General features: G+C 31.9%; 5 protein-coding genes and 1 pseudogene across 8 annotated transcripts in view; 1 reads left to right on the top strand and 5 right to left on the bottom strand.

Annotated features, from left to right (window-relative positions):
- Positions 1 to 4557: 4557 nt before the first annotated feature.
- LOC134710682 (uncharacterized) lies at positions 4558 to 5595 on the bottom strand. The gene has a single exon (XM_063571069.1). The coding sequence runs from the start codon at positions 5593 to 5595 to the stop codon at positions 4558 to 4560; it is 1038 nt and encodes a 345-aa protein (XP_063427139.1).
- Positions 5596 to 12707: 7112 nt separating this feature from the next.
- LOC134711278 (probable E3 ubiquitin-protein ligase MID2) lies at positions 12708 to 20545 on the bottom strand (annotated as a pseudogene).
- A 6576-nt stretch (positions 20546 to 27121) lies between these two features.
- Positions 27122 to 28777, bottom strand: LOC134710683 (uncharacterized). Its single transcript, XM_063571070.1, has one exon. The coding sequence runs from the start codon at positions 28775 to 28777 to the stop codon at positions 27122 to 27124; it is 1656 nt and encodes a 551-aa protein (XP_063427140.1).
- A 2432-nt stretch (positions 28778 to 31209) lies between these two features.
- LOC134711279 (1-phosphatidylinositol 4,5-bisphosphate phosphodiesterase beta-1-like) lies at positions 31210 to 111756 on the bottom strand. Of its 4 annotated transcripts, none has more exons than XM_063571804.1 (32): positions 111409 to 111756; positions 97092 to 97169; positions 95546 to 95614; positions 86454 to 86594; positions 85199 to 85332; positions 84380 to 84464; positions 81658 to 81678; positions 78277 to 78377; positions 74465 to 74631; positions 68591 to 68737; positions 66466 to 66623; positions 65802 to 65881; positions 64998 to 65082; positions 62610 to 62700; positions 60858 to 61102; positions 60458 to 60554; positions 59426 to 59510; positions 58642 to 58714; positions 57510 to 57561; positions 56677 to 56831; positions 55667 to 55831; positions 49765 to 49864; positions 49364 to 49468; positions 48225 to 48313; positions 46062 to 46242; positions 45499 to 45576; positions 44703 to 44818; positions 43138 to 43335; positions 38722 to 38993; positions 38241 to 38298; positions 37283 to 37369; positions 31210 to 36391 (listed from the first exon to the last, which is right to left on the bottom strand). In XM_063571804.1, exons 1-32 carry the CDS (start codon positions 111505 to 111507, stop codon positions 36287 to 36289), a joined length of 3717 nt encoding a protein of 1238 aa, XP_063427874.1. In that variant the 5' UTR covers positions 111508 to 111756; the 3' UTR covers positions 31210 to 36286. The 4 variants fall into 4 exon arrangements, with proteins under 4 accessions (XP_063427874.1, XP_063427875.1, XP_063427871.1 ...); XM_063571805.1 differs by lacking the exons at positions 43138 to 43335; positions 48225 to 48313 and adding exons at positions 43012 to 43023; positions 48714 to 48832; XM_063571801.1 differs by lacking the exon at positions 48225 to 48313 and adding an exon at positions 48714 to 48832.
- LOC134709392 (uncharacterized) lies at positions 53309 to 55428 on the bottom strand. The gene is made up of 3 exons (XM_063569560.1): positions 55297 to 55428; positions 54532 to 54620; positions 53309 to 54199 (listed from the first exon to the last, which is right to left on the bottom strand). Exon 3 carries the CDS (start codon positions 54197 to 54199, stop codon positions 53309 to 53311), a length of 891 nt encoding a protein of 296 aa, XP_063425630.1. The 5' UTR covers positions 54532 to 54620; positions 55297 to 55428.
- Positions 111757 to 130317: 18561 nt separating the features above from the next.
- The window catches only part of LOC134711281 (metastasis-associated protein MTA3-like), a 16149-nt gene continuing 2287 nt past the window's right edge, over positions 130318 to 144179 (top strand). The window contains exons 1-18 of the mRNA XM_063571807.1: positions 130318 to 130544; positions 131019 to 131086; positions 131272 to 131365; positions 133612 to 133802; positions 134214 to 134331; positions 136124 to 136229; positions 136499 to 136598; positions 137260 to 137448; positions 137772 to 137846; positions 138358 to 138416; positions 138779 to 138864; positions 139396 to 139512; positions 139797 to 139850; positions 140563 to 140624; positions 141308 to 141533; positions 142025 to 142216; positions 142658 to 142777; positions 143799 to 143866. Coding sequence (XP_063427877.1) covers positions 130517 to 130544; positions 131019 to 131086; positions 131272 to 131365; positions 133612 to 133802; positions 134214 to 134331; positions 136124 to 136229; positions 136499 to 136598; positions 137260 to 137448; positions 137772 to 137846; positions 138358 to 138416; positions 138779 to 138864; positions 139396 to 139512; positions 139797 to 139850; positions 140563 to 140624; positions 141308 to 141533; positions 142025 to 142216; positions 142658 to 142777; positions 143799 to 143866 — 1953 coding nt within the window. The 5' untranslated portion in view covers positions 130318 to 130516. The remainder of the gene's footprint in view (positions 130545 to 131018; positions 131087 to 131271; positions 131366 to 133611; positions 133803 to 134213; positions 134332 to 136123; positions 136230 to 136498; positions 136599 to 137259; positions 137449 to 137771; positions 137847 to 138357; positions 138417 to 138778; positions 138865 to 139395; positions 139513 to 139796; positions 139851 to 140562; positions 140625 to 141307; positions 141534 to 142024; positions 142217 to 142657; positions 142778 to 143798; positions 143867 to 144179) is intronic.

Below are 144179 nucleotides of genomic sequence, written 5' to 3' on the forward strand. Positions count from 1 at the left end.
CTACTGATTTTATGGTTTCTATTTCATCTTTTACCAGTAGTTGACGTATTTGTTTTCCGCCATCTGTGATCCAAATTCAGCTATCCTTGTCACTTGTGATACTGGTAATTTCTAACGTGTCTAGTTCATATTTTGCTTTTATTCCAACTTGAATTTCCCTTTCAATTGCTTTAGAATTGGTTTCGATTTTATATCTAGAAATATACTGTTGTATATAAATAAAGGCAACAGTAGTATACCGCTGTTCAAAACTCATAAATCCATGGACAAAAAACAAAATCGGGGTAACAAACTCAAACCGAGGGAAACGCATTAAATATAAGAGGAGAACAACGAAACAACACCGAAACGCAATACACACAGAAACGGACCAAGCATCAGACAAAATACCACGAGAACAACAAATATAACATCAAAACCAAATACATGAATTTGGGATAGACAAGTACCGTGCCACGTCTTATCTTAATATCTCAAAAATAAGAAAAAACAAACGACACAACATTAAAATGCAACACACACAGAAACGAACAATAATATAACAATGGCCATCTTCCTGACTTGGTACAGGACATTTTTAAAGGGGAATAAAAATGGTGGGTTTAACCTGGTTTTGTGGCATGCCAAACCTCGCACTTTAATGGCAAAGTTAAATATAACATTGAAATGACAACATAATATTACAAGACTACAATACAAATAAATAGGAGAACATATTAGACAAAGAAAAACATGATTAATAGATAACAAAAAGCATCAGGTTTAAAATTCAATACGCCAAAAACGCGCCTCGTTCACACAACTCACCATTTGTATATTTGTATGAAATGATTTTGGACAAGTTGATTGCTCAATTGACTCCAATTTTTTATCTAGATTACATGCCATCTCCTGGAATTTTCGATGTCGTCTTGTGATTTGTGTATATTTTCTACTTTTTGTATTACCATTTCAATATCTTTTTCTTTTTCTGAGATTTCTAATTTTTTCTTTGACATTTGTTCTTCATGTCTTTTTTTCATTTCTCTGTGTTCTTGAAGTAGCCTCAAACATTGTGACTGAACTTCCCTTGCTTGTTTTTCCTCTTCTAATATCTTTTTTTCTATCTCATATGACTTTGATTTTTCGATTTCCGTCATTAAATTCAATTTTTCTAGGAACTTTTGTGTCTTAGTATGAGCTTGATCTTTCTGTTTTTTCATTTCTTCAACTTTGTTTTGACAGAATGCTTTTATTTCTTCTATTTGATGTAAATGGTGAGTTTTTGCTAAACACATGGGACAAACTAATAGTTCACAAGTTAAGCAGTACATGCAGCTTAATTGTTTTTTATGATCTTTACATTTGACAGATTTTAATTCAAATTTTGCATTAGTCTCATCAAGATGGGAATGACTGTCCTTTAAAGCTACAATGTCATGGAGATCAGCATTCTTAAACTTAGCATGTACCTTATCTGTACATTTTTTGCACAAATAGAGATCAAAGTCAATGCTTTCCACTTTTATTTTTGTTTCTGTTTCACATAATCCACAAGCTAGAAAATCCTGGGACCTTTTGACTGATCCAGAATAAGCCATGCTTGTTTTCACTTATATATTCATGTGTTTCTGTTTTGAAATTCATGAATATCAATGCCTATGTTTTAAATAGTTTTAAAACAGGCATTCCCCATACACTGTTCAAATTATCACTTTGTTCAAACATGTGACAAACATGATATATTATCTAATCTTGAACTCACTAATAAGGAAATTATTGTAATATTGTAAACATTTTAATGTGAATTACTTGTTTTAGTTTATAAAAAGCAATATTGTTGTTGTTATTGGTTTTGGAAGGCGGCTTACTTATGTAGTAATTGCGCCTTAAATTCATATAACATAATTTAAGATATTATGTATATAATTATACTTTCGGTCTTTAATTTATTTTTAGTATTACGTTTTGGCGAGTAATCTTATGAAACTTTGACGAACATGGTTGTTGAATTACTAGAAAATAATATAAAAGCAATATAAAAGTGATAGATTCAATGCCAGAGTTTTTCTGATATTTTTTATTGATATTTATATTCATGTCAATATCGAATGATAATATAGTCAGAAATATTCGATTGACGAATGTCATCTCGATTGTCAATTGGTGGCGTCTAGAATAGAGTACCCATAAAATTCTGAAATATAGGATCAAGTCCATGCATTGTCATGATAAATTGTTTATCTTAGACATTTTGCAATTTGGATAAACGTTAAGTATTCTATAAATAAAATATGAAAATTTGAGTGAAATCGGCGAACAAGTAATACACAGCTAATGTCCTTTAATTTAAGAACACGTGGAATTTTTTTGAAAAGTTTGACTTTATATGGTTCCTCATGTTTTAAGATTGAGTTTCTGTTGAAAGTCTGTGATATAACTGTTTTACAACAAATTTCACAAAATCTTAATTAACAATATCTATGTTCAATGAAAATAAAGGCATGGTGAGATTAAGCATGCCAGACAGACATGTTTATAGTGCCATCATTCTTTACCACAAATGAAGTGGTTCTATCGGTTTTAGTACATGAGAATAAAATAAAATCACAAACACTTATAATTGACCAAAGAACCATACAAATGAGGTCAAGGTCATATCTACCCTGACACGAAACATGACTGTCGGACATGTGCCCTTGCAAGAATTCGATACACTTTCACTCGACAAAAGACTTTTTTTCGAAAAGTCACTGCGCCAAGAATATGAAATAAAGTACTATGAACGGAAACTTCGTAATATAAGGTCTCTGCATTTAAGGTATGAAACATCAAGGTTTTCTACTATAATTTAAAGTTTTTCTCAAATAGTTTACGCCGTCGTCCCAGGTGACTCAACTCTGATGCTTACTAGTAATTCATCCTTTTTGGTTTGATCAGCTTATCTACATTAACATAAGTCTTATTAGGTATTCTCAAAATTTGTTATGTCCATAGACTCGGAAACCTGTATATAGCTTACGACTTTGCTTGTCTTTTTTATTATTGTTTCCTTTAGAAACTATATCAATCACACATATACCTGAATCCTTTAATTCTTAGAAAACAACACCAAATGCTTGCATACGTTTACATAGGAAGAGTAAAAGGAAATGAAGGGGACAACACAACGAACGAACAATAACTATGATTAAAAAAACAAACGTCAACCACTCAATTTCAAGGTCCTAACTTGCGACAGTCAAATACAGAAAGTGGTGTCAAACTAATTTGATGGCGCTAAACCCTCCCCTAAAACCTATGTAAGTGGTTTAACAAAACAATATTTTAAAGAAAAAACTATCAAAATAAGTTGAAAAGGCTCAACTCATCAGACCGATGAATAACAAGCAAACAAGTAACAAAAAACCTATCGGACATGGCAAGAAATTTAATCACCTTCAGTTCAAAACCAATAAAAACATTATGTTTCTAAGATTTAATGATCAATCAGTACATATCCAACATCCAATGGATTTAATGAAAAGACGTCATTAACAATCTTTTCAAACACTGTTTTCTTATAACAAAAACGTCATTTGTTATACTGAGCATTTGAGTAATACTTATTTTATGGTCTGTCAGTGAAATCACATCAAAAGAAAATGTAAGACCAAAGTTGTTTTTCGACCAATTCATGAAATGTTGCGAGTTTTGTCATTGAACCATCCGCTTGCTATAAAATCAGTCCATCAAGCATTGCAAATATTCATTGGATTGATCAATTCCCAATGTAGAACAAATGGAGAATGATGTAAACATATTTTATAACTTTGAAGTTTAGTATTATGCATACCCATATAAGTTATGATCCTGAACTGTCTAATTCTTACAGATTTCATAGCATTTAATTTATTTCCTCAGTTGTGATATTTGAAACATCATATGAAATTAATAAAATTTGACAAACTTTCAAACATTTGAAACTCCAATAACAAGTTACTTGGAAGAATTAAAGACTGCATCAAAATAAATATTTTAGCGACATATTTTGTAATAAAGTTTTGAACTTATGTTTAAATATTTCATATACAAATGATTAGTCCTATTACAGACTGACAAGCATAGGTTAAGTCCAATTTACCTTATTTAACCTGATTATGGTCTTTGGTGTGTGTGATAATAACAATCTACTTCAACTATAAACAGTCCCACATTAATTTCAAATGGGTCTTTGTTAACAAATTAGATATCGACCTAATTAAAACTACATGTACTTGACTTGAAAAAAAGCGAGAGTTACTTTTATCTTTGAAAACGATACGTCTTGTCTTACTTTTCGGACGGACCTATCACAAATAAGTGTAATTTTTATGTTATTCATCATAGTTTTTCATCGATTTACTTTTGAAATGTTTTGTATAGTATAAACATATTATTGATCAAAATGACAAACGGATCAGACACAAGTTTTTTAACTTAGTAACGTCTTCTCCAATGTTTTGTATGAAGTTTTATATAAAACAATGTCCGTTACTTCTCTCCAAATGGTGAATACAATGATCTTGATAATACGCGTTAATTTTGAATAAGGACTTGTTAGAACCCAGAGAATTTCACACGACTGAGTATTTCTTTGTTTAGTTTTTTGCTCTCTATCCATAAAGTCCCGCTGACATCAGTTGTCATAACCCTTGGCTCTTCTAATCCCATTAATGTTAAGTCTATTATTGTCACTAATTCCTCCTTTGCTGTGAGAATATGAAGCGCATGTTGCTTTGTGTCAGAAACTATGAAATTAGAGGCCCCTGTACTCAGGACTTCAATAGGAGTAAAAGGATGTTCATTTGAATTAATAAAGTAGTTTCCACTATATTTCCATTGAATGATTCCATCTCGACTGATGAATAATACATCTCCTGTGTAGCCATCAATCTTAATACTATCTATGTAACAGATAGCACCATCACTGGTTGTTGAACAGGATCGTACAACATCTCCTGTAAGCAGTTGTCTCCCGTGATTTTTGTAGATTTGTATGATTTTCCCGTTAAATCCCAATCTCATGATGACGGGAATGTCTATTTTGTCTCTCACACTGCTACAATTCAATCCAACAATAATTTCATTGTCTGAAACATGGAATGTATAAGGTTTATTGGGAGAAAGATCTGTGAAAACTTTTAATTCATCATCTGCTGCCAAAAAACGGATTTGTGGAATACTAGAAGATGTGAAGAGAACATCTTTATTCAAACATCTAATTTCATCAATGTCATGAGGTGTTTCTACTGATTTTATGGTTTCAATTTCATCTTTTACCAGTAGTTGACGTATTTGTTTTCTTCCATCTGTGATCCAAATTCTGCCGTCCTTGTCACTTGTAATACTGGTAATTTCTAACATGTCTAGCTCATATTTTGCTTTTATTTCAACTCGAATTTCCCTTTCAATTGCTTTAGAATTGGTTTCGATTTTATATCTAGGAATATACTGTTGTATATTTGTATGAAATGATTTTGGACAAGTTGATTGCTCAATTGACTTCAATTTTTTATCTAGATTACATGCAATCTCCAGGAATGTTTCTATGTCGTCTTGTGATTTGTGTATATGTTCTACTTTTTGTATTACCATTTCAATATCTTTTTCTTTTTCTGAGATTTCTAATTTTTTCTTTGACATTTGTTCTTCATGTCTTTTTGTCATTTCTCTTTGTTCTTGAAGTAGCCTTAAACATTGTAACTGAACTTCCCTTGCTTGTTTTTCCTCTTCTAATATCTTTTTTTCTATCTCATATGACTTTGATTTTTCGATTTCCGCCATTAAATTCAATTTTTCTAGGAACTTTTGTGTCTTAGTATGAGCTTGATCTTTCTGTTTTTTCATTTTTTCAACTTTGTTTTGACAGAATGCTTTTATTTCTTCTATTTGATGCAGATGATGAGTTTTTGTTATACACATTGGACAAACTAATTGTTCACAAGTTGAGCAGTACATGCAGCATAATTGTTTTTTATGATCTTTACATTTGACAGGTTTTAATTCAAATTTTGCACTAACCTCATCAAGATGGGAATGAATGTCCTTTAAAGCTACAATGTCATGGAGATCAGCATTCTTAAACTTTGCGTGTACCTTATCGTAACATTTTTGGCACATATAGAGATCACAGCCAATGCATTTCACTTTTATTTTTGTTTCTGTTTCACATAATTCACAAGTTAGAATATCATTGGACCTTTTGACTGATCCAGAATAAGCCATGGTTGTTTTCACTTATATATTCCTGTGTTCATATTTTAAAATTCATGAATATCAATGCCTCTGTTTTGAATAGTTTTAAAACAAACATCTCCCATACACTGTTCAAATAATGATTGCGATCAAACATGCGACAAACATTATGTATTATCTTATCTTGAATTCACTTAATATAAGGAAACTATTGTAATATTGTATTCATTTGAATGTGATAATACTTGTTTCAGTTTATAAAAAAGCAATATAAAGGGGATAAAAAAACAATTGTCCGAATCCTAAGACCATGTTTAAACGTTTTGAATTATTTTCATCTGTAGTTAACTTTCACTGATGCATTTAAAAAACAATTCAAAGCATAGAGGATGGCCAAGAAACTTTTTTTTTTTACATAACTTTTAATTTCAACATTTTTCAAATTTTCAAGGCAGGGAGGATATGGGGATTCAGATATGAATTCTATTTTTAAGTCAGACAAGTTTTCAGAGTGTTCCAAGTTGGTCAATGTAAGAAGGGTGAATAAGAAACTGAATGTTTAACAGCACCATTCTAAGACTGATGCTATTTTGCAATCACCTTGCCCATTCAGGAGTTTATTTTTAAGAGCTCATGTGTTTTCAACCAATAACATTTATATGTACATTTGTAAAGTCAGAATTTCAAATATTTGGTTACTAGATCAACAGATTATGGTCACAATTGTTTATTAGAAAATATTCTAATGTATACTTCAATTATGTATCTACATTTCTACTATTACATTATTTAAATAAATGTTGTCCAACTGTTGACAGTCTATTACATTAGGAAACACAAAGGAGTAGGTCCAGTAAGACCCCTTTTGGCCCCAAAATATAGCAGTTTAACAAAATTGTTAAAAAGTAAACATTTAGTTATTTATTGGGCAGTAGAATGCTTCTGCTATATTCATATTGGCTTTTGAGAATACAATGCACATATATATCGGGTACTAGCACCATTAAGTCATGCTAACTTACTGAAATCTTCACAATTCTAGCATTTTAGATCATTTTAGATGTTTTTCGTATAAAATGAAAGTGGCTGCATTCGTGTTCAACCTTAATATTGAAATGTAAGTTGTATTTGATGATAAAACATAAAATATATAAAGGTTGAGGATAAACACCGTGACGGATGCGGCCACTTTCATTTTAAACAAAAAACATCTGAAAAGTGACATTTTTCGGCATATTTGAAAGATTTGTAATATTTGAGCTAAATCAGTTAAAATATTTCACATAAACTAATTGAATCAAATGAAATAGACACTTAAGTGTTTAAAAAGTGGTCAAAATCTGTCGTCAGATGAACCTGAAATTTGAGTCCAAAATCGGTCCTTTACTTTCTCCTTATAATACAGTCTATAATATTTTGGGAGCTCTATTTACTGTACATAAAATATCTATATATGTATCATACTACTAATATTCAAGGTATGCATTTTAATAGATTGATTTTCAACTTTTGGTATTTTAAAGCCACTTCAAGCATCGCTTTTTGGCTATTTTGTGGCGGTCAGTTTTTATTGGTAGAGGAAGCCGGAGTGCATGGAGACAACCACTGACCTTCGATAGGAAATCTGACAATCCTAGTAAAGTGAGATTGGAGTTATGTGCACACGCATGAACGGGTTTGAAGTCACAACCTCATTGTTGACTAGCTTGTGATTCATCGAGCGCCCCCTCCAATTGTATTAAAGTCATATGAAACAAGTGACTGGTGAAGGGTCACGCTATGGTCACTTGCCGGAAAATATGTCGGCGAATTGCTTCCTGGAAGCAAGCGATTAAAAAAAGTGAACTTCTTTCTAAATGTGGACAAATTAAAGAATTTTCTTCAGAATAAAGTATATGAACATAAATTTAAAATGAAAACTATCCATCTTGTTATAAGTAAAACATATGCATAGATCTTTAATACCGTCTTATCATTCAAGTGATTTTGATTTGTAAAAACTCCTTTCTACATTAAAGTGACAAGGTAGATTAGTTTATATGGTATAATTTTACTATTTGAAGACAGTTGTCATGTTTTTGGAATCAAACCTCATCTATTATCTCACGTGATGTCTGACCATGTGACACCTGACACTGAAATGTTCCGTTGTTTATGGAGAGGATGTAGAGATTGGTTATCAACAAAAGAAGGACCTCAGGTAAGATAGATAAATTACTTGACCTCATTTATTGTGTCATGTGATGTCTGATCATGTGACACCTGACACTGAAATGTTCCGTTGTTTATTGAGAGGATGTAGAGATTGGTTATCAATAAAAGAGGGCCTGACATCAGGTAAAACATTTATTTGGAGGATTGATTCCTAAACACTTAAATAACACGTATAAATAAAATGTCAATGAGACCATATGTATTTATGTATATAAAAAATGAAATATAGAAATGCTGTAAAGATAGAAATGAAACCTCTATCTACTGAATAAAAGACCTTAACGAGTTATTTTAAGCATTCCTGTCAAGTTTTGTCATAATCAGTTCAATAGTTTGAGAAAAATTTAGTGCTTTTGTGCTTTTTTGTAAAATTGTTTGTTTTAAGATTGTAACACGATAATGACTGACTGCTGTACCCATATTTTGACTATTTTATTTATTATGTTTGTTTTGTTCACACATCGTTGTAAATATAACGGAATTTGATGAGACTGTCGTAAAAGTGAGAGGTTTAGCGCTATAAAACCAGGTTCAATCCACCATTTTCAACATTTGAAAATGTCCAAAGTCAGGAATATGACACTTGTTGTCCATTCGTTTGATGTGTTTTGTCATTTGATTTTGCCATGTGATTAGTGACTTTCCGGTTGAATTTTCCTCTGAGTTCAGTATTTTTGTGATTTTACTTTTCACAGCAGTTCAGGCAAAAATACTTCGACAAATTCGAACCAAGTTGCATCAAGGTAGGATATAGTGTGGACCAATAAATGATCAAATATTTATCTCATCTGCCTACAAACAGTTGAATAGGATACACAAGATGATTTTAGGAATGGACTTTTTTGTCTTCTTTATAAGGTCTCTTTTGGTCAATTTATACCTCTCATTAATCAAAATTTCAAGTTTTCAGGCCCATTAATAAAAATATAGGGTAATTTTCAATCAATTTTCATATAAATGTTTCAAAAAATTAGTTATTGAAGTATTAACCCAAAATGAATAATTTTTACTGTCTCCAAGGAGGTTTCAATATTAAAGTCCTTTCTACGTAAAAATCAAATTTACGCCGCGTTCCAGAGAGGGACAAAAAATGCTTCTCTTTTAGTGAATAATTTGTAGTTATAGCATGAACAATAATTTCATTTACTTATAACTATATATTTATTAAATGTCTGTCCTAGGAAAATGTTCTATCATAGAAGAATATAAGATAAAAGGTTAAAAAAAACACTCCCCAAAACACTAATTATGGCTTGTTCTGTCAACTGAATATTCATGGTAGAGTCTAATTTCAAGGAAGTTTTCTCATTAAATGTGTTTTGGAGACTCAATTTACTCAGAATATTATTTTTTTTGTAATATTTCACTTAAATAGCAAGAAATTTTAACACATATGGGGGTATTCACAAGGTGAAAGGTGCATGTACAGCTTCCCATATTAGGTGTTATACCACCGTTGATTTTCACCTATGAGTCTTTGTTGAATATGCTCATTTCAAAAAATTGTGCAGAATTTATCTTTGGTTCATATAAAGAAATACTTGGCATGCGTCGTAAAGTTGTATCCTGTCCAGTACTATCAAAAACAAAATCACAAACTAACCATCACTGGAAGTTAACCAATCACATTTCTCCACTTATTCAACCTGTGTACATGCTTTAGTAACCATGTAACCTCAAGTTTACAAAATATTCTATAGAAACCTTAAATAAAAAAATAATGATGCGTTGAAATACCCAAAACATTTGTTCACGAAACAGCAATGTGTTACTGCAATTAAATGTAGGATTTATTATCCACAACTTTCAAATTCAAGGGAATATTTTGTTCGGCCTATTTTCGTATATAACCGGATGTGATGTTCCATGATTTGGTGGTATTACACTTATCATAGATCAATGAATTTGGTTCAGTTATGTATCAAGAGCAGTGATATCCAAGTCAACCTGCTGCAAACCATCTTTCATTTTTTTTCACATAAATAAGGCCGTTATTTTTCTCGTTTGAATTGTTTTACATTTTCTTATCGGGGCCTTTTATAGCTGACTATGCGGTATGGGCTTTGCTCATTGTTGAAGGCCGTACGGTTACCTATAGTTGTTAATGTTTGTGTCATTTTGGTCTTTTGTGGATAGTTGTCTCATTGGCAATAATACCACATCTCCTTTTTTATATTGTACTCCTGTTTTACTTATTACAGTATGACTTTAGTAATTGAAATGTGGTTATCACAAACAACAGAATTAAAAGTGATAGTGTATATGTCAATTATATGATCAATATCAAAACGACTTTTAACACATGTATGATAAGTTTATTTTTTTTCGTTTTTATAAAATTCTATATTTTCACATACTTTAATATTTCAGAAGTCATTAACAAGGATTTGTATAGTGAAGACTCACTCAATGATTTGTATAGTGAAACTCACTGAATGAGTTGTATAATGAGACTCACTGAATGAGTTGTATAGTGAGACTCACTCAATGAGTTGTATAGTGAGACTCACTCATTGAGACTATACAAATGCTTGGTGTCCACAAAACTCATCAGTGCTTTTAAGTAGAAATTCACCATACTCTGACACATTTTTCTGTTTTCAAGTTTTTGTCCTGTCTTTGAAAGGAATTTGATTGATTGAGTTTTAGTTTGTATACGAAAATACAAAATTTTAATCCCTGTATCTATGATGAGTTTATTTCGCATGGCTATTTGATACTCTGGCAAACTTCCAATAAACAAAATCAGTAAAAAAGCTCAAACAAATGGTAAGCATTTTTAAATATCAAGCTAAATTTACTTAATATTTTGTGAAAACACACAAACGGTTGTCATCTCAACATGGCCCATTCAAAATATCGACCATTCGCCATTGCTTTACTTATGATATTTTGATATATTAATGGAAGAGATGATTTATGGTAGCCATTGATACAAATATCAACCAGAGTTTAAATGAGCTGGATAAATGCAATCATAAGCCCTCATACCGTCCTCAACAAAGAAAAAACATTTTCCGACATGAAAAATGTGAAAACTTTTCCCTTATCTGTAACAATTATCATGAATGTGACCTACCGAATTAGAGTATACCGGATTTGTTATCTCATAAGCATCACGATGGGTGCCACATAAGGAACCGGATCTGATTACCCTTCCGGAGAACCTGGGATCACCCGTAGTTTTTGTAGGGGTTCGTGTTGTTTATTCTTTAGTTTTCTATATTGTGTCATGTGTACTATTGTTTGTCTGTTTGTCCTTTTCATTGTTAGCCTTAGCGTTGTCAGTTTATTTTCGATTTATGAGTTTGACTGTCCCTCTGATATCTTTCGTCCCTCTTTTATAAATTTACAAAATAAAAACCAACAGGACAGACGTGAATCAGCCACAACCACTGAACAATGGAATCCTTTTTCGGGACAGGCAAATTAAGAATGCCCTGATTGTAAGCGCTCAAACCTGTCTGTAACCTGTGAGGTTTGTATTACAACACAGTATAAAGCGAACGTTATCATAAATATGTAACATTAAAACTCTCAAAAATGTTAGGAAATGATTTTTATGCTCTTTTAAAAGTTATTTGAACTGTTAAACTGATAAAGGGTAGATTTATGTAATTTGATAGCACTTGTTTCATTGACACTCATAGCACATTTTACAGCTGTAGGAGACGAAATATTTATCATAATCAGTTTTTTACTGGCTGACATAATTCACTCAATCATGACAAACCTTATAAGACTGTAGAAAATCGTGAAAATGATTATTATTCGGCTCCTTTAAATCCTTAAAATAATGGGATAATATATGTGGTATTTAAATCACTAATATTGTCAGCATATCATATTCGGAATAAATGAGATGTTGGGTCTTACAATTTCTTATAGTTCATAAAATGTTATGTTCTTCGTGTATCAAAGTCAATACTTTGGATAATACTACACCTTACAGTGCAGACGCATTTGTAATAAGAACAGTATTTTAGAAGAAACGTTTTAGGTAGTCACTCGCATATAATGTCATAAATGCCAAATACAATAAATTACATCTGATTTCATCTACAATGCATGTTTTAGAAGCCAAGTAATTGTTTTTCATTCGCAAATAACTGTTGATAAAGTGTTTATATGCAGCTTTTTTCAAATAAATTATATCTGTTGTATATCTACACTTTAAAAAGGTTTTTTTCCTGGGAATGGTCTTGATTAATGATACTGGTAACATTGTTTCTAAAGACTGAAAAAAGCGACTCTACTGTTAGAATCCAGAGAATTTTACAAAACGGAGTATTTCTTTGGTATGTTCCGTGCTACTAATCCATAACATCCCATTTACACCTATTGTCATCAGCCCGGGTTTTTCTATTTCTAGTAAAGTCAAATTTAAGATAGTCAGTAAGCTCCCCTGTGCTGTCAGAATATGGAAAGAATTTTGATACATATCTGAAACTACAAAGTTATCTGATTTCGTTTTTAACACTTCAATAGGAGTAAAAGGTGTTCAGTTGAATGAATCAAGGCGTTTCCAATATATTTCCATTGAATTATTCCATCTCGACTGATGAACACTACATCCCCTTTATAGCCTCCCAAAAAGGTACTGTCAATGTAGCAGATATCCCCATCATCGGTTGTTGTACAGCATAGTACTACATCTCTTGTGAGTAATTGAGTCTCACGATTAGTGTAGACCTTCATGATGTTTCCATCAAATCCCAACCTCATGATGATTGGTATGTCTATTGAGTCCTTAACAGAGCTACAATCCATTCCAACAACGATACCAATGTTTGTAACATGAAGAGTATACGGTATACTAGGAGAAAGATCTTTCAAAACTTGTATCCAACCATCGGCAGCCAAATGACAGATTTGTCGTAAAGCAGAAGATGCGAGGAAAATGTCTTTATTCAAACATCTAATTTCAGCGTCACCATGGTCAGTTTTTATCGATTTTATTGTTTTAATTCTTTCCTCTTTTACCTGCAGTTTTCGTATTTGCTTCCTCCCGTCGGTGATCCAGATATTTCCATCCTCGTCACTGGTTATACTGCTTAATTGAGACATGTCTAATTCATATTTTGCCTTTATTTCAAAGTTTATTTCCTTTTCAATTGTTTTAGATTCGGTTTGGATTTCATAGTTAGGAATATATTGCTGTATTTTCAAATTCAACGATTTTTGACTAGTCGACTTGTCAATAGAATCCAATTTTGAATGCATATGTCTTACAGCCGCAAGGAACTCTTCTGTATTTCGTAATTTGTATTCATTTTCTACTTGTTGTATAACTGTTGTGATATCATTTTTATCTTGTACAAATTCCAATTCTTTCCTTGACATCAGTTCAGAATGCGTTTCTGTCTTTTCTTTTTGTTCTTTAAGTAACCTCAAACATTTTGACTGAACTTCCTTTGCTTGTGTTACCTCTCCTAATATATTTTGCTCTATTTCAAATGACCTTGATTTCTCAATTTCTGCCATTAAGTTTGAATTTTCTATTAACTTTTCCATTTTTGAATTAGTCTTAATTTGCATTTTTTTCATTCTTTTAACTTTCTTTTGACAAAACTGTTGTATTTCTTCCATTTGATGTAAATGGTGAGTTTTTGCTATACACATGGGACAAACTAATAAATTACATGTTATGCAGTACATGCAGCACAGTTGTTTCCTATGATCTTTACATTTAACTGGTTTAAAGTCAGACTCTGCATCAGTGTCATCAGTATGAGAATGAATGTCCTTCAAAGCCACAATGTCATGGAGATCAGCATTTTTGAACTTGGCATGTACCTTATCTGTACATTTTTGACACACATAAAGATCGCAGTCCATGCATTTTACTTTTATTTTTGTATCTGTCTCACATAATCCACAAGCTAGAATGTCCTGAGACTTTTTAATTGATTCAGAATACGCCATTGTTCATACAAAATTTATGTGTTCATATCTTCATACATCCTAATGTTACTTTTAAATTGTCAAATAATCATTTTTAGAAAATGTGACGGAAATAGTAGTATCGTTCCGGAACTTATCTATCATAAGTTCGACAGATAGTGTGGGTTTGTAACATGATTTAAGTATCATATGAGATAATACTTAAAAGACATTGATTGTAAAGGTTTATCTTTTGCAACATAAAGTAAATTCATGCGTATCTTCTGATTAGATTTCTGAAGATCATACTCAAATGGGGACTGTTGTGACTTGGTTACTTTAATATTTTAAAATCATGTATTTTATTTCATCACTGAGGGTTCATTATCGTTATCTGTCAAATTTAGATTTTTTTTTTTTTTATAAAATTAACAATTGACGCCAAAAACATGAATCATTTACAGATCAATGTCAGAAAGACAATCTAATACTAGTACTTCCAATGCCCACTGTAGCTACAGCAACTAAGAAACATGGTGTTATCCCTTGAACTTATACTTCATGTTTTGTACATATTTTCTGCCAACAAACCAAAAAAAAAATAAAAAAATAAGGGTTACATGAATCGTCTTATTACTTGAAAACCACAAAAGATTAATTCATATGTCTGATAAAAAATGCTCTAAAATCTAGATCTTCCTTTGTCCAGTTTCCTACAATATAATCAACAGAGATTTTCCAAATAAAGGGGTAAAAGAAAGGCGAAAGATACCAAAGGAACATTCAAACTCATAAGTCGAAATAAACTTACGACGACATGGCTTATAAAGAAAATAAAAACAGACAAATAAAAGAACACGAAACAGAATATAGAAAACTGGACTAAGCAGTTAGTGTCTTATATATCGAAAACTATCATAAATCTCACATCTAGATATATAGACGACGCAATATCCAATAGAAGCCTCCTTAGCGACTAAAACTGTGCCACTTTTACAATGAAGTCTCGTACTTTAAAAAAAATTCTTATCTTAGAATGGAAAATTTATATGCACTTCTTTTTATTCAAAGGTCAAGACAATAACAATCAAAACCAAGGAGTAAACAAAGACTCATATAACCAAAAGACATTTACATCAACAGTTAATAAATAATAAATAAGAAACAACACGAACTCCACTAAAAACAAGACATAGGAATGTAACATTTATATGCCCCGAATCTCCAAGAGTTTAAATTTAAGTTAAATTTTAATATATCCCTACCTTCACTATGGGCCTTCCTCGGATTTAAGTTTTAACCGCTACTATGTGTTTTTATACTGGTTGCATTTCCAAGATATGTCTCTATGAGATAAAACATAGAAATAATATCTAGGAACTATAGTACGTAAACAAAACAAAATATCTATGAAAATTATATATCTTTCATAAAGAGGCGTTGCTTGGGAACCAGCTGTATTTACAAAGTGCAACATATACTATACATAAATAATAACTCTAAACAGAAAAAAAAAAATTGAGCAAAGCTCTACATCGATATTAAATGATCGAAACCTTTTGTAAATTCTTATAGGAGATATAAGAAGTACTGATAACATAGAAAATAACACATGAAAAAAATCCGTATCATATGTCGTATCATCCCGAGACATCAATATCAACCAAAGGGCTTTAGGCCCGAGGGATGATATTGGTCGAGGGTGATACGGCATGTGATACGGATTTTGCGATGTATTATACGCTTTATCATATATTTCAACAGAAGAGTATTATATTATATAACCTGTTTTCTGATCCATAGCACTGGGTTACTTTCAGTTTTACTTTTTTCTTTGCCCTAAAAGAACTGCTCAATAACTTATCCGAAGCACCTGGGTTGCCTTACAATTTGCGTGCTGTTGTTTAAAAAATATTTTGTTTATTATTGTATTTATTGGTGTGTTTTTTATTTTTTATAGTTGCATTTAGTGTGCAAAAAAATATGAAAATTGACGTTCGTGACGTCACATACAATATGAAAACTTGACGTTCGTGACGTCACATACCAAACAATGACGTCATTCCAAAAATTGACCTATTTTGAGGAAAAAATTTCTTAAACAAAAAAAAAATAACAAAACTAACTATTTAAAAATAAATAAAAATAGGGGTGTGATAAAGGGTATGCGATAAAGGGTGCGCATCAAAGTTGCGGGATATGGATTAAACAGCAGGCTATTTATCAAATATACAAAACTACTGTATTTACTACTAAACATATGATAAAACAAAATATCAACAGTACAATATCTATAAAGATGATTATATGGCTGAAACGATTGTGACACAACTGCGTATTATTGCTCTTAAATGGTGATTGTTTTTTCCCATAATTAGAGCTCCGCTGAATGACGGACGTCCTAAAGTGATTATTCTGTTCGACCATTCGTTCTGTAACACACGCTCTATAAGGGAGCTACCATTTGATTTTTAGGGGGGGGGGGGGGGGGGCTAGGATGAAATTTGAAAAAAATAGGCAGGACAGGAGTTTTTATTAAAAAAAAAGGCAGGATGAGACACTTGGGAAAAAAAGTCAGGACGACAATTTAGGTAAAAAGTCAGGATAAACTAAAAAAAAAGGCAGGATCGAACAGAGTGAAAAATAAAAAGGCAGGACAGAAATTACAGCCAAAAAAAATGCAGGACAACATTTTTCATCCTAGCCCCCCCCCCCCCCCCCCCCCCCCCATAAAATTCAAATGGTAGGTCCCTAAAGAAAAAAAACCAAACAATACACAGAACACAACATTGAAAAAGAGAGACTAGGTAGTTATCGAAGGTAACAGGATTATAATTGAATACGCCAGACGCGCGTGACTAAGCAACTCGAACACTACCGAAAACGGAAAGGGGGGTATCAGGTACTCCGGAAAGATAAGCAGATCCTGCTTCACGTGTGCCACCCGTCGTGTTGTTCATGTTAGTACACACCCAGTAAATTGTCTAATTCGGTCTGTCATATTCGTGAAAAGGGAATAGGATTGTAGTTACGAAATCAGAAACATATCCGTTATCATCTATGAAACGAATATTCCATAAAGGCCAACCAACTCGAGAGGGCGTCCATAAAGATAACGAAAGGGTGATTTCAAATTAACCATTTGGAACTCTTGGTTTAACAGCTTCCTTGTGAGCAGCAACACTCTAGTAAGGAAATCATGATATAAAATACAAAATATCGTATCAATAGACCATTTTCATATTACTTACTTTAAACTCCATGTTCTACAATTTTTCGCAAGGTTACCTATTATGTAGTAGGACATCCTGGTTCTCGGTCAATTATGAGCAATAAAATTTAAAGTAAAATCAAATATATGATCTGTGTAATTAAGTGGGAAAATTGCCTGATATAGTCAGGCATAGAAAGCATTTAAACAGTTAAGCTTCCTCCGCCTCATTTTTAGACTTATATCTCGAATTTGACTTACACAGTCATCTCAGTACCAGAATCTATGACAAACGAGACGATTTTAATTTTGAAATTATAAATTTCCCCCACCTTAGTAGCAACATACCAACTTCACCGGCATATGGGATATATATTTCCCAACTTATTCGATATTCAAGAGCTTGCAGCTCATACTCAGACTTTGTAAAACGTCATCAGTGTCTGAGTAGAAAGTTGATGAACCAGGGGTATGTCAAAGAACGTCTCGTCCTTTTTCTAAAAGAGTTCATCGGAAGGTACCAAGACCTTGTTGATAAATATTCCGTATCAACTTCTCAAATAATACACGATGGTCTTGATGTATAGATTCTGCGTACTGATGTTGTTTATCATCTTAACAACATCTTTTACTGTTCTTTCATTTGTCTTTGTTCTATTATAAATATTACTTTTACTGTTGAATGGTTTTATGTGATATCCGTTTGACGTGGCTCGGTACTTATACATCTCGTCAATGTGTGTGTATTGGCTTTAATTTTTTTGTAGTTTTTTTTGTATATGCGACTCTTTGTATTTCTTTTGTTCTAATTACGTGACTCGGTACTTTAAAAGATCCCGTCAGTATTATTTTGGTCTATTATATGTCATTATGATATATTTCTATTATGAATTACTATATACGTTGAACCACAAACGTCAAAATCATTCAATCGCGTAGTGGAATTAACTATTTTTGGATTCTCATAAATTCTACCTGTAACTTTTGGACTAGTTGTAATCTCTGTCTATTTCTGTAATTTGTTCTTACATACTTTTGATTTTTTAACTCTGTATGCTTACATTGCCTATGTAAATTTTAAAACTGTTTGTATGCACATTGAACGACAAATTTATGTGACGTTTACAAATTTTCTGACGTCAGACACTCAAGTCAATCCATGTGTTCGTAGATAGATGTTTTTGTGTTCTGTTAAATTGTCCCTTTTAAAATTGTTATGCGATGATGACTGATATTTTGACTATTTTATTAATTGTGACTGTTTATTTAACGCATCATGTAAATATAACGGAATTTGATGAGACTGTTATTAAAGAGAGAGGGTTAACGCTATAGAACCAGGTTTAATCCACCATTTTCTACATTTGAAAATGCCTGTACCAAGTCAGGAATATGACAGTTCTTGTCTATTCGTTTTTGATGCGTTTTGTTATTTGATTTTGCCATGTGATTATGGACTTTCCGTATTGATTTTCCTCTGAGTTCAGTATTTTTGTGATTTTACTTTCCCTAAAAAATGTACCGATTAAAATCTTGAATCTACTTATTTACATTGCTCTTGCTTGACCGAGTACTAGGATGTCCTACCATAAAGAAGGTAACCTAATGAAAAATATGTATTCCGGAGTCAAAAGTCGGTAAAATGAAAATGAAATATTGGAAATATATACTCCGTTTACAGGTGCGGCTGAAATGTTGCTAGATAGAAATAAAAAGTTCACAATTTGCAGCTGAAATAATCTCTTTTGTCGTAAAAGTTTTCAACCGAACCTTATTGTCAATTTTTAGATGAGCATATGAAACTTTACGTTTCTTCCTGATCATCTTCTTAATGTTATTATGATACAACAGTTCTACATTTGTAAAAGTGGGTCGAAAGATATCAAAGGGACAGTCAAACTCATAAATCTAAAACAAACTGAAAACACTATGGCTAAAAATGAAAAAGACAAAAAGACAAACAATAGTACAAAGGACACAACATAGTAGAGACTAAGTAGTTATCGAAGGTACCAGGATTATAATTCCATACGCCAGACGCGCGTTTCGTCTACATAAGACTCATCAATGACTAAGAAACTGGAACCCCACAGGAAACGGAAAGGGGCCGGGGTATTAGGTACTCCGGAAAGATAAGCAGATCCTGCTTCACATGTGGCACCTATCGTGTTGCTCATGTTAGTACACACACAGTAAATTGTCTAATTCGGTCTGTCATATTTGTGAAAAAGGAATAGGATTGAAGTTACAAAATGAGATACATATCCGTTATCATCTATGAAACGGATATTCTATAATGGCCAACCAACTCGAGAGGGCGTTCATAAAGATTACGAAAGAGTGAATTCAACTTCACCATTTGGAACTCTTGGTTTAACGGCTTCCTTGTGAGCAGCAACCCTCTAGTAAGGAAATCATGATATGAAATACAAACCTGGGAATATCGTATCAAAAGATCATTTTCATATTACTAACTTTAAGCTCCATGTTCTACAACTGTTCGACATGTTACCTTTTTTGTAGTAGGACATCCTGGTACTCAATCAATTTTGAGCAACAAAACTAAAGTAAAATCAAATTTATGATCGGTGTAATTAAGGGCAAAATTTACTAGATTTAGTCAGGCATATAAAGCATTTAAACAGCTAACTTTCCCTAAAAAATGTACCGATTAAAATCTTGAATTTACTTATTTACATTGCTCTTGCTTGACCGAGTACTAGGATGTCCTACCATAAAGAAGGTAACCTAATGAAAAATATTTATTCCGGAGTCAAATGTCGGTAAAATGAAAATGGAATATTAGGAAATATATACTCCGTTTACAGCTGCGGCTGAAATGTTGCTAGATAGAAATAAAAAGTTCACAATTTGAAGCTGAATTAATCTCTTTTGCTGTAAAAGTTTTCAACCGAACCTCATTGTCAATTTTTAGTTGAGCGTATGACACTTTACGTATCTTCTTGATCATCTTCTTAATGTTATTATGATACAACGATTCTACAGTTGTGAAAAGGTGCTCACTGAATTACATCATTCCATATGGTGCAATTCTGAAAGACATAAATCACATATACTATATGTTGAGAATATTGCTGATAAAGAAAACACTACAACTTTCTGGTCTTTGCGTTTTGCATGTTTTCATCATGTAGAGAAAAGGCAAATAATTTTTGATGCCAGTCTTTTCTGCTGTAATCCTTTTTTTTTCATGTTTACCAATTATGTCCGTTTGCTTGTTTAGCAAACTATAAAACTAAGTCTCATCCACCATTTTCTACATAAACAACTACCTTTTCCAAGTCAGGAAATGACAGTAATATTCGTTCGTTTGATGTGTTGGAGCCTTATGATTTTGCCATTTGAAAATGGTTTTACCGTTTTGGATTTTCCTCGGAGTTCGGTATTTTTATGAAATAACTTTTTAGTAGGCAAAAGTTGTCAGTTGATATGACTCTGGATTCCATCCACAATCGTCTTTAATCATGATTCACATCCAACAGACCATGGAGGTAAGACTGCAAATATTTGTTTTTATTTTGTTTGTTATACTTTTCGATTTCTCACTATTTTGATTAGACTTTTATGTAGACGAAACGCGCGTCTGTCGTATTAAACTATAAGTCTGGTACCTTGGATAACTAATTACTACATCTATGTGTAATAACACATAAACTGTGTTTAAGATGACATATATTTAACCTGGGTATTGCTTTTTTCTAAAGTCCATCTATACTTCCAAACGAAAAACATGTGTGTGCGAATTGATCTGGTTGACTAACCATTGACTTTATAACTACCACTAAAATATCATATAAGAAAGTTCCAATTAACTTTCTGCTGAGATTTCAACCATTTGTTCGAGCTAATATTAAAAACTATAATTATGTTGTTAAGGGGGTTCGCGGGTCTAAATCATTTATATAGGATTTCTCTATATTTTTCTATAAATGAACTTTATCTTATAGTTATTAGAAAAATAAAATAAAAAAATGGGGTCACCGTTCATTTGCGCTCACAATCTGCCTTCGAAAGTAGCATACAAGTTTTTTTTTTTGTTGAACTAATAGGAGAAATAAAGGTAATATCGAAATAAAAAAAGAAATTTATTACAGAAATCGCTCAAATTTTACAATAATTTAGTTTAAGTACAGCATCTATCAAAGTTATATTAAAAAATATAGGTCACCGATGAGTTAAAAGAGATATTTCAATTTTAAAGCCAAAAAATGGCATTTTTCCACCAAAGGGAGATAATTTGGAACTTTTTCAATGATGTTTACATTTTAAAAGTCATCTGGGGCCAACACGAATTTATTGCTTTGAATTTTTTTTGTACCATATGATAAAGTAACAACTACAAAAGGTAATAAATAAAATTTGTAATGAAAAACAAGTGTTTATTTTTTTTCTGAAATTTGTATACCCTCGAGCCTCCTTAACATTCGTGAGTGTTTTGCTGGTCTACTTACTTTTCTCAATGACAGTTAGACTATAAGGCTCCAAACAAAAATGCAAATAACATTTTTACATATAGCTCCTATCAATCTAAGGGATAGTGTGCTAAGATTTGGTATTGTATTGTATGGTTCGTATATACATTATCATATAGAAAATGATTGGTAGGAGATCTTGTGGTATATATCATAGTGACAAAAACCTATTGACATCAAAATCAAGCATCACAGGATGGAAGTATCTGGAAGCAAAATAAATGTACTCAAACATCTCCTCTTAAACACAATACTAATGCTGCCCTACACAATACCGCCCACAGATCTATTTCATATAACATAAACTAAAAGAAAAAGTAAAATCACAAAAATACTAAACTCCAAGGAAAATGCAGAAAGGAAAGTCTGTAATCAGTAATCAAATGGCAAAATCAATAGCTCAATCAAATCAAACGAATGGATAACAACTTTTATATTTCTGATTTGGTACAGACATTTTCTTATGAAGAAACTATTGTTAAATCAAGCTAGTAACTCCTTGTACTGTGAGGATATAAAAAGAATGATGTGTCTTTTACGAAACTATCAAATAATTGGACTCTGTATTCAAACTTCGATAGGAGTCAAAAGTAAAAACACAAAAATACCGAACTCCGAGGAAAATTCAAAAGGAAAATCCAAAATCAAAAGGCAAAATCAAAAGTCCAAACACATCAAACGAATGGATAACAACTGTCATATTCCTGACTTGGTACAGGCATTTTCTAAAGTAGAAAATGGTGGATTGAATGTTTATTTGAATTTATTTAGAAATTTACATTTTTTTTCCATTGAATAGTTTATTTTCTACTAATATACAACACATCTCTTATATAGCCTGCATTGAAATTACTATCAATGTAGCAGATATCATCATCATTGATTGTTGTACAGCATAGTACAACATTTCTTGTTAGTAACTGTAATATAAGGTTTTTTGTAGAGTTGTGTGACAGCCAAAAGAAATACGCTTTAATGTACAATTTCTACAAAAATTATAGCACAGTTAAACATTCTTAATCATGATTATCCTGTTTTTGCTAAGACCATTATCACCTTGCATATTTTAATGATTGACAGTTAAAAAAAGTTTCCAATATATTGTTTTTGCATTAAATAATACCTTCTATAAATCCATTTACTGTTACACTCGCTCCTTTCTTTAAAAGGGAAATTTTTAGGAATGTCCATGTTTGAATGATACGTTTAACTTTGGTATCAGTATTTGTAAATCTTTTGTCAGATACCAGAGAATTTCACATGGCTGAGTGTTGCTCTGTTCATTTCCTTGCTATATATCCATTAAGTCCCATTGATCAATTGTCATAACCGCTGGCTCTTCTATTCCTATTAATGTTAGATCGAAGATAGTTAGTAACTCCCCCTGTGCTGTAAGCACATGTAAAGCATGGCGTGTCTTATCCGAAACTATTAAACTATCGGGCTCAGAATTTCATTAGGAGGAAAGGGATGTTCAGTTGAATGAATTCAGGCGTTTCAAATGCATTTACACTGAATTATTCCATCTCTACTAATGAACGCGACTTATCCGGTTTAGCCTCTTGAAAAAGTTCAATCAATGTAACAGATATATAGCACCATCATCGGTTGTTGTACAACATAGTACAAAGTAAAATCACAAAAATACTGAACTTAGAGGAAAATTCAAAAAAGAAAGTCCTTATCATAAATACAACATCTCTTGTAAGTAATTGTGTATTTCGATTAGTGTAGAGCTTTATGATGTTTCCATCAAATCCCGCTCTCATGATGATGAGTATGTCAATTTCACAATAGACCACTTTTGAGTTCATCCGTCACCGGAAAAAAATGGTCAATTATACGTGCCTTTATGACGTCATTTACCAGATAGAGGGGTCGCCTGTATCCCTGCAATATTTACGTTCATCAAGCGTTTTAGTGATCGTCATTGTGCAGGATAAACTAGAAATAATGTTTGTGTTGTAGGTACTTAATGACAATTCCCTAATGACAGCAGTGCTGATTTTCAATTTTAAGAATTCATATTGCCGAATAATTTGTACAATATAGAATTATAAGTTTCCAACCACTCGCTCAACATTGGAATGGATGTGACGACGCCCATAAACGTACAAATGACGTTCACTAAAACCAAAGTTTTTGACGGAAATGCATCGAACTCGATAGTTGTCTATTATAACGAAGTTTCCATGGCCAATTTAAACTTTAAAGTTTACCTCTTCAAAACTAGACAAAAAAACATTTCAAATTAATTACTTGTATAATACTGTATGTTTTCGGAGTTTTCATATAGTGCAGTTTTAGGTCTTTGCAAACACATTGCTCTTTCATAGCGCTCACAAACAACACGACACAAAAATCGTTTTATCATGGAATTATTATATGATACTTTCATGGCATTATCAAACATTGCAGTACAGTCAGTATATGGAATAAACAAAAGTGCACATGCTGAATTATCATATCAAAATTTAATGCTTGAGTTTCTATTGAAAGTCTGTTAAAATGAAATCAACAAGATACATAAACTACATAAGTCTGAACAGATTTCTGCTTTTCCATTGTAAACGACTTTTAAAGGTTTTCTTTTTAATATTGATTTTCTATAGTAACTGTCTCATTGAAATAGACACCAGAATCCTTTAATTCTTAGAACTCAACATATAAAATGACATCAAATGCTTGTATACGTGCAAATAGCAAGAGTAAAAGAAAATGCAGGACAAAGTGATTAAGTGAATGACGAATAAAAAACCTGAAAAGAAAATGAACTGCACTTTTATTTGTACTAATCAGATCAAATTCACACTGTACACATGTGGTTTATCCAGCACGATGAATAAATAGAATTAAATTCTAATTAACTGATAAAACAATTACAGAGACAATATATTTTATTACAATAAAACAATGATAGGTTAATGTTCAGTCCATGTGGTAACATAAGAAGACACTTTTTGATAATGTCGGAGGATGTGTAGTATTTTGAGGCAACGACTCTTTAGTTAACTTTGAAATTACAGAAGCATGCGTGATATTATTTTTACATTAAATGCCAAAACAAACAAAAAAAGATTTCTGAGTAAGCAAAATTTAATTTATAACATTCGCCTTTAATGTTTTACAAAATCGATTTCGAAATCTAAATGCCAATATTCATATTTTTTTAAATTTGTGTGTCATTAGGTTGCTGTCTATTTAGTGAATGTTGATATTCTTTACTTATCTATTCATTAAATAAGTGGATATCTTTAAGAAAATAACAGAAGAAGATGTGGTACCGTATCTTCAAGCACGAAGAAATCAAATTTTGGATAACTGATTTGCCGGACAGACAGACAGACATAGTGAAGCTAAAGTCATTTTCAACTTCGTCAGTAGGGAACAAAAAATGCAACAAACGTCAAACCTCAACACTGCATTACAGCCTCCTGAGTTGAGACAGGCAAAAAACAGAACTTGGCGGGGTTAAACTAGTCCCTCCTAACCTGGGCGAGTTGTTTTACACTACAACATAAGAAAAAAGTATCAGAATCAGTTTAAAAAAACTTAACTCATCAAACCGATACATAGAAGGAAAACTACTTACAAAAACATACCGGACGTGACAAGAAATTTTAGCATCTCCAAAACAAAAGACCCTAAGTAAAAGTTTTGAGAGTACTTGCAGTTACAAAAAGCTAGTTCAAAACCTATAAAAACTAATAAAAAAATATTTTTTCTATGACTAAAATAGTAATCAACACACCCAACATAGATTAAGTGTAAAGACATCAATAACAATAAGTTCATACAGTCTTTTCTTAGAACAAATACAATCATTTGTTGTTTTAAGCATATAAGTAACATTTATATTATGGTTTGTGAGTGAAATCACATCAAAATGAAATGTTAAAAATCAATATAAAACAGAGGATGTAGTATGATTGGCAATGATACAAGTCTCTACACAAAAATAAACAACTTAAGGTCATCGTCCAAAGCTCATACCGCATAGTCAGCTATAAAAGACCCCGAAAAGACAAATGTTAATACATTCAAACGAAAAAACTAACGAACTAATGTATGTACAAAAAGTTTTAACGAAAAATAAATATGTAACACATCCACAAACTACAACCACTGCAATTCAGGCTCCTTACTTGGGACAGGCACATACATACAGAATGTTAAACATGTAAATGGGATCCTAACCCTCCTCCTAACCTGGGACAGTGGTGTATTCAAACTTGTTTATCGAGCAATCCATGAACAGTTTCGTGTTTTGTCATTGAAATATGATTTTCCTCGAAAATTTTAAACACGTTATAGAACATTAAACATTGCAAAAATTCACAGGATTGGTCAATGGTCCTAGTAAAACTACTTTAGTATGATGTAGAAATATTATCTTAGCGGAAACATTAGTGTTATGCATATCCATATAAGGTAGTGAACCTTAACTGTTTAATTCTTACAGATTTCACAACATTTAATTGTGATAACTTAAAATAAAAACTTCATATGAATTGATAGCATTTGACAAACATGCTAAATTAACAGGTTTACAGTTAAAACGCATATAACAATTTTTTATAAGAATTAAAGATTGCATTAAAATACATATTTAAGCTACATATTTTGTAATGAAGGTTTGAACATTTGATTTCAAGATAATGTGTTCTATTCTAGAATGACAAGTCTAGGTTTAGTCCTGTTTACTTTCTTCACTCTGATTTAGGTCTTTGTGCGAAAATAACAATATATTCCAAGTACAATAAGTCACACATTAATTGCAAATTTGTTCTTGTTGACAAATTATTGACTTAATTACAACTACTTAACCTTGAAAAAACCCAAGAGTTACTTTCAACTTTAAAAAAAGATACGTTTCGTCTTACTTTTCGGACCTTTATAATCCTGGTACTTTTGATAACTATCACATTTAATGTGTACTTTATAGTATGTATATCCATTTTAATTTTTAATCGATTTACTTTAAAATGTTTTACATGTAGATTTATATAAAACAATGTCCGTTTTCAATCAATTACATATCTCCAAAAAAGTGAAGACAATTATGTTGATAGAATAATAATACTCGTAACTTTTGAATCACGGCGTGTATTATCCAATCTTTCTGCTAGAATCCAGAGAATATCACAGCACTGAGTCTTTCTTTGTTTAGTTCTTTGCTTTCTATCCATAAAGTCCCTTTGACATCAATTGTCATTACCCCTGGATTTTCTAATCCCATTAATGTTAAATCTAATATTGTCACTAATTCCCCCTTGGCTGTGACAAGATGGAGAGCATGTTGTTTTATATCAGAAATTATCAATTTTTTGGATTTAGTAATTACCACTTCAACAGGAGCAAAGAAATGTTCATCTGAATTGATTAAGGAATTTCCTTTGTATTTCCATTGAATAATTCCATCTCTACTGATGAACACTACATCTCCTTCAAAGCCATCTGTAGACTTACTATCAATGTAGCATATATCATCATCGGCTGTCGTACAGCATCGTACAACATCTCCCGTAAGTAATTGTCTCCCATGATTTTTATAGACCTGTATGATTTCTCCATCAAATCCTAACCTTATGATGACAGGTGTGTCTTCTTTGTCGGTCATCGAGGTACAATCCATTCCCAAAATAATCTGATTGTCTGAAACATGTAGAGTATAAGGTGCATTAGGAGAAAAATCTTTGAAAACCTTTAATTCTTCATTAAAATACAATTGAAAGATACGTCGAGAAGATGCTAAGAGAACTTTGTTATTCAAACATCTAATTTCAGGGTCTTTAATTTCAATTTTTATTGATTTTGTGGTTTTTACTCCTTCTTTCAATTGCAGTTGTTGAATTTGTTTGCCTCCATCTGCGATCCAAATGTTGCCTTCCTTATCACTTGTGATGCTGTGTATATATGACATGTCTATATCATATTTTGATTTGATCTGAAATTGAATTTCCATTTCAACTGTTATAGAATTAGTTTGGATTTTATAATTAGGAACATATTGCTGTGTTTTTATATTAAATGATTTTGGAATTGTTGACTGCTCAATCGACTCCAATTTTGCATGCAGGGAACTTATAGCCTCAAAAAACTTTTCGGTGTTTTTTGATTTGTGATTATTTTCTACCTGTTGCATAACAATTTCAATATCTTTTCCTTCTTCTAACACTTTTGATTTTTTAAATGACATTAGTTCCGTATTTTTCTTGCTCTTTTCTTCAGTTTCTTGAAGTAGCTTCAAACATTGAGACTGCACTTTCTTCGCTAACTTTTCCTCTTCTAATATTTTTTGTACTAATTCATATGACTTTGATCTTTCGATTTCTACCATAATATCTATTTTTTCCATAAACTTTTCTATCTTTTTATGAGCCTGATCATACATTTGTTTCATTTCTTCAACCTTGTTTTGACAAACTGTTTGTATTTCAATCATTGAATGCGGGTGGTGTGTATTTGCTATGCACTTTGGACAAACTAATATTTCACATGTTTTGCAGTACATACAGCACATATGTTTTCTATGGTCTTTACATTTGACAGGTTTGAATTCCGACGTAACATCGGTGTCCTCGATGTGAGAATGGATGTCCTTCAACGCTACTATGTCATGCAGATCTGCATTCTTGAACTTGGCATGTACCTTATCTGTACATTTTTGGCACATGTATAGATTACAGTCCATACATTTCACTTTTATTTTTGTATCTGTTTCACATAATCCACAAGTAAGAACGTCCTGGGACTTTTTAATTGATGCAGAATAAGCCATTTTCTTTTTTGCTCACACATTCATGCTTCCTTAATTGTTTAATTATTACTAACTTGTAAATGCCTTTACAACAGGTACTAGTAGTTATAAAATGCTGTCTAAATTTGTCATTGTATTGAAACATGTGTTTTGTTCAATGTTTGATTAAAACGATTGCTTTAGTTGGAGATATATATTTCAATGTCAGACAATATCTTAGACCAAAGTTATAAGGAACAAAATACAAACAAATTAAATATAATAAATTAGTACGTTCATACTGTGTTCATCTTGATTTATAAATTTTACGGCTCAATTGATCAATTGCTTGATAGATTGTAATTGTCACATAACTTCTTTTGAAAATAATCGCGTGTCAACTTCAATCTTGTACATTCAGTTATTTTGCCAAATTATTGACATAGATGTAACTTGATTTTTAATCTTTCATCATAATATCAAAATGGTCTTTGCCTTGACATATTATTGTAATGTTACATTTCTTATGACTTAATAACTCGATAAAATCTTATTTTAAGTTAATTTAATTAAGTTCCATTATTAAAAGATAGTATCAAATTACACCAAGTGTTAACTACGTAAAAAGTTTATCAAGAAATATTATTGGACTAGACCGTCAACTTATAAATTAGTACAATTGCTTTCTGTTGAAAACACTAAGGAACTCTGTAATTTAGGAAAGTACTTACTCTATGCATTTAAGTGCAGGAATAATATTTAAGACCTATATATTTATTATATGTAGTCTGAAACTCATAAACTGTATAATATGTAACTGATATTTCTGACGTTTGTTATTTATGTGTATGTTAACGCTATACAACTTGTAAACTGTATATATTTATGCATATTATACTGATAAACTGTATTGTTTAAAGTAAATAAAGAATAGAAAAACTATTAATAGTCCAATTAAACACAACTTTTATGTAAAATAAGCAAACGTAACCTGATTAGCAAATTCTTAGACGATTGTTTTGGAAAAGGAATGTGAATATTTCTTTTGAAAATATCTTGCCCAATATGGTTTAATCAGAGACCTAATGGTACCATTTCAAACTACCTATTGGAAAAAACATTTGACAAAATCGTGTTAGTTTATCGATTGTGATCTACCCAATTAGTTTCGTCACATGGTGGTCTAAGTAGTTACTACTGTAATCACTAGCCAGTCAACACTGATGTCTCGTGTGGGTGCACTCGATTCCAATTTTAATGGACTAGGATTGTCAGTTTTCTTATCAAAGGTCGTGGTTCCTCCACCAATAAAAAAACTGGGCTAAACAAAATAGCCTAAATGCGGTGCTTAAAAGTTGCGTTAAACACAAAAAATCAATCAATCAATCTTTTCAGTGTTCGTAATTATAAGAGCAACATGACGGTTGCAACTTGTGGTTCATTATATGCTCAACCTTACGGAGCACCTGAGATCACCACTTGGTTTGAAGGGGTTCTAGTTAATCAGACTTTAGTTTTTATATGTTGTGTTTTGTGTATTGTTGTTTGTATTTTGTATTTTTGTTTTATCATGGCGTTTTCAGTCTATTTTATACTTATCAGCTTGAATGTTACTTTGGAATCATTTGATTTTGACATGTGATTATGGACTTTCCCCAGTTGATTTTCCTCTGAGTTCAGTATTTTTGAGATTTTACTTTTTGATTCTTTTTCATCAAATAAAAAGAAGTTGTAAAGGAAATTACTTTTTTGTCCCCCTGCATCAGTCTGTCATTTTCCTATTGCCATCATACTGAACATTTTGTTCAGTCAGATCTTCTGGTGACTTTTCAAATATTAATAAAAGATACACTAGTCAATACCAGATGAGTTCGAAAATCAGACATAAATAGTTCAGAAATGGGCAACCCTTAGTCCAGAATATGACTGCTAAAAAGGCCCATTTCAATTGTTCTCACCAGGTTGTTGCCTTCATTGTTTTGCATTCCTCTTTAAATTGGTATTCAGGGCTCAACTCATCAACACTTTGGATAAGTTTAATAATCATTTATGATGTACCATTATTTTTGGAAGCGACTATGAACAAATTCTATCTATTATATATATATATTTTAAGAAAGTACAAACTACTGAGCTGATGGTATAGTCCAACAGCAGAGGTAGCAAGGCAGTGATGTCAAAAACTAAATGAGATATATGTCATGCGACCGAAGTGGATTTAGTTTCAACAGGAACTTTCAAGATAATGTTTTTAAAGCCTAGGTTATACAAGAACCAAAACAGTATTAATGATGTCTTCAGATTCTTATACTAGCAAAATGAATTTTTTAAAGAACAATTTGAAATATAAGATTTTTATCAGATTGCATTGAATGAAACTTTCCTGGTACTGAAAAGGTATACACAAAGGGCAGAAAACATAATGTCCCCTCTACCCCAACTATCATATGCAGGGCATGATAAAAATGAATACAATAATTCATACATTTTAATAGGTATATGTAATAGACTATAATTATATTGGGTAACAGATTCATGAAATAGACTATACCAACAGTAAGTAACAAAACTTTACATAATAAATATACTGAAATGCCAGTTTGTTATCTGAAAAAAATGCTCCGACAATAACTTGTAGGTGGACTTTCATACTCAAACAAAATAAATGGAAGCCAACACATCTTCAATTGGTAAGAAGCAATATATAATATGCGTTAATTAAAAACTGTACAGAAAAAGTTTCATTATAGCTAATTTCCTAATGCATTTAGAGCAAGACTTGCTTGCTTTGATTGTTTATTGTACAATTGTTATTGGGGTACTGTCCAATCAAATTTGAATGATATATACAGATTTAACATTGCCTATATTTATTGTTTTAAGATGCCATTCTTTATCACAAAACTTGAGTACACGTTTATACAAGCAATGCAAGCAATTCAAATCTTGTTTTACTCTACAAGCATTAGGAAATTAGCTCTAACTTATAGGTAAATCATATACACATTTAATATTAGAAAGCACTATTAGAACTATAGGGTTAACACCTAAATGTAAGTTGTGTACAAATAAAGGTTACAAAAAAAATAAAATGGGGCAGCCATTCTATTAAGATAACAAGGTAATAAGACATAAGAGTATTACTTATTCTGATTGGTTATTCATATCAAATACCTGTGACTTATTTTGATTGGCTATTCGTACCAGTTTCCTATAGCTTGTTCTGATTGGTTGTTGATACCAGATACGGTACCTGAAGGATTTTCAGATTAATGAAGAACAAAAAGTAAAATGTTCTCATTCCTTAGGACTATTTAGCATTTTTCTGATACCATACTAGTAATTGAAAATCATATTACCAGGCAAGGGATATTGTCATGGGTAGAAAATGTTAGAAAAATGTCTGTGCCAAATCTTAACTCTTACTTTTGCTATATGATTTATTTCAAATTCTTATTGAAGCAAAGGTTCGAACCAAGCCTTTTCTTAATTATTTTGGCCTTTTGGAATGTACTACCAACCTCAAGCAAGATTGATACACCTCTTCATCTTCTAGGGATGTGAGCCAATCAGGGAATATCAACCTCACTTTAGATTATAGTTATTACAGTATATTTAAAGATATGTAAACCAATCAGAACCTAGATTATGTAACCAATCATGCAACAATGAAGGGTGCTAACAGGAAAAGTATAGCTCATCTATATTTTTTTCAAAAGATAGATGATTTAGCATAATATGAATTAAAATGGTTCATTCTGAAAAATGGGTTAACATAAATGAAAGCAACCCAAAACACAATAAAACAAAAAAAAATATCTACAGGTTATTTTATGGTCTTCACAGACAGACCAGTGTCCATATAAACGAAAGCATTCATTTTGAATAGCAGATTCTATTTTGTTCAAAGCTAGTTTTTAAACACGCCTGAAATGGTCTATTCTATAGAGATATATATTTAACTAAAACAATTTGTGATACTCGAATTTTCCAGCTTCATATGGTCAAATTTTAGACATCTGAAATAATTATGCTTTACTTGAACATATGTAGAAAAATTCAGCTGTGCAAAACCAATGTTTAGATGTGAAGATTTTAACGAGTGGAATGGTTCAAACAATGTATTATTCATTATTTCAATTATAGTATTCATATGTATTAAGTCTTATTATTCTACAATAAGGCAGTATTAATAAATGTATAAAAAAGATTAATTCAAATTAAACATTATAATTAGTGACAGATACTATATTAATCAAATGATTTTGACGGATTATACATATATATTAATATTGCAATACATCTGGTTTGTTCTATACATATATAGCACTTTAACATAATTCATGGTGAATGACAAAAAATTCAATGAAGGATGAAAAACTTGATTTAACATTTTTTTTTTTTTTTATCTGTCCAATTTTGATGTTTTATTTGGAAACAAAAAACGTCAAAAACAATCATTTAGTAAAAATAAAATAAAAGATTTTTTTTTAACAAAACGATCATCTCTTCTCAAGATTTCAACTTTATAGCAACTTTGCAAAAAATTAAGTGATTTTCTTTCAACAAAAACTTGATTAACATCATTTTTATAATTATTAAGCACATTAACAATGTCAGGGACATACCATATGGTGTTACTTAAATATAAGAGGGTCTGCATGGGGTTTATAGAATAAATAATGCACAAAAGGTGCTTAGTAAAGAGCAAAAATGAGAAAAAAAGTAGAGGATAATGGGAAAAAAAGAAATAAAGAATATGGAAAAATGAGACAAAAAAAGAAAGAAAGAAAAGAAAAAAGGACCCCCATCCAAACCCCTGTAGGACAGAACATGTTCATGCATCATAACTGATTATCTGCATTATCTTTAATTGTATTCCTTAAAATTAGGTTAATCAAGTTTTTCATCCAGTTTTAAATGAAAAGCAACTACTCCTGGATAACACGATATATATCAATAATAATAAACAAAAAACAAAAACACTTACAATAATATACAGATTGCATCAGATCATACAAACAACCAATACAAAAGGTAGGAAATATACTTATCACACGATCGGAGCATCATCTAACATTTAATAAAATTATGAGTATAATCTATAAACTGGCGCCAGTAATTTCGGATTAAATCGTACAATTGTTCCTTATGTAGAACAGTGTAAGGATCTAGGAATCAATACAGTTTTACCTGGATTGGATCATGAAAATTTTATAACTATGCGCACATGTCCACCAGGAGAATTGGCCGTTTCAGAATCTTAAAAATCATGGGTTATTTCTCATTTTTGTACCCCAAAATGAAAATAGTGTCGCATCATTGTTAAATTTCCATTGATTATGTCATTTTTAAACCAATTAGAACGTTTTGGTGTACACTTTTGAAAATATTACCCAGGATGCATTAGATTCTGAAACGACGAATTGAGAGTCTACAGTGTCATTTCTCAATACTTATCTGATTATATTAGTTAAAATATGACCAGAAAAGACCTAAGTGCATTGAAACAAGGAACAATTTATTTCTACTTATGGTACTTTACGATGGTGAAGAATTTTTTATTTACATTGTACTTTTGCATATGAAAATTAAGTTTCAATTTTATAAATCGTCAAATTTGCTCTCATTTTCCAACATCTAGAAACAAATTGATAAACATCATTTTACTGTCAATTTTAACTGATTTCAATAATTTTGCAGTAAAACAAAAGATTTCGAAGACTTTCACATAAAAGTGCATAGAGACAGAACGTTCTACATTAAACACGGGAAGTAGAAAAGTATAAATTTGAACACAGATACAAACATTTTTACATTATAACACAAATACAAACTAATTCTTACTGAATATTTCTATAACTTATTACTAACAATAATATTAAATTATTGGTTAATATTATCTCAAGTGGAATATGTTATTGCACAAGCTTCTAGGTGCAATAAATATTGCATTACAGATAATATTTCCCAATATTCTTGCATCAAACCTTTTTACTATTTGACAAAAATTTTAAAATGACAGAAATTCTCTATACTAAACATCAGTCACCCTTGTCAAGCTATTTTAGCACTGGTGCAATAACTTGGAACATCACATATTACATTTTGGTTACATTTGACACAGTATATAAGTTTCCTATACACAAAATTATGTGATATTACTACATTGGTCAATGAACATATTTATAATTTATTTTAGGCACAAAACTGATAGAAAGCGAAGATTTGTTGTAATATATAATTTTTCCCAAAAAATATTTATTGCATTATGTTTGTCCCTGAATCTTTTTTCCTAATGCAATGTCCGTTATTCAATGTAATATTAAATCAAGCAATTTGGTCACTGAATATTTTTTATAGGGGATGACACTCTTATAGGATATGGGATATAGGGGGAAAGGAGGTTGTCAGATATAGGGGATACAAAGAAAAGAGGATCTGGGGGGGGGGGGAGAAAAAAATCAAGAAAAGTGGGATTTGGGAATTAACCACCCCATGTCATCCCACTCAATATAAAGCAGGTATAGCTACTAAAACAAATAATTTCCTCATTGATTGTTACTGTAAATATCTATTCAAACCTTATATATTTGGAAATTGAATATATGTATAATGTATAAAGTTTTGTCAGAGCTTTCCAAACCCTAACCGTTAGCAAGCCAGCTGCCTAGAATAAGAATTGTAAAGGTTTTTATTGACATTGATAAAAATTATTATTATCAAAAATTTAAATTAAATAAAACTAATTTAATGACACCAAAAAGTCATGATAACTGTTCAAGAAGCACAGTAGGGACCTGTCGATACCTTCAAAAGGTCAGATAAAGGTCAATAAGCACGCTGACAACAGATATTTAAAAAAAAAATATATGGTATCACAGAAAAACACAGAAATGGTAATGCTCCATGATATAAAACTTAATTTCACAGCCAAGTTAATACATTTGTGTATAAAATAGAATGCATACAAAATAAACTGAAAGTAAAGATGGAAACAATTATGAAAGGGTTTTTTTTCCAAGTAGAAAGCTTCCAAATGAAGAAAAAATAAAGAGGTTCAAAATGCATAGCTTTTATTACAGCTGGACAAAGTAGAAAGTGACCAGACAAGACAGCTTATTTTAAAAGTAAAGGTGACCTCCATTACAGTTTAGGCTGTTATTCAAAATCTAATGACCATCAGACAAGACAAGGTTTTCTTTTAATAAAGATGACCTTAATTACAGTTTAGACTGTTTTTCAAAATCCACTGACCAACATTCATTTCGCCATATGCAATTGTATCACGGTTTGTTGTATCCCACAGAGGCAATGGTTACCATGGTAATAGTACAAACATTTAAAAACCATTACAAAACAAGCTGCTAATTACATAATAGGTCACATGGTTTAGAGTGTTTATCACATGGTTCCATCTATTTTTACAACACATTAAAAAACAGTTATTTGTAGGTTAACATGAGATCAGGTACCAATGTCACATGATTTTTGTCATGGTTATGACATGCATATAGTATGACAGGAATGTAGAAAAGTGAACGGAATGTTTTATAAAGGTGTATTCTCTGATTCTTTGGCAAAACCAACATCACGGAACTGTTCCGTTAATCTTCGACATTTCTCCTCATACTGTTCTTGTAAACATTTACGCATCTGAAATTAAAACAATATGTCTTTCAAAAATTATGAAACTGATAAAAACAAGAATGTGTCCATTGTACACTGATACCCCTCTAGCACTATCATTTTCTATGTTCAAAAGGACCATAAAATAGGGATCTAATCTATATTTGGATTGAAATTAGAAAGATCATATCATAGGGAACATGTGCACTAAGTTTCAAGTTGATTGGACTTCAACTCCTTCAAAAATACCATGACCAAAAACTTTAACCTGTCAGTATAAAAGTGTATTGTTGATTGCCAAATGGAAAGTCAGATGCTATTACTTGAGCATGAAGAAGCTTTTGTCCCATATTCTGTAACATCCCACGAAGGCCTAATGCAAATTTTAATTAGTGTTCTATTAACCTTTTTGACAACTCATGCAAGCTTCTGAAACATTTGTAAGCAGTAACAATTCATGAAAAAAACTCAACAAAGATAACTGGCTTATAATTTATGATTTATTATGCCAAAATGTTTTAAAATATTGGTTTAGTATTTCCTATTTTTCTGGCAAACCTCCATAATATTTTATCAAACTAGGACTGAAGCTTTTTTATAATTAAAAGATAACAGATTTTTCATTTTTTCCAATAATACTGATCATAGATGGCCTATGTATTTTGCAATTAACATTTTCCTCCAAACACCTTTTTTCATAATGTGGGTTCATTTATTTTCTTGGTTACTATTTTTGTGGATTGAGGTAACACACATTTTTGTGGATATTTGATTTCATGGTTTGGTGACAAGCCCAAGACAATAGAAAATTGATAATTCGTTGAACATTTAGATTCATGGTTCACCTGTTCCCATGAAACCCACAAAAATTGGTATCCAACGAATTATATCTAATCAAAAGTATTCCATTCAACATACCTCATCTTTTTCCCTTTCTAATTCTTGTCTAACTCTGCCTAAAATTGGTGTTAATTCTTCTTGCTTTGAATTTAGTATTTCTTTCAGCTGAAAAAAAAAGTGTCAACAAACAATCATCAAACTTACTAACCATTCCCCCCCCTCCCCCCCCCAAAAAAAAAATAAATAAATAAAAAAATACATTTTTTAAAGAATTAGTGAACAGAAATTACAAAAAGCAATTCCATTTACAAATTGATATATATTTATAAGCCGATATTTATAATATGTGTAACTTGAATATATATAATTATAACATATCATTAATAAATTGCATGACACTGATTGGATTGGATTGGTTCAAAAGAATGATCACTTTGAACTATCAACTATTAACTTTGAAAGTCAGTACTATAGGGTTTTGCTTGCAATTTATGCAATCTTTATTGAAACATTACTAAGGAAGAATTTCTCTTCATGGGTATCAGTGTTCATGGTTTGTTTGAACATCAGTGTTTTGTGGGTCCCTAATTTCTAGTTTTAACACATTCAAACTGGATGGGTAAAAAGTATACAAGTGTATTGAATTCATAACAGAAGTAAAGGAAAAGCCATGAAAATATGTAAATTACATACAATTATAATTCACAAGTACAATATTTACTGACATTTTTTTTTTAGTTTTACTAGGATTTTTTTTTAATTTTCGGTGTCACTTTTAAGCAATGCATTAAGGCTATTTTGTGGCAGCAAGTTTTTATTGGTGGAGGAAGCTGGAGTGCCCAGAAAAAACCAATACCTTTGATAGGAAAACTGACAATCCTAGTCAATTAAGATTGAAGTCAAGTGCAACTGTACCAGTGGGGTTTGAACTCACAACCTCAGTGTTGATTGGCTAGTGATTACAGTAGTAACTAGGAAGTAGGTCCTGTTTACGATAGGAAAAAAATCCCAGAAATTTGATTCACTATGTTCTTACCTTTTCTATTTCATTAACAACCATTTTTATGTGTTTTGATTGAGATTCTCTTTTTGTTCTGTAAAAAATAAATCAAAATTATTTATATTTTTAAGTTTTTAGATACAATTATTATAGTAAAAAATGTACATATTTAACAATGTAGTAGTTGTTGATATCATTTTATGGAAGCTGTTTTTCTAAATATTAAAACAATAAACAGTCATCTTATTTAAAATATTTGTAAGCAATTTTCTTAGTTCTAATTGCATATAACATAGGAGTTTTGATGCTTAATAGAAATCATTTACATAACATTTCTTGGCCTTTCCGCCTGGTGAGCTAAAATGATTCTTACCTTTATTCTCTGTTGACTTAAACTTTTATATATACTCAATCTACTTAAATTTAAATCTCCGTACTCGCTAATTTTTTAGCAACCAAGCATAAAAAAATGAGCAAGTGTGGGGATTTAATTTTAATAAGATTGATATTTACTGACCTTGACAATTCATTTTTGTCCTTGATGGTCTTGGCTAATCTCTTCATCTCCAATTTACTCCTGGTTTCCATTTCTTTCTTCAATTCATCAGAATCCATTTCAAATGTTTCGATAATCTGCTCCACATGATTTTTATGGTTGATATCTAAAAGCATCCTCAATGTGTCATAGATGGGTGTATGATATTTCAAATGAATGTCTAACTCGGCTTTGAACTGGTCTTTACACATATCTACAAAAATTTCTCCTTGTGTCTGTTTTAGTTCTTTATGCTGGTGAGAAAAATAAAATAATTAAAAGTATATCAACTATTTTATATCAGTACAGTATATATATAAAAGATAAGGTTATAAAAAGTACTGGTTCCGACTTTAAGCCCCCCTAATTTCAAAGAGCAAAAAAAATAGTTTTATTTTGTTTACAGGCTTTTTTCTCATATACTTGGCTCTTAGTTTTATAGAAAACATGTAAAAAAAAGAAATAAAATCAAATGTGAATTAAAAATATTCAAATGCAAGTATTGCAAAGCTTTTAGAATACTGTATTCCAAATTTAGTTGTTAAAAGTGGAGAAATATCGTAATAAACAAGATATAGTGGTTGAATCTGTTTCTCTAATGCGTTTTAGACAAAACAATGCATCTAGACACGTTTCATCTATCTTTATCAAAGATTTGCAATAAGTTGTGTTCATCAGGCATGGTCGCCTTTTTTGATGACATCACAAAAAATAATAATTCATTAGAAATCAAGAAAATTTCTTGATGTCATAATTGATGTCATAATTGATGTCATAATTGAATTTGGACCAATCTTTGCTGTGAACAAAGTTTCCCCTAGAAATGAAATTATATTTTCTCACACAGATGGGAAATAGCATGAAAATTAGAGAAAACAATAACTTAAGCCATGAAGAACATGATTGCATTTATATACAGACATTACTACACTATACTGTCTTCATAGTTTTATCGATCTCAGGAATTAGTTTTTGCACAGCAATTGAACGTTACACAATCACAGTCACAATAACAAGTTTTAAGAAAAAAACAACGAAAAAAATTCTACAATCTATAAATTATAAGTTATATAACCCGTGTTTACATAAACATGTTAGTAAAAGCTCTGGTACTATACACTAGTAGACACAGCAAAAGTGAACACTTTCATCTTAGAGAAACTAAATATCACTACAGAAGAACCTTACTTTAGGTCAGGGGGGAACTAAATATAACTACTGAATAACTTTACTTTAGGTCAGGGGGGAACTAAATATTACTACTGAATAACTTTACTTTAGGTCAGGGGGGAACTAAATAGAACTATTGAATAATTATTTTACTTTATCTTTTAAAATGTCATTTAAACTTGAATTTTCCATGTAACAGCTTTAAAACTGCTTACCCTTTCAGATCACCTGAGTTTTACCTGTGGCAAATCCAGCTCTTACCCTTCCAGAGCATGCAAGTTTTCAAAGTTGATATTCTCAATCTTTAGTTTTCTGTTAAGTATTTGGTGTTTTGACAGTTCCTCTTGTGTATTTTTTTTTTACATTTGCAAATTATTTGGGTTATTTTCCATATAAAAAGAAACATAACAATCTGGTAATCTAATTGTTTCTTTCTATTCTACAATAAATCTAGTATGTGAAGTTTTATCAATCTAGGTTGCAATGCCTCATATTTTTTAATACAGCTGTTCATAAAATAGAAATCGATATCAACACTTACAAAACTAGAGGCTCTCAAGAGCCTGTGTCGCTCACCTGTTAATGTGTTTACTGATGTCGACCATCTTCGTTGGTAGGAGGGGTCATTAGACACTTTTTTTAAAAATAGATACCCTAGTATTATGATTGTGGCCAAGTTTGGTTAAATTTGGCCAAGTAGTTTTAGTTTTCAAGTTACAAAAATGACAAAAAGTTCTTAAATATTGACTATAAAGGGCAATAACTCCTTATGGGGTCCTCTAACAATTTTGATCATGCTGACTTATTTGTAGATCTTACTTTGCTAAACATTATTGCTGTTTACAGTTAATCTCTATCTATAATAGTATTCAAGATAATAACCAAAAACTGCAAAATTTCCTTAAAATCACCAATTTTAGGACAGCAACCCAACAACAGGTTGTCCGATTCTTCTGAAAATTTCAGGGCAGTTAGATCTTGACCTGATCCTATGTCAGATTTGCTCTAAATGCTTTGGTTTTTGAGTTATAAGCCAAAAACTGCATTTTACCCCTATGTTCTATTTTTAGCCATGGCGGCCATCTTAGTTGGTTTGACAGGTCACGCCACACATTTTTTAAACTAGATACCCCAAGGATGATTGTGGCCAAGTTTGGTAGAATTTGGTCCAGTAGTTTCAGAGGAGAAGATTTTTGTAAAAGTTTACGGACGACGGACGACGGACGCCAAGTGATGAGAAAAGCTCACTTGACCTTTCAGGTCAGGTGAGCTAAAAACTAGTTGACAAGTATAAGTGAGATATAAATTTACAATTTACATACTTATATAGGAAAAATATATAAATATGCTGCAGAAAATAGGAGTATATAGTAAAGTAGTTTCATTGTGTCAGAAAATATAAAATTTGTTTGTAAAAGATTTCGGATAAATAATCCTAACACCGAAAATCTATTTCCTCTTTAATAACTGTTATACAAAACAGATATTTATTTGTTGACAATTTTCCAATACTGTATTACAACCAAAACCATACACGTGTTAAGTCTTCTTGCAATGGTAAATTCAAATTCCATTTTATGTTAGAACTTTTGAACCAATTGTCTGAAGTAAACCTTAATTAATATAGATAATATATAATATTTGGCTTAATTCAATACTGCCTTCTTAATCTTTATACATTTTTTTCTTCCCAAGTCATGGATGACACAAATTAGGGCAGCACAAAACCCATGTTATATCAAAGCAAGCATTTTTTTATTGAAATTTCAATTTCAATTTGCATTATATTTTCCTCCATTATTTAAAAAAAAACTAGTTAAAACTGTCTTTCTTTATGAATCATGTAATTTCAATCAAGAAATCAAAATATACATGCATGCAAGACATTCTTTTATATGTTCAATTTATTGCATACTGAGGACAAAAAATGAAACAAATTTTCACTGCATTCAAAGAATTACAAAAATCTGCAATCGGCATTCGAAGAATTAAAAAAAACCTGCAAACTGCATTCAAAGAATTAAAAAAATCTGCAAACTGCATTCAAAGAATTGAAAAATTGTGTCTGCTGCATTCAAAGAATAGAAATAAATCTGTCGTCTGCATTCAAAGAATAAAAATAATCAGTTGTCTGCATTCCGAAATAATGGGAAAAAAAAAATTTCCATCAGTATTCTGTGTCAAACACTTTCAAATTTCAAGCATATAACAAACTTGTAACAAACCATTGAAAACTGAATTGAAAAGCAAGGGGTATAATGGATAGATAGTATATACTAAAGAACAGAATATATATACTATATCTTGGGTGATAAATTTATATTCTGAATAAAATCTATATGGTTCCTTTTCATGAACTAGATTGTGCATATCTATTTGAAAGTAAAAATGATATTGCATAGATTAGAACTGTTTACCTGTAATTCAAATCTCAGTTTTTATTTTTCAATTCCAAACCATCCCCCCTTTTTTTACAGTGTCATTAAGATTGATTTTTTGGTGAATTATGAAATGTAAATCCCTAGCAAAACTTAGATCTAAATCTATTCATAAGTACTTAATTTTGAATCAAACATGTAAGCTTAAGTTTAATATTTGAATCTTAATAGTTCAAGGGTCCTACAGGTAAGAAAATATAGAACTCTAGCAAGAATTGTGAAACACAAGTTATTTTGGCTGATTTTGTATGCCAGACGTTCAAAAACATGCAAAAACATTGTTCAAAATTTCTCTTGAAAAAATATTGTTATAAAATAATCAAAAATTAAATAATTGGTCTTCAAGCTGAACATTTACATGTCAAAAATTTTACACCTATAAAGGACAAAGTTCAATAAGGGCTGTACTGAGTTTACAGCATTTTTTCAATATGGTATACATTTTTGTATCTTCAATTTAATCACTTTTGGTAACAACTAAATATGCACCAATCATAGTTCACGAGGGAATCCTTGAAAGGTTATAATCAACTGTTATATATCTGCTGCAGTAGGTAAAAATCTTCAAGCTAAATATAGGTTTATTTGCTAAAATAAGCCAATCAAAAATCAGGTCAAAGATCAAATTTAGAAAGCTATCACCGTAGAACCTCTGGGTCATTACCTTGCCTTTACGCTGTAAAAGAAAACAAAACAGAGTCAACTCCACATGCATAATCACTAATATATATATATGTATATATAGCAACGACCTTCAATTTCCCTTCCTGAAGGTCATTACAAATTTTACCTTATAATTATGTTCTTGGACAAGTTTACCATACTGTAAACGATTATTAGTTTCTGCTTCGTCCACAGAAGTGCCCCGTCGTAATGCCTTCTTTACAGACTTGGCATGAGATTTTTCCATTGTATCCTTAGCTTTAACCTGAGATATCATCAATCGCTCCTCTTGTAACTCATGTATTTCTTTCAAGTTTTGCCTGGCCTGTAAGTAATATGCTTTTTATGATTATCTTCCCTTCTTTATCCCAACTACCAGGTTTAAAAGGCAAGAAAAAGGATGCAAATGGAGTGTCCTCGATTTTCACGAATTAAACATTTTCTTTTCACTACTGCTAGAACTATACTGTCAGACTCCTATTATTTATCAACATTAATCAATCTCAGCTTTTAAAGATGTCTGCTGGTCATGTTTTTGAATTCTTGTCATATTTTCGATTTTCTCAGGTTTTATCCATCCAAATGTATTAAAAAAATTTTACACAACACCCCACTTTTGTCTTCATAAATCTGTTCAATAGATCATTTAAGATTTAGTGATCCGGCCGCATGAAATCCTTGTTATTTTTTCTTGGTTTAAAGGGTAAAAAACAATTCCAATGTTAACAAATAGTAAAGTCTGAAGAAAACCCTTTTCCCGCCATTTTCTAAATGTCTTGTATTTTGAAAACTACACACAAGACTAATGATTTTATTACTTTATTTTGTTTAAATATCAAAGTTGTTTTCATTTTAAGCAACCACATGAAATCCTTGTTATTTAAAATTAGAGCAGCAGACATCCTTAACATTCATTCAAATAATATTGAAATAAATATTGTTATATCATATCAAATATATGAAAAGTGAAAACTATAATGGATTTCAAAAGTGTGGTCCAAATATAAAAGCAAATGCAATTTATCTTTGGATCATAAATATAAAGAATACAAAAATAATTTTGATTAGGGGTCATACTTCATCTGACGCTTGCTCTACATTAAGTTTACTAGCTACAGAGTGTGTGTTTGCCTCCAAAAGTCTAAGTTCATAAATTTTACACTGAAGTCCATATAATGTCTAGAAGATTGGCTAATGAATTAAAGTTTGACACAAGAACAAAATCAACGAAAACACAAGAACAAAAATAACTAAGACATTTGATTAACATCTTTCATAAAACACAGATATGATCTGTCAACTTATTCACTTCATCTCTGGTTTACATAGACTATGCTCCATTTATCTAGGAGACATCTTTCAAAAGCTACGATCTTATACAAACACAGTACATGAGTAACATATCAAAACTGTATAAACTATATAAGATTAATATTTAACAATAAAAAAAAGTAAATTAATATATCTAACATTATTTGTGCCACAAACTTTTCAATTATCACAATGATTTATAACATTGAAAAAGGTTCAAATTTAAATACAGTCCCATGAAATAAAAATTCATTTATATTTATTGTTTCTTAAAATCTTTTTATAATAGCTGCATCAAGTAGAAGTTTGAAATATTTTTTCTCCATAATACAACCTTTATATTTTGCCTTTACAATATAAATTCTATGCTGAGGTACTAACCTTTTCATTTTTACGATTTAATGCCTCCAGTTCTTTATCCCGCTTGGATGTAATTTTCAAGTAAGGCTTTAATGTCTTTAGTTTTTCTATTGATGTAGGTTCTATTATTGATGGATCTGTAATATTGTTTTGGTATTAAAATACAATAAAAAGACATAAAAATATTCTGTTATTTAGATTTTCTGTTCTGTATACTTTATATATTTTCAGGAACATATATATTGACGGGACTTGACACTAACTAATTGTAGTCGATTTTATCGTCGGGTCATAGGTAAAAAGATTCGATATGGAAACTGACATGTGTAAAATACGGACTTGCTATTATCCTAATAATTTCTGACAATATCAATAAAATGTCATTCAAACTAGTTTTATAGTGATGCAAGAGTATAAATCTTGTATTCTGTAACGTCAAATTTGTTAAAATTGCATTCATTTCATCACAGAATGATACAGAATGTAAACAGGATAATAAAAAAATGGCGGCAATTGCCGCGATGACTCTCAAGTTCCCAAACGATTATAAATCACTTTATATTAAATAAATCATACTTATTTTGGTAATTTTATATGACAAAATATATTTACTTCATGATAAAACTTGTATTTATATATGATTAGAGTTATGTGGTTAATTTATTGAGCAGTTCCGATATTTTTTCAGTTACGACTTTCTATTTCTGTTAAGAAGAACCTGACAAAAGAGTGACTGAAATATTTGTTGATCAGACTCTAGTGATAACAAATCTGCTTTCACACCTGGCAATACTGGTAATAATAATAAAAGACATACCATTAAGTTTACATTTGAACTGCAATCCATTCTCACTGTTTATACTGGTCATTTGATGTATTGTAACACCTTCTCTTCCTGGAAAACAAGGAATACTATTGTTAGTGCTCACTAGACAATATTTATGACCTGAACATTAGTTTCATAGGGATTATCTTTAAATTCTTAACATTTCAGAAAAAAATATAGCTTGATTTGCTTTTCAAAAAGAAAACCTGATATATTTTTTTATGAATTAATCAACATTAAACTGTATAAAAATAAAACAAGTCCCATAAATTTTAGTCTAAAACAATATTAAAAATGTTCTTATGCAAATCTTATATTAAAAGCATGTTCTCAGTGGCGAACCTGCCATTTGGAAATAGTTAAGGGTCATAAGGTAATAATTTTTACTAAATCATTTGAGTGATCTTTACATACAGTACTTAAAAATAAGCAAAAATTCAGGCAATCTTTTTAAAAGTTCTTATAAAAAAAAATTGATAATAAGATTTAATAATTTTTTTTCAAATTGAATACAAAAAAGGTGCAGCCTTAAATCAAACAAACTATACTGGTACCTGTACTTCCATCACTGTTTATACTGATTTTGGTTGACACTTGTTGATGATCACCACCACTAAAACGTTTTGCTGTTGGTTCTTTTTTAATAGGGCTAGAATTTGTGACCACTTTGGTTGGTGAGGAGGCATTTCCATTTGACTTAACAACTTCTTCTTTTTCTCCTTCATCATTTGACCCCTATAATATTTTACACATTTTATTTTAAAACAAAAGTTCTGGTTCAGCATAAATTTAATTATGTATTTATTTTAGATAAGAATTAATAGCCACAAACATAATATTGTATACTCCTTTCAAAATAAATACTAAAGGGATTGTTAATTATTTCAGTAGAGAGGGATTTTGTTTGGACAAGTTGACCATCAACAATATGCCATTTCAGAATCTATGTATTCTTGGTAATATTTCAAAAAGCATACACCAAAACGTTGTGATTGGTTTAAAACGTCATAAACAATGGAAATCCATCCAATGCACAACATTTTTTTTCATTTTGGTGTACAAACAATGAAATTACCCATAGTGCTTTAGATTCCGAAACCGCCAATTCAGAGTAGACCACAAACATATCCTGTCTGCATCCACTAAAATCAATCTTTTACAGAAGAATTCAGCATTCCTAAAACATATTTTCTGTTTTTAGGAAAAAGATGTAACCATAATAGAAACCAATTGACTCATTGATCATTGTAAAATTTACATCTTTTATGAGATATTTTTAATTGTCAATTGAAACTCATTCAAATTTTGACAACTATCTTACAATATTATGTATAAAATTTTCTTTTTTGAGACCACTTGTCACAATCCTGTGAAATAATAATTATTTATAATGCTCATTTCAGATAATTCAGGACATGCTTAAACAAGGGAAGGCAGACTTAGAAATAACAAGTGAAAATGCGAGCTACTGCTCACTGATGATACCCCCGCCGCAAGTGGATAATATTAATAGTGTAAAAATATGCAAGTGTTCCGTAAACAGGAAGTTGTCAACTGATCAATCTGAAAACCCATCACAAGGTATAGCTGACTTATATAAATCCTGAAACCAAATTTCAGAAATCCTTGTATTGTAGTTCCTGAGAAAAATGTGACGAAAATTTTCAACTTGGCTATCATGTGTAAAATCATACAAGTGTTCGGTAAACAGGAAGTTGACAAGTGATCAATCTGAAAACGCATCACACGGTATAGCTGACTTAGATAAACCCTGAAACCAAATTTCAGAAATCCTTGTATTGTAGTTCCTGAGAAAAATGTGACGAAAAATTTTCAACTTGGCTATCATGTGTCAAATCATTCAAGTGTTCGGTAAACAGGAAGTTGTCAAGTGATAAATCTGAAAACGCATCACATGGTATAGCTGACTTAGATAAACCCTGAAACCAAATTTTAGAAATCCTTGTATTGTAGTTCCTGAGAAAAATGTGACAAAAAATTTCAACTTGGCTATCATGTGTAAAATCATGCAAGTGTTCGGTAAACAGGAAGTTGTCAAGTGATCAATCTGAAAACACATCACACGGTAAAGGTGACTTAGATAAACCCTACAACCAAATTTCAGAAATCCTTGTATTGTAGTTCCTGAGAAAAATGTGACGAAAGTTTCATGGGACGGACGGACTGACGGTACGACTGACGGACGGACGGATGGACGGGCAGACAGAGGTAAAACAGTATACCCCCCCTTTTTTAAAGCGGGGGTATAATGATACAACTTAACTTACATGAAAGTGTGTACCAGTACAGATCTGAACATAAGATGTATATGATAGAGTATAATCAGTATATGATTGCTTTACAATTGACCAGCAATACAAATGTGAAAGTATTCAACTGTAATTTGTCTTATAACCAGTAGAAAGTGGACCAACATGGACACATTATATTTTCTTATAAAAAAGGCAGTTGTTTGTAAAACGAAAAGACTATAGAAAGCAATGAATTTCAAATATTATTAGGAAATTACATAGTGAATAAAGAAACTATATAACATAGACTACAATACCATATATCTAGGTATTCATGCTTCTGGTTTTTTTTTTTTATTAAGGTGTAGGTCTGTAGGATAAATTTTGCTGCAAGTTATCTTTTCACACGAAAAGATTTCTAGATATACAGTATTTAGATTTATTCATGATCATGTGATTACATACCTCGTCCAATTCAAATATGGCCAGTTGTTTAGTATGTCTATCGAGTTCTGACAAGTAAGCAATAGGATTTATTAAAGCTGCTGCCAGTACTGTAAAAATGGAAAATAGATTTTCATGCTCATTCCAATTCAGATAAATAATGTACTGTGGATTCATTTTCATTTATGGCTACCAATGTTCATGGATTGAGGAAAGTAATGTTTTCCTGGATACTTGTTTCAAAGATTTGTCAAGGTCTACATACAAGCTTCTTTAAAATTATAACTTCCATGAACATTTCAATTTGTTGTTTACTTTTAACCATGAAAATTGGTACCCATCAAATATTATTGAATCCACAGTATCTTGAATGTCAGAGAGTATCATATATACAAAGGTAATGCAAAAGATTTTAGAGGAAAATTAAGCTAATTTGCATCAATAGTTTAATGACTTGTTCATACACATGCTGTAGTGAGATTGAGAAAGAGGAGGAATACTACCACTTACTATAATGTCATCATCTAGGTATCTTGATAACATTTTTGTCCTGTTTGTTTTTTTGGATTTAAGCCTTGTAATTGGCGGCGGAGTCTTTGATAAAGGATTGGTAATCCGCATTGCAAAGGCTAAAATACCAGTCAAAACATTTCTCAGTACATTCACACACAATACCTTTATCAAAATCTAACGGAATCAATGGATTTCACTAACTATTCACGATTTTAGAGGATAATTAGCTACAATATAAAATACTTAGTTTCGTTTATAAATTTTCCATCCAATGATATCTCTATTTGCCTATTCAATATAATTGTTTATTATTTATTTAAATCTGAGCCTTGCTGATTTATATTTAATAGTCAGTAAAAGATAAAAACACAGTGACTATTGGAAAGCTTCAAAATGATCTTTGGTGATCTTAATGCATGAATTCATCTTGCATGAAAACTTTTTCTTTTGGCTGTCTTAATATGTAAATTAAAGGAAGCCCAGTGAATTTTAAGTAAGAATTTAATTTTGAACAATAAATATGCTTTGTTATTGTGACGTTTATAACATCTACATTGTGACATGGGAAATGTAATGGGAAAGTGCACAATTTAATGATCTATGGATCAAATAAATTTTATATACAGCTCTCAAGGGAGATCACTTACATTCCATATCATCAGGAACGAAATCTTTGACACAAATATGTACAAATAAGGTTTGCAAATTCAATGGTAAATTAAACTCATTCCTAAGTGGTATATGTCGATAACCTGCAAAAGAAATAATTTGAATTAAATCAAATTTTTTTCAATATCGAATATGATGTTGATAAAAAATGATAAAAAGATTTTGCTTCCTGGGCAGAGGCAATCCACTAAAAATGTGATTCAATCAAACAAACAAGAAATACTTGTACATTTTGCATATGGAAATACATTTCAAACTTAACACATTGAGGAAACTTAACTATTCTTTGAACATAAAATAGCATTTAGTTTCTAAAGTGCTAGAAAAGACAGCAATATTTTTTTTTTATTACACAGACATAATAATAAACATGGATTACCTGGTCTAAGACCTTGTACTGTTAACACTCGATGTCCCAACATTTTTCCATTCTCTTCATAAACGGCAAGACGTATCACAGCTAAATTTGGTAAGACAACCTGCAAGTTAAGATATATACAGTTTATAAAACAGCTTTCCAGTGGATATAGGCAATGTCAAATGCCCTGTTCGGTTACATTGAAGGATACAACTTTTAATGCCCATTTCAGCAAACAATATCTGTTTTCTGATGATCAAGACCAAAATCTTTGAAATGTTAAAGAGCTGATAATAACCCAAAATGAGTCGGAGCTATGCATGAAGGAGATACATTCATCAATTTTAAAAGATTGATAAGTTTTATTCCTGCAAATTTTTAATATCTAATTAAGCAAATATAAATCCTTTAAATTAGAACTTGAAACCCTTCTAATAGTCCAGGGAATCTGAGGAAAAAAATGGCTCAACCTCAAAGTAATTGCAACAGAAATAATTTATATCAATTTTGTTTCATTGAATACCTGTTAGTGACATATTAAAAATCGGCGTTTCACAGACCACGGGAAATTTGTGTTTTAGGGGTAAAATGGTGATTTTTATGTAAAAATCGCTAAAAACTGGAAAAAATGATATTTTTTTTTAATTTTTACTCAAAGTCCCTATTTTTTTCAGAAAACGTTTCAATCATATGTATCATCGTGATCAAATATCAAAAATGCATAGTCTTCATTTTTTTTTTCTTTCAAAAAACGCTGATTTTGAATAGAAAATCGCTGAAAACTGGAAAAAAAAAAAAAAAAAAATTTTTTACTCGAAGTCCTTATTTTTTTTCGAAAACGTTGCAATTATATGTATTATCGTGATGAAATCTTAAAAATGCATAGCTGTAAGTTTTTTTTGGAGAAAAAACGCTGATTTGAATAGAAAATCGCTGACAACTGGAAAATTTATAAACCTAAAAAAAATCATCTCGAATATTAACTTGAAGAATTTTAATCCCTCAAAGATAGAATAGACTTCAACAGAAACATCGTATTCATTATTTTGACACATTAATGTAGTTTGAATAGTTACAGAAGAGGGAGACCAAATAAAATATTTCTGAATTCACATTGTGATAAAAGTAAATCTTATAAAAACAAAATTTCGTTCAAAGTTTTTGCTTAAATGTTATAGAGTCACATCACCAACCAATCATGTATATGTAAGAATTAAATGTCACTATCGTCCTCGTCTTCATGAATCTCAAGTACTTTACAGTTTGAACAGTTCAGTCCCTTACATTCGCTACATGCTGAGCTACAGTCAAGACCGTTTTTTCTACAAGTGCATCTGCGTGTATCGCAACCAGATTTGCATTTACATCTAATCACGTGCAATAAATTATCTGGAGCTGGAGGCAAAATTGTTCTAATTGGACAAAGTGATGTACCTTGTAGAACCCATCCCCAGTCTGATGGACTTAACATATGGACAGAGTCATTTGTCCATTCTTGGATCTGATAATATGCACGCTTGCAGTGCTGAGACGCTGCTTCTGAGGTAGGTGGCAAGGACTGAACATGTACACAAGACAAAGAATTGGTAAGAACTTTATGGTTAAATTTTCTGTAGCGTAACTGGTCTAAGCTTTCTCCTGTATCACCTCCGTATAATATAACAAGAGCTGACTGTCCTGATTGTATAACATCATCTGACGTTGCATCTTGTTTTAAAAATACTGAAGCTAACTCTCTAAAAAAGGCATTCTCACGCAACCGCTTTAGTCCTTCCTTCTTCCCTATACCGTAAAGTCTAGATGTCATGTCACACCCTGTGATAGCATGAATAAATGGAAACAAATCGACTATTTCATTTCCAAGCAACTCTTTAGTCTTTTTAATATCCCATACTTTAGACTTTCGAATTTTATCGGATTGAAAAACCAATGGTTTAGAATTTTCCTCTGCATGGAAAAGCAGTAGTATGAGAACATCAGTGTCTTCACCAACGACAACGGTAGGGTAACAAGATGCATATCGTACAGCAGTTGATGCAATAAGAACATCAGCATCAGCAGCAGATTGAAGAGAAATAAATCCTTCATTATCCATTTTATTACAAAGCATATTGATAAAGTTTTGCTTGTTTTCTCCATTAGCTAAGAAAATTTCCTTCTTTGATTTGAACAGTGTGCTATCTTTGAATGAGATGTGTGTACCAGTCACACCTTTCGATCTCCGTTCATGTACATGATCTTTTGTCGTTGGTCCGGAACCATACCCATCAAAGACATTTATTGGAATGGGATATCTCTTATTAATATGGTCGATGTATAACTGACATATTTCTGCAAATGTCGCACCTTTTTTCCATGGGATTCGCTGTATCAGGGAACCACCGTCGATTACGTGGCGAACATCGGTACCAAGGTCATCTGAAAATACACAACTTCCCGTGTTCCATATTTCATCTGCCAATGTTGATTTCTGTGCCTGTCGCATCAACCCAGACGGTTCAAACAAAGCAGCTGGTACAGCGCTTAGTTCGTACTTAAAGACTTGAGATACATCTGGAAACATGGTATTAGCAGTAGTAACTGGTCGTTAAACAACAATTGTGGATCGACAGATATTTCTTCATTATCTACTTTGATATTTAATTTTGAAGATAGAGTTGTTACTTGGTTTTTTCTTTTGAATACAAACTCGTCAATACATTTACCTTCCATTGACGATATTATATTGTGTCCTATGACCAGTGCATTGTCAGAATTTACGTTGCTGTCGCCAGTTGCTCCTGTTTCGATGTTCCTCAGATTTTTATCGATAGAAAATGGACTTCTTTCTCCAAGAAAGTCAAGAAATGTTGTTGTGTCTTTGGTATCCCGTACCTTCCTTGGAATGCACATTTCTTTGTGCTGTTCGCTCATTTCAAAGTTTACACCAGTTACTTGTTGCATGGCCTCATTCATCTGAATACACTGTGGCATAGACAAAATCCACAATGGTCTCTGCGCATCTGTCATCCCTCGACCTCTGGTGAGACCTCCAGTTGTTTTAATGCATCTCATCAAAACTTGCTTTATGATCAGATCCGATGATAAACCTGACCAAAACCGATCACTTCTTCTCATCACATGGAAGCCTGACATGAGAGCTTCGTTTATTGCCGGATTTGTTCTTGATAACCCATGCATTTGCTGCAGGTAAACATACGCAGATTTTAGATATAAGTTATGTCCTGCAGCAGCAAAGTATGGTAACATTTTTTGAATAGTTTGAAGATGAAGGGTCCAGTTTCCAGTTCTTTCAGCTTTGATGAAATTACGCAGCAAGTCCACCATATCCATATATAGAAATCATAGTCGAGCTGTCCGGTTTTCGATATGTGATTTTCTAAAAGTTGATATACTGTCGCGTATTTTTATCAATACCTCATTCTGATCAAGGGTGTCTACTGGAAGATGTCGTTCTAGGATTTCATCAAAAGTATAACTCAATTTATTTAAATCCTGGATAAAAATGTTTTCATTGTGAATTTCAGAGTCTTCAAGAGAAGAAAGATGTTCTACATTTTCAGTGTCATGATCTTTCAAGACAGTGGAAGATACTGTTTTGATAATCTCTTTTTTCTGTTTCAGGATCGGAAGTTTTTTGACTCTGATGAAATTCTTGCAGAAGAACAGATGCCGTTTTACGAAGAGTGACCACATTTGGTTTTCCACAGACGTCGGTAATAAAAGCTTCATCACCAAAGTGTGTTTTGATCTTTGATTTCATGTGTACTGTTGTGTATGCCAGATCTCCACAAAACTGTGTCATTTGATGAACGAGGTCTTTTACTGTCAATTGGTCTTCTTCATTTTCTAGCAAGTAATCCATGGTTTTTAGAAAAGCTGTATTTGCTTCAGTGTGATCTGGTCTACCTTGCTTTTTTCGTTTTTGCTCTGGTGTTCCACCAATTGGTATATTTTTCCCTGTCCTGAAGTTGACGCTACATTTCTGATGGTAAATAGCATCTGCTGCAGGTAAGTCTTGTGCATATTCAAGTTTTGCCAAAACGTCAGCAGCCCATGAATCTTTTCTGTCTTTGCATATTGCATCAATTTTCTGTTGGAATTCAAAAGTTCTCACTGGATATACTTCTATTCCATATTTTCTATCTGACATTTGCGCTGACTGTCCACAAAACAAACAGTGTTCTCTAAAATCAAAATACTGTGATGATCGCGTGAGTCGATCAAATCTATCGTTATCAGCATTCTCTTTACCAATTTTCTGAATCTCTTTAGCATTAGTATATTTTTTTCGACATTCTTGGTGTAGTATTTGGCCGGCTACAGCAAATACGTTTTGATGTCTATGTTTGCTGCTTACTTCATTGATTGTTTTTGCACCTTTTTCTCTTATCGTTATCAGAACTTGCCCATTCTCCAAAGGTTCGTTGCATATCACACAGTTACTTCCAGACATCTGAAATGAATGAAGAATATAATTTAGTTTCAAAGCAAAGAAAAGAATTATTTGTTTAGTTCACGCTCTACACATTGTTAATAAAACTTTACAATTGATATCATTAAAATAATGTCATGTTTAATCACTGTAGTTCGTAACTGGATGCAAATCGAATTCGCTAGTTTTAATACTCAATTCTGCAGTTTTTCAAAATTTGTTTGACGGTTATATTATGTTCTAATTGCTTAACAGTGAACATGATCGCGTGGGCAAACATACGGATGGTCATATAAAAAAGAATAAGCTTCATCATTCAACTTCAAAGAAATATATATTTGCATGAAACTTACTATCACTCAATTTTGCTGCTCTAGTGGTATAAACGGATAAATAACCATTGCTTTCTTTTTTCGGACTTGTCTTCGATCACCATTTCATCCTGAAACAGAAAGTTTTGATTTTTCAATCACAACCATATAAAAATTTAATTTGATTAAAAGTAAAATTACATTATTAGCCCATGAATAGGTTAATTAAAAACAATAAAGGTATTTCATATTTTATTTGCAAAGTAAACAGTAAAAAACAATGTTATCCACACTGTTAAAATTTTAAAAAAATGGTAAATTTAAACATAAGTTATATATGATCCATAAACCGTACTCCTGGCGGCCAACCAACGATAATAGAACGCCTAACACCACAGTGCGTACAGCTGGTCATTATAAGATACTTAAAAACAACAACAAAGATTACTACAAAAGCATTTATAGGAATGAAAATACAAATACTTGTTTTTACTCGTTCATTCTTTGTGTCACAAACGGCGTTCCATACTTTTTTTATTTTTAACGTAACCTCCCTGAGAAATGTCTTTTTTTCAGTGAAAAACGTTGGTAAACAGTTATTATACATTTAAAACAATTTCCAAGACTAGGAAACATGATTTATTGTAATAAATCAATGTAAAAAATGATGGAATTGAAAATGACAAGTGAAGGGGGAATATGGCAAAATAATGCAACTGGGGGGAAACAAATACTTTTTTAAAGATTCAAAACATGATAAATGTATTTATTTTTATACATTTATTATAATAGTCAAGCTTTACTCACCAGTTTTAAGTTCCACTGGGTCAAATCCAAGTCAAAAACAAATGCCGCTTGTTGACATATTGTAGTTGCAGTGTACAAGTTATTTCCCTTTTGACGTATGGCGCGCATTACGTTGCATGAAATTCAGTGGAATTTTACCTTTTTAATTCTCATAAATTATACAACTTTGCCGTGGTCGATTTTTGCCGATTTTTTATATGTTAATAATATAGTTGTAATCTTCGTTTTTCATGAAAAAATAATTCTGTTGCAATTTGTTTGAGGTTAAACCTCAGATTCTCTGGACTATAAAGACAAAATTATAGAAAAAGATGGTAATCTCTGACTTGTAAGTCTCATTTTCTTACCTTGGAAATATATTCTTACTTACTTTTTTAAATATAAAAGGGTCTTCATCATACACAGGATTAATTCCATTATTCATGATAGTTTTTGTTTTATACTTTTTCCTGACAGTATCTGTAGGTAAACCATACATATCTACTTCCACATATGTATTTATTTTCTTGTCTGATAACATCTGACCTGATATCACCTACAATTAAGGAAATTTTCATTTACTGTGAATTCATTCTTACTAATTTCACATGGACTTTGTGAAATAGCTAATCCATGAATTATAATTTCAATAATATGAAATAGATAAATGTTTTCAGTCACAATATTATTCAACAGCTATTTAACCTTACAGAAACTGTTCCTGATAAAATATCTTATGAGTCCAATTACTGTATCACCAAAGACTGTCAACCCTGAGGTTATGAGTTAGAAACCCTGCACATTGCAAGTGCATTCGACCCAAATCTTAATTGACTAGGGTTGTTAGCTCTCCAGTCAAATGTTAGTACCTCCATTGGCACTCTATCCTCCACCAATAAAATCTGAGGGCTATTCCAGAAAAAAATGTATGGGGGGGGGGGGGGTTTGGAAGGCAGTTTTTGTTAGTACCCACCACCCATACAATTGTAATTGAGAATTATAGTGCATTAGAGTGTGAAAAGTTGCTCTGATACCATCACCCATGTATTATTAATACAATGTGCCTTCCAACCCCCCATACATTTTTTTCTGGAATAGCCCTGACCGCAAGATAATAGCCAATAGTTCTGGAATTGGTGTGAAACAGTAATCAATAATACAATATAATCTTAAATCTAATATGGTGGATTCATTATTATTTGTGGGATATTAATTTTTCGTGGACATTGTTGTTACAGGTGAACCATGAAATCAAATGTTCAACAAAAATGACAAATTTCCTACGGTCTTATATGTGCAGACCCGGGAAAAAACAGGAAATAAAATATCCATGAAAATGCTAGTTTTCCTCAATCTACGAAAATTGGTACCCATGAAAATAAATTAATCCACAGTATTTACCTTAACATAAACTGTTCCTGCCACAATACCATCCACAGTGGACTCAGCAAATGGATCAAACCTTCTATCATGACGTCTCATAAAATCTGGTTTCAATACGTATCCTGACCTATTATTGTATTCAAATACTCCCTGGTTCAATTGCATTGCTAAATCTGTAGAAAGATAAATTTGTAAACGTTCTAAGACATCTTTGATAGTATCAACTGGACTAAAATACAAAAATTTCACTGTCAGATTTATTTCAACATAACAGCCAAAACTTCAAAAAGTTGCAAAAAGATTTTGTATTTCTTCAATTACAAAAATATGATTGCTGTCTATGATGATGATTTAATTTCTTTTAAGGTGGTACCTAACACTACAGGGAGATAACTCTGTAAAATCAGCTAAACGTTTTAATTATGTTGTGTTGTAAAGGGAAAGTTAGGCTTCTCAATAATCAAAATAAGTGTTTGTCAAACTGCTGATCAAAATAGGTATTGTCAAACTGCTATATAACCAGTGTAATTTTTCTGATAAAACGGTTGGTTCAAATTTTCTATTTTTTAAATTTTTTGTCAAAGGGTTAAAGTAAATTCTTTGTCAAAATTTTAAGAAATTTAAACGAGCCAAATTAATTTTAGTTTAAGTGTTGGGTACCACCTTAAATGGTCAAGTCATATGTGTTTGTACATTATATGAATTCTTACTATGTATGTTTTTTCAATGGAAATTCTGACGTCACATTGCTATTTAAATAGCATGAAAAAACCCATAATACGATCATAATTGTTTCAGGATAATTGTGTTTTAGTTTAATTTGCTGTTCATATGCTAAATAAGACACAAACCTAAGGTCTGGAAGTTGAGGGCTACCATTTGACAACCTGCATTCCAAAATATCTGAAATGGAGAATTTATTTTGGTTTATATTTGCTATAATGAAATCATGCAGTCATAACACAAATATATAATCTCGGCAATATAATCTAGTGTAGTTTTTATAATGTTTGAGGCTAAAGAATTAATGCATTGATTCCTTTTTTTATCCAATACCCATACCCAACTGCTTTAAAAAGGTTAATTGCCTGTCAGTATCTTTGAATGGTGGACAAATACATAGATTTTTGTACAAGGGCAAGTTAACAAAAAATACCATCTTTATGTTTGTAATGTCTATGCTTGTTGAATAGTGTTTAATGGTCCAAGTTGTATATTTACAGTGTTCACTAGCTTGCCAACTCTAAAAATTGTAGGTTTTGATCCCAACTTGTAACTAGTTATACTCTATTTAGCTTTATTGACAAGGAATACAAGTTATCCTGTGATTCTATCTTAGTACTCTGGATGCCAACATAAATAAAAGTTATGTCTATGATATAGCCAACATACCTGCCAACTGTCACTATTTGCGGGGGATTTTCCCCATGAAGGCTCCCAAGACTATGAAGAAGCCAAACAACAACATTAAAATGTATTTGCATGCCCCCTTGCAGGCTTTTTAGGACAATGACAGCCATCTTGCATGCAAAACCCCCATGGGCATTTTGAAAAGTTGGCAGGTATGAGCCAAGGATGCTGAAAGTTGCCTAACAAACCAACTAACAAGCATAAACCTTCATAAAAATTTGATTTGCTGGTCTTGATCTTTTCTATGTATATAAATAAAATCATTTGACATGAACTTTGAAGGATAACTAAATTCAATTTTACAGGAAAACTTGTTTTTGTTCATGTTGTAATGTCTTATGTTGTTAACGAGTAGCTATTTGTACTTTATTGTTTTCATTTTTTTCTTTAAGGCCATGGCATTGTGTTTTCCTCAAAGTATATCAGGTATTTTCTGATTTTTTTTATCTAGACCATTTTGCTATCATAATAGGATTTTAATTTGACACCTTCATCAGAGTAACTGTCCTTAAATAATGTCATCTTTAAAAATTTTAATAAACAAGTACATGTAGTATCGTAGAGCAAACTTACCTGAGGTAAAAAGTTACTAGAGTCTACTCTTGTTCCACGTGGATAAATTCTACTTAACTGACGTTTGTTGTAACTAGGACACAGTTAAGGAAAACAGATGTTTCATAAAATCATACATGAAACCAAAAGCAGGAACTTGGAAATCTGAACTATGGATGGGTGTTAAATACTTTGTATAGTTAGAATAGTGAAAATGTATATGAAATTCTAGTTTCATTAATCAAAGGATGTAATAATGTAAACATACTGCCTTTCATCAATGCTCTTCAACTTTGTATTTGTTTGGCTTTTTAACTATTTTGATCTGAGCGTAACTGATGAGTCTTTTGTAGACGAAACACGTGTCTGGCGTTTAAAATTATAATCCTGGTACTTTTAATAACTATTTCATGAAAGTTTATGGGTAGATGAACACACCAGAAAAAAAAAGTTGACAACTTTTTAGTGTTTAAATTCTTAATGCCTTCATCTAAGGGCTAATGAAACAGAAATTTTACAGCGGTTAGTGGTGAAAAATGTCTTAAACAACATAAATTCAATGAGTTACGTGAGTTACGTGATGTTATTTTCATTTTTTGTACAAACAATGGGATTATCATAGTCCTTAAGATTCTGAAAAGCAGATTCATCAAATGATTTTGTTGTGAAATGATTAAAAAAAGTTGTCAGAGTGTTTGAGTCGCACAGATTAAAGTTCTATTGTGTCACTATAAAATAAGCTGAATAAGATGCAAAAACAATTCAAATGTAGTATAGTAAAAGCCTGGTCATGTAAAAAGGATACTTGACAAAATCTACAGGGTTTTCTTTCAGTAAACTGGTGGCTTGGGTTTCCACAAAAGATGATATCTCATAACTCTTTTGTTTCTCTGGAAAAAAATAATTGTGAAATGACATGTATGCACAGAACAAAAAGATTATTTAAAATCAAAATTAACAAGAATATAAAAATTCAATATAGAAAACACTTGTCACATTAAATATGCAAAGACTGTTATATGTGTATAGATCTTTCCTCGAAATCATATTTATAATAGTAAGTTCTTTAAAGAACCACTGATAGACAAATAAATGGGAAATGTGTCCATGTAACACAGATGATGCCCCTGCTTGCATATAACTTATATAACTATAAAGGGACCTAACTCAAGAACTGTAGAAGTAATGCTACCCAAATTTGTATTTGGTCAGAGTTTTGTGGTAATAAGCATTTTGTGTAAGTTTTATAACATTTTGTTCAGTCCAACTAAAGCTAGAGAACGGAAACAAAACATTTTCCCCTTTCTAAAGGGGCAAAACTCTAGAACGGTAAAAAAGCCTGACAAATGTTAATGTGCATATCCCAAGCTAGAAATCTTGCCAGTGGTCATCTAATGTTATATATCAATGTTCTTTTTAAAGAGACACAGAAGGTATTTTTCAGATTTTGATGTTGATAACAGATCAATCAACATTTTTTTCATTTAATCAGTTAACTTTTTTAGACTCAATACAATTTAGATTAATACAAATTTTCAGGTCACCAGTCTATTGTAGAAGAATTTATATTCACCTCTAGAAGTAGTTTTTTTGTTTTGTTATTGGGTTGCTGTCTTGTGACATTTATTTGAAACATACAGTCTTTCTGTCAAAAGTGTTTCACCATTCCTAATTTCCCCTTTTATTTCATAAAACAACTCTTTTTTTTTAAAACTTTGTCAAAAACTTGAAGTCAGATTTTGATGAAATTTTTAACATTGAACTCATCATTGTCTTCAATTTTAGGGTAATTATGAAATTTTATATGACAGTCCATTACTATTTTTGTTCTACTCACTTTCTGATGTATCAAATGAGTGGAAATGGACTGGCTGTATGTAATTAACAAGTTCTGACATTTCTAATCCTGCTTCAGCTTCTCTACCTGCAGTGCCCTATGGTAAACAAAATAATAATACATATTTAACTAATAAATTGTTGACATAGTAATTAAAATAGCAATACTTTAACATTTAAATAAAGCAAAATACTCAAAGTCAATGAGGGACAATCTTACAGAGCTATTACAACTGCATACTAAATATCATTGACTTTTCACATTTAGTGGTTCCCCTGACCTATATCATTGATTTACCATTAGCAGTTCTTTTTCCTAAAGTATTTGAACTATCTAATTATAAAAGAAAGTTGTTAAGATATAATAAAACAGTACAGCTAAGTCTTCTCAGTCGACTCACCTTATCTTCACTATATATTTTAACCTTTACAATTTTGACTCCCTCTTCTTCATCAGAATCATATTCACTATGGTCTGTATCAGACTCCTCCTCAACAGGTCCAATAAATTCATTAGTTGTATCTTGGTCTGGACTTTCTACGCTATTTTCTGGACTCAGACTTGAGTTCCGTCGTCGTTGTTCCTTTTCTTCTCCCTCTTCATATTTTGTTGTACTGTTCTGTTTGCTCACACGTTCACGTTGTGCTAAAACATTTTCAGAAATAAAATTACAACGACAGTGAACCAAAGCCTGGTGAATCTTTAACAAGATAGATGGTAAATATTGAATCCGATAGATCCTTAAAGTGGATGCCTCGGGTATGCAGGGTTGTTACGATAAAAACACAAAACGTAAAAGCAGTTATAAAAATAATACTTTAGGCATAACTGCAGTAATTTAATGAGATCCAAATGTTTGGATGCTTATAAAGGGCACAGTCTTCAGATATGCAGAACGAAAATAATACAGAAAATCTTGAAGGTGTAATACCACCAAATCATGGTACGTCACATCCGGTTGTATACGAAAGTAGGTCTAAAAAAATATTCCCTTGAATTTGACCGTTGTAGCTACATTTTATTGCAGTAAAACTATTTCTGTGTCATAAACATATGTCTTGGGTATTTCAAAACACCATTATTTTTTATCTGTGATTTCTATAGAAAATTTTGTAATCTTGAGGTTACATGGTGACTAAACCTTGTACTCAGATAGAATAAGGGGAGAAATTTGATTGGTTAGCTTCCAATGATGGTTATTTTTTTATATGCAATGAAATGTTATGTGAAACTTTTTCTATAGAACTGGACAGGATAAAACTTTACCCATGCCAAGTATTTCTTTATTTGAAACAAAGATAAATTCTGCACAATTTTTTGAAAAGTGCAAATTTAACAAAGACTAATAGGGGAAAATCAATGGTGGTATTACACCTGAAGGTCAAAATCGAGTAGATATACCTTATGTCACAATAAAAGTATAGTGAGTATAAATAGAAAGTGAAAGTATACATGTATGGAAGTTAACTTGAACATGAATGTTGAATTAAATGTAAATGTCATTGAAATTAAAATATTGTTGATATACTTCTGTCAGTCTGTTAAGGATGTCTGCTGGTCATGTTTTTGAATTCTTGTCATATTTTCGATTTTCTCAGGTTTTATCCATCCAAATGTATTAAATTTTTTTTTACATGACACCCCACTTTTGTCTTCATAAATCTGTTCAATAGATCATTTCAGATTTAGTGATCTGGCGGCATGAAATCCTTGTTATTTTTTCTTGGTTTAAAGGGTAAAAAACAATTCCAATGTTAACAAATAGTAAAGTCTGAAGAAAACCCTTTTCCCGCCATTTTCTAAATGTCTCGTATTTTGAAAACTACACACGAGACTAATGATTTTATTACTTTATTTTGTTTAAATATCAAAGTTGTTTTCATTTTAAGCAACCACATGAAATCCTTGTTATTTTAAATTAGAGCAGCAGACATCCTTAAATGCTAATAAAAAAGAAGGAATATGCGTTTGTCATCTTGCACAATGGAACTCAAAGTAATTATCCGACTGTGTACAATTTGTATCATACCAAATTGAAAGGCACTTGACTTTTAAATCCATACAATTGGGTAAAACAAGATGGAAAATGGACATCTAGTGATGAAAAAAATTCTAATGGCACTTTGTTGATTAATATCATACAAAAACTTACCTTTATTATGATGGAAATGTTTCTTCTTGTTTTTCACTATAATTTTTCTCATCAGTGCACAAGGTGGGGGTAATCCTTCTCCTAACTCAAGCTGAATAAATAAATGCAATATTAGTCACGGTCAATAAAGGTATAAGCAATACTCTTGATTCATTATTATTCGTTGGATACTATTTTTCGAGGATTTTGTGGGTACAGGTGAACCACAAAATTAAATGTTCAACGAATACAAAATTTTATATAGGCTTGTATACAGACTTCAGCAAACCAACGGAATTAAATATCTACAAAAACATACAAGTTTTCCTTAATCCACGAAAATTGGTACCCACAACAAAAATTTGTAAGGGTTCCGCGGAACCCAGTGTCTCGCCTACTTTTGCTGTAACTCCCAGGCTCAACAAAAATGAGGAAAACAATCAATAAAAATATTCCTACTGATACTATCATTTGATTGTAAGATGCTTCTGTCCAAGTTTGTATACAGTGTACATTTCAGGATAGTTTATGAATCGAATAAATGTTTTAAAAACTTAAAGTGCAGACTGTATTTTATGTTAACTGGATTTATTTTTTACAAAATTTACTTCTGGATACTATCTTATGATCATAAACAAGCTTCTGTCCAAGTTTGGTACAAACCCATGATAGTTAAAAAAAAGTTATTAAAATTTTAAAAACTTTAACCACAGAGTGAATGTAATGTTTCCCTGCAGAAAAAACTAAGTCGACTTATAAGTAAAAAACAGAAAAAATGGAATTTTATTTTTGAAAAATTTACTTCTGGATACTATCTTATGATCATAAACAGGCTTCTGTCCAAGTTTGGTAGAAATCCAGCATAGTTTAAGAAAGTTATTAAATTTTCAAAAACTTTAACCACAGAGTGAATATTTGTGGACGCCGCCGCCGACGACAACGGAATGTAGGATCGCTTAGTCTCGCTTTTTCGACTAAAGTCGAAGGCTCGACAATAAATGAATCCACAGTAAGACAATAGTAACAAGAATGTGTCCATAGAATACAGATGCTCTATTCACACTATCATTTTTTATGTTCAGTGGACAGTGAAATTGGGGTCAAGAATCTTATTTGGCATTTAAATTAGAAAGATCATATTATAAGGAATATGTGTACTAAGTTTCAAGTTGATTGGACTTCAACTTCATCAAAAACTACCTTGACCAAAAACTTTAACTTTATGCGGGAACAAACAAATAAACAAACAAACAAAGGGACCAACAGACCAGAAAACATAATGCCCCTCTACTAACGTAGATGTTTCATAAAATAAAGTACAAGTAATATAAGACAATAGTCAATCAAAATATAAGTAATTTGAGTCAACCAGTTTACAGTTATAAGTAATATGACAGGTCAATACTGTAAACTTAGACCCCAATACATTAATGAGACTGCAACTCAATAATAACACAAGAATGTACTGTCTTTAGAGTATACTTAATCCAATAATGCTTTTCAATAGTTTCAATTAATGTTTAAGAATGACAAACCAGTAACCTGCTAAAACAAAATTGGCTTGATCTGGGTAGTGAATGATCTTGGTCACAAAGATGCCCATACTCTATAACATGAAAGCAACTGCTTAAGGTGGTACCTTACACTACAGGGAGATAACTCTGTAAAGTCAGCTAAACGTTTTAATTACGTTGTGTTGTAAAAGGAATATTAAGCTTCTCAATGATCAAAACTGGTTTTTGTCAAAGTGCTATTGTAATTTTTCTGACAAAACGGTTGGTTAAAATTTTTTCAAATTTTTATATTTTTGTTTAAGGGTCAAAGTAAATACTTTGACAAAATTTTATGAAAATTAAACGAGCCAAATTAATTTTAGTGAAAGTGTTGGGTACCACCTTAAACAGATGACTCTCAAAACTAGAATTCAAAGTTCTAGTGATCATAAACATCTACAGTTACTGCTATATATCCTTGTATAGTCTTTATGACTTCAATAAATCTTCACACTGTTTTCAATGAAAATAGGTTTTATAATTCCCTTCTGTAATTTTGCAATTTATATTTATCTACAAAGTATTACAACTCTGACAATTAATTATGCCCCATCATGATCATCTAATAACCTGTGCTTTCAGTATTTGACCTTTTTTCACCCAAATTCTAATTCTATTAGTGATTAGATGCATTCATAGCAATCTTTTCCTTCAACAGACATATGATTCTGATGTAGGCTTTGGGGCACTTTACAGCTTGCTGTTCAGTGTGAGTTAAGGCTCAATTTTGAAGACTGTACTTTGACCTATAATGGTTTACTCTTATAAATTGTGACTTGGATGGAGAGTTGCCTCACTGGAACTCATACCACATCATCTTATATCTATTGAGACATAAATTCTACCAATAACTTACCGGATATGAGTCAAGACATTCTGTCAACAACAGGTCTCCAAAAATGTTCCTACAATGGGAAGCCATTTTTGCTTGTTGTTTTGGTCTGTAATGAAGAAAACAATTAGCCATTAATATTTGAATACACTTCTTTTTCTGTAGGTTCTAAAAGTGTTTACTTGAAAGTTGTATTTGACATATTTAAAAAAAGACATAAAGATTTGCTATAAATAAACAAATGACCAACAAATGTTTCCTTTAATCATTAAAATTGAAGTCTGCCAACAATAATTGTACATATCTGTATCTGGGGAATAAAAATATGTAAATGTTGTTTTCATCATAAATCCAATAAATATGTTCAGTTTTACTAAACAAATATCAGCTGTTCAAAATAATTTGAAACTTTTCAACATTTTTTGCTGTGCTCACTCATTAAAAATTTTCACACTGAATTTCAGCCAATGTTTCACATTCTTATGCACTATTGTTTGTAACGTTCCTTTTGATTGGATAATATCACTCACTTTCATGGCATCAAGAATACGTACATGCAAGCACAGATGATAATTGACAGATTTCAAATGTATGTTTTAACATTGTTTTCTATCAGTTTCATTAGAAGGGAGATAACAATATTGTTTTTTTCAAAAGCTCATACATCAATTGGTAATTTGTTGGTCGCAAATACCTGTTTAAAGGCTCAGCTAAAGCGACACCAGTAAACTTAACTTGCAATCATCAAATCACCAACTAATGCTGACAGAGCTTTAAATACAATACAGTTATCTCCTAAATGCATAAAACACTTCTCAACCAACTTACGAGCAATGATTTTCAAATGACAATATGACTGGGTATTCTGATGTTTTAAAGGCACTTTCAGCTATGGCTTCTATAACTTCCTACAAAATCAAAGTCATTGCAATCATGAAAATATTCTGTCCGTTTTTTTATTAAGATTTTTATGCTTGAAAATGATTTTAGGATTGACACTTATAAATTATGTATGTTTGGAACTTTTAGCCATTTATTATGTTTATGTTAACTCCCTGATTTTCTCAGGTATTCCTCAGACAATTACACTCACACTCAAACTTCCATAAGTATGCATTACACAATAATGTGAATAGATAAACTCAGTCAAATTTTCTCATTTGAATTGTTTTACATTATCATTTCAGGGCCTTTTATAGCTGACTATGCAGTATGGGCTTTGCTCATTGTTGAAGGCCATATAATTACCTATAGTTGCTAATTTCTGTGTCATTTTGGTCTCTTGTGGACAGTTGTCTCATTGGCAATCATACCACATCTTCTTTATTATATTAACCTGGTTACAGACTTTTGGAGTTAAGTTTGAGACAAACAATAAGAAATATTTTTGTTGTGCTGTATGTGTCATAATGTGTGCATATTCATTATTCATACACATTGCAAATATATCAGTTATGCCTCTTTAATAACTCCACATTATGTAAAGACATACCTTAAAATAAATTTCTGTGCACATTGTATAGCCATGTGTTATAATTGGTTCCTCGTCATTATTCCTCCCATCCCAACAGTCTAGTTCTATACAGCGACACCCACTTAGTAACACCTGTCGGTACATCTCAGTGGAAGATCTACCAGTTAACTGATGACCTGCACAGTAAATAAAGATGGCTTGAACTTGAAATTTTAAGAATTCAGAATTCGGAAATCGAATAATTTGTATTAAATACATTCAAGATCTTTATTTTAACCAGAATTTTCACACATTATTTATAGGAAGTGTTCAAACAGATATTTAGGTCTATAAACTCATCATAGATACCAAGATACCAGGATTGAAATTTTGTAAATGTGTTAGATGCACATTCACAAACATCTACAAAAGACTTATCAGTGACGCTCAAATAAAAAAAAAGACAAAAAAGGCCATATAAATTACGATTATGAAGAGCATTAAGGACCAAAAGTCTTGCTAAATTCTGAAAAAATAATCTTTTTCTGGATTAGAAAAGCCTTAATATTTAAAAAATTCAATGTTTTGTAACAGTTGATTTATAATTATGACCATATCAATGATATGTTACTCTGGATCATTAAACTAGAGGCTCTCAAGAGCCTGTGTCGCTCACCTGTTACTGTTTTTACTGATGTCGGTCATCTTGGTTGGTAGGTGGGGTCATTAGACACTTTTTTTAAATAGATACTATAGTGATGATTGTGGCCACGTTTAGTTTAATATGGCCCATAGTTTTAGAAAAGAAGATTTTTGTACAAGTTACAAAAATGACGAAAATTTGTTCAAAATTGACTATAAAGGGCAATAACTCCTTAAGGGGTACTCTTACAATTTTTATCATGTTGACTTATTTGTAGATCCTACTTTGCTGAACAAAATTGCTGTTTACAGTTTATCTCTATCTATAATAGTATTCAAGATAATAACCAAAAACTGCAAAATTTCCTTAAAAGTACCAATTTTAGGGCAGCAACCCAATAACGAGTTGTCAGATTCATCTGAAAATTTGCGAGGGGATAGATCTTATTCTGATGGACATTTAAATCTTGAAAGATTTGCCCTAAATGTCTTAGTTTTAAAGATATAAATCAAAAACTGCATTTTACCACTATGTTCTAATTTTAGCCATGTCAGCCATTTTGTTTGGTAGGCGGTGTCATCAGACACATTTTTCAAACTATATACCACAATGATAATTATCGCCAAGTTTGGTTTAATTTGGCCATGTAGTTTCAGAGAAGAAGATTTTTGTACAAGTTACAAAAACAGACGAAAATTTGTTAAAAATTTACTATAAAGGGCAATAACTCCTTAAGGGGTTGACTGACAATTTTGGTCATGTTGACTTATTTGTAGGTTTTACTTTGCTGAACATTATTGCTGTTTACAGTTTATCTCTATCTATAATAGTATTCAAGATAATAACCAAAAACTGCAAAATTTCCTTAAAATAACCAATTCAGGGGCAGCAACCTAACAACGGGTTGTCCGATTCATCTGAAAATTCTAGGGCAGATAGATCTTGACCTGATTAACAATTTTACCCCGTGTCAGATTTGCTCTAAATGTTTTGGTTTCAAAGATATAAGCCAAAATATACATTTTACCCCTGTGTTCTATTTTTAGCCATGGCGGCCATCTTGGTTGGATGGCCAGGTCACCGGACACATTTTTTAAACTAGATACCCCAAGGATGATTGTGGCCAAGTTTGGTAAAATTTGGCCCAGTAGTTTCAGAGGAGAAGATTTTTGTAAAAGTTTACGGACGCAGGACGACGGACGACGGACGCCAAGTGATGAGAAAAGCTCACTTGACCTTTCAGGTCAGGTGAGCTAAAAATTCTATATCTAAAAAGAGTTTTACATTACTTTAATAAAGCACTATAAAAAACAAGATGAACTTTAAGCTACTCCAAACTAATTATAACCCTGCTCAATAAATAAGGTAACAAACTTTTATTTGTAATTTAGTAAATAGTTCACTACATAATGAACAGGTGTAAGAGGTTTCAAATTGATGTCACCATATAATACTCTAAATCAAAATTTTAAACAGAGGCACGGAAGAATATTCCAACTTATGAACATAATCATTGAATACCTGTTAAGTACGTATTATGGCTAGAATTGATGAAGTAGTGAGCTAAAGGATGTGTCATTTCTTGACTCAGATCCAACAGTTCTGGTGCGACCACATTGTTCTCTTCACCCATCAGAAATTTCAGAAAACCCTCTTGTGTCACATGGCCTGAAACCAGAAAAATAGAAACATGTCAGATATTTAAATGATCGGTTGTCTTGCATGATCATTCTAGTATCAATTATGATTATATTATAGTTGTCACAAGATAGATGTGAAACAAGCTATATAGGTATAGGAAACAGAGGAATATCTTGAATGTTTAATTGTTAGTTAAATATATGTGTTGAAAAAAGAAATCTAAGTAATTATATTATTGGAAATTCTATGTTGCTACAACGGTGGTCCCTTTCATTTTTTAAAATATTTTTTTTATATGTATTTGTTGCATTGGATATCCTCTTTTTTTAACAGAGAACTACCTAAAGAATCTAAGACATAAAAAGTCCGCAGACTTTTATAAAAAGATAACGATTTATTGATTTGAGGTGTAAATTGCTTGGATTTTTGGGGGGTATTTTACCAACTTACGAAACCAATTTTACCCAGAACTAACTAATGATTCTCATTTTCAAACCAATTAACCCATGAAAACATATTTTATTTGTCGATAAATGATTTTTTGTTACTCCATTTCATGACCTTCATAGATGTAAGGGATCTGGATTCCAATGTTGCATCTATGTGCAACCTGTACAGTTAGTTAATTGATCAAAATTCAATAATTTCATCTAAATTGAAAATTCAACTTCCCTTTAAAGGCATGGAAAATTAAAAATGCATAGTGATGTGTAAATTTACTTATGCTTGATATATATAATAATAGTCTGCCAAAAGTATTCAAATTTGAACTGGAGTCTAAAGGGGTGGGCATTGGGTAGAATGGTGTGTAATCATGAATTGTGGAGAAAATATTTGCCAACAACTGAATTCCCATGAAAATAATGTGTTTATTCTCACATTAGACTTTAATGAAATCCCAAATTCCTTACAATTTAACCATGTTAACAGGACCTTACTAATTCCAGAAAAAAAGTTCTTCAATCCCCCTCTAAAGGACCATCAGATTTCTCTATCTGTTGTTTTACTGCTAATGAAATATGAATACTTAAATATAACCAAATCACGACATTCGTCAGAAAGGTTAATTTTGATCAGAACTTATAATGATTGATAGACAAACGATAGAGAGAATACACAGATTATCAAATTTAATAATACATTGACTGATCCAAAGGCCATATTTTATACTGGACATTAAAATTGCATGACTTTGATAATTCCCTCAAGGCCTTAATCATGCTAACAGATCAATATCTCCCACAATTATCATCTAATGTTTGAAATTTCAGTATATACACTTTACCTGACTTTAACTTTGTTGTAATAACAGATTTTATTAAAAGACTCTTTAATGGAAAAAGCAAAAGAGCAAATAGATTCGAACAGATTTTTTTAAAAGACTCTTTAATGGAAAAAGCAAAAGAGCAAATAGATTCGAACAGATTTTTTTAAAAGACTCTTTAATGGAAAAAGCAAAGGAGCAAATAGATTTGATTTTTTTTAATGTAATCAAGAAAGTTGTTCTTTATTGTTGGGTTGCTATCTCATTGATGCATTCCGCATATTTTTTGGTATTCATTCAAACTTTGGTACAAAAATTTGTCTCGTAAAAATGACCATAAGATAGTTTCAACTACCAATTTTGGCTGCTTTTGCTCCAAAAATATGTTTTAAGTATATATATATTTGGGTTTTCAAGAATAACAGTTGAAGAGTAACCCAGGAAAACCATTTGAAATATTCTAGATTCCCTTACAGACCTACTTGCCAAAAATTTATACTTAAAATGACTGCCGTTGGCTGAATTAAATGCACCAAAGTACATGTTTGTCCTTTTCTAGTTGGTTATACTTTTATTTTCAACCGATAAAACATTAGTAATAATCTGACACAATGAATCATAATATTTATAAATGATAAATAAACCAGTTGGTCAGATTTGTGGACCACACAATAGTTTTCTATTTGACCTTCAACCATTAAACTACAAAGTAATAAACTATTATAACATCCCACTGATATTTGATATCATCTAATATCAAATACTTGTTTTTAAATAATCTACAGATACCCGATCATTTGTTTTTCTTTCTAAATCTATGATAACAAAAAGAATGATATATAGTGTGTACAATGTAAATAAAATATCTAATACTTTTTTAATAAAGAACCATAAAAAATAACTAATCTATTAAAAAAATACCTTGAAAATAAAATACCGCAAAATAAAAATGTTATTTATGATGAAAATGAGGAATAAGACCATGCTTCGGTGCTGTATCAAATTCTATACTAATATATGGTGACGTTTGACCTCTCAACTTAAAAATCAAATAGAAATAATTGACATTGATAATCAATGCAAATTGTTTATCAAACTCACAGCTTACAATACACCCATTTGTCACCATTTACCACCTTTCACACACTCAGGTATTGGTTTTTCTCATTGTTGAAGGTTGCTACAATTGGCTATATAGCTATAATTGCCTGCATACACTTCATTTGACTTTTTGTTGATATTTGTCTCATTAACAATCCTTCTACATATCCTTATTTTTATATTTTCAGATCTCTTAGCATATAAAAAATTTGATTCCTACATCATAGGACAATTCTCAAACATAAACCTTGTGTAAACAGTTACTGACACTGCAAACTCTGGTAATGTCACCTAAGTTTGAACAGCTATTCAGGGAATGACATTGTTTAGTTTATAGCATGTGATATCTCATAATGGCACAAAAACCTGTGTTTAGGAAAAGGATGAGGGTCAAGAAATAGCACACTGCTTTAATGTAAAAAGTGTCCCCTAATCAAGATATTTCTATTGACCAGATAAACGAGTGAAGATTGTGACTTCGTGTGAGGTAGGGCAGGACGTATTCAACACAAATTTTCATCTATTCTAGATAGGCAATTTAGGAGCACAAGACGATCTTTTAATCCAAGTGAGCAAACAGGATGGTGTATTGTAAGACTGTCTAGTCTAAACTCATGCCACATTTAAACATGCCTCTTACCTTCCTCAGCTAAACAATAAATGTGATGATGTGAGAAAAAGTGCATAAAATGATGTGAATAAAGACAAGATTGCACGAAAAATGAATTAAAAAGATTCACTTTCTTTATAAAAGTCTTTTGATGGAAATATTACAAAGATGTAGCTTCAAATAAGTGGTTTAAATATGAGAAAAGATTATTTATTTGTTATTTTCATGGTACTGTATATGAAATAGATTTGTATGTCTAGGTTATCCTACATCAGCATCAACATTCATCAGACTGTACTTTTACAAATAATTTATTTTGTATGCTAATTTTTATTTATTTTGTTGTTGTTGACATTACTGATGGCTGTGCATCAAAACTCAAGGACAATTGTTTGGTCGTTACTTTTAAGGAAAACTCATAATCTGTTTCAAAATCAAATATAGTAAAGTACAACACATGAACTTTAACATAATTCTGTATCATTTCAAATGTATCTACCTGAACATTGTTTTCATAATTTAAAGTTCCTTCTTATTTTTTTGAGATTTTTAGGTAGAAATATAACAAATAGCATAAATTTTGCTATTTGTTTCAGAGACCCAAAATTACACTTAATCTTATATTGAACAATTTTTAATAAAGTCTCCAGCAACTAAGTTTAATCAATTTGAACCAGATATTATAAACATTTACGTACAGAAAATCATATAATTTACAACTTTATAAAATTTGGTTAACATTTACATAATTTTAGTTGTAAAATAGCTTAAAACATTAAAATTTATGTAATGCATTAGACAATACTTAAAACTTTCAACACTTATCTGTCAAAACGTAACTCAGAAAATGTTTACAAAAGTTAATGACTATGTTACCGGTATATGGATTTGGATTTAAATAAAGTTTTAAAAGGCAAAAACTAGACAAATTCAGAATTTTCCTAAGCCTGTATAGTTAACATTGCTTATAAACTGTATCGGTGCAAAAAACTACATGAGTAATGATAATTATAATCTGCAATGTAAAATTCACATTTGCTTAAAAATTGATGATCACTTTACTATATAAGGTACCTTCTCATTGGCTTTATATTCTCTTCAAAACTCTTAATACAAAATTCAGTATTTTGAAAAACTTATTTTATGAATACACTCTTAAGATTAAGCTGTCTTAATGTTTCGGTGAAGAATCTATGTGTAAGTATAACATCAAATCTCTATTGCACAGAGCAAATTAAAATATTTGTTGAGTCTAATAAATCAACACATGTGCTCAGTGTTAATGAACTGATCTTGCACAAAATATACAATTGTGCTGTCATTAACCCCTTTTGATAAAAAAATGTATAGATGTGCCATTATTAACTGCTTTTGCATAAAATAATAAAAGTGCTATCATGAATTGCTTTTGCATAAAATTTATCAAAATGCTTCTATGAATTGCTTTTGCATAAAATGTATTAATAACTTTTATGTGCAATTATGAATTGCTTTTTCACAATATTTATAAACATATAAATGTGCTGTGGCTTTTGCATAAAATGTTAAATATGCTATAATGAATTGTTTTTGCATAAAATGTATAAATATAGTGTTATGAATTGCTTTTGCATAAAATGTATAAATATGCTATGATGAACTGCTAGTGCGTTTATGAATTGCTTTTTCACCAAATTTATGATAGTGCTATCATGATATGCTTTTCCATAAAATGTATAAATATGCTGTAATGAACTGCTTTTGCATAAATGTATAAAAGTGTTATCATGATTTGTTTTTGCATAGAATGTATAAATATAGTGTTATGAATTGCTTTTGCATAAAATGTATAAATGTGCTGTAATGAATTGCTTTTGCATAAATGTATAAATATGCTATAATGAAATGCTTTTGCTTAAAATGTTCAAATAACTTTTAAATGTGACTATAATATAAATTACTTTTTCGCAAAATCAAAATTTATTAATGAGTAATATCTGTACATATAACATATATGACATATATATATGTGCAATTGTAAACTGCTTTTGCACAAAAAGTATATAAATTATGAACTATGTTTGCATTAAATGCATAAATGTGCTATAAGAACCTGCTATTGCACAAAATGTATAAATGTGCTAGAATGAACTGTCTTTGAATGAGATGCACAAATGATATAATGAACTGCTTTTACACACAACTTATAAATGTGGCGACGTGAACTGCCTTTGCAATAATTTATACATGATATAATGAACTACTTTAAAATTTGCATAAAATGTATCAATGTGCTACATGTATAATGAACTGTCTTTGCAAAAAATGTATAAATGTGCTATCATGAACAGCATTTGCGCAAAATGTTTTGATGGAGCTATAATGAACAGATTTACACAAAATGTTCAAATGTTCTATATGAAACAGCTTTTGTGCTAAGCATGATCTGCAGGCTTTTAAATTATTACGCTAAAAGTCACATATAAAATATACACCAATTAACATTATTCAACTTCAGGACTAAACAAACTTTTTTGTCTATGTATGATTATTTGTACTATATAAATCCATAATGCCATCACAAAATGACTGCACTTTCAGCTAATACGTGTATGTGTATACACCCAACCTATGTGCATTTATTATGTACTCAATTAATTGCTAATCCACTGACAAACATACAAGGTCTAAAATAATCAATTTAGCTAAACAGTTGTTTCTAAATATGCTTTCTGGTCAAGTATTTTCAAAAACACAAAATATATGCCTTTGAAACTATAGAAAATACTTATTTTCTTACCTCTTTCTGCCATTCCTACTTTTGTTTCATACTTAGATATGTACTCCTGAGCCATTGACCGTGTACAATGTGGATACAGAATCTCATTCAGTCTAGGATCCCGTTGTTCTTTATTTAAAAACTGCCAAAACTGATCCACTGTTAAAATTGGCTTTTTCTTAGCACCACTAAAAATGAAAACAATAAAGAGTTCAATACTTGTTCTTATTTAAAAAAGGTTCAATGTTCACAGATAAATTGAAACATTATCAAAATCAACAATGTAGTCCTCCAATTTCAAGCAACTCCTGCAAAGAAAATTCACTAAATTGCAGATGCATTTTAAAAGGTTTTTTTGTATCCCTGTATCCTAATTAAGATTTTGATTTGTAATTGTGTAAAAGCATGCCTATTGTGTGGGAGATCAATTCTGTGAAAAATATGTCTTCCAGAATGAAAAGCAATGATAATTAGTACATCATGTTTAAAAGTAAATGACAAAAGAACCTGTTGATCAGTGGTTTTCATTTGTTCAATGTTGATGCGCTTCATAAGGGTTTCTTACATTTTATATATATTAGATGGTTGGTTTTAATGTTTGAATTGTTTTACATTAGTCATTTAGTTTCGGGCCTTTACAGCTTGCTATTTGGTGTAAGCAAAGGCTCTGTCATTTTGGGCCCTTAACAGCTAGCTGTTCGGTGTAAGCCAAGGCTCTGTGTTAAAGGCTGTACTTTGATTACCTATAATGGTTTACTTTTAACAAATTGTGATTTGGATGGAGCATTGTCTCATTGGCACTCATACCACATTTCTTACATTTATGTAACAGCATTATAAGTTAAAGAACCAAGCATCATGCAGCTCAATATCTATTTCTCTCTTTATTCACTCAAGCATTACTTAAAACATGAACTTTTCCATGTGGAATGGGATTGTTATTCATTTTAAAAGAATGGAATGATACCAGAACATAGGTTACACACACTTCAGGCGAGGATCCAGAGGGGGGGTTCTGGGGGGTTGGAACCCTTTTTTTTTGACAATCAATGCATTTGAATGGAGACATGTAGTTGGTTACCCTCCCCTCCCCCCTTTTTGTCCTGGGTCAGGAACCCCCCTTTCAAAAATGGCTGGATCCGCCCCTGCACTTAATGCCCTAGCCACTTAACAGTGGTGCATCGTTAAGTGGTGCATCAACTTAAACATAGATGTCCCTTAAATTTTCACTCAAATTTTATGTGTCATAAACACTCAAACTTCATATAAGTGATGCTGTTTTCAAATAAACAATCAAATTGATGGACAGTTAATATCTTCAATTCGACCTTGAATTTATACTGGTTTATGATTTTATCCGATTATATAACTATATAAACAAGTGGAATAAACAGAGAAACACTGTAAATCAATGTAATTCATTTCACTACCTAATAATTATTTATTTTAAGAAAAAGCTCGAAATGTGTACTATACATAATTTAAATTATGAAATTAATTGAACCAAACAGGTCAGGATCTTGTATTAAAGAAATTAAAATAACTGAATTATATAACTGGGTAGTCCAATTATCAACTTAACAGGATTTTTTTATTAATTATATCATTGATTTTTTTGTTATCAAAATGTAATTAAGCTCAAGAAAATCTAAAGAAATTATGATTACTTTTGATAGTATGATTGTTCACAATCCCTAAATCATTATTAGTGATATGTTAACCCTTCACAATCCAATCATGTCTTACTGGTGATATTTTGACCTTTTATATACTGTCATGATTACTGGTGATATTGTGACCCTTTACAATACAATCATGATTACTGGTGATACTGCGACCCTTTACAATACAATCATGATTACTGGTAATATTGTTGTGACCCTTTACAATACAATCATGATTACTGGTGATATTGTTGTGACCCTTTACAATACAATCATGATTACTGGTGATATTGTGACCCTTTATGATTTAATCATTGTAACTGGTGATATTGTGACCCTTTACAATACAATCATGATTACTGGTGATATTGTGACCCTTTATGATTTAATCATTGTAACTGGTGATATTGTGACCCTTTACAATACAATCATGATTACTGGTGATATTGTGACCCTTTACAATACAATTATGATAACTGGTGGTATTGTGACCCTTTACAATACAATCATGATTACTGGTGATATTGTGACCCTTTACAAAACAATCATGATTACTGGTGATATTGTGACCCTATACAATACAATCAAGTTAATATTGTGACCCTTAACAATACATTCATGATTAATATTGTGACCCTTTACAATACAATCATGATTAATATTGTGACCCTTTACAATACAATCATGATTACTGGTGATATTGTGACCCTTTACAATACAATCATGATTATTGGTGATATTGTGACCCTTTACAATACAATCATGATTACTGGTGATATTGTGACATTTACAATACAATCATGATTAAACTTGTGACCCTTTACAATACAATTATGATTACTGGTGATATTGTGACCCTTTACAATACAATTATGATTACTGGTGATATTGTGACCCTTTACAATACAATCATGATTACTGGTGATATTGTGACCCTTTACAATAAAATCATGATTACTGGTGATATTGTGACCCTTTACAATACAATCATGATTATTGGTGATATTGTGACCCTTTACAATACAATCATGATTACTGGTGATATTGTGACATTTACAATACAATCATGATTAAACTTGTGACCCTTTACAATACAATTATGATTACTGGTGATATTGTGACCCTTTACAATACAATTATGATTACTGGGGATATTGTGACCCTTGACAATACAATCATGATTAAACTTGTGACCCTTTACAATACAATTATGATTACTGGTGATATTGTGACCCTTTACAATACAATCATGATTACTGGTGATATTGTGACCCTTTACAATACAATCATGATTACTGGTGATATTGTGACATTTACAATACAATCATGATTAATATTGTGACCCTTTACAATACAATTATGATTAATTTTGTGACCCTTTACAATACAATCATGATTACTGGTGATATTGTGACCCTTTACGATACAATCATGATTACTGGTGATATTGTGACCTTTACAATACAATCATGATTAAACTTGTGACCCTTTACAATACAATTATGGTTACTGGTATTATTGTGACCCTTTACAATACAATCATGATTACTGGTGATATTGTGACCCTTTACAATACAATCATGATTACTGTTGATATTGTGAACCTTTACAATACAATCATGATTACTGGTGACATTTGCTTTGCAAAACTAATACTAGTGATACTGATTCTGATGGATTGAATTTTGAACCTCACCTTAACCATTTTGCCTATATAGTTATGGTCAGATTTTAATGGTGGAGGAAGAAACAGAGAGACTTCTGACATAAGGCTATAAAACTGATAAACCTGCCATGTGTTGGGTTCAAACTCACAACTTCATTGTTGTCAGGCTAGTGAAACACCTGTCTTCAATTCCTGTGGATTTATTTATTTTCATGGGTACCAATTTTCGTGGCTGAAGGAAAATTTGCGTGTTCTTGGACATTTAATTTCGTGGTTTTGATGAAATCTTTATACAAGCCTTGAGAAAATGTGTAATTCGTTGAACATTTAATTTTGTGGTTCACCTTTACCCACGAAATCCACGAAAATTGGTATCCAAAGAATAATGAATCCACAGTACCTCACTAAAATCAGCACCATTTTTACCTATACAGATTATTACTCCATCTTCCTTTTCCTTCCAAACATCATGTCCATTAATGATATCTTAACCTATGACATACCTTTCATCAAACACTTTATCAACTTCAGTTCGTCCAACCAATTGTCGGTAAAAGTGAAAGAACATGTCAAAGCTAAATGTATTGGGATCTATCGTTTCATGCTGCAAAGAGATACATAAAAATTATACTTTAGACATTTATCAAGGGCAAGCATATCAACATTATATTACACAATATAAAATTATCACTACTATTTACGAAAATTATATTGCAGTGTTAATTCATGCAAAAATAAGTTTTGTGAAAATTGTTACAGAAATTAGCAATGTTCTATATTATGTGTCATTTAACAGAAACTGAACTAAAAGTAGGTCAAGTAAAAGTTCAAATCAATGATGATAAACTGAAAAATCTAAATAATTAAACGCTACAGAACAACATATAAAGGATTAGCAGGAGTTGGTCACAGGGGAATCATTAGGTCCTGACAAATATGATCCCTTCCTAAAAATAACCAGACCTAATATGTCACCAGAAAACATAGGATTTCCTTTTTCCTTTCTATAAATTCCAAAAAAAGACAAATCAGTTCTGTCAATTTATTTACATTTTTTTTAATATCCTTGATGAAAATATTACTGCAAATTGTCTACAAATGTGATCAAAATACTTTTGAATTAACTTTAATTTCTAGACAGTACCTAACATAAAAACACACATTGTTTAACCTGGATCAACGGATTTCTTTAGATCTATGTGAAATTCTAATACGACACTTCAATACACAGATAAAAATACTGTAATTTCAACCCTTGGTTGATACAGTATTAGGCAGAAAAGGTACCAATTGTTTTTCATATGTCTCCAAAAATTTAGATTTTCTTTCTGTGAGAGGTACAAGAAATAGGTCTATATATTTCTCAACCCATTTGACATATACATGCACTACAAATTGTCCCCTCCCATCCCTTTGGAAGAACATTTTTTTTTAAATGAAAAAAGAGTCATACCATAAGAATGACATGCAAATATTAAAGCAAAAAATACAAATATTTAAATTAAAAAAACATCACAGAACGTTAACCTGTATATTAAAAGAGAAAAATGAAAAAAAGTTTAGTAGACTAAAGAATATTCAATAAGAGATCGTATGTTTAGACATGCAACTGAAGTTCTTGTTCGACAAAAATGTGATAACCTGGAATCTATTTGTAACAACAAGGATTATTGGACAATAAATTTGTTACGACAAGGATTATAGGATAATAAAATATAAATGATTTCTAGTTATTACTTCACCTATTATTAAATATACATATGGTTTATTGGTATTTCTCCTGCCAATTAAGGACCTAATGAGTTACAATTACTAAGGATATCCTACATATTATTTCTCTCATGTTTAATACAGCTGAAATTGATATCTCATTTAGACGTTGTTGTATTGTCGTTAAAATCATTTTGACATTTACTGGCTTGTAAGCCATAAGTAGATTTTTAATCATATCTTTTGTAAGAATACACTTTCGGCAAATAACAAGTTCACGATTGTATGTATTACAGAATTTTAATATCATTCTTTTGTTGACTTGTCTGAAATTTAACCCTGAGAAAAATTGTAACACTCAGGTCATCACCATCCAAAAATGCAATATGAACATTACTGAAGTCTATTATGTTACCTTGAAGAAAAATGAAAAAATATTAAAGTTGAAATATTAAAACCTTAATATCATTCCAGAGTATCTCAAAGCTTTTTATTGAAATAATCTTCAATATTTACTCTACGTCAAATTAGACAATATAGAGCCGTCTCTTAAATTTGCATCAAAAGAATTTACGATAAATTCATGTCCAACCTTCTGATAAAAATTTCAGTGTATTACAACTGGGATTTCATGAAAATGTTTGTATTTTTCAAATTAATTTTACTCCTACATGTATTAAAACAGACAGGAAGATGGTCGCTAACCAAAGTCATGTGACAATATTACTTCTAATGGTGTTATCAAAGAGTATTGTCAATGTTAAATATCAACATATCCTGTTTACAATTGGATGATATTTCTACTTTTATTTTGCTTGGGACAGCAAAAGTTTATGAAAGACTTTACCATATTTTCGCATATTCATTCTGAACTTTTTCTTAGAAACCCATTGGTAAATTATAACACGGTAGCCTTGAAAGCATAACACTGTTCTCCCTCAATAATATTTTTCAAATTACTTTGAACTATGGGAAATTTATCTGTACTATCTGATTGGTTCAAAAGTTATTTTTCAAAGCTGCTATGGTTACACAATGCAAATTACATATCAAGAACAAAAGTTGAATTTCTGCAATGGTTCAAGGGTGAATAGCATAATCTCATTGTATGGAGGGTCAAAGTGGACATTTAATATAGGGTGGTAGATTACATTCGTGCAATATGGTTGCCTGTTACTAGGGTACTTAAGTGTTCTTTCTAAAAAGGTCGATATATACCACAGTTTTATACCATAGTTTGTGGAAATGGATAGATGGGCAATATGTTTGCATAAAAATATTTTCCCTAAATCATGAAATTTCCTTTTACCCGGTACTTCATCACTTGGTTGTAACTACCTGATACCTAAAAAAGTTTGCAAATGAATTTAATATCAAAGGAACAGTTATTTGGGTATATGCAACCCTTATAAGCTTATCATTGACACAAGACCTTAGCCGAATTGACTCCTGACCTTTTTTTTTTATTTTACAAACAGTGAACCAATGCCTAGAAAATCTTCAATACGATAGTATTTCTACAGTCTTAACATCTTTAGTCTTTTGTTGATACAATTAAAACAACATCAAGTCATATCAATGAAACATTATAAAAGTTGAAGACAAAATGTTGGTCAGGAGTACAAGTACAACACGAAAACGCATTTCAATAAACTCCCTTCTCTACAAGGGTGAAATATTCCTTCTGACCGCACAGTTTACATGTAAGACAATATGTTAAATGCTTTCTTCTTCTTAGTCTCTTTTCACAAAAATTCTTACAATAAAAATTCATCACAAGTTAAACTGAACTGTTATTAACTTACAAGTATTTTTCTTGTAAGATATTTTGTGAACTTAGTCACTGACAAGTAAAACAAACTTACCTTTCGATAAGGAATTTGAGGAAATTTCACAAAAAGGGACAAATTTTGTACAATGGAAAATACTCTGATACAAGGATGCATATTGACGCAGGAACGGTACACTTATTAAGGGAATCACATTATGGTCAATAAATAACGAAATACTAATTAAAACAAACTGCATGCTTAGTCAGAGGTACATGGCAGCAATCCCCGTTAAATTTTCTAACTCTATCCATATTCTCACTATCAAATACTTTCAGATTTAATGTAATAATTAAAGTAAGATGAAAGATTTCTCCATGCTGACATGCAGTTAGTTTTTGTTACCTTTATTAATTCGCTATCCATCTGTTAGAGAATAACTAAGTACTATAGAATTATGAGGAGTTTCACATAAATTAAAGGTTACTCCAAAAACCATAAAAATATATCTAATATTACCTTAATACATGTATGTAGCTTGTTTAACCCCCGAAAAAAATCATGACAACTAATATGTCTAAGGGGTACACACTTTTTTTACACAACAGATTGCTACATAAGCATGACCATAACTGTAAATAACACAGCATTATAACCTAATCTAAATATAAAATTCCTTAGAAATTGTTGATGAAGCAGGAAATTCAGACCATCATGTCTTTACTTTTTAGCAGGGTAGAAAGAATGCCTTGAATATAATTCCATGCAAAAATTATAACATCAACTTACAAAACTATTGGTCAATTTACATAAAAAGGCAACAATGATATATTTGCCTGTTTTATTTATGTTGAAGGCTATACAATGGTCTATAGTTGTTAATTTCTTGAGTCATTGTAGAGTTGAGTCATTGGCAATCATACCACATCTTCTAATTCTAATATTAAGTCTTTCATCTTAAACAAAATGTTATCCTCAAAATTCCTTTGTAATAAGTATAAGTATAAGTATAAGTATATGAGTTATTATTATAGAACAAACAGAATTCAATTAAATTTTTAGTATAAATTTTTAAATATTTATTTAGTAAGAGAGAGAAATTCTAAAATTCTAAAATTTTGAACTACATGTATTAGTTTATCCCATGTACTCAGTGTGATTATTGCAAAATAGAGAAGGAAGGTTCTGACTAAAAATATTTATATCATACTGCAGATTATTTTGATGCATAATTAACCCCTTAAAAGTTAAAACCCTTGGCAGGTAGGTAGAGGTATGTAATAAAAAAGATAAAAAAAAAAAGTCTGCACACATGGAAAATGTGTACTTAGTTGACCATTTAAATCCGTGGTCTAGTTATTCCATTGAAATCTGCAAAAATTGACATCTCACGAATATGATCAGAAATCTTGATGTCATGTTAAAAGGTATTATATTGATATACCAGGTATTATTATTTTATCTATATTCAGTTATGATACACTGACATTTCAAATACTCTAGAAAATTGTTTATACTATATGTTCTTCAAACTAAATGCACTTTTGAAAAACTATATAAATAGTGCTTATTTGTTTAATTTACCTGTACTGTTTTAAACATGTGCATATATCTGAATTGATTGACTAGAAGTTCTTTAAGGTCGAAATATTATCTCAATACAAAAACTTAGGTTCATATAAATCTGCCAAGAAATTATTGGAATAATCTGTGGACACAGATATATGTCTCACCTGCATGATGAAATCATAAAAGATGAGAGTAGAAGAAAAGATAGAAATATTGGTACAAATATTATGGAGAAAAAAAAAAATAAAAAATTTGACCTAGAAAATATATTTGTAATTGTTATTGGACAATCAAGTCATTAAATGTTAATTATACTCCACAGCTTAGGTGAATGACCCTACTTGACCTTCACTACACCAGGAAGTTACGGATATTCATATTACAATTGTTGAGTAATCATCATTAGGTATGCTTGAAAGAAAAAGTTTGGACATAAAAAAAAAAAAGAATATATTACTAGAACCTACAATGTTAAACCAGGCGCGATTCCAGAACCCCCCGGAACCCCCCTTTTTTTTGGACAATCAATGCATTTGAATGGGGTCATGTTGTTGGAACCCCCCCTTTGTCCTGGGTTAGGAACCCCTCCCCCTTTTTAAAATGGCTGGATCCACCTCTGTCATTCTGTGAACCATTAAGAATCTTGAGACGGTTAATAAAAGTGATGGGGTTTTTTTTCTATAAAAATTCAACCTGAAATTATATTGAATTGATGTCAGAATCAAAAGAAAATATGCTCAATTTATTTCAGAATGCTAACAAAATTTGCAGAACTTATGTGCAGCAGATGCAACACATACTCAACATTTATTTCATTTCTTTATTTTTGAGACAGAAGTTATTCAAAAGACTGTAAAAGGTAACTAGATACAGAGTTCGCGAAAAGTGTCAGTCCTCAGGATTTCACCACCAAAATTTTGCATAGGACTGACACAATTTTAGTATTTTTCAATAGATTTATAGTGAGGACCAGCAGATTTTCTTCAAGAACCATCAGGAGAAAAAAGATTTCGCGAACTCTGTAGATATATGACATTATTTTAGCATTTTAAACACAGCTGCTCAGGCTGTCTTAGAGTTCGATGTAATCATAATTTATAAAAGCCAAAACCTCTTTTTTGTCTAGATAGTTTGTTTAACTGCTGAAAATGGAGAAGAAATGAATTCACTTTGGTTTCTGTAAAAACTTATAGATGGAAAATAAAACCTTGAATAAAATTTTCAACTAAACATCAACCAAAATACATAAACATTCATGTGTGCTTTGCTACAAACTATACTATACTATACTTTAAATTAGTTATTTCTGGAAGCATTATAAACAGGTGCAAATAAAATGTGTAAATTAAGTATAATAACTAGTCTAAGTATGTGATAAACTATTCTACACATGTAATTGTCAATATTAAAAGCCATACTATGTTAAAGACAAAAGCAATTATGGACATTTGTATAGTCAAATTATAGTACATTTAGCACTTATCATGGTTTAATTTTCTAATTTTCTATTTTACTCTTAAAATCTATTAATAGCTCTTTATCATGTGACTACCCATACCTTGCCTGTCTGTATATTAATGGATTCTAAGGCCTTTTCTACTCTTCTCTTGTCATCTCTGTGAGTGGCAAACATTTTCACAATGCTGAAAATGAAATTGATTTTTTTCATGAATAAAAGTCACCATGACATAACCAAGAGTTTTGAATGTGGTGTTCAACATCACCAATCCATCAATCAATCATATTCCCATCTGTTAACACTATGATAAACATGCCTTCAGGATTCTTTGTAGTGTTGATTAAGTCAACAATCTTGATGGGCTGAGTCATTTACCACTGGCGGATCCAGAAATTTTCATAAGTGGGGCCCATTGACTGCCTAAGAGGGGGGCCACTCCAGTCACGCTTCAGTGATTCCCTTTATAAGCAACCAATTTTTTTCCAAACATGGGGGGGGGGGGGCCGGGCCACCTGCCCGCTCCCCTTAATCCGCCTCTGTTACATTAGTCTGATTGAGGCATTTCATCTTCTTGACTATGAAAAAAGGTTTTTGCATGACATTGAGAAGTCATTTACAGCCAATTGCATTGGCCATGGGTGTGTAGATAATGGTAATATTTTTAATTAGCTTGCTTGCTAGCTGGACCGTGAAGTCATTATTAGGTTAGTCAAACTACCCTCCATTGAGAGTAGACTAGTCCCACAAATAACCAACCTGTCTGTCTGTAGGACTAGGCAACTTCTACAGGAGGTTAGCATACCTGACCTAATAATGACTTCACGGTTAAGCTAGCAAGCAAGCTAACCAAAGATATAACCTTTACCTACACACTCAATGCAATTGGCTGTAAATATAGATAATATCAACATTACTTACTTTTTAACTGGTATCCTGCCATTAACATCGAGTACATGAGTAATTTTAGTGTGAGCCTTCTCCAAGAATGTCAACACATTGCAATTGGCTGCTAACAGGTTATAGGCATATAATAACAGTTCATCGCACCAGAGCTAGTAAAAAAATAAAAATTTAAAATTAAAAGAAATGCTTAAGAAAAAAAACTACACAAAATGAAGACATAACATCAGACAGTTAGTTTCCTGGTTTGAATTGTTTTTTATTTGTCATTTAGGCTTTTATAGCATGCTGATGTTAGGTATGGGATTTGCTCATCGTTGAAGGCAGTACAGATAGTCCCCTATAGTTGCTTTCTTCTTCATAATTTGGTGTCTGCTTGAGAATGTCCTATCAGTCTGCATGGACTAGTGAGATTTTGCAAAAATTTGTTTGGACCAATAAGGAAAATGTCAGAATATTGGTCTTCCGACAAGAAGTTGAATTTTTTTTGATGCAGACTGTCCTATTCACAAGTGTACCAAATCTTCTTTATCTTTATGCAATATATAAAACAATATACATGATGTAACAAATGAAACCTACAACTATAAAATTTCTCTTATGTGCAATATGAAGGTTTTAATCTACTAAAATCAGGTTGGCCTTTCGAATGAGAACAGATAAAAGGTAGATTGAATTCTGCATCACTTTTATTAAGTTCATGATGGCTGATAAGAACTATTAATTCTTCCCCAGTACAGTGGACAAATGGATTTATATACATGTATTAGAACTTTTTTGTCATTTGGAGTCACATTAGCAAGCTGTTTATTTAGCAAAAACACAATCACAGAAAGCTTCCATCTTAGAATAAAACAATCATCTTATGGCATAAGCAAGTTTGGTCCATCTTATAATCAATCTAACTATCATATTATCTCATGAGAGTAGTTTCATTTTAGATTCTAACAATTATAATATCTCATGAGTGAATCCTCTCTATATTAGAATTTAAGAATCATATTATTTCATGAGAAATGTGTGTTCATCTTATAATTTGACTATCACATTATCTCATGAGAGAGTAGTTTCATCTTAGATTCTAACAATTATTATCACAAGAGGGAGTCATCTCTATCTTAGAATTTGATCATCATATTATTACATAGAAAGCAATTTCCATGCTAAAATCTGACAATCATATTATCACATGAGAGTCACATTTTCAAGTAATGCTGAAATTTCTGTATAATGAGCATGATATGAGACTAATATCTTAAAACTCTAAATTTACCTTTGCAGTATCTCTAGATGAACATACAAAGTTGATAAATGAAATACCGGTCATCTCTGATCCATAAGCTACTGTCACAGTCTTATCTTCCACTGGAACATCAGATTGACCGATCATACAGGTATCTTTTAATTTACCCTCCTACAAAACAATTTTAAGGCATGTTAATACATATCTATGGCATTGCAGAAGAAACATTTAAAAGAGGAAATGGGTAGTCCTATGTTCCTAGACATAGGTGGTCTCATTGGGGAGTTCCAATCCCGGGTCCCACTTACGGTTTTGTCCAATTCTCGTATCCCCCTTACACTATGTAAGTAAGCAATTCTCATCATGGGACGGACAGAAAGAAAAGAAGACATTTAATGCCCCTGCCCCTATTGCTTACGGCATGGGCATAAAAAAAATCCACATTGAAGCTGGTAATGCACATTTGTTGGGAGTTGTACATTCATTGTCTTGCTTGAGTCCCTCTCTGGTTTTTCTACCTCTACAAATAATTATGAAGGTAAATATTCCAATCTCTTTTCACAGCTGCATTACAATTTTTTATGAGAAAAAACGATCTGTATTATTAGCTGAGTATTTTAGGGTGTTCCTTGCTTTCAGGAGGGTGAAACATTACTAACAAACCATGTGCATGAACAGAAAATCTAACTTCTTTTAATTATCTTAAATTCAAAATTAAAACCTTGAAAATATGAATAACACAGGTTTTTATTGGATTATAATATTCAGCCACAATACCTGTTGTGAGCACCTGAATCTATTAAAAATCATTACAGATACATACTATTGACTATTATACTCTAATACTCATTCTACCTTTAAATTTCATATAAAATAATGGCTTTCAAGAAAAATTTATATTGCAGTAGGCTTCGGTGTACATTGATAAACATTTTGCTAAATCTTTTCTTTAATTGATTTTTCTCAACATTAATAAGACCAAGAGAATGACATAGTTAATCTATATGATGTAAACTCAAAAGATCTAAGGCAGCCAGAATTTACCGGATTGACTTGCTTGAGCATTACGCTCAACTGCATGTAACATTTACAATGATTAAAAGACAGCATTTAGCTATGTTCTAGAATCAGACCAACTAATAAGTCAAAAAACAGAAGATTTCCTGAAAACGTGTCATTTTTTATACACAGGTAAAAGTAATAAAATTATAACCAAGTAATAAGGCCCAGATTTCCGTACATTGATTCTTAAGAGAGAGATGGATTTACAGGAAATTTTCTAACAATGCCATTACAATTGGCCGTTTCAGAATCTAAAGCATCATGGGTAATTTCATTCTTCGTGCCCCAAAGTGAAAATAACTTTACGTCATTGGTTGAATTTCCATTGTTTATAATGTTTTAAACCAATCAAAACGCTTTGGTGTACGCTTTTGAAAATATTACCCAGAATGCATTAGATTCTGAAACAGCAAATCATTCAAAAGGGGTTTTAGCTAAGAGATATAAAAACAAAAATAAAAATATGATGTGTTTTGTTCAATGATTAAATTAAGTGAAATAGTGAAATAAATATTTGCATTTATAAACTAGTTAGGTTCAATTTTGTCACAATAAGCTTAAAAATATTGCTGATGAATTATTCACTTGCAAGTGAATAATTCAACCTCATTGAATCCATGTTCATGTGACCTTTAATTTAACCCTCTTAGCTATAGATGGGTTACACATGCAGGGAATTGTTTGATTGCCTTGGCAACAATGCAATTTAGGTTTTGTGCTATAAACCAATGCTTTATATTTTGGCTCTCAAACTTTTGGTAAACTTTAAATCTGCTAACATATCGATATATGCCTATGAGACAGAAATGAAACAATGCAAGTACATTTAAACCCACCATAATGATCACCTCTATTTAGCAAAAAATCTGTCTAATCAAGTCACCTTCTTATTGTTCCTTTGTAGTAATACCTCTGCAATTTGAACCTCAACTCAAAGTTACCTCTGTTATAGGTCATTTTTCTCTGGTCATGAAATCAACCTTAATCTACTGCTTTGACCATAAATAAAAGACATAAAAAAATCACTATTTCTACGGTCATCAACATGAACTAGCTAGTAACACACTGTATTGAAAGCTTTAGATTGGCCGAAGTCTAGACAAAAATGAATAATTTATCGGAGATGACCAAATATTTGCTATCAACACCATATTCCCTAACTGGTATATAACATGAAGAAAGAGCTGGTGTTGTAACGATTATTTATGATGATCAATTATCTCTCTTTATACATGGTTATATGCTAAATGATGCTAGCAATCAATTACATCACCAATGATTGAACTAAATGGAAAATTGATGGCTCAAAGTTAAATAATTTGAACTTGATTATTTCTAATTTTTTGCCATATTTCTGCTGTTTTTATCATCTTCTTAAGACCAGTTTCAAACTTAGTGCATGTAATACATTCAAATTAAACCTCTATATCTTTTTTTTAGATTGAGTAGTATTAAACCTTTACACATGCTTATGGACATACTTAGTACACATAACAAATATAATATCTCTATTTTTTTCTCATTTTTATGTAGTATTTGGCCTATAAGGACAATTTTATACACAGAACACATACAAATATTTTTTTTTCTTTTTAAGTAGTAATTGGCCTATAAACTTGTCAAAGAACAATTTCTTCTTAGTCCACATGTACATAAAAAATGCAACTCTATAAAATATTTTTTTTGCAAACATTTAAAATAAAATATAGTTGATTACACAACCATTATCCACTTCATATATTACAAATGAAATCCTGCTAATCGATTGGCTTTGTCCAAATACCCAACACAAGAGTCAACGACAGCCACTAACAAACTTCCTGAGTTAGGACAGGCACTCAGACATCAATTATTAATTCATACATTCCCACATAATTGAAAATAACACTTTATAAATTGAATGCATCTGAAAGCATCTGGATCTGGAACACTCAAACCAAACGCTTGAAGGGAAGAATGTATAAATACATGACTATATGAGGAGATTATTGACCAAAAGTGTGGGTCTCATTTGGGTTTAAGCATGACGCAGGATTGTCATTTTTTTTGAAAGCGTGACACATAAAAGTTAAATTATTATGTTGTGAAAATGGGAAATGAGGTCTTGCTGGACCTTGAAAATTACCAAAAAATGAGAATTGCTTACGTACATAGTGTAAGCGGGATACAGGAATCTGACAAAACAGTAAGCGGGATCCAGGATCGGAACCCCCCAACGAGACCCCCAAAAGTAGCCTAAGAATACAGAAGCCAAATTCATATAAGGTCAACTTTGCATACAAGAGTTAGAACCATAACTTCTTACAGCAGGATCTTTATTGTAATCAAGTTCAAATTACATAATGTACAAGAGTAAATTAAAAAAGGAATTATCTGAATCTAGAATAATTTGAAAATTTAAAAAATTGATAACATTAATTTTACTTTCACATACATTTCAGCATGAAGTACAAATCAGACACTATTTGTTGTTTCAGAGAGAAAAAGAAATTACATAATTATACAGGCCAGACAAACAGAAAAAGAAAATCAGTAAGCTGCTGAATAAACTGGCCAATAACTAACTCAGCCTGTAACAACTCAAAAGATAACAAACTTGTGTCATCATTATTTATGTAGATCAATACCACAGGTGCCACATGTGGAGCAGGATCTGCTTACCCTTCCAAAGCATCTGAGATAACCCCCCCCCCCCCCCCCCCCCCCCCCCAGTTTTTGTTTTAGTTTGTCATGCTTAGTCTTTAGTTTTCTATGTTGTGTCTTGTGTTCTAATGTTTGTCTTTTTCTTTTTTAACCATGGTGTTGTCAGTTTACTTTCGATCGGCGAGTTTGGGGAGCTCTTTGGTATCTTTTGACCCTCTTTAAGAAACAAAATGAACAAAAAAAACTTTGCTTTTGTTTCATTGATCTTGTTTTCTCTTATTTTATATTTTGCATGAAAAACAGTTCAAAATATATCTTGAAAGATGGATAATTTAAATCATAATTGATATAAATATAAAACAGTAAATTATTACTATATGATAAACACATAGAATAATCATTGAAATTTGATCAATATTTTACGAGCTATCTTTCTTTGAAATTGACGTCTTCATATGCCAGTTTCACTTCTGTGACGTATAATAATTGATTTCACATAGAATGATACTACTTTCATCTCACTTGACAATTACTGTTGAAGTTTTTACTTTCAGATTTATAATGTGAATAACATGTATTTTTCTTTATTTTGAAATTATATAAATTTAACAATAGGGCTCTTCACGGTTAATTTCAGCAATATTGGATAGGGGCAGATTTTTTGGAAAGAGGTGGAAATAGTATGAAAGAGTGGGAAATCCTATGCATGTTTCTAAGCAACTGCTCTGTTTTACTGATTGGTATTTCATATGCACCAAAACTGAAACCTTTCATTTGCGCCAATATATCAGGAAAAATAGCATTAAAAAACTTACAAATGTGGCAGGGTTTAACATGTTAGCGGAATCTCAATCATCTCCTTAACTTGGGACAGTGGTGTAACAGTACAACATAAGAAAATAAGAAACGAACTATAAAAATCAGTTGAAAAAGGCTAAACTCATCAGATGGATAAAAATACAGATACAACAAATACAAGTGGACGTGGTCTGGTTCTTGTTCATTCCAACAACAAAAAAATCACTACACATAATTTTAAAACTTTGTGAATCTCGGTGAGTGAGTGAGTTTTGTACCAGAAAAAGAGTATGAACTCCCTTATATTCATTTATCCAGGGGAATACTGTAGAACAAACCATTTAGAGCAATGAATATTTAACATTTTCTGTTATATATATTTTACCAGTAAATGGCACATGAGTTTAATTTTTTGGCGCAAATGAAATATAAAATTGTGGCGCAAATGAAAGACTGGATTTTTTAAAAATTGGTGCAAATGCAATGCACCTGTTTTACTTTTACAACTGATGTTTAAATACTTAGCTTGTGTATATGTGTTTAAATGGTTTTTAATCATCATAGTTCGTCATGACAAGGATTTGTACATGAGTATAAAACAAATAGAACTTAAACACAATGCACAAAAGAAGTCAGATCAACTTCTGACTATGAATTTTGATAAACAACCTAACTTATGGTGCATATTCGTCTATGTACAATATATTTAATTTTTTTAATTTTAACTCTAAATAGGATTATATCATTTTTTTTTAATACTTTTCAAAGACGCTTTTAATACATGTCAGCATGTAGATTTTATCTGTAAATTTTGACAGGTATTATTTGAGTCCAACTGAAACAGTAGACATCAAAGTACATTATCAGAAATAAGTGTAAAACATCCAATGAAAAAGAGTCGAACACACTTTTTGACCTAGGAAATTAGAGTAAGAGGTGTGAAACGGCATAATGCCGTCTTCCTACTATATATATATGCTTTACATGGATATTGTGAAAAATAATGTATAATAATTATAGCAATCCCCACGGCTATTACTAACAAACATCTATCTACTTAACCAAAGGTTTTTTCTAATGATCAATATTATGTACACGTAGACAAAACATTTATCAGTTAATAAGGGTGTGTCATGAACAACAAAAAAAGACAAATAATTAAAAACTTCTTTGATACAAAAAAATATAATCATCGCTTCCTGAGTCTAAATCAAAATGTATCCATTGATTTCTATTGATATCAAAGATCAAACTCCCGGATTTTTTTTCAATATCATAAAATCCTTGATCCTACAACAGTATAAATCATGATCTATCATCAACGTTAATTATATCAGTGAACTTGTCTTAGATTTTTAAGATGAGGCAATTTTGGACAAAACTGATTTATGGACACAATCAATATGACCGAAGGCAAAATAAACAATAATAAATAAAAGTTTTAGGCAAAAATAGAATATAACTTCAACCAAGATTTACAAATTCAGTCACCCAGCATTTTTCAAAAGAGCATAAGCATAGTCAAGATCTTTTCCTCCATTTGAAAATTTTATATGTTTTTGAAAAATATACTTTGTCTATAGTTTGTAATAGAAAGGATAAATTGAATTGTGGTCATTACTACAAACCTCTTCCCTCACCAGCAGGAGTGGGAAAAACAATTTAATCCATTACAAATCTCAATTGAAACAAGGACGTATGGTGCCTTATACTTGCTAACATCTACATCAATCGGTCTCATAGGCAATCATACCACATTTTCTTATTTCATAATCCAAAGGTTTTGCATATACAATACATTAACAATGCCCCCTATCGACTGAAATGTTTTTATTGGACAAATTTACACATAAATTGGATTGAACAAGTATTGAGCTGGGACTAATGTAGTTGAAAATATAAAAAAGAAAAGGCAGCATGATTGCAAATGAGACAACTCTCCACAAGAGACCAAATGACACAGAAATTAACAACTATAGGTCATCATACAGCAATTAACAATAAACAATGCCCATACTTCATAGTCAGCTATAAAAGGCCCCAATATTATCCTCAATTGGCCAGAATTTTAATTTTGAGATGCTGATATTATTACAATGCAGACCATACCAGTCACTAAAGTAAAAGGTTTAAATTTCTGTATGTATGGTTAAATTTAATAGGAATTTTGTTCATCTCTAAGAACCACATCCAAATGGATTTTTCCAAACTTTAATAAAAAGTACAGAGATCTGATATTTTCAATGTTCAATAACCAGACCCTAAAATCTCTTATGTAGAATAAAAATCTAAATTGATCTATAACTTTGACAAATATGACCGTTACCAAATATTATATCAGTTTATCTATGGCCATTATAGAAAATAGAGCGGGAAACATACTGACAGCAGACAGGGTAGGAGTAAAAAACTTATAGTCCCCAAATCAAGGATGATTTGTCATGATATTCCTTTATCTGAAAATCTTTAAATCTAAACACTTTCAGACCAATCCCAGTCAAAAGTGTCATTTTCTACATATTAAGTATGAAGTTTATCAATTTTTCAAAGAGTAAAATAAAAAAAATCTTTTCAATAACAAATAAACAACCACCTTGTTAAATAATACATGTAGATGTACTATTATAGAATAATAAATGTATATGAAATGGAAGTACAGAAGCAGAATTGAAGACTTCATATTACTGTGTATTCATCATTATTCGTTGAATAACAATTTATGTTGATTTTGTGGTTAAAAGTGTCAAAGCCACAAATTTAAATGTCCAACCAAGTACAAATTTTCTATAGGCTTGAAGGATAACTTTAATTTATAAGGAATAACCATGAAATCAAGTATCTACAAAAATACAATTTTTCCACATCCAAGAAAATGTGTATGCATCAAAATAACTTAGTCCACAGTAGATATTCAGAGTACTTGTTCCCTCCAGTCTTGTGGGTACACTCAATCTTTGTACATGTTTGTGATAAATTTTTAAATCAGTCATATGCTAATAAATTAGACACTTGTAAAAATGTATACAATGTGAACTTTGCTCCTAATGAACAAACTAAACAGTAATAGCAAAAATAAATAGGTAATTTGGTTTAGTTTTCAATTAATAATTCACAATTGATTTCACATTTATTCTCAATATAGATCATTATCGTAATCTACCATAAATTATTATTCAACATTGTACTTCTGAAGTCAATTGAATATTTTATTACTGATCATATTTACAAATGATTTAAAAGTCAATGAGACAACAGAAAAAAAAACAACCTTCAAACATTCTTATCGTATTTTAAACTGGCTTAGCAAAATAACTGTGAACAATTTATAAATTCAGTAGCAATGTAATAATTGTTTTTTAGTTTTAAACATATTTGTTTTTAGTGGATTGGGAAACAAGTGTTTACAACTTATATTAATCCCTTTCCACTTTGCGGGTGCGAGTACTGCCTTGTAGCGGCATTAGCCTACTCTTTTTCGAAATCTACAAGGGTGTCTTTAACGTGCAAGAGATATGGCTCTCTCTTAACACGGGTCAGCCTTTTATCGTCCCCGTCCGACGGACTATCATCGTTTCCTCAAGACCATACTCGCAAATGGTGTCAAGGGAGAGCCGAAAATTGAGTTCCTGAAATTTTCATCCCAAACGGGAATCGAACCAGGAACCTTTGTGTTAGTAGTCCGATGCACTAACCACTACACCACGGCTCTCGAGTGTCAATTTATTTCATTAACCTTAATCTTCCTCATATTTAAAGAGACAATTTGACCCTAGAAGGGATCTGCTACAACCCAAAATCGTTTTCAGGGTGTATAAACAGCATACACTAGCCTGTCAACACTAAGGTTGTGATCTTCAACCAAAAATACACCACCTCCACAATATAAGGCATTTCATATTTTTGCCAATCTAAAAAAGAGTAGGTCCAGTAAGACCCCTTTTTGGCCCCCAAAAAAAAGCAGTTTTACAAAAATTGTGTAAATGTAAACTTTTAGTTATTTATTGGGCAGAAGAATGCTTCTGTTACATAAATATGGGCTGTTTTTGACAATACAATGCGCATATATTGAGTACTAGCACCGTTAAGTCATGCTAAATTACTGAAATCTTCACAATTCCAGTATTTTAGTTAAATTTTAGACGGTTTCTGTGTAAAACGAAAGTGGCCGCATTCGTGTTCATCCAAAATATTGAAATGGAAGTTGTATTTGATGATAATACATAACATATATAAAGATTGAGGATGAACACAGATGCGGCCACTTTCGTTTTTGACAAAAACATCTGAAAAGTGACATTTTTTCGCATGTTTGGTAGATTTTACATATTTGAGCTTGAATCGGATCGTTTTTAATATCTAAATAAGTTAAAATCTTTCACATAAATTAATTGAATCATATGAAATAGACACTTAAGTGCTTAAAAAGTGGTCAAAATCTTTCGTTAGATGAAACTGAAATTTGAGGCCAAAATCTGTCTTTACCGGACCTACTCCTTTAAATTGTTTATAATTAGAAGAAAAAGTAATGGGTTTTATTAACCCCCTATGAGTATTGATCTTAGAAAAGAAAACACATCTATTGGACATTTTGGCTGTGGTTGTAACATTTTTTAACAAACCTTCGGTACTTTTGCATATTTTCCAGTTCTAGTATCACGAATCAAAGACATGTCTAAGGATTCCATCTCCTAAAACAAAAAGAGAATATTTATTAACTAATATTATCAACACATCTTAATATTGTACTTGTTACTTGGTCAGCAGAGTCCATGGACAAAAATTGTCTTTTTTAAATTTAGATCTAAACATTTCAGTAGATGCTGGTAGTTCTTTGTTAATTTATAATGTCATTATCATTTTGCTATGTTTCTTTTGTTATCTTCTTTGTCAGTTGACTCAGACTTCTTTTAAACCAAGTTTAACTTTCTGTTTTGCTGTGTGATTGTTTATTCTATGTAGACTAAAGGTAAAGGGGGAGAGTTGAGATCTCACAAAACATGTATAACCCCACATTTTTGCTCCTGTACCAAGTCAGGAGCTTATGGCCTTTTAAAGACTTGTATGTTTTTAAATTCTAGTTTATTTATATGTTTTGGAATTTAGTGTGACATCCATTTTTGTTCAGAGGCCAGCAGTAGACAGCCTCCTGGTGCATGATTTTCTCATTGTGTTGAAGACATATTGGTGGCCTTTGCTTTTTTCGGCCCTTTGATTGGGTTGAAATAAAAGTTTCGTGAACCAAAAAATCTCAAATTTTAGACACCCAAACATTTTGCAGGAACTTCATATGCAGTGTATACACAAAAATATATCTTTCCTTTTTACATGAAAAATAATAGAAAGTAGTCAACCAATTTACACACCATTAACCTACAAAAAAACCTCTTTAATTCTTTAATAAATACTAATCGTAAAATAAAACAAAAACTTGTGCAATAGTTGACCCCAAAAAACTATCTTAGTTCCCTCTTGACAAGTTAAGTATGGGTTAAGAATTTTCATTTCCTGCACTTCTCATGTTTAATTGACAAATTAAACAATTCCTTTATAGCACTGTGTCAAAAAGTTACTTTTGATTACAATACACGTTGTTTACATCCTCGTCTGTTGGTCTTTGATGGATTGTTGTCTCATTGGCAATTGCACCACTTCAACTTATTTTCATCAATATATGTTTAATTGTTTATTTAGTCAAGAGGAAAATACAATAAAGTAAATTAATTGATGGAAGACTGTCCCATTTACATTTATAAACTAAAAGGAGACCAGTTAATTAGTAAATTACAAACAAAAGTAGTCCCCCTAAGCATTTAGGATCTTTTTAATCGGATTATTTTGTAACCAGAGGTTAAATATATATTTGTGAATCAATGTGGTAAAAGACAAACTTTTATTTTGGTTTTTATTTTGAGATGGTTATGAAATTATAAAAGTAAAGTAAAAAGGCCAACTTTCACTTTGATTTCAAAAGTCAGAAAGGTAAATAATCTTTTTATTAAGATTTTTACAATAAACTAAGAAGTACTGATAGCTCTGTGTAAACAGTGTGGTGAAATATTTGGAATCCATATTCTGGATCCCTGTTCCTGATTTTGATATAGTCTCAACTTTTAAAATAATGTTGCAGTATTTTTAGTAGGAGTACACTAAAATATATTTTCATACCTTGTTTTGATCTTTCCAGAACAGGATATAGCCATTGGGATCCACCTTCAATGTCACAGGGACCCCAGTTGCACTGCTCTGAAAATATAAAACAAAACGGTTACACTAAGAAACACAGCATCAGGTCAAAGGACGCATACAATGAAGTGCAAAAACTTAAATATTCAGTACAAATATCTCAATAAAGTGCAAAAAAATAAAATTTATAGTGGAATTGAACCAATAAGGTCCAAAAAGGGAAAATATACTGTTGTTCAGTGGTTGTCGTTTTTGGTGGGGTTCAAAACTGTTTGGCATCTCTCCTTCTTTATATAGATTAGGCCCTTGATTTCCCTGTTTTCTTTGTTTTATACTAGTCATTATGGGGCCCTTTATCATGTTTATGTCTGGTTGTTATGAGTGAGCCAATGCTCCATGTTGATGTCTGTACTTTGACCTGCATGTATAATTGTTTACTTTTGATACAATGTGACTTGGATGGAGAGTTGTCTCAATTGGCATTCATACCACATCTACTTATTTATATGTAGAAATGTTTCAATTAACTGTACTAACTCTTACAGAAAAAAGTATTTATTTAATACAAGTTAAAGGATTTCTAACTGGATAACATGTATCATACTAGTCTTTATTCCCTCTTTTTAAAAACAAATGCAATGATAAAAGACACAGCAATAGAACATTCAAGTGAGCTCAAATAACAATCGTCTTGTAGAAAAAACAGCCATGGTAAATACATCGTACTAAAATAACTTCTTAGTTTTCCATTCATAATGATATCAACATGTATTGTAATTCTAATAAGATTGAGAAAAATACTTAAGCTTTATTATGATTGTCTTCATAAGGAAACATTCTCCTGGGAAATATCTTATCAAAAATATTATCTTTTTACATTATTGCTAGTGTTATCTTATCAAACATTTAGCCTCAAATTGAGGAGATTATATTTTTTTTAATTCTGTCCAGTGTTATCTCGACTTCAGTCCTCACGATGAACTGTAAAATCTACAGGCCCAGAGCTCAATTTTTGAAAATTTTTAGTTTGATTCTGTCAGCCTGTAGATGTAATTTTAACAGACTCGAGAGTAGTTTTACAAGCCTGGGCTGCCACTCAGCGTGAAGACTGCAACTGATTGAGCAAGCTAGCTTACACTAGAAAAAATCTTTTACAGCTGATTGCATTGAGTGTGTAGGTTAAGGTTATAGCTTTGGTTAGCTTGCTTGCTAGCTGTCAGACACGTCTACTCTTAAAGGAACGTTACCTAATAATGACTTCACAGTTCAGCTAGCAAGCAAGCTACTGTGGATTCATTTATTTTCGTGGGTACCAATTTTCGTGGTTTGAGGAAAATTTACATGTTCGTGGATATTTAATTTCGTGGTATTGGCTAAGTCTACACTCATTCCTTTACAAAATTTGTATTTCGTTGAACATTTGAATTCGTGGTTCTCCTGTACCAACGAAATCCACGAAAATTGGTATCCAACAAATATTAATGAATCCACAGTAACCAAAGATATTACCTTTACCTACACACTCAATACAATCGTCTGTAACATAAAAGAAGAATGTTTCTTAGGATAGGAATGCCGCAACTCATGTTTGCTTATATTATGTGAATATACGATTGGGATGGAGGGAAGGAAGGACATTTAGTTGATTGGCAGAACTTTGAGAGTTTCAGTTAAATTTATTACAACTTTATAGGCTCAGCATTTGAAATTACGCATGAACAACTGCAGTGACTATAGGATTGAAGTCTTGCCAATGTACTTATGATGAAGTGCAGCAAATCAAAATCACCCTGGCATGAAGGGATCAATATGAAGTTAGGCAGTGTTCTCACCAGGTTCTAATAGCACCATTTTAGTGGTGCTCTCTGAATACATTATATAATAGAATGAAGTATAAACATGGTGCTATGAATAAAAGAAAACAGTTCTATTTCGGGGCCTAATAACAACATTGGTGTGGTGCTATCTGAATAGATTATATATTATAGAATGCACTATAAAGGTGATGCTATAATTAATGGGAAACAGTTCTATTTTGAAATCCAATGCATGATACAATTTGACAATACCCTGAGTTAACACCTCCCACTGAAAATATACCAATAGTGTTTATGACAGTTAATATGAGTAGACACAAGTCCGATATCATTACTTATAATTATGAAATAGAATATTATTCTAATATATTTATTAACAATGAACCTGCTTCAGGAGACAAATAAATCTATATTGACATTTTTTCCCCGTAACTGATGCTGTTTATGTTACCACTGCTAGAAATATTATAAAATAGAGGCCAAAAGGAAGCTGATCCACATAGATGCTAACATGATAAAATTTGAGCATACAAATGTACATGTGAATGATGCATTTCACTAGGGCCTAAAATAAAATATTGTTTGTTTCCCCAATCCCGACCGACCCTGCAAAAATGGTGCTACTCATAAAATTTTATTATTATAACTAAGTCAAAATTGAAATATTATTTTATTTATTTTGGATTTTCAAGCTTGCTTGACTGTCCGATAATATTCTAGCTTTTTGGAACACTAAATTTATTTCCCTACCTACCTACTCACACCTGGCTTGGCAGGGTAGGCCTAGACATCAGAAAGCCTTGGTGGCCTACAGTGATCACTTGAACCTCACTAAATATCAACCCCAATGTTGTGAGTTTGAATCCTACTTGTAGCCAGGTACATTTGACTCCAATCTTAATTAAATTGCCTTTTTTCCTGCAGAAAGTTGGTGGATTTTATAAGGTACTATATCATACTAATCGATCTTCAAAAAAGGCAGGGCGCCCTGGAAACTGTAAAAACTGTAAAAAGGGCACAGGGCGCCACTCGGAAAAGGGCGGGTGCCGCGCCCTCTGAAAACGGCCTAGCTGGAACACTGACTATGTTTCAAGGTTTTGGTTACTACTGAGGCAGTAGTATACAAAATGACCTGTTTTTGTGTACCAGTAATTTAAGAGATGAATACAGGAGTCCATGCAGATTTTAGAAGAAATGAACACAGAAACCTTTCAATTGTGTATTTTTAAGTCTTATCAACATGACATGAGTGAGAACTTTTGTGAAATTTTATAAACATTGAATTACAAAAAACTAACAGTTCAATGGATTTTAACAGTCCTATTGTAAAAAAACAACAAATATAAGACAATCTGATATATTTTGATATACTTGTCATACTTGTCATACTCATAGCATTTCTAAGACATACAATAATAAATGGAGATGTGCCTATGGGCCACAGATGCCCAAGCGTGTAAATTTGCAAGAGTCAACTTCCATAAAGGGGCATAATTCAAGAACAATAAAAGTGACACTACCAAATCTCAAACTTCCTTGATCTATGTTTTGTGTTAAAAGCATTGCATGTTTTACAACATTAGGTTGAGGCAAACTAAAATTTAGAAACGAAACCAATTTTGAAACAGACAGGACGAACAGACAAGGGTAACATTTAATGCTCTCTGAAGCAGGGACATATTAGGATTTGTTGAATATAGTAAGAGTTGAATAAAACAGACGACAGGGAGAGAGAGAGAGAGAAAGAGAGAGAGAACAACTTATAATAGACACTGATAGGCTATTATAATTAATTGTACATTAAACATGTACATAAGAAAAGATAATGAGGTAGATTCCCTCTATGCAACACAGGAAGAGATCAGGAATCAATAAAACAAAAAATTGTCCCCTGGTTTATCCAAAAAACTATATATGAAATTGTAATGACTGTATAAATGTCAACTTATGACATATATTTCAATACTAATCATCAAGGCTGTTTGACATTTAACTAATGAAGTAAAACCAATTATCCAAATAATTGTTCTTGTATGACACAAGGCTTGTTTGATTTTATACCTTCTTTTTTTTGTGTTTGAAATGAATGCAGATTTAATCATAGACACTAATTTATGTGGTCAACTAAACAAAATCTGTGGTTCATGACTACAGTGGTGTTTGAAGTTTCAAATTTAAGCCAAAGCTGCATGAAGTTAAGCCCTTAATTAACTATTGCTTCAGAATATATAGTCATTACCGGTACTACATTTCAAAATCTATACTATGGTAGACTGATGACTATCACATTATCAAGTTCAGCGAATCTGGGTCAAAACCCTAATTTGATAATCATATATACATGTATTTCAAAAATATAATGAACATGTGTACCAAGTTTCAAGTTGATGTGACCACTTTATTCTACCTTCAACCAAAACTTTTACCCAATATGTGAGGGACTAAGGCTCAGAAAAACAAAAGGATGAAAGGATGGATGCATACAGGAAAACATAACCCCTTGCTATTGAAGATGGGGCATAAATCTACGTTTGGAGAAAGAAAAATTTCTACATATAAGAGATAATGTAAACCATCAGTGGCTCTTCAAAACATTAATCTTTTGAGTGGGTCCACTTACTCATAAAAGAAATAAAATACAACTCGCCAAAAAATCTATGTGCAAAAAAACTTTTTAATAAATGTGGTTAAAAAACTGGAGTGAGTTCAAATAATTTAAACAAAACTACAAGATAATAAAACTACTTGACAATGTATTATCGGTGATCCTTAAAATATGCATGGGTAACAATGTATACTGTTATGTAGAAATTTTCACACTTGGGTAATTTCATTTGTTTCGAACTAAATTACGTAACATGCATGAAGTCATGCATTTTTCTTTATTTTTTACACAATTACGAAAAAATGCAGACAGCGATTGATTAAGTGAGAATTAAATTTGTAAAGGCAAAAAGATATTACAAAGACAGGTAGACCAGTTTAGGAGTACATTTAAAAAAAGTCAGCTATTCAACTAAGTCATTCAAAGTTCGTACACTGTTATTTTAAACTGATCTTTCCTTTACTCTTACATTTTTGTAAACAAGAACAAAAGCATAACACGGATAAAAACCGTGTTATTGTATGGTCTGGATTTAATAAATAAAACCTTCCTGGGGGAGACTCATGTTTAAATTATCAAAATGTTTTCTTTAAACAAGTTTTTGACAAACTTTCTACAAAGAGTCAATGTTTTATCTTTCAATGAAAACTTAATAGCATAATTTGTAATCTTACTAAGATCACATGTAGACTTATAAATTTAAAAGCAAGCCAACGGGTAAATAAGCTTTCCAGGTGCCGCAAGCTAATTATAACAATCACTCAAGTAGAACCTATATTTGTAAATATTCATCTTCAAATATGTAAATAATAATTTTAAGAATTAACTGTTTATTTCAAATGTCTGGTGTCGGGAGGAATTTTCTGATTTGCGAGAAAACAAATAATATAAAGTTTAGAACAAATAAATCATTTTCTTCAACAATTTTTTTTTTATGGATTCCGTTTACACTTTTGATAGTACCTATCTGAACCTGGTTTAATTTTGATGCAACACAAACAACATTAAACAACAGGTGCATAAAGAAGTCAGCAAAAAGACTGAACAAAGACCGCAGGCAATATCTACATGTATGTTACATTTACATTATCAAACAAATCAATGTTCTCTCTTTATTATCTCCCTGTTAAGCTTTTATTCAATTTTTTTCATTAAATCCACAATTAGTCTTCTGCACTGATTTTAATTAATAATCTAATGAATTAAGTTGAAGATCATGTTTATATCAGTTATTTCAATTTAATGGATTGTAATGGCACATAACAAAAAAGATTTGGTGTGATAACCAATGATATAGCTATACACCAAAGAAAAAAGGATGTAAACAACCATCATGTCACTGTACATGTACAGCCTACAACAATGAAATACATACTGTATTTAGTTAAAACATGTCAAAAGGCCCTTGGATAACAAAATGTGAAGCAATCAAAATAGAATCACCTGGTGTAATGCAGTTAGAACAAGATCGTAATTTGATTGTTTACAGTGAAATCGTTACCAATTCATCACTATCTGTAGTTTATTCAAAAGGCAGAAACCCTACAAATTGTTCATGCAGTCAAGATGTAAATGAATAAATAAACATGCATGTAAAGAGTAGTTTCTGCAAAATCAGTTGACTTTATAAATGAAGACAGGTATTTTTAACTTCTACTGAATGAAGGTATTTAGGATAGAAGCAGAATTTTGGCCTTAGGTAAGTCACTAAAAGACAGTCCTGACAGTTTTTTTCAAATGCTCTTTTAATGTGTAGACAGCATACGGCAAGGCCTCAGATTTAATGGCCCCTTTATAACACTTGGCTCACTCAGTTGAGTTGATGGAAAAAGACAAGATGACTTTTATTGCATGCGTACTTCCTTTCACCAATGGAGTCAATGATAAAGAGAACATTGACATGGATGAACAAGTTTTAGAACTGTGTTGTAAAATATATTCTACATGTAATTTAACAAGAATGTAGCTGTAAATGAAAAGCCCAATTGTAATGAGAAAAACAGCAAAGGGACATAACTCAGAAAATAAAGATGGGGAAAAGACTAAGTTATCAGCTAGCTGCAAATCATACAGCGGTCTGTGAATTTGTCAGATCTTTAAAGCTAACCCATAAACTGCACTTGAATATTTTAAATTGTGTCTTCAATAATTAGCCAATGTGTTATTTTCATTTTGCTTTATTTACACTGATAAAACAGGTATTACAGTTAGAGCAACAGTCAAACTATTAGCTGTTCAAAGACAAAGAAATAACTCTTCCCTGATAGACAATAATAAATAAAGAAAAAAAAAAATCCCAAATGATTGAAGTAATACTGGCTTTGGTTTCAATTAAAATTTCTATTGATTTTTTTTTCTGTTTGTGAGCATTAAAATCATATAAACAGAGAAAATATAGAAAAGTATTGTCTTTCAAATGTCAAATCATCACTGCCAAGGTTAACCATACATAATTGTGTTTGTTATAGTTCAATATCAAATTTGATCTAAGAGTGATTTTAGCAACTGTTTAAGTCATGAAATAAATTTACTACATATGTAATTCAATATGTCTTTATTCACTCTGAGTCCTCTCAACTTTATTTCAGATTTCAACTTAAATGATGATGATCATGATGCTATCATTGAGATTATTTTACTGATGGTTCTCCAAACTAAATGCAAATTTGAAGTTGTCCATAACCCATATAACATAGTAAGCTTACAAAAAGGCTCCGAAATACAAAATTTAAAACAATTCAAAGAAAACTAACAGCCTGAAATGTGCATGAAACAATAACCCAAATATAGCATACATCAACAAAAGACAAACATGCCCTCAACTTTTGACAGACACATACAGAATGTGGCAGGGTACACATGTATGTTGGGGCATTCAACACTCCCCCAACTGTTTAATACCTAGGACTGTGCATATGTCATGCAAATATAAACGAGTCTAAATTGAAAACTACGTTCAAACCTATGATTGTGTTGGATAAAAACCGCAATTTTTATACGTGTGCATGTCAACAAATTTCGTTGTTGAAGGGTCTAAAAACAGCACAAACAACATTTTCCAAAAGACCAAAAAGGTGAAAAAGTATATTTAAACAAAACGCATTTGACTAGCAGGTCGAACAACTGATGTTCTTTAGCCCTGCTGACTGCCATTGGCGATTGCCAAATGAAATTGATCACAAGATGTAACAAAATGGATCTTAATATCAATTTAATAGGATCCCAACCCTCCCCATAACCTGGGACAGTGGTATAACAGTAAAACATAAGAAAGAACTATAAAAATCAGTTGAAAAAGGCTTAACTCATCAGATGGACAAGGGACAGGCACATACATAAATAATGTGGCGGGGTTAAACATGTTAGCAGGATCCCAACCTTCCCCCTAACCTGGGACAATGGTATAACAGTAAAACATAAGAAAGAACTATAAAAATCAGTTGAAAAAGGCTTAATTCATCAGATGGACAAAAATGTATGTGGATCCTAGTCAATTAAGATTGGATCCGAGTCAAGTGCCATTTATTGTTATAAGCATGAACTAGAGGCTCTAAAGAGCCTGTGTCGCTCACCTTGGTCTATGTGAATATTAAAGAAAGCAGATGGATTCATGACAAAATTGTGTTTTGGTGATGGTGATGTGTTTGTACATCTTACCTTACTGAACATTCTTGCTGCTTAAAATTATCTCTATCTATAATGAACTTGGCCCATTAGTTTCAGTGGAAAATGTTAGTAAAAATTTACAAATTTTATGAAAATTGTTAAAAATTGACTATAAAGAACAATAACTCCTAAGGGGGTCAATTGACCATTTCGGTCATGTTGACTTATTTGTAAATCTTACTTTGCTGAACATTATTGTTGTTTACAGTTTATCTCTATCAATAATAATATTCAAGATAATGACCAAAAACAGCAAAATTTCCTTAAAACTAACAATCCAGGGTCAGCAACCCAACAACGGGTTGTCCGATTCATCTAAAAATTTCAGAGCAGATAAATGTTGACCTGATAAACAATTTTACTTCATGTCAGATTTGCTCTAAATGCTTTGGGTTTTGAGTTATAAGCCAAAAACTGCATTTTACCCCATGTTCTATTTTTAGCCATGGCGGCCATCTTGGTTGGATGGCCGGGTCACCGGACACATTTTTCAAACTACTAACCCAAAAGATGATTGTGGCCAAGTTTGGATTAATTTGGCCAAGTAGTTTCAGAGGAGAAGATTTTTGTAAAAGATTACTAAGATTTACGAAAAATGGTTAAAAATTGACTATAAAGGGCAATAACTCCTAAAGGGGTCAACTGACCATTTCAGTCATGTTGACTTATTTGTAAATCTTACTTTGGTGAACATTATTGCTGTTTATAGTTTATCTCTATCTATAATAATATTCAAGATAATAACCAAAAAGAGCAAAATTTCCTTAAAATTACTAATTCAGGGCCAGCAACCCAACAACGGGTTGTCCGATTCATCTGAAAATTTCAGGGCAGATAGATCTTGAACTGATAAACAATTTTACCCCATGTCAGATTTGCTCTAAATGCTTTGGGTTTTGAGTTATAAGCCAAAAACTGCATTTTACCTCATGTTCTATTTTTAGCCATGGTGGCCATCTTGGTTTGATGGCCGGGTCACCGGACACATTTTTCAAATTACTAACCTAAAAGATGATTGTGGCCAAGTTTGGATTAATTTGGCCCAGTAGTTTCAGAGGAGAAGATTTTTGTAAAATATTACTAAGATTTACGAAAAATGGTTAAAAATTGACTATAAAGGGCAATAACTCCTAAAGGGGTCAAATGACCATTTCAGTCATGTTGACTTATTTGTAAATCTTACTTTGGTGAACATTATTGCTGTTTACTGTTTATCTCTATCTATAATAATATTCAAGATAATAACCAAAAACAGCAAAATTTCCTTAAAATTACTAATTCAGGGGCAGCAACCCAACAACGGGTTATCCGATTCATCTGAAAATTTCAGGGCAGATAGATCTTCACCTGTTTAACAATTCTACCCCATGTCAGATTTGCTCTAAATGCTTTGGTTTTTGAGTTATAAGCCAAAAACTGCATTTTACCCCTATGTTCTATTTTTAGCCATGGCGGCCATCTTGGATGGTTGGCCGGGTCACCGGACACATTTTTTAAACTAGATACCCCAATGATGATTGTGGCCAAGTTTGGTTTAATTTGGCCCAGTAGTTTCAGAGGAGAAGATTTTTGTAAAAGTTAACGACGACGACGGACGACGACGGACGCCGGACGCCAAGTGATGAGAAAAGCTCACTTGGCCTTTTAGGCCAGGTGAGCTAAAAAAGCTATAAATGTATGGCCCTTTCCAGGTTTCAAATAGCATTTTTCTCTAAATAACTAGTGGTTTTCAATAACAGTTTGAGCAACCTGTATTTCTCAAACTTTACAGGTGTAAAAAAAAAACAGGTGTAAAAAAAAAATCCTGGAAATAAATAGAAAAATATATATATAGGAGAAATCATAAACCTTTTACAATTACAACAATAATGAAATTATACGTACAAATGTATATCAGATTTTCATGGTCTCATTCTATTGTCAGGAAATCATTTTCAATGATATGTCTCAACTGATTCTTTTCAATAATAAAAAGGGTTTTGTGTTTCCTATTTTCTGTTGTAATAGTCCTTTTGTCCTTTAATAAAATATTTTTTCTTCTTACCACAATTGATTCACCAGGCCATTATATTTTCCTGGTGTAGTTAGGCAATCTTCCTGATCTTTTTTAAAATATGATGACATACATTATGCCACTGTCCCAGGTTAGGGGAGGGTTGGGATCCCACTAACATGTTAAACCCAGCCACGTTATTGATGTATGTGCCTGTCAGAAGCCTGTAATTCAGTGGTTGTTGTTTGTTAATGTGTAACATATTTTTTCATTCATTTTTTAAAATAAATAAGGCCCTTAGTTTTCTCGTTTGAATTGTTTTACATTGTCTTATCGGGACCTTTTATAGCTGACTATGCGGTATGGACTTTGCTCATTGTTGAAGGCTGTACAGTGACCTATAGTTGTTAATGACTGTGTCATTTTGTTCTTTTGTGGATAGTTGTCTCATAGGCAATCATACCACATCTTCTTTTTTATATGTATGTATAATGCTTTTGGATTTGCTGGTCCTATTACATTTGTTGAAAATCTTCCTGTAAGACTGGGGTCCATGGATATTGGATCAAAAGAAAATTATTGTAATAAACTTTGTTCATTGTTGATGGCCATTCAGTGACCTATTGTTGTCAATTTCTATGTCATTTGGTCTCTTGTGAAGAGTTGTCGCATTGCCAATCACACCACATCTTCTTTTTTATAAATAATTATTTATTCTGACATAATGGATGTTGTGAACCTTGATTGTTCTGAAATCCCACACTTTTCAAATGTAAAAAGGGTGTTTGTCCCCAAAATAGGCCTTAACGTTCCCATTGACATCAAGCTTTTGAACATGTACAGCACAGATTGTTAAAATCTGGATTTTTCTTTCATGATTAATTTGATCTGTAACTTTTTTTTTTTTATGAATATTCAAAGTCACCAATGAATTAGCACCATATACAATAAGATTTGACAAATGTTAATATCACCTACAAGAAGTGGGGGGATAGGACCTTTATCGGGACTCCGGGATCGGGTGTTTTTAAGCTTGGGATTTCAGGATCCGGAATTTCCTCTTTCGAATTTCGGGACATCGGGATTGCGTGATTTCAAGCCTGGGATTCCGGGATTGCATGTTTTTAAGTCTGGGTTTTCGGGATCAGGACCCCTCCTATCCCCCCTCTTCTTTTTTTAATTAAAAAGACCAAGCAGTTATCTCCCCTGGGCATTATAGACACACAGTTCTATGATGCTGTATTGTTTAATGTGATGCCATCCTCTTTTCTCAAAGATTGTGTTATGAATGTACCAATAATGTGTTCATTTCTAGGAAAAAGATAGTATTTCAAAATTCTTGTTTACAAGGATGCTTTATAAAATTTGTTCAAGGGAAATTAATCTACAGTAAACTTATTAATATTGCAATTGCATGTATATGTATCTTTGAATTAAATCAATTGTATTATCCCAATTAACTTCAAATGATTTAGTAATGGGCCAGGTGATTAATTGATTTATATTTTGCACAAATTGCTTGCATCAAACCTTTTAGGCTTTTTCTTGTGGTCCATAAAAATAATCTTGTGACCTGATCTCTTGAACATGGATTTGAACTACTGTAAACCAACTTATTTTTGCGAGAGAAATTATTTTTGGCGACTTTCGCGAGAAGAAAATTAACGTGAATATAAATCGTCGCGAATAAGTAATTCTTTATTAATCTACATCAAGTAAATAAGAAAATAGCGAATTTTAAAAGACGTGCAATGGACTAGATTTAGTTTATCGCGAAATAAAGTATCCGCGAAAATAAGTTGGTTATTAGTAATAAAATGTAGTTGCATGGATTATGTCATTCAGTCTCTGGTGGATAGTTCTCTCATTGGTAATCATTCAACAACGATTTATCATTATATCAAAATGCAATTATGATCCATGATTTACAATTAAAGAATTCATATTAGGTTTCTCAAGAATAACTATCAAAAAATCCTTCTTGAAGTTGGTAAGTTATATCATTTTTTTTTTTTTTTTCACTTTCTATTGATTACTTTTCTTGGTTTTAAAATACATTTCTTGTACATGTGATTGTCTTTCCTTCATTGAAAAAAAAAAGATTTTGTTGGAGGCTGGTTATTATATTATGGCTCCATGGTAAGAATGAAGTATAACAACTCTTGATGGCATCAGTAAAATTTACAAAGGGATGATTTCAACTTCACCATTTGGAACTCATGGCTTAATAGCTTCCTTACGAGCTGCAACGCTCTATCAAGGACATCATCATAGGAAATACAAGCCTTGTGATATCCCATCAATAGCAAAAAAAAATCAACAGGGCTGTGGCGAAATCAGACTAACACGGAATCCTTTTATATCTTTAATCAAATAACTAACAGTTATTTACAGTATGTACAGTTTGTAAACGTTAATAAATACCACATTGGAATAATCCGTCCTTTTCTTTCTAGTTCAACTGATAAAACTTCTATACTTCTGTTACTACTATTTTTACAATGACAATTATCCATAAAAACCCTTATCTTATATACTAAAATCATAAGAACATTCTAAATCTAGAACAAACTATAATTAACTAGAGAAATGGGAAATAATCTATTTTTAGTAACAGGGTAAATTCCGGAAATTGCCAAAGCTTTCTTGAACATAAATATATACAAGTACTTTCACTATCCATCTAGAATATTCTAGTATGATTCATTTACTATAATTAAAATAACAATGTAATTCTATATACACAATGTCAAAATAAAAGTCCAATGTCTTTATAATTGCGTACTTTCGCAACAAGGGCGATATATACACCATGTTAATGGGCTGCTGGAATGTTGCTACATAGAAATGGAAAGTTCACAATTTGGAAGCTTAAAATCAGTTTGTTTTCAAGAGACCCTCATTGTCAATTTCTAGATTTAAGTGCAGAGATGAGACAGACTTTACAGCATCTGTTGTATCCTTTATCTCAAGCTTGTTGGGATAGATGCGTTCAAAATAGTCAACAACTATTGAATTATTTAACAAGTCAGAGTGAACATCATCTACATAGCAGAAAGTAAAGTTGAGGGATCCATACTGTTTATGTTAATTACTATTCATTTTTCCAACAAAATTCTTGTATGAAGTCAGTCTGATATGAATAAAGGAATATGAAGTCAGTCTAATATGAATAAAGGAATAAGTCGGCAAGTCTTCAAAAAGAAGTGTAATCTCAAATAAACATATATAAAAAAGAAGAAAAAAATAAAGCTCTCAAACTAGAGATGTACATTAGTTAGCACTACATGTACCTTATACTAGGCAGATGTTTTCATAAAGAAAGGTAAAAGATAGATTGTAAACAATTTTATCCTATTTATCACATCTATACATGCATGTATGTTGTCTTTAAATCAAATAATTAGAAAAAGCAAATAGAAATGTATCCTATTAGCTGATGACCATATTTGGAAATTACTTGTACATGTATCAGATATATGCTTGTTAACTGATTTTTACCAGAAGAATTAAACATTTGTTTGAATACCATGATGGTTGCGAAAGAATACCTCAAAAATGTAATAGTTTGTAAATTTAAGCACTTCAGAATATCAATAAATGAAAATGTACATAGTCCATGAGACAGCGACCAAATGACACCTACATGTATTTGACTACAATAAGACAACTGCTGAGCGAGGGGGTGGGGTGTAGGGGCTAGTGATAACCAAGCTATCAATTCATATAAGTTAAAGTACTAACTGACTATTTCCAATAGTGAATACAAACAATGTTCACTCTTTGTAAACTCTGCATTAATGTATAGTCACTATAGACAAAAATACTGAAAACTAAATTAAACAGACACATTTTAAGGTTTCAATTAACCTTTTAATCTGTAATCATCATTTCTGATGACAAACATTTAATGTCAATGTCAGTGTATGTAATTAGTAAATCCTCAGGGCAAAAAAATCACTGAACTGGTAGTACCAGTTGGTAGTCAGACAGACCCTATGATCATGATGATAATTACTCCACTTTGATGACCCTTAAATCGTATTTCTATTTATTTGATGTCATTCCACTTCTTTAAATGATAGATATGTAAAATTTCCAATAATTTAACAAACAGTGGCAATCCCCACCTATAAACATTATCAGTCGGAGGCGTGGATACCGAGCACTTAGCATCTTCATCACTGATAACAGTCACTTGTTGGATAACAGACTTACCTCCTCCCATTTTATAAACTTGTTGCCCTTAATCAAACATTCTGGGACGATAATTGGTCTCAGCTGAACTACATGGACACCTGGTTTGGCTCCCGCCATCTCTCTTGTTTACAAAATCCTTCTGTCCATTTATTTCCTACACATGACACGCTTATTTTCTCGGTCAGGGTAAAATAGGTAGTTCCTGTTTACGTTCAATTGAAATTAGCCTCCAACGGATTTGGAATTAACGACAAATAAGATAGTCCAATATTTATTCTCCAAAATGTGACATAACATCGAATTGTTTAGTCTAACGATCTAATTAGTATCATTCAACTAATGGTTCATTCCATTTTCCGATTCAGATGTCACATGACGTGTGTTTATTAACAAGTAGCAGGTGCGCGAAAATTAAAAGGATAAGTTATACAATGTAGTTGAAAAATTACTAGAAATTACTTTGAATTTCCATCACCTTAGACATCAAAGGGGATATTTCCACTTAGCGACCACAATTCTGGTATGCATGCAATTATTATCGGCATAAATTGCTGCAAGTTTGACATCGATTTTCTGTATATATCCTTATTGGTAATTTTTTTCCGAAATTAAGTTAAGAGGGGGGTAGGGGGTCAGTGAAAAAACTGTATGAACTCAGTTTTTTTTTTAATCCTAAATTGAACTTTTGATGTGGTCCCTTAGTTTGCATCGATCATATAATAACCTACCTTAACAATACCTTTCTGACCTAAAGTTGCTAATACGAAACGTCTATCACGGTGATCCTATATATGGAAAAGCATTGTTGTGATGAAGTCCCTCACTACTGTGCACTGGTCATGAGGAGAACTACTGCAGATTGAGATACTATATTCCCGGTTCCATTTTTGCTATTTTTTAGTTTTTACGTATTTTAAAATAAACTTAATATCATATCCTTTTAATATTAAATCGGCCTCATTGCACTCAATGTCTCTTACTATAATTATATCCTCCATTACTCATATTATCAATTTATTATTTGTGTATTACTTATTGTGTATTTCACTAATGTTTATATAATCATTGTATTATGATGTTTTTGTATCTTGCCTGACAAGGGCCCATGATTGGAAAAATAAAATAATGTCTAATAATGTCTAATGTCTAATGTATACGTGCACACAGGTGCTTGAGGACAGGATCCTGTAACGAGCCCCCCTCCCCCATAGTCCCTCCCCCTTATTATCATAAATCTCAGATTTTTTAATATATATCACTTATTTGTACCATATACATAATATTATACCATATTTTTACTTTAAATATGCATGTTTACTATCAACGTGAATCTCGACTATAGAGCGTAGTCGAGATTCACGTTGATAGTAAACATGCATATTTAAAGTTGACTAATTGACTTGTAGAAGTCTTAATATATTTGGTAAAGCTAGATGTTTTAATTTTGGTCATTGTAATCAAGAATGCTTTAAATTTCACAGCTTCTTAAATCAGGAACATATGTAACGGTTTATTTCTTCCTCTGTGATATTTTATCCTGAGGATATGGTACAAATAAGTGATATAAATTAAAAAATCTGAGATTTATGATAATAAGGGGGAGGGACGGGACTATGGGGAAGGGGGGGGGGGGCTCGTTACAGGATCCTGTCCTCAAGCACATGTGTACGTGCAAATAAATTGATAAATCATGGCCGTGCAAGGATTTATATTGTATTGCAATAATTTTATGCGAGGATTGGTGGCAATACTAGTACAGTTTGATACCAGAATTTTGATAGTCGATTTAAAAAGTAAAATTAAAAAAAAGTACCGAACTCCGTATCAAAGGGTAAAATTTAAAGCTCAATCACACGATACAAGAATTATATATTCTATACATAAATATAAGAAGATGTGATATGAGTACCAATGAGACAACTCTCCATCCAAGTCACAATTTGTAAAAGCCAAGTTAACCATCACAGGTCAAAGTATGATCTTCAACCCGGAATACATAAGTCCATGCTACGGGGTTTAATGCAACAAAAAGTGAACATTTAGTCTAGATTCTAATGAAGGCAACTAAATTTTTCAACAAAAAATAAATCATAATCTTTCCACATGTACAGATAATTTCTGTGAAACTAATTTTACAAGAATCTTTTCATCTTTGTTTAGAAAATGCATATATAAATGAATTCGTTACTCGGTCCTGTAAGAGCTGTAGTGTTTGTATATATATGTCAGAATAAAAGTACATGAAAACAATACCCCCCTCGAATCTATTTGTCTGCCTGTGATAAAAAAAAACCAAGAATTGCCTGTCTGGAATCAATATAGAACAAGAAGTCATTGGTATTAAATCTACCAGCAAGAAACTTTCAAAACTGTTTTACTGTAGTACTTTAAAGCGAGAAAAATACTTATCGGTCATTTGGAATATAACTATATATATACGTGAGCCTGACTGTTGATTAAACGCACAACTGCAAATAGTTTAGCCCTGAAAAGGTTTAACATTATATATGACGAGGAATGGACACAATTCAAATTAGAAATTATATTTTGACTGCCATTTAAAAAAAGTAGCCATTAGTTTACTTAAATTATGCAAAATCTCCCCCTGTGTACAATTATCTTCATGATGCAACATTCAAAAGAGAAGAATCAGGATAAAAGGTAGAGTTGTAATCAGATTGCGTTGGTAGTGTCCACAGCAAAACATGTGGCAAAGTTTCAAAATGTGAGTAACCATACAAGGAAAGAAATATCAGACAAGATCCAAAGTGACATGGATAAAAGAAGCTTTAATGACATAAACGTATATTTATAACATATCGGTTTTTAATGCATGGGGATCAGGGGGATCAGTCTTTTGTTATATTTCATGTAGTATTTTATTAACTTGTAAGTATTTTTTCGCCCTTCCGTTTGTTGCTATGACGTTGCTTTTATCGAAGTTTGAATCGTTATTTATTGTGCCTCCATCATAGCTTTAATTATACGGTATGGGTGGGTTTGTTCACTGTCGAAGGTCGTACAGTTGCATATAATTGCTTAATTAAAATCGAACACTGTTGGATAGTTTTCTCATTAGCTATCATACCACATCTCATTATTTTTATAAAAACGTTAACAGTCGTGAATGGGGTTTTACAGAATAGAGGATAATTTACAAAAAAGATAGAGACTAGAGAAAACTTGAGAAAAAATAAAGAAAAGAGAATTATGTACTTGCAAAAAAAAAAAAAAAAAGGGAATAATGGACAAAAGTATAAAGAATATATATAGAAAATGGTCTATTAAAGAATGTAGAAACGAGGGACACACATGCGTATTGTTATGCGTTTACTTTTCTACATTGACTGGAGGTATAGGTGGAGGGTTGAGATCTCACAAACATGTTTAACCCCCGCCGCATGTTTGCGCCTGTCCCAAGTCAGGAGCCTCTGACCTTTGTTAGTCCTGTATTATTTTTTGTTTTAGTTTCTAGTGTATAATTTAGAGTTTAGTATGGTGTTCATTATCACTGAACTAGTATATTTAGTTGTTTAGGGACAGCTAAAGGACGCCTTCGGGTGTGGAAATTTCTCGCTGCATTGAAGACCTATTGGTGACCTGACGATGTTATCTGTCCTATGGTAGGGTTGTTGTCTCTTTGACACATTCCCCATTTCCACTCTCAATTTTATGATATATAAACTCTGTTGGAACATCTGTGTGATACTAAGAAGATTTTGGCCCACACCACAGATGTATAATTGTTCATTGTTAGAGCTTCCTAGTGCATACATCAAATACAAGAACTGACTAACTAGCAATTTTGAAAAACTTAATTTTTCGTCGGAAAAAGAACGATAACTCATTTTTACTGCGTGTGGCTCTTGTCCGACGTGAAACTGATATAAAATCTTTAACACTCAATTGTTATGGTACATTTTTACAAATCCTGCATGTAGAAGAGTGATTGTCTGAACTTGGTATTGACCGACATCAGGAACTTCCGAATACCCTTATTAATTGGTTTGCATCTCAAAGGTATATTTAGTTTGGTTTGGATTGTCCAATATTACATGTAATTTATTTTTGGGAACTGGTGCATGGTAAAAAATAATAAACCCTATCGGAATTGCCGTTTAACTTCTTAACTGGTGGAGAGCAAGCGATGTTACTGAAAAGAAAATGAAGATAAGTTTCAAAGATTCTCAAGAAACATAATCTTTAATTTAGTTCGCCTCCACGATTTATGAAGGGCGGTACAGGATTAGCATTTTTTGTTATTAAATAGATTTTATCATAAAAATAACTTGATGAACAATACAAGCAAAAAGCGCGTACCAATAAACCAATAAAATATTTCTTTCTATAATACAAAGGCACTATTCATTATATTAAAGAAAATAAAGTATCAGAAAAAGTTTTGTTTTCTCCCAACGAGATTTGTTACAAAGTTCTATTAAAACACAACACTAGGTTAATTGCATGGCGTGGTCTTACACATGACATACGGATTTCTACTTCTATATCATTTCTTTTGTAAACATCTCACAAATAATGATGCTTTGAGCCTTTGAATATGTACAGAATACGAATTAGTTTTCTCGTTTGAATTGCATGTTTCACACTTGTCATTTCAGGGCATTTGATAGCTGACTATATGCGGTATGGGTTTTTTTCATTGTTGAAGGCTGTACGGTGATTGATATTTGATAATTTTTGTCATTTGGTCTTTTGTGGAGAGTTGTCTTAGCGGCAATATATATATAAAATTGAGAATGGAAATGGGGAATGTGTCAAAGAGACAACAACCCGACCAAAATAAAAAAACAACAGCAGAAGGTCACCAACAGGTCTTCAATGTAGCGAGAAATTCCCGCACCCGGAGGCGTCCTTCAGCTGGCTCCTAAACAAATATATACTAGTTCAGTGATAATGAACGCCATACTAATTTCCAAATTGTACACAAGAAACTAATATAAAAATAATTTATACAAAATGATAAATATCAACAAGTTACTATGAAGAGTTTTTTTTTTTTTAAAACAACATATATTGATTTGTTAGCGTTTATTAAAGATCTGATCAGTCAAGCTCTTTCAATTAAAGAGTTTGTTCTTTATATTATGCAGTGATGTAACAATACCATCCAAGGTTGAATAGAAGGGTGAGCACTCACAAACATGTTTAACTATATCACGTTGTTTATGTATGTGCCTGTCGCAAGTCAAGAGCTTGAAATCCATGCAGTAGTAGTTCTTTGGTCACAGTCTGTCACATATGGTTTTCTTCCATTACAGTGGCAGAACCATGCAGGGATATGATTCCGCGGGTTGGAACCCCCGCCTCTTTTTTGGACGATCAATGCATTTGAATGTTGTCTACCTTTCCAATACGTCAGAATTGTGTCCATATTTCGGCTGAACTTGGCAGCGTATTTATACTACCCATGGCATGTAGCCAAACTGACAACTAATTGGATCTACTGCATTCCGGATGAGATAATTCCAAGAATATATGTCTACACCCTTTAACCTTTCGGTTGTATTTTAAACGAAAGCAAATCTACAATAATTTAGACGGTAGGTTCAGCAAAATTTTTGGTTGTCAAAAGGAAAATAAGGTTTGTTGGATTACACAGAAATATTTCACTGTAACATTCTATAAAGACTTGTTGAAATGTTTCCTATTCTGAACAGACTTGCATGTCTTGATATATATCATGTTTATGAAATAAAGTTTACTCTCAGATCTGTACTTGGTGTCTTTTTATTGTAGGGATATACAAGTACCCGGCCACAACCACTCTATGTAGTATTTGTATCCATCTGATGAGTTAAGCTTTTTTTAACTGTTTTATATAGTTAGTTCTAATGATTGTATTGTTACACCAATATCCAAGGTAAGGGAATGGTCGGGATCCCGCTTTTCTGTATGTATATGTGCCTGTCCCAAGTCAGAAGCCTGTTATTCAGTGGTTGTCTTTGTTTGTACGTTACATATTGTTTTTCGTTCATTTTTTGTACATATTATACCGTTAGTTTTCTCTTTTGAATTGTTTTACATAATCATTTCGAGTTCCTTTATAGCTGACTATGCGGTATGGGCTTTGTTCGGCATTGTTGAAGGCCGTACGGTAACCTATAGTCGTTAATTTCTGTGTCATATGGTCTATTGTTGAGACGTGTCACATTGACAATCATACCAAATCTCCTTTTTTTTTTTAATATTTAACCAATTTGTTCACTTTTTTTAATAACAGAGGTGAGAAATATTATATGAATGTTCAAACCTATTATCGGACCACTTACTAACAATGCCACGGCAAAAAAGAAAAGACCAACATCATGGATATAAAAATAAGGAGATGTGGTAATGATTGCAAATGAGACAGCTATCCACGGCAAAGTTAGAATAAAGTGGATGTAAGCAATTATAGGCAACAGTATAGCCTTCAACAAAATACAGCATAGAAAACCTATACAAGACTGGTCAACACAAATCCAACAAAATACCTAGGTTGAATGTAGGTGTTCCGGACGAGGTAACAGATACTGTCTCACATGTGGCACCCGTTGTGATGCTCATATACAAGAACACATTTGGTGGCTTCACATTTGAAATAATTGCATGGCTTGTAACGAGGAATATGCGAGTACAGTACATACAAGTCCAATGTTTGGAAGTATATCTATATACACACAAAGAACACGTGGTAGATTTTATTGCTCTTTTTCCTTCTCTGTTTTTACCATGCAGGTACTATCAGAAGACCCGTCGACAATGCCCTGCTCTACACTATAATTAATTTAATGATAATAGATTGATGTTAAATGTCCAGCAACAAATATTATATACACATTCAAGACAATATTATAGACATATATATATATATATATATAACTCGTCTAAACATCAACCCAACAATGTTAGATCTGTAAATTTGCTTATATATATATATATATATATATCACTCGTCTAAACATCAACCCAACAATGTTAGATCTGTAAATTTGCTTTCGCAAATTTTTGGTTCTTCCCTCGCCGGGATTCGAACCCATGCTACTGTGATATCGTGACACCAAATCGCCTGCACTGCAGCCGTCCCGCTAGACCACACGACCACCTGGGCTCTCAAAAAAGGAGCTCTCGGTGGCCATATGTTACCTTTCCACGTCAGTTTTAATCCGTAGCGGCGTACTACAGTACATGATATATAAGGCATGAAGATGTTATTGTTACAGATCAGCTAAATTATCTATAGTAAAGGATCCTACAAATTAATGTAAGATACAGTCACAGAAAATAATTATATTCATAAGTACGTCTGAGTCAGTGACAACCCTACAACAGATGTATCCATCGGATCGCCATCAATGATGGTGATACATGGCTGTGTACATAATGTATAATATATATGTATTAAATTTATATTAGGATCCATTTTGTAACATCTTGTGATCAATTTTATTTGGCAATCGCCAATGGCAGTCAGCAGGGTTTAAGAACATCAGTTGTTCGACCTGTTAGTCAAATGCGTTTTGTTTAAATATACTTTTTCACTCTTTTGGTCTTTTGGAAAATGTTGTTTGTGCTGTTTTTAGACCCTTCTACAACGAAATTTGTTTGACATGCACACGTATAAAAACTGCGGTTTTTATCCAACGCAGTCATAGGTTTGAACGTAGTTTTCAATTTAGACTCGTTTATATTTTTTGTTTGGGCATGTATCATATTTTCCCTCCGGTTTATATGATCCGTTCATCCTATATATTGACTCTTAAAATTCAAGAGTTAATCTAAAAATGAGGGTACTTTCTCTAAAAATGATGGTACTTTTTATATGGCCTTCCAAATACCGTTTCGATCCCTAACATCACTGAAGAGACATTTATTGTCGAAATCCGGATATGGTGTACTAAAGAAATATTGACACCGAATGTTTGTGGCACAACATCCTGTCCACAAGTTAACCGAAGTTTTTTTTTTTTTTCTGTGACGTATTAAATTTATATTAGGATCCATTTTGTAACATCTTGTGATCAATTTTATTTGGCAATCGCCAATGGCAGTCAGCAGGGTTTAAGAACATCAGTTGTTCGACCTGTTAGTCAAATGCGTTTTGTTTAAATATACTTTTTCACTCTTTTGGTCTTTTGGAAAATGTTGTTTGTGCTGTTTTTAGACCCTTCTACAACGAAATTTGTTTGACATGCACACGTATAAAAACTGCGGTTTTTATCCAACGCAGTCATAGGTTTGAACGTAGTTTTCAATTTAGACTCGTTTATATTTTTTGTTTGGGCATGTATCATATTTTCCCTCCGGTTTATATGATCCGTTCATCCTATATATTGACTCTTAAAATTCAAGAGTTAATCTAAAAATGAGGGTACTTTCTCTAAAAATGATGGTACTTTTTATATGGCCTTCCAAATACCGTTTCGATCCCTAACATCACTGAAGAGACATTTATTGTCGAAATCCGGATATGGTGTACTAAAGAAATATTGACACCGAATGTTTGTGGCACAACATCCTGTCCACAAGTTAACCGAAGTTTTTTTTTTTTTTTTCTGTGACGTATTAAATTTATATTAGGATCCATTTTGTAACATCTTGTGATCAATTTTATTTGGCAATCGCCAATGGCAGTCAGCAGGGTTTAAGAACATCAGTTGTTCGACCTGTTAGTCAAATGCGTTTTGTTTAAATATACTTTTTCACTCTTTTGGTCTTTTGGAAAATGTTGTTTGTGCTGTTTTTAGACCCTTCTACAACGAAATTTGTTTGACATGCACACGTATAAAAACTGCGGTTTTTATCCAACGCAGTCATAGGTTTGAACGTAGTTTTCAATTTAGACTCGTTTATATTTTTTGTTTGGGCATGTATCATATTTTCCCTCCGGTTTATATGATCCGTTCATCCTATATATTGACTCTTAAAATTCAAGAGTTAATCTAAAAATGAGGGTACTTTCTCTAAAAATGATGGTACTTTTTATATGGCCTTCCAAATACCGTTTCGATCCCTAACATCACTGAAGAGACATTTATTGTCGAAATCCGGATATGGTGTACTAAAGAAATATTGACACCGAATGTTTGTGGCACAACATCCTGTCCACAAGTTAACCGAAGTTTTTTTTTTTTTTTTCTGTGACGTATTAAATTTATATTAGGATCCATTTTGTAACATCTTGTGATCAATTTTATTTGGCAATCGCCAATGGCAGTCAGCAGGGTTTAAGAACATCAGTTGTTCGACCTGTTAGTCAAATGCGTTTTGTTTAAATATACTTTTTCACTCTTTTGGTCTTTTGGAAAATGTTGTTTGTGCTGTTTTTAGACCCTTCTACAACGAAATTTGTTTGACATGCACACGTATAAAAACTGCGGTTTTTATCCAACGCAGTCATAGGTTTGAACGTAGTTTTCAATTTAGACTCGTTTATATTTTTTGTTTGGGCATGTATCATATTTTCCCTCCGGTTTATATGATCCGTTCATCCTATATATTGACTCTTAAAATTCAAGAGTTAATCTAAAAATGAGGGTACTTTCTCTAAAAATGATGGTACTTTTTATATGGCCTTCCAAATACCGTTTCGATCCCTAACATCACTGAAGAGACATTTATTGTCGAAATCCGGATATGGTGTACTAAAGAAATATTGACACCGAATGTTTGTGGCACAACATCCTGTCCACAAGTTAACCGAAGTTTTTTTTTTTTTCTGTGACGTATTAAATTTATATTAGGATCCATTTTGTAACATCTTGTGATCAATTTTATTTGGCAATCGCCAATGGCAGTCAGCAGGGTTTAAGAACATCAGTTGTTCGACCTGTTAGTCAAATGCGTTTTGTTTAAATATACTTTTTCACTCTTTTGGTCTTTTGGAAAATGTTGTTTGTGCTGTTTTTAGACCCTTCTACAACGAAATTTGTTTGACATGCACACGTATAAAAACTGCGGTTTTTATCCAACGCAGTCATAGGTTTGAACGTAGTTTTCAATTTAGACTCGTTTATATTTTTTGTTTGGGCATGTATCATATTTTCCCTCCGGTTTATATGATCCGTTCATCCTATATATTGACTCTTAAAATTCAAGAGTTAATCTAAAAATGAGGGTACTTTCTCTAAAAATGATGGTACTTTTTATATGGCCTTCCAAATACCGTTTCGATCCCTAACATCACTGAAGAGACATTTATTGTCGAAATCCGGATATGGTGTACTAAAGAAATATTGACACCGAATGTTTGTGGCACAACATCCTGTCCACAAGTTAACCGAAGTTTTTTTTTTTTTTTCTGTGACGTATTAAATTTATATTAGGATCCATTTTGTAACATCTTGTGATCAATTTTATTTGGCAATCGCCAATGGCAGTCAGCAGGGTTTAAGAACATCAGTTGTTCGACCTGTTAGTCAAATGCGTTTTGTTTAAATATACTTTTTCACTCTTTTGGTCTTTTGGAAAATGTTGTTTGTGCTGTTTTTAGACCCTTCTACAACGAAATTTGTTTGACATGCACACGTATAAAAACTGCGGTTTTTATCCAACGCAGTCATAGGTTTGAACGTAGTTTTCAATTTAGACTCGTTTATATATATATATATATATATATATAAAACGTCTGTATAGTAGTCAACGATTTTCCCCACGAGGGCGCTGGATCGTTACGAGTAACGATACATGTACACAATAAATAAATTATATAAACGCCTAAAAAAGTGTACACAACAACTCCAAATACAAAAAAGGTAACTATAAATGTAATTATTTATAAATATTTCGGATAACAGATATCCTTCGTCAGTCAGATTCTGATGTGAAATGAATCATCTTTGAGTCTCGTTAGATTAAACTTTTACTAAATCTTGAAATTTATACAATAAAAAAGTCAAACCGAACATCAGTGAAGACGCTTGCACCATTCTAAAAAAAATGTTAACATGACATAGGTTATATGGTTTATTACAACTGAGAGTTCATATATATGCTTTAAATACAAATAATAATGTGCGATTTGAACTAGCACAATTCTAAAACTGTATCGGGAACGACAATTATGATGGTATAACATGTATACGCATGATAACGTCTGTAAAATTACCAAATAGACAGCACTGAACGATCTAAATATTTGAACAAACGGCCGTAAAAATGTAATAATATTTTTTTACTAAGTATAACTAGAAGAACGTGGCTAGGTACTTATACATCCCTCAAAAAATTAAGCAATTTAAATTGGTATCTTCAACAAATGTATTTAACAAATGAAAAAGGTTAAGAAAAAGAAACAGAGACTGTAACAATAAGTAATATAACCTGAATGTGAAGCACTACACGGAGTCGAACTACATCTTTTCATTTATCCCATTTGGTGCCAAAGTTGTTAATTTTCATATCCAAAATCTTTCCCGAGCGAGTTTATCCTCCTTAGACCAAGCAGAGTTGTGGTCAATGATTTTAATGGTCAGTCGATTGAGATCTGCCTTAGTGTGGCCAGGGGATCTTAAATGTCGACTGAGAGGGAGGTCTGGCTTGCATTGGTAGTCGCTACGATGGCCGTTCATTCGTTTGTGAAACGGCTGTTCTGACTCGCCAACATACTGTTTACCACATTTACACTGTAAGAGATACACAACATTTGAAGTCTTGCAATTAACATTGCAAAATATGGTGTATTCTGTGCCAGTGGAGTGACTGTTAAAAGTCTGGGTATCCAGTATTTGTTTGCAAGTCAGACATCGTTTGTTTCCGCAACCCTTGCAAGATCCCATAGATGATGAGCCTGCTTGAGAGGATAAATCAGCTCTCACCAGCAAGTCTTTAAGGCTTTTGGTCCTACGGAATGCCAGTACAGGTGGCTCGGGAAAGATCTTGGATAGTTTTGAATGTTATCGATCTCTTTCCAATTTTCGCGGATTAGGTGAGATAAGATGTCAAATTTTGGATGGTAATTCAACACAAAAGGCACCCTCTTGTTGACCTTTTTTTCTTAATATTGTAAAAGCTCATCTCGACTGATGTTGTTAGCACGAGAAAAACCTTTATCAATGTCTTTTCTTTTGTAGCCCCGATGTTTAAGGTGACCGCGAAGTTCTTGTAGACGTTTTTTTGCAATATCGTTGGTGGAGCAAATCTTTTTTATTCGTATGGCCTGGCTGTAGGGAATGCTCTTGGTGCAGTGTTTGGGATGACAACTCAAAGGAGATAGATATTGATGTTTGTCTGTGCCGGGGCTTGCAATACAGATCTGTTAATATGTTTCCATCCCTCAATTGCGTTGTAGTGTCAAGAAATGTGATCTTAGAGTCAGAGATTTCATATGTGAATTTTATTGAGGGATGGGCATTGTTGGCATGATGAATGAACAGATTTAGTTCTTGTTCAGTATTGTCCCACTTCATGTCAATATCGTCGATAAATCGAAACCAAGAGAGGGGTTGATGAAGAGATGCATTGAGAATTCTTTGTTCTAATTTCCCCTTAAAATATTGGCATAAGACGGGGCCATCTTTGTTCCCATTGCTGTTCCATTAACTTGGAGGAAGTGTTCGCCATTAAATACGAAGTTATTGCATTTCAATACCAAAGTAAGAAGCTGGATGAGACATTCAGTTGGTGGATGTAAGGTGTTACGAGAGTTCCAGACTTCCCTACATGCTTCAATACCATCATCATGGGGGATGTTAGTATAGAGGGAGGTAACATCAAGCGAAAAAAGGATCGTTTCAGGTGGGAGAGGGTTCAGAGATTCCATTTTCTTAAGATAGTGTGTTGTGTCTTGTATATAGGATGGTAAATTTTCTACATGTGGTCTCAGATGAAAGTCAATAAATTCTGATATTTTCTCTGTAGGGTGGTCATTGGCGGAAACAATTGGTCTACCGGGATTATTGACTTTGTGAATTTTAGGCAGAAGATAGAAACGCCCGGGCTTTGATTTTCCAGGTTTTAGGTATTTAAATGTGTCTTCATCAATATGCCCCTGTTCACACATGTTTTTCAGGTTTGTTGTGATCTCTTTGTTGAACTGAGGGGTGGGGTCAGTGTCCAATTTCTTATAAAATCTCTCATCAGAGAGTTGACGTTCTGCCTCTTGAATGTAGTCACATTTGTCCATGACGACAACAGCGCTACCTTTATCAGCTGGTTTAATTATAATGTCGTCTCTGTTCTTAAGTTTCCGCACAGCTTCATTTTCTTCAGACGATAGATTGCTGAATGTTTGGGAAGTGGCAGTGGACAGATGTGTTACGTCGGATTTAATTTTGTCAATTATATATCTATATCACAAAATTAATGTTATTAATTGCATGCTGATTTATATTCGACAAACCCGCAGCACATTTAAAATTCGACGCTTTGATGCTGAGTTGGATTTTAAATACGAAATCTCTATAGAGGTCTTAGTCGACATAGCGGACACATATCTGTAATTCAGAGTCGAGAAGTCTTTACTCTAACTCAGAGTGATGTAAGGATGTTTCACTTTGAGCAGATATTTATAGATTCCGATACCAATATGTAGCCTCTGAACCGGCTTCGTATCAGGTACATTATGACTGAATTGAAAATTTCGTTGCTCTTACATATGAATTTCGAGTGCGTGGATGAGAAGATAATATTCAGGGTCTGATCTGGTTTCGTATCAGGCAAATTATTTTTGACTGAAACGATAAGTATTTGTTCTTACTCCAAAATGCTTCCTGAACTGGTTGAAATTTGGATGAATTCGTCATCATGTGTATGCACTGGGTTGTTTGTTATTGCATATAGTGATTAAAATTCAAATATTTCGTAACTCTTGATCACTTTTGTACTTTCTACATAAGAAAATGCCTGTACCAAGTCAGGAATATAATTGCAGTCGTTATCCATTCATTTGATGTGTTTGAGCTTTAGATTTTTTCCATTTATATAATAAGAACTTATATCTAGAAATTGACTATGAGGTTCGGTTAAAAAACAAAACGTTACGACGGAAGAGATGATTTCAGCTTCCCAATTGTGACATTTTCATTCTTAAACCAAGAGTTCAAAATGGTGAAGTTGAAATCATCACGTCATAAATTTTACGGACGCCATCATGATAATGAGTTGGTTAACCGTTATGTATATTTTCACGAGTGTGACCTACAGCATAAGACTATTTACCGCCTTTGTAATTACATTATCAACACGACAGGTGCTACATGTGGAGCAGTATCTGTTTACCCTTCCGGAGCACCTGAAAACACCCCAGTTTTTGATGGGGTTCGTGATATTATTGTACCCCTATTTGTGAGATTTTGTTCACGTATCATTGTCAATATAATGGAATTTGATGCGACTGTACATGTCGTACAAGTGAGAGGTTTATTGCTCTAAAACCATTTGAAAATGCATGTACCAACTTCAGAAATATGTCAGTTGGTGTCCATGCATTCGTTTGATATGTTTTATCATTTGATTTTGCCATTTTTAAATTAGGGACTCTCCGTTTTGAATTTTCCTCTGAGTTCACAATTTTTGTGATTTTACTTTCTACTCTTATTCCATTGGCAGATCCAGAAATTTTAATAGGTGTGAGCCCACTTACTGCATAAAAGGGGGCCCGCTACCGTCACGCTTCAGTGGTTCCGTATATAACCAACCATTTTTTTGTTCAAATAAAGGGGGAAGGACCCACTGGGCCACCCTCTTAATCCGCCTCTGTATTCTCATATCGAAATCACAGGCCTCTATCTTAATTAGATATTTGGGGAGTAGTCAATACATTAACTAGAAACTAGCAAAGATATACCATCAATAGTAAATGAAGAAAAAGAAACGTTTAGGCATGAGAATCACTGACAAGGTTCTTCACTTTAAAAGATACATATAGATTAGACCGTTGGTTTTCCCGTTTGAATGGTTTTACACTAGTAATTTTGGGGCCCTTTATAGCTTGTTGTTCGGTGTGAACCAAGGCTTCGTGTTGAAGGCCGTACTTTAACCTATAATGGTTTACTTTTTAAATTGTTACTTGGATGGAGAGTTGTCTCATTGGCACTCACACCACATCTTCCTATATCTATAACATGATGTGTTGTTAAACTTGTTGAGATGTTTGCTCTCTTTCATTTACTAGTGATCTCGATATACGCAATGCATGCAATTCTACATGTACAGGAACATAACTCTATAACGGTATAACACACAAGAACAAACGGTATAAAACACAAGAACAAACGTACAAATAGAAGCTATACCGTATTAAAGAAGTTTTACAGCTTCTATATATATAGACCCCCCCTTTTTTTATTTATATAGTCACACTGCATGACAATTGTATGAACACATATTTTCTTGACTGAGTCATGATACGAGAAGTGTCCAAAAAAGTATTATCTCGTCATGTTTATTTTATCATGTTTATAGTGTGAACGGATTTAAACATCTTCTATCCCACTCCAATTTATCCCAATTTATACACACATTTTTCAAGTGTCGACAAAAATTATAGAGTATGCAATCATTGATTGTTTATTCTTCCGGTTGGTGAAACCAGATTCGACTATAACTGCATAATTCTTTAATATTTTTATCTATATAACTTTTTTAAAAAGGAGTATTCCGCCATCTTGGACCATTAGTAACATGCATGTGCGATTAAGATTTTGATGAACTTTATACACACCTACATACATTACATGATCGGTCCAAATTTTCACTACAATAAGCAAACTTGAATGTCTAAATACTGCCATTCTTTCTTTAAGGTATTTCTATAAACAAGGAATGCAAAAGATATATCCTTATTGTAATACATTTTCTGGTTCAAAGAGTTTTCGAACAACTGCTTTACCAAAACTTCTACTTATTTTAAGGGTAGCTAAATTGGACTACTTAGTGTTGCTAAACAATGTTACATACAGGATGAAGGAGGAGGCACTTGTCACCGACTTTCTTTAACCAGTGTGAAAAAGTGACTCATTCCGTAAAATTTAAGCTTAGTTCCACTAATTTATCTGTACTAAAACATGATAGCCAAGATGTATAGCCACTTAATCCGACCCTACATTTTTTTACGAATTAAAATCCTTGAACTAGGACAATTTTGAATTAGCTGCTTATTAAAAAAAAATAGTGCCTGATCGTGGACTGTCTTAGAGGGGATCCACTCCAGACATGCTTCAGTGATTCCCTATATATAAATCAACAAAATGTTTCCCACAAAAGGGGGCCAGGCTCTCTGTCCCCTCCCAAAGTCCGCCTCTGGAAACTACCATTTGCTGTACCGAGCTGGCATGACCCATGTCAGGAACCTCGTCAGCAATTGTATCTTGGTTTAAGTTTTACGTTATATTGAAAATTGGGTGTTGATGGCACAGCTGTTTGATGTTTTGACAACTTTTATAGTTTCTGTACGATTAAGATTTGATGAACTGTATACACACCTGCATATATATTGTTAAATATAAAAATAAGATGACGAGGACGGTATGGTTTTCTACGAGACAACTCTCAACAAGAGACTACATGACACAGAAATTAACAACTATATATCTATAGGTCACCGTACTGCCTTTAACAATGAGCAAAGTCCATATCGCATTGTTGCTGTCTTGAGAATTCACGTATACCTGACATCTCCTATTATTCACAATGGGCTCCATTGGGATTGACGGTCAATCCTTTTTTTCTATTATGTTGGTATAGTGGAAGAAAGATTTCTTTTCTATTGTACTACTGTTTATTAACATCAAGAAAATTATGTTGCTATTTTAACTCGCATTTTGATTTTTTTTATATGAATTAAACAGGATTTTTAAAATTTCGAAGAATGTCACATTTTAGTCTTAAATGACAAAATCGCAAAAATAAATGTTCGAAAAAAATGTATGAATTAGTAATACAATGTATAAGTTTAAACATATTTATTTATAGTGGATTGGGAAACAAGTTTTGCAACTTATATTAATCTCTTTCCACTTTGCGGGTGCGAGTGCTGCCTTGTAGCGGCATTAGCCCACTCTTTTTTGAAATCTACAAGGGTGTCTTTAACGTGCAAGAGATGTGGCTCTCTCTTAACACGGGTCAGCCATTTATCGTCCCTTTCCGACGGACTATCATCGTTTCCTCAAGACCATACTCGCAGATGGTGTCAAGGGAGAGCCGAAAATTGCGTTCCTGAAATTTTCATCCCAAACGGGAATCGAACCAGGAACCTTTGTGATAGTAGTCCGATACAATATAATGTAAGGTACATTGCAAGTAACTAGTTTTAAAAGATCACCATTGACAAGTTAACGGACGGCCAAGTGGTTGGTTCATGGCATGTCATACTCGTATACATATATACGTTTCGTATGCACGGCAATCTCTGTAATCTGTTTTTTTTTATGTCAATCAATTGTATCTGATTTAATGGCCATTATCGGCCCTGTAATTTAGGAAATCATATTTTTTATTCTATATTCTATTCTTTTCTTTAGTATATAGGCAGGTTTTGAATATTGCCATTTGTATCCAATTTCCAATAGAAGTGGAGCAATCATTTGCAATGAAAAGACCCCCCCCCCCCCTTTACACAAACTTGAAAACAAACCCAAAAACAACAACAACAACAAAAAACTAAACAAAAGCAAAAGCAAACATAAACATTAAAAACGAAAAAAAAACACCAAACATTCTGATTAAAAAAAGACTTATTTTATAAAACTTGAAAAAACGTCCAAAACTATTTATGTATGTGCCTATCACAAGTCAGGAGCCTGTATTTCAATGTTGTCGTTTGTTTATGTGTTCCATATTTGTTTTTCTTTCATTTTTTTTTTATATAAGGACGTTAGATTTCTTGTTTGAATTGTTTTACATTGTCATTTCGGGGCCTTTCATAGCTGACTATGCGGTATGGCTTTGCTCATTGTTGAAGGCCGTACGGTGACCTATAGTTGTTAATTTCTGTGTCATTTTGGTCTGTTGTGGACAGTTGTCTCATTTACAATCATACCACATCCTTTTTATATAAAATCTATACAAAACAATGTATAATCATTGAATGTTTGCAATGACTAAAAAATCTAAGCTAGTTTGTTTTTCAATCATCGGCAAGGTTCAAAATGACTTGGCAAATTATATATATGTAGACCGTCAGACGAGACACATATATGTCTCTGATGTAGAGTATCAATAGGTGCATTATATATAAAAAGTCCCACTACTAGCGTCCCGGCTACTTTTTCCCTATGCTAGAAAATATCAAAATTTACATATATCTTTTTTTTAATCTGACCAAATTAAACCTGAAATAAAAGTAATTACTGCCTACCCCCATCGTTGTACAACTGAAATACTGATGTATGATTTATATTTCTGTATAGTCTCTTTGAACCTTCCCCATTTCCATTTTCAATTTTATTTCAGCTGATCTAATATTAGAAATAAGGTATCATAAAAAGACAATTATTGTAGTTCCTGCGTTCCTAAAACACATTAGATAACATTGCAAATACTGAAGTCTATCCCCCTTTTTTCTCTAATACCAAATAACAAACAAACAGACATTTTAATGACGTATTAAGAATGTGGATAATATACAGTAAGATCTGAATGCTGACTGAAGTTTATGATTATACTATCCTTTTAATTATGAATACGATTCAGCCTTATACTTGGCCTGCTTACGTGGTACAAAATATATGTAAATCATTGTGCGTGACTAAACAAGCTATAACAAATCATTTTTTATTTGGCCTAATGATTGATTTTCATTGTATTAAAATACAGGATTTAAAAAAGTTAAGTTTAGATAACAACTAATTAACTATATTTAGATAATAACAATAATTAAAGTTATTTTCAAATATTCCAATTATTTTCATCGAAAAAAATCATGAACTTTGATACCCTACAAGATATATGTATGTAATCTCTATGAAAGACATCAAAATAGTTCGGAGTGAAAACCAAAGCCGCCGAAGGACGAATGACGTCACGTGTGAAAAGAGGAGGAAGACAGAAAAGCCGAGAAATGGCGACTCCATAAATGTCGTCTGGGGGTGATACTGACCGGACACTACCCATATTTTATTGATGTATTTTTGTCGGCTTGTTGGACTTTTGGAACATAACTGAGAGGACAACACAATAATTACCAGTCATGGCTGCAAACATGTACAGAGTAGGAGGTACGGAAGAATTTTTGGGAAACAGCATGGACGGTCCCCACTCTTCCAACGCGTTGGAATATTGTGTCACCATAATCATGCATTCAAAGAGAAATAAACCGCATTTTTTGGGAAATTTGTTTGTTTACTAGTGAAAATGGATATTCAATCATTTTTGTGAATGTTTTGAAGTGTAATGTGAAGAGGGTGTTCAGTTTGGGGATCTCAAGGGGGAAGTAAAGCGGTCGGAATGACAGAAGGAAGAAGTGTTTCTCCTTTTCTAAAACATGGATTTACGAATGTTTATATGACATATCAATGAAAAGATCCTTATTTATAGTTTGTATTACATTTATTTATATCAGAAGAATATCTTAAATTTAATTTCAACAGGCACTAAACTACAAGGAAGCTTTTTAAAATGGACTATGTTTTGGCGGAAGGATTATAATACAAATTAATTTTAAACAAAGAATTTTTATTTTCTTATTACAGATTACGTCTATTTTGAGACAAGTTCAACAACTCCATACCAAATTCGACGTATAGAGGAACTAAACAAGGTACAGCAATTTATTTATTTTCTTTTATATGACGTAAAATTAGTTGTTTAACAAAAAAGAATGTAAATTGAGGCCGGTAAAGGGCAAAGAGGTACCTATGGGGTGTTAATTTATCACACTGGGTGGTCACGTGTTCAGGTGATCGAAATGGCTTCGATATCAGATGTCTATTTTCATTTTTTCAGACTCCAAATGGCAACGTCGAAGCAAAAGTTATGTGTTTCTACCGAAGAAGGGACATCTCCAGTTCACTTACCCTGCTTGCCGATAAACACCAAAGTAAGTCTCAATCTACTTTTGAAATTGACTGCACATAAGTTCCATGTGTTGACAGTGCTTACTGTGGAAACACAGCATCATAACATTATATTTGCAGAACTCCAAGAGTTTCATATGTGTAAATTGGGAGTATTTACATCAGGAAAACAACATTAGCACGTGGATTTTGTACTACAAACGAAAATAGTCCGGCAATGAGAGAGTTGTGATTGGTTAACTTTAGTTCATTGATGAGATGGGGCTGTACCTTTTCAGAATGTAAACAACCCCCATTCCCAGGGCATAATATCAACTTGAGGTCCATATTACTCAAAAATAAAAATATATATGCGAATGAAGTCTTCTTTTACATTAATAAGAGAAAAATATATTTTATTTTGAATTTGTTTTAACTTGTGATGTTGACTCAACTTGACTGTTGTCAGCTATAAAACTGATACATACATTTAGGACAAACTACATGTTTTTAATTTGTATAAATTGCTTAAAATTTAGGAATAGAATAGCGATACGTTTCGTGCAACAACTTAGGAAAGACAAAATTTGGGAAAGTTAGTTATTGTATTTTTTAACCAATATCCAATAAATGCAAGTTGTTTTTTTTATTAAAAATTGCTTCAACAAGATATTTCTTGCTAGATACATTTACAAACCATGAAAAAATACATGTATATTTATAGGTACATTTGTAGCAAAACATTTCTTACCTTGAATTTTCAAAATTCTTCACAAGTTTTCAATTTGTTGATGATTTTTTTTTTACATTTCTATTAATTACTGATAAATGATCATATATTGACTCAGACTTTGTTTTTGTAGTTAGGAGATAACTGTATTGTATTTTAAGCTCCGACAGCAGCAATTGGGGATTTTATTTTCGCAAATTAAGTTTACTGGCGACACGTTTATAGCGTAGACAGTAAACGGGTATTTACGACCATCAAATCCCAAATTGATGTCTTCGGAGATTAAAATACAATATTATTATCTCCATTTTAATGAAACTGTTGACAGAAAACAACGTTAAAACATGTATTTAATATCTGTCATATGCCGTCTGCGCTTGCGGGTACATCCCACAGCATCAATCGTCAATTGATGCCATGTAAGAAAGTGACGTTATCCAATCAAAATTAATGTTACATAGATTGTTGCATAAGAATTTACATTTATAGAGTCTTGTCTTAATTTTTCTTTTAAATGATAAGATTATAAAGACTTGATGATTTTGATGGATTTTTATGAAACTGTGAAAGAAGTGATGCAGGGTACTGCAGAATCCTTTACAATATTTTTGTGATGAAAGCTTCTAAACTATGTTTCAGTACAAATATATCTAATATAAATTTGTCCTGTTAAACTTTGCTTGGCCTTAAATATTAGAGTCTTGTTTCCTGTCTCTTGGCATAAATCTGTTGATAAAAACTTTTCCTTGTCTGACAACACAACATTTTTTTATTTTAAATTTTTTTGAATAAATGTTGATAAAAATGACATACATTTGTGCGTTAAATCTTTGGATAAAATATTAACATCATTATAATAACACATCAATTGTCACAAGATGTTTAGATAATTCTGTTCAAGAGGATATTGGTATATAAATCAAATCATGTTTTTTTTAATTTAATGTAATTTGACAGTTACCTATCCCTAATGAGGATCAGCCTTCGAAGCTGAAATACACATATAATGCATGTTGATTTTTCTGTCTGTCTGTCAGTTGGCAAATCAGTTTTCCACCATTTTTTTGTCATGCTTGAAGAGATTGGCTTGATATTTGTTTAAGAGGTGACACCATGACAAGTTATAGATCAAGTTATCATTTTGTACCAGCACAAATTCTACAAAAACTGAACTGGTAGAGGAATGCTTGTTAAAAACAAATAGTTTACATTATTGGCTTCTTAGCTTCTATCGATCATTACAGTATTAGTGTACAGATTACAGTGGAGACAGATATTTTTTCAATATTTTAGTTTCTACATGATTTGTTTTCAGAAAATAGAGAACAAAACAATAAAAGGGAGATAATTGAAGTTCAAACCAATTTAAAGTTAAAAAAAAGTTTAAGTTATCTGCCCACTGTTAGCTTGTGCTTAGAAAATGTTGTAAAGGACGTTTGAATTGATATTTTTCAGAAAAAACCATGTATTCGTCACTAGAAAATAAGTGTTGTTTTTGTTGGTAATAATGGAAGCGAGTTTACTCTGACAGTTGTACATGTGTTAAATTATTTTTTTCAGATATGCTTGAAGATAGTGAGATTGAAGCCAGGGTAGAAGATGTATCTGAAAAACAAAAACACCAATTAAAACACAGAGAATTGTTCTTATCAAGACAAGTAGAAACTTTACCAGCAACACATATTAGAGGAAAATGTGTTGTCACTCTCTTAAATGAAACAGAATCACTGTTGACATATTTAAACAAAGATGTAAGCAAAATTACCTATCTATATTAATGATTAAATGTAAACTTGAAAGTTAAATATTCATCAAATTTCAAATTTGCCAGTAACTAGTAACTAAATGCAAATACAATTGTTTAAAAATAATGAGCAAGAAAGAAAATGTTAGTTTAGTTTAAACATATTTATTTATAATGGATTGTGAAACAAGGTTTGCAACTTATATTACACCCTTTCCACTTTGTAGGTGCGAGTGCTGTCTTGTAGCGGCATTAGCCTACTCTTTTAAGAAATCTACAATTAAAAATGTTGCAAATATTTAAATAGTTTTTGTTTTGTCTTTCACATTTTTAAAGCAGCCCTTATCATTGTACACTTAACTTGTTATGATTTAAAAACACTGAGTTATTAGTATAAAATTTATATATATGATTTCAGGACACATTTTTTTATTCGCTGGTCTATGACCCTTCACAAAGGACATTATTAGCAGATAAAGGGGAGATAAGAGTAGGATCTAGGTTTCAGGCTGAAAGTTTACCATATGTACTGCCAGGTAGGTTCAGAAGATTTAAGATTATTTTTAGTAATGAGTGTTACTGATCTGCCTAGCCTATATTTAAAGATGTACATATAAAAGGTTTAAGTATTGATAATTCATTTACAAATGAAACATGTAAAAAGAGTCAATTCTTTAGCAACTTAAAAATTTAATACAATTACTCGAAAACGTATGTCTTATACATACATTCTTTTATTGTCATTTTAAGGGTAAAAAAGTTAATTGGTTGGCTCTAAATAACCTTTAGGCCACACCAATTTAATTTCTTGTTCTACGGATTTTTGGACTTCAAAAATTGGGGCGAGCGAGCGATTTGAAAATTTTAATAAAAAAATATTTAATTTGCAAATTTTTGAGGCGAAGCTTAAAAAGTAGAGGCGAGCGATTATAATTTTTTTTTGTAAACATAAAATAGTAGGTTTTGACTATATTAAAACTTGATTTATCACTTGTACCTTGACATTTCTTTAATTTATGAAATATTTTTCCCCTATTCATGCTGTTCAACAAGAAATAATTGAACAATTAAATCTGGTCTATGTATGTGTGACTGACAATGAGACAATTCTTCATCCAAGTCATAATCAGGTTCAGAACAACCCCTTAATGTTATGAATATCCCTTTTATGAGGGGTCATTATATAAGTTATAATATATTTTTTTTGTAAAAACACTTTAAGTACAGAAGGGCTAATATTTCCCCAAAGAACTATAATATTTGGTATTAAATGGTCAAAATGTGCCCAAGAATTTTGTAATATTCCTGGACTTTAACCATGTTAACACATTTACTTTAACAGTTTAATATTATTCAAAATATGTGGACCCATCCCTCTTTTAGAAAAGTTGTTTAAAATATAATGTATTTCTCCTCTTTTTGAGTAAAACATTCTAAGTTGTCAAAGGTTTTGTATAGTAGCACTATACAAATCCTTAGTATTTATATTTTCTTTTCTACTTCAGTAAACATGGTAAAATGACCCCTTCAAGGCCCCTTGTCTGAGGGAAGGTTGTTCCCAACCTGATAATAACAAACATATGTCAAAGTACGGCCTTTTACACAGAGCTTTTATCCCGACCAATCAGTAACCTTTAAGGGACCACAACTTAGTTTTGTACACAATTCGGACAGGAAAACCAACGATCTAATTTATATTTCCAAACGGTAAAATACCAATGAACCACATCAACAAACGATAACGGCTGAACGACAGGTCCTTGAATGAACCTGGACAGGTGCACAAACCTGCAGCAGGTATGATCGTCACCATACATTATAATTGCAGTTGAAGGCAAATCCTTCAGAAGTTCTTTGTACTTTATTTTAACAACGAACATTTTTTATAGGGAATACAAGTTGGGGGGAAAGAAACTAACGTTTTGTTCTGTACTGGTATTTCCGGTTATATTAGAGCACTCCAGGTGAAATAAATTGGTTTCATGCTGAAACAAATATTCTCGCAGATATTTACAGTGTTGTGGGGGTACTGATAGGTTTAAAATCGTTATATAAAGGCTAGACTGAGATTTTATAAACAAATGTTGCGATCTTTTTATAATATTTACAAAAAAACGGTGCGGGAAATGGACATGATTTCATTTCCGGATGCGGGAAGCGGGAATATAATAAAAATAAAAAAATTCTGTTTTGAAAAAAATAGGTGCGGGCGGGTCCGTCGAACAAGGAATCAAATTGGTGTGGCCTTAGCAACTGTTTTCAAATGTGTGGACTTAATATTTTGAAACTTGAAAAATATTGACCATTCAATTGTCATATGTTTTGTAGAAGGCGAAGATGATAACAGAAAAATGGAAGAATTGGAAGAACTAATATGGACACCAGAGCATGGCCTGTCTGATAGACAAGTTGACCAGTTCCTCATTATAGCCAGGTAGTTATTGTAATATTATCTTTGGACAACTTAACAACATTCATAGATATTTATTTCATAATAATTTCAAACTGATAATGTGGACATTTTGATATTGAAGAAGAAAACATTTTGTTTTTTCAACTTTATATGTGAATTTAATGGTGTTCTAACCTCTGACATTTGAATTAGACAGTGTAAAGTTGACAGTTTGTGAGTGTTTAAATGAAAGAACCGTTTATAATGCATTATCGACTGAATATTGTTAATGATATAAATGGTTTTGACAGATCTGTTGGAACCTTTGCCAGAGCATTAGATTGTACAAGTACTGTTAGACAACCAAGTCTTCACATGAGTGCAGCTGCTGCTTCAAGAGATATTACACTGGTAAGGTTCAAAGAATTATACATGTTTTAGGTTTTCAAGTCTAATCCTAAATTTGAACAAACATATAAACTTTGCGACTTTGCAACTGCTAACAATATACTCTTGCAAAATCCAAACATAATTGATCCCTTTGTATATTGACAGATTATAAATAAACTACCTACAAACCCTACATTTAATGATAGATTTCTTTGGCAGAAATGATAAACACAGTTTTCTTTATAGATATATATATTGACTTACCATTTATGCATATATAATAAAGAAAAAGATTTTATCAGGTCATAGTATTATTTCTAACTTGATATCATATGGAACACATTTTCTGACTTAAAGGCTTATATTATTATTAACCATTTTACAAAAAGCAAGACTATGGAGAAAATGTGATCATATTACATGATTGCAGTTAAAGTGCTGATCAAGGTCACCAATTAGGACAATGACATTCTGTAAATAACTAACATGGTGTCATGCAGCTCTGACGTCATATGACACAATTTGTTTGTACTTGAGCACCAATACATTCAAACCTAAAAAAAATACTAACCCTCTTTAAAAAATTATCTAAAGTTTCCTGATTCAGGTACAAAAGTAAGGAAACAGGAAATACATTTTATTTTGTGTTAATTATAAATGTTCATTGTATTTTTGATTTCAGTTCCATGCTATGGATACTCTACACAAGGCCACTTATGACACATCAAAAGGTGCTAACAGTTTAGTACCCACTGGTGGTCCAGTCCTGTGCAGGGATGAAATGGAAGAATGGTCTGCATCGGAAGCAAATCTTTTCGAAGAAGCTTTACAAAAATATGGCAAAGATTTTAATGATATAAGACAAGACTTTGTAAGTTTTTAGATGCCTGTGTAGCTGGCTGTTAAATTTTTCATGTTATCTTTTTTTAACATGTGTGTGTGTTACCATTCTTAGTTTCAAAATTTGAGACATTGCTTGAAATTAAATGTATTCAGTATCCATTGGAAATATGATAACTGAACATTTGACAAGCTGATCTTTTCGAACAGTAAAGTCTAACACACACTCCAAACAAGAACCACACAACCAAACACCTTTATTTATAAGCTGATCGATATTTAATTTTAATTCAAGTACAAATGTTTTCTGTATATGTACAACTAGGACTTATTTATATAATAACTTTATTACAGTTACCATGGAAATCTTTAAAGTGTATAATAGAGTATTATTACATGTGGAAAACTACAGACAGATATGTACAACAGGTATGTTTTATTTTATTGTAAATAATGGTGCTTAACATCCATCTTTACCAGACACATTTTACTCTCCTAAATGCTGTCAACTTGACCTTTAGGCTTAGCAATTTTGAAGTATGGTTTGACCTGGCCTCGGGTCAAACCCTTGACTTCCCTTTTGTAATTTAAATCTAGATGCAATTAAGTGCATTGATGTAAAATGTCTATAGCTAGACTAAAGTGCATAGAGAAATGCCAAATATTTATCTAAACCTCTCCTGTTTTGCTGAATAAAGCAATTAACCCTTAATGCATGTTAAAGTTTTCATTTTAATATCAGCTTTCACAATTTACCTACGAGTCTGCAAGCCCAAAGCTCAATTTATTGAAAATTTTAGTTTGATTCTGTAGGCTTGTGAAGAATTTAAGAATTTTACGCGTCAGAAAGCAATTTTACAAGCCAAATCTGTAGGACTTGTGGTTAAGCCTGAAGACTGTAAAAAGGCACAATACTATTTTCATATGTTTTTTATTTCAGAAAAGAATCAAAGCAGCAGAAGCAGAAAGTAAATTAAAGCAGGTCTACATTCCAAACTAGTAAGTTTAAACCATGTAGAGATTCAACTTTTGACCACTTTGATTATGTTACATAGTGTCTATTATCTGTTCTATAGACTTGTTTATCTTATGCACAAAGAGATTATTCTATTAGTAAGTAATCCTTTAAAAACACAAGTGATAAATAACATTTTTATTTCCTTAGCGATTCTGATATGTTGATTATCAAATGATTTTGTAATATATTGTTTAGATAATTTTATGTAGGCTATACTATGACACATGTTGAGATCTGTCAGAGAACTACTTTTAATGTTTGACTGATCATGAATACACCTATTTTCTTTGAATGTAATGTGTACTAACTGAATACTTATTTTGTACATTATATAAACTTTCAGTAACAAACCTAACCCAGCAGCTATTGATGGTAAATCTAATGGTTTGGATGGCCAAGTATCCGGCAGAGCATGTGAAAGTTGTTATGGTAAGTCTTCATTTATCATTACAAATTATGAATTGTATAATTTGATTCCAACAAGAATTTTTATCACAAAAATATAAATATTGACTAATTCATACTGTTGATCAAACTAGTTTAAACTTGGTATGTTGTATTTAGAGCATATAGAGTAACGATTGTCCATTTTGGACAGCAATTTGGAAATGAAGATGTTCAAATTTATAACAGTATTGAAACCAAAGGTTGTGAAAACTGTTAGTTTGTCAATGAAACTACAACCAGTTAATAGACAATTTAACCAGAAGGGGGATAATTCTTCAATGGTTTCGGTTACACCAACTTAATAAATCTTTTATATAGAAGAGAGAAAATGCTAGATATAACAGTTTCTATTGATATATAGCATCAACATTTAGATGAAACACATTTTATGAAAGTTCTAATGGAGTGAAAAATATTTCTTTGAACAGTTACTTAGTAATAGCAGTATCTTTTAAGTCTTTTAGGATTATTCCCGTTTGAGATAATAAATGAATTTGTATTATTTTATTTCAGCTGCCCATTCAAGTCAATGGTACTCATGGGGTCCAACTCACATGCAATGCAGATTGTGTTCTTCATGTTGGATTTACTGGAAAAAATATGGTGGTCTCAAAATGCCTACTAGATTAGGTAAGTTGGTGGAGAGAAGCTTAAAGTAGTGTAACATTAGTCATGTCATTTGGGACTCTTGATAATTTCAATAAAATGTAAATGGTAAATTAATAAAGAGAAAGAAACAAAACTCCCAGAAAACATGCATGCATAAGGGGAATGATTCCTTATTCAAATTAATAAAGTTTTAAAAAAATAATGATTTTTTTCCATCTATATAAAATTAATTTCATGACTACTGACCTTTTCAGTTGTCAGTAATTTCCTAACCTTTTTTTTCTATGCAATTTGTTTTCTTTTAGATGGAGAGAGGCCAGCACCAACCCAAAGACAAGGTATTGTCGCTCAAAGACAAGGTATTATTACGTGAAGTGTTTCGCTTCATTTTTACTTATTTATAAAGACCATTTACTGAGAAACTCATTGAAAAAGTTATCAGCTAAGATACTGTTAAAACAATATAAGCAAATATTTCTATATTCTTGCTACCTCTTTGTGTAATACTGTACCAATTATTTAGAAATTATTGTGGGGCACATACTTACACAATTGGTAAATTACACATTTTTATTGTTATTGCATATTTCAAACAAGAATCTAAAAGAACAACTGCAATATAACGATACAAAGACTACAAATTGAAGGTTGTAATATTCAGGACAATAAAATGTTAATATAATGTGAATACAATACTAGTTGGTAATTTCTATTGTCCCATGAGTGTGTTCATTTAATGCAAGGTTAAAGAAATGAATGGACTTGTAGGACGAACGAAATTACCAGACTTGATGGTAAACACTGCTTTGTACTAGACAGACAAGCCAAGTGGGATATAATTTGTATCTGACATGGTATCAGTCTACAGGATTACATTTCCTCTTTCTCTTTTTGTCTCCAAGCCCTTGTCTTTGCCCTTATTGCCAAACTGCTGCATGCTTTGCATTTGTCCATTATCTAATGCGAACATCCATTTGGCGAAAGTAGCAATTACCAAATGCATGTTTTAGAGAAAACTATAACCTGGAGAAGTAGCTTTAAATAAGAAATAAGTTACAACTTTGTTTTCAGAACGAATAGCACAGTTTAATTCAATGAGAATGCAGAAATGTACAATAGCGGGATGTGGGAAGGTAAGTGATTTTGTTAATTGCTTTTGCTTTATTATTTTTCCAGCATTCATCTGATTTAATATTTTACTTTAATAGATATAAAATTAAATCTGAAAATATGAACTATTGCATATTCACTTATTTTTGTTTGTTCAAATTTATATACATTTGAAAAAGAAAAAAAATCAAAATTTTGATATTTTGGTTTTACAAAATTCTGCTTGCATAGCTAATACCATATCTGTACTTTGTTACCTTTGAAATTGAGATAAAACTTTTTTTTTTTGTAATCTTGGATCTTTTTTTTTTTTTTTTTATTAAAAATTAAACAAATTATTTAAACTTTATTTAGATAGTTCCATGTAAACTCATAACAATGATGGACAATAATTAAAGGCAACTATTCAAAGAATATGTTTTTTCTTACTTTTAAGCATATTTCTGTCATTGTTAAGCTTGATTTGTTCATTATAATTTCGTTATTATACATAGTAAATTGTCTTATACAATATGTTATTGTCATAGTTTTATTTTAAAAATTATCTCTGATGTAGTATGCTTTAAATTTTTCATTGCTTGATGCATGTTTGAGGTACTGCTTTTTGAACTTTATTTTCATGTACTCAGAACTGCTGCTCGCATATGCCATATTAACAGATCTAGATTCTTGATATTTGACAATGTTGTTGTTTTTTTTCCTTTAGGAATTTCGGTTAAAGGCACACCTTGCCAGACATCTTGCTACAGCTCACGGTTTAATGGTCAGATCTGGTAGTCCTCGACCGGTGATGAAAACACGAGCTGCATTCTGTCTTGTAACAACTTCGTTAACTAGAATCTCCAGACGGTTGTGTAATGATATACTTAATCCACGTAGGGCAGCACGATCTCCGTTCATTCCTATCAATATAGCAGCCATCAAACAAGAATGTAAGTATTCAGACAAATTGACTACATTTCTATTCTTCCATTTTAACCTATTTAAATCTTAATTTGCCGCTGTAAGGAAGGGGCATACTTTTTTTAGAACTTCTTGAAATTTGGTATCAATATTCATAGCATGCTATACTGTTTGATTCATTTTCACATCCATAATTTGTCAACTTTACAGAATACATGTATATCTCTGATAGGGAATGAGATCAACATGCTTGAAATTGATATCAAGCTTTGTATATTAAGCTGTATCAGCTATACATCCATCACTCGTCAACTGTTTTCTACTTATTTATAAAGGTGGGGGAAGGGGGATGTTCATTTGTTAGCAAAATCTTTTAATATCAAATTTTTTATATGAATATAGAAATAAGAAGAAAAAAACTTGCTTTTTTCCCGTTTTCAGAATATGTTAAAATATAGCGCTAAGTATTAAAAAAAAGTTTATTGTATTTATTTTATAGAGCAAATCTTTTTGATTTTAGGTCAGCTCAGATTAGCTGAAGAGGGCAAATATGTACCACAGATTCGACCTAGGGGCAAGGCTACTCTAGATCCAGTTGTAGCTAAATTAGGAATAGATACCAGCATGGAAAAACCAGCTCTGCTCCTTAAAGGAGAAAATGATCACAAGAAACCTGAGCGATATGCTTTCCCTAGAATTCCTTCGCAACCTCGTAAGTACCAGTAGTATTCACAGCATCAGAACACATTTATAAGGATTCTGAAGATAAAAAGCTATGAATAATTGAAAGTCTGTCTAATGTCCTGTTCCTGCAACATATTTAAGCCTCCTTTCAGACTCACACTTGTTATCACCATGATCAAAGCAAGTGCACAGTTGAACTGCAGTTGGTGTAATTTTATTACAGATAAGTGTCAATAGTTAAATGAGGGTATAATGTTAGGCTTTCCTCTTACAAAACTTAACTTTGTAATCAATGCAAATGGCTGAGCATGGATGTGAATTTTTGAGATTTTCCCTTTTTATTTTATTATTTTAAGTTGAATTTTAAAACAATTCTACGTAATCTAGTTTCAAATATGTTGATATTTCAAATAAAAAAATAGTATTTGTCTCATGTTTAATATTCCTGTTATTAATAATAATTTTACAGAACAATGGTTTAATGAGAGGTACCAAGAAGCTAAGTTGAATAGTGCAGCAAATAATGCATCATCTATGTCACCATCCATAATGAGAAAGCGGGGATATGAACAGACAAATGGCATAGACGGTCAGTATAATTTCAATTACAGTTCATGATTAACCCATGTATATATTAACAAAAGAGGTAACTCTTGGTAGTGGAATTGTCTTGATTAAGAAAGCTCATGTGTCTGAATCTTTGTAAGTCCTTTTAATTGGTATCTGCTGCTTCTCCTCTTAGCATTTGCCATTTATGAGAAAACACAAAGACAGGTCTGCTTCAGAATAAAGTTTGCAGGTAGGGAGTCATGTCATCCTATATACTGTTACAATGTGAATATGATAAAAATCTTACTTGGCCTGTCTATTACAAAGTAGTGTTTATTGGCTTGTCTGTATAGTACAAAAATGTATTTATTGACCTATTTTGCTTAGCAAACAACTGCGATGATTTGTCTGTATGTTACAGTATATTGAGTCTATCTTGTACAAGGCTCTGTATATTGACCGGTCTATCTAGTATAAATATCTGTATTGGCCTGTCTGTTTAGTACAACGCAATGTGTAATGGTCTGTCTAGTACAAAGCACTGTGTATAGTCCTGTCTATCTTGTACAAATCACTGTGTATTGGCTGGTCTGTTAAGTACAAAGCAATGTGTATTGGTCTGTCTAGTACAAAACACTATGTATTGGCTGGTCTTTCTAGTACAAAGCTATGTGTATTTGAGCCTATTTGCCTTTCTGTCTATAACAAAGCACTGTATATTGGCCTGTCGATCTAGTACAAAGCAATCTTTTTAATCATATCATATTAACATGTTCTGATCCTGAATATTTTTAAAAGGTTACAGCCTAGTGTTAAGCATCCGTCAATCCATCGGTAATCCTAGTGCAATGTATGTATTAATAAATAGTATTCCAAATAGTTCTGACAAGTCAACAACTAAATTTTGCCAAAACGCATAACAAAAAACAATTCAAACAATAGCAAGTACATGAAAAACATTTTGGGGGGAACCTCTGACTTTTGAACAACAAAATTTTACCATAACGAAAACTAAATCTATCTGAACATCAGTAATGATCCTTTCTTGTCTTATTTTATAGGTCCACCTTCAAAGCGACCGAGCATGGGTGTAATCAGACAGATTGGATCTGTTATGAGGCATGGAATGGTAAGTATATATAAGTATATATGTCTAAATAATTGCAAAATTGGCAAATGCGATATCTGAAGATTTTTTGTAAGTTTCAAAAAGAGTGGCAAAAGATACTCCAAGCATAATTTACACAATTATAAATATTTAAAGTGATGTGCCTAATAATCTATTTATGAAAGAGACCATTTGTTGCATACAGTAAAACATGGGACCTAATAAAGTAGGATAGCACATGCTATGGTGTAATTTTCTATATTCTTCATTGAAACATTCATATTACTTGATAAAGGGAAAATTATTGAGGGCTTTTCCATTAAAAAGTATGTGG

Source organism: Mytilus trossulus, chromosome 3 (genome assembly GCF_036588685.1).
Source record: "Mytilus trossulus isolate FHL-02 chromosome 3, PNRI_Mtr1.1.1.hap1, whole genome shotgun sequence".
NCBI lineage: Eukaryota > Metazoa > Mollusca > Bivalvia > Mytilida > Mytilidae > Mytilus > Mytilus trossulus.

Excerpts from the sequence above, each read along its gene's own strand:
- LOC134710682 (XM_063571069.1), bottom strand. The coding sequence starts at position 5,595 with ATGGTAATACAAAAAGTAGAACATATACACAAATCACAAGACGACATA.
- LOC134710683 (XM_063571070.1), bottom strand. The coding sequence starts at position 28,777 with ATGGCTTATTCTGCATCAATTAAAAAGTCCCAGGACGTTCTTACTTGT.
- LOC134709392 (XM_063569560.1), bottom strand. The coding sequence starts at position 54,199 with ATGTCTGGAAGTAACTGTGTGATATGCAACGAACCTTTGGAGAATGGG.
- LOC134711279 (XM_063571801.1), bottom strand. The coding sequence starts at position 111,507 with ATGGCGGGAGCCAAACCAGGTGTCCATGTAGTTCAGCTGAGACCAATT. Across the intron at positions 65,083-65,801 it reads TCATTTGAAAATCATTGCTC|ACCAAAACAACAAGCAAAAA; the intron begins GTAAGTTGGTTG and ends TCTTCATTACAG. Across the intron at positions 56,832-57,509 it reads CCTCAACTTCCAGACCTTAG|ATTTAGCAATGCAATTGAAC; the intron begins GTTTGTGTCTTA and ends ATCTTTCTACAG.